This window comes from Anoplolepis gracilipes, chromosome 4 (assembly GCF_047496725.1).
Source record: "Anoplolepis gracilipes chromosome 4, ASM4749672v1, whole genome shotgun sequence".
Taxonomy (NCBI): Eukaryota; Metazoa; Arthropoda; class Insecta; order Hymenoptera; family Formicidae; genus Anoplolepis; species Anoplolepis gracilipes.
This window is the reverse complement of record NC_132973.1, coordinates 136,825-281,003: the sequence shown is the minus strand read 5'-3', so window position 1 is coordinate 281,003 and position 144,179 is coordinate 136,825. Positions and strand designations below refer to the sequence as shown.

Genomic DNA, 144,179 nt, shown 5'->3' with positions numbered 1-144,179 from the left:
TAAAAATTTCGAGATACATCTAAGTCGCACAATTTCCACGACACGCGATATTACTCGGCAAATGCCTTTCTCTCTTTCTCCCTCTCAGAATCCGCGTTCATTGTCTAATTCCGAGGATCGTCAAGTTCATTATACCGCAGGCGCGCTCGCGAGACGCCGATGCCGCGCGTTAATCTTTTTTTTTCGCCAGGACCGGTTCCATCAGAGGAACACACTTCCAGCTTTCTACCACATCGCATCGACGCGACGGGGACGGGGACGGGGACGGGGACGGGGACGGGGACGGCGACGGCGACGGCGACGGCCCGACTCCCGTGTAACCCCGTCGGGTGCCCAGCGTGCTGAGGCAACGCGAAGAAGCGGACAGGCCGCGTCTTCCGCGCGCGGCAGCGCGATTCGAATTTATTTATTGCATTAGCCGGCCGTCGCTCACTCACGGCCCTTGATTGGTGGTACCAATCGGGTTCTCCTTTACGAACGACGCAACGCGATGCCGGAGATAAGCCGACCCTATATAAAGGACGAAATCGTCGTGTCAATACTCGTGGTAACCGTTGTAATTATCCCGATTAGTGGCGATTCTCTGCGCTCCCGCAGAGAATGTTACGAATGTATCGGTAATCATTACAACCATGACTTGCGATCCTATTTAAATCCTACTTATACACTTATACGTTTTGCTTTATGTATCTCATATGGAATTTACTCGCGTAAACATTTATAAGAATCACGTGTATACGTGTGTGTGTGTGTGTGTGTGTGTGTGTATATATATATATATATATATATATATATATATATATATATATAAATTATACTATCGTACATATTTAAGAAAACAAGTAATTTATATATAAAAAAAAGCATGCGCGCACGCACTCCGTACATACATTGACGATGAAATAAGAGATGATGTGTTTCAGCGTCATATGTGTATGTATACACATCTTGTTTCATTATCAGATTTATTACGTTGGAATCAACGCGCGTTATACCATCTTGTTTACATCGGAAGTTGTTTTCTACCGCATAGTTTTGCGCTACGGATGCGCTTTCGTGTAACTCTCGGTTACATAAGCCAAAGTCCTGAAATTGGTAACCCTACACTATCGTATAATTTAAACCGCCCCCAAAGGTCAGCAGACGCTGTATAAATTTGCAAAAGTACCAGGCTCCGAAGGTCCCACTTAGAGTCCGGCGAGGAATTATTCAAGCTGGGCAAGGGTTAATTGCTGCCTTCATCAAACCACCTCCCTTCCTCTTTCAAATGAGCCCTTGTCGCCCGTGACATCACCGTTCTGTATTTAATCCGACTTTGTTGCGTCACAACAACGTTGATCCGCAGACAGGAATCTGAATGCGTCTTTCGAAAAGAGATAATCTGCGAGAGATTAATTGCGATACATGCGCAGGTTTTCTTTCTCTCGTACAAAGATTTATTTATAAATAATTATTCTATTAAATAAGAAAAAAATATAATTAATTAATTTTACTCATATAATTCCCCTTTTATCGAGTTATTTATTTATTAGCGTGAACTTATTAATATGTAGAGTTTTTATTTTTAAATTTGTTCTTTTTAATTAGTATCGAGAGATAATTTTTAATTAGTTATCGTTGCCACTGGAAAATGATTTGAAAATATTTTGTTGCAGAGGCAATTCACGTTGATCCTGCAAGCAAGGGACGAGGCAAGTGCTGGAGTAATCGAGGAGGCGAGTTACAGCGGCATCGTCCTGCCAGGATCCACGTGGCACACTCTCAATCATCAAGGGAAAAATGCTCACTTGGCGTATCGGGTGCGAGTCCAGTGCACCGATCATTATTACAATGCGACCTGCACCAAATTCTGCCGACCTAGAAACGACATTTTCGGCCATTACACCTGCGACGAGAATGGGGACAAAGTGTGCATACAGGGATGGAAAGGCGTCGATTGCGAGACAGGTGAGTCCGAATTTAATCGACAATTATGTTACTTTGATCGTTGTGTCAGCCACATCGCGTTCTATCAAAGTTCTATACTCAACATAATTCTATTTTGTTTTAATTAATTGCCACGCAAAGTTCAACAATGTTTCCTCTCTTTTGTAATAATTTTAGCTTAGTATTTCCGAGACAAATTTGTATATGATTTTTTTATTATCTTCTCGATGAACGGTAATTTCCCCTTTTTAAAATCGTGTAGAAAATTGTTACAAGAAAGAAAAGCAAAGAAGTCCTGTAACATATTTCAGTATTAACACTTTAGATAGGCATCGACTTTAGAATGAATTATTGCTGATTAATCCCATGTTTATCGCATTACCGCACCAAGTATTACCATGCGTAGTTATTAATTACACTAGACATCGTGTAAAGTGCATGCAAAAAATATCTGCATAAATACACGTTTCTTGATTCTCTTATACCTCTTCCACGGAAAATGGTTTGCAGATAAATTACTTTCATCAAGATATGTATTATTACATAAACTTTTCATCCAATATCTAATTTTAAATTCACTGCACTGTAACTTTACGAATGATAAAGCGTTAAGAGCGTTTATCGACGTGAAAAGGACGTATGTTTTGAAGAAGGGAAAAGAATTTTATTTAACAAACTGTTATACCTATGGAGTTTCCTTATTTAGAGAAACTTTTTCCGGACAAGTATAAAATTTATCGTGCGGAATGCGTACTTATATTCGTGAGTAGCAAACCGCATTTTTTTCTCTTGCGTCATTGTTATCTTGTATAATTCTTTGCGGAAAAAAACTCGAAAGATATCAATAGCGGAACACTTTTTTGCCTCGTCTTCTGCGCGCGTCGTTGAAAGAATAATTAATCATTCATTGAAACGTGAAATCTCACGACAGGACCTACGTACAACAGCCTCTACGGATGTTTCGATTTCTCACGGACATGCGCGAGTACTTCTTAACGAGGCTTGCAATTCGATTACTTCGATCATTAATAATCATCGTCGTTTGCTGTCGAATAATTTTCAAAGGGCGAAAAGATTCGATCTTTGGAGAAAAAAAAAAATTTCTTTCTTACATTTGCGTTTGGACAATTAATAAATAAACGAATTTGGACGAGCAAATTTAATACGAATAAATTGGACATTTTGTTGATATCAATAGTGTTAATTTTTGTTCGAAGCAAAAGAGATTTATATATACAATTAGCGAATAATATTTTGCGGCACGAACGAAAGGATAAACAAAATAGTTCTCTACGTTTGCGCGCTTTTCACCATCTCGTATCTTCACTGTCGATTTCACTGTTCGCTTTCCAAAAGATCGATTAATTCAGATTCGTGATTTAGCGCGCGAGAACGCCGCGGCGAATCGAGAGGAAATAAACGGCTGGGCCATACGCGGTCTCGCATGGAGATCGTAAAGCACGCGAATTATCTCGGTGCGTGCCTCAATGGGCGGACGTTAGACGCATGTCGTACGATCGTTACAAAGGTAGCGACACATCACGCCAGGTCCCATCACACAATGCTGCGCCGACCAATATAACAGCTCTTTCTTCGCCGCTTAATCGTTACTTCCGCCTCGCTGTGACCGCTCGCTCCGTAGTTACTGTCATCCCTTCCTCTTTACGATAGGACACATGCATGCATAAGGTCGATCTCAAACGGACCGACGCGACGCGACGCGACGCGACGCGACGCGACGTCTTGTTGAGAAAGTCCCGATCACGTTCATACGACAATTCTCGTTAGAGATGTGTCGAAAACGGGAGGTGTGAAGACGGAGGTTAGCACCCCGAACCCCGAAATGCAATTTTTATAGTTCTGATTAGAGTTCTAGCTTCTTTTTAAAGAGTTTAAGACTTCTTTATAAAAAATAAAAAGAGTTCCGTCGATTATTAACGATTTCACATTTGAATTTGAAAATTGAGGTGCTAACTTTACCATCGAAAATCGAGATCGAGTAGTTCTGAATAGTTTATTTGCTTTGTTTTTATGTCCTCTAGAGTTCCTGATAAATAAAAAAGAATTTTGATAAAGCATTAAATTAAAAAAATTAAAAAAGAATTTTTATTTTTTTTTTTAAATAGTTCTGAGCTATCAGAACTACTCGATCTCGATTTTCGATGTAAAGTTAGCATCCCAATTTTCAAATTCAAATTTGAAACCGTTAATCGACGGAACTCTTTTTATTTTTTATAAAGAACTCTTAAACTCTTTAAGAAGAAGCTAGAACTCTAATCAAAACTATAAAAATTGCATTTCGGGGTGCTAACTTCACCTAACCCGTCGAAAGCCCTTTTCTCTATTGATTTCTTGACTCAGATGATTCGCCTTCAGAACTATCTCAGTTTTCGACAATATAAAAAGATATATCCAATGCTATAGAAATCGAGTTATGAGTAAAAGTATACAGTTTACCATTTTCTTTCTGGATAAAAAAAAGTGAAAATCTTTATATAAATTTTTGAATTTATATTTTATGGGAACATTTTATATGAAGAAGAAGTATAAATCAATATTTCTCTCAAAAAGCCACGTTATTACTTTATTATTAAATAAATTTTGAAATTATCAAACTGTGAAAAAAAGATTAAAGTCCCGTAAAGATGCTTTGTTGCGTTGAAATAATAGTTTGCTTAAACAATCGTTTCGCAAGTCGGCACGTTCATGATATTATGCCAAAGGAATTCAAATAACGTACACGCGATTACTTTGCCGATGCTGCTCGTTTTCCTTGGCACTGTGAACTTTAAGATTTCGCTGTTTGATAACCAACATAGCGATCACCTCGAGCTGCTGATTGATAATTTATTTATTTTTTTTTTCAACTACATTATATAGACACAAACGATGACTAGCTATATTGTGACCAGCTTTCATTTCCACAGCTTCTTCTGATCTCGTTTGAAGATTGAATCTTCTTAACATAGGGCGCGAAATGTAAAAAATTTCTCTTGCTTAACGATGCAGGAAAATCGACTCTTGTCGAGTTTTGAGCACGTTCTACTTACGACGGACGGAAAAATGTGCAAATCCCAATTAGAGACTATCGGCGGAGATCGCGTGTTCGTGCAAGGCGATGAATCGCGCGCGCGAGTCTCGGTTAGAGAACAGAAAGAGAAAGAGAGAGAACTGGCTCCGACATTTTTGTCACGTTGTGAAAGGTCAATAGGAGAATTTCACTCGTGCATCCTCTTCACACGATGCACCAACGTGGTCGCGCGCGAGAGAGGTAAAATCTCTACGGGCGCTAAGTGCATACGTGCATGATGCTCCTTTAACATCTGGCAAAAAGGATTCTGAAAGTTCAACAAACGCTCGGTATACGAAATATATGATATACTTCCATATGCACTTCCATATGTAATTTTATAAAAATACTTTATACGTAACGACAACTGATATGACAGAAAATACACAAATTTAACTGGAGAATTAAAAATATATAATTGCTTGTTATTTTGCTTTTCTACCGAATATATCAAAGCGAGCATCTTCTTTCTTTCTCTCCTTTTTGTATTATATATGTGTAATACATAAATAACATATCCTAGATATTACATATATTATTCTGCTTCTTCTAAGAAGATCAAAGAAAAATCGAAAAGTTTAGGCCGATGATGATCTTTGATCAAATTCTGTTAAAAAATAGAGAAAATTAATTTTGCAGATTTTAACATTTTTGCTATTACTATTTAAACAATAATGACATAAATATTTACGCACTATCAATTACAGTCCATGACTTTTCCTTTTTCTCTTAGAATTTCATTTATTTATAAAAAGAAATTGATTCTAGTGACTATTCTGCAAAGAAAACTGCATAAAATTAATAACGTGCTTGTCTACATTATTCCTCGTCGCAAGATGAGTTTTAACGCGCGATAAAAAATATAATTACATTCCAAGAAAGAGAGAGGGTCGCATCATAACCGGGCTCAAAGCGTGAATTGCCGACAGACAAATGAAGGTTTTTCGCGCGACGCACGCAACTACACGAGGTGGAAGAGGGACGTAAATTTTCCGGGAAAACATTTCCGCGTGTAACTCGCGCGCGAATGAAGCAACTCTGTCATAATCACGCGGGTAGAGTGGAGACTCTTGGAATCACGCGCGAAAAATCACAAACCACCCATCCGGCAATCCGCCTCTCTTCGCACAGCTGTTCTTCCGTACCGCAAAAAAAGCGCGCGACGCGGAAAAAAAGGTCGCCGCATCGCGAACCGCGCAAGTTAATTTACCTAACTGCCTGCGTTATTAATCAACAACCGTAGACCGTAGGCATATGAGTAGCAGCGTGATCGTTTGAGACTCCAGGAAAATTTATAGTTTCTAAAATGCGAAAGGGCTGCGGGAGAGAAAGAGAGAGAGAGAGAGAGAGAGAGAGAGAGAGAGAGAGAGAGAGAGAACGAGTCTCTAGAGATTATTAAAAATATTTGCTTGATTGGCTCGACGTACAACGACGATGACGTCCACGTATCCAAGCGTCATACATCGCGAATGCATCGTTGCAAAGAAAGGGTTGTCACGAGCGAATGCGACGTCATTTAGGGGACCCCGAAGTAGTCGCCGATGCAATCGTATAAATATCCGTAAATGTCCGTTGTCGCGACGTGGAAATGAGAGAGAGAGAGAGAGAGAGAGAGAGAGAGAGAGAGAGAGAGAGAGAGAGAGAGCGAGCGAGTGGGGCTATTAATCATTAAGGATGCCGCGGGCGGTATATACGCATATATATATATATATATATACGTGTAAGACGCGAATGGACCGCCGTGTGATTATACGCGTACGTACGATAATCGCGTATACGTAACGGTAAAGGTGTTGGTATACGTATGAGAGACCGAAACCCCGAAAGGAGGATCTACGTACACGCGAGCGCGCCGCCGCATGAGTTTTCGTTTCACGGTTGGAGGGATAATCCTTCTCTCTGTCACTTCTCATCTGTCTTTCTGTCCCACCGGCTAATTGAGTTGCTCGGTGCCGGCGAGATCTCCGTCACGTTCGTCCTTTCCTGCCTTTCTTTCCATTTTTTTTTTTTTTTTTTTTTTTTTTTTTTTTTTTCGTCCCAACGGCAGGAAGGGGATGGAAGGGAAACCGACGTCGTCATCGTCGTCGTGGTCTTCGTTTCCAAAGGTTACGGTATATAATCTTTGATCGCGCCGAAATTAGATTTTGTCATTCAACCACCTGTATGAAAGATACCTGTTGCTTCGGCTCTTTCAATACGCTTATACGTCGCGTATTAAAGACGCGGCCCTCTCCTATAATCCCTTACGAACCTGCAAAAAGTATCACGCGTGTGTTCTTCCGCGTTCGTTCTGACGCGCACGCCCGTTTTGTTCATTACGTCTCCGCTAATTACGTTTGCCCGACTCAATGACTATTACATGTCGCATGCCGCAAAAGTAAGACGAATAAGAAACGCTTTATTCATCCACGTCATCATAGACATCCGAAAGACTAGAGACATTTCGAAAGGATTCTTTTTTAATCACTCTCTCAATAATGATGATACAATTTGATACTGATTGCAAACTCGTAAATACATAATTTAATTAAACGTCAAATCTCTTTATATAGTATAATAAAATAATATTAATTCTCTTATCTATGATAGATAAAAATATAAATTATTATAATAAAAAAATTGCTAGATTATTATTATTATTATGTAATCAATATTAGCAAATTATGATGAGAAATTATAGCGACTTGTCAAAAGTGCAAGTATTCCGAATTGAGCAATATATGTGATTTACAAAAATAATTCTAGCCGTCTGCAAGGAGGGCTGCCATCCCGTGCATGGTCACTGCAACGTCAGTGGCGAGTGTCAGTGTCGGGCCGGCTGGCAAGGCGAGCTGTGCGACCAGTGCATGCCGTATCCCGGCTGCAAGCACGGCTACTGCAACGGCTCGAGCTGGCAGTGCATCTGCGACACCAACTGGGGTGGCATACTGTGCGACCAGGACCTCAACTACTGCGGCACTCACGAGCCGTGCCAGAACGGCGGCACGTGCGAGAACACCGCGCCCGATCAGTTCCGTTGCACGTGTCCGGATGGCTTCTCCGGGCCTACTTGCGAGAAGGTCGACAATCCGTGCGCGTCCAATCCCTGTTTGAACGGCGCAACCTGTCATGAGCTCGGCGAGACCGCGCACTGCGAATGCGCCCCGGGTTTCGCCGGACCTTACTGTGCGACCGACATCGACGAGTGCGCTTCCCAGCCGTGTCAGAACGGCGGTATCTGCGTGGATGGGAAGAACAGCTTCACGTGTAACTGCCCGCCCGCCTGGCAGGGCGTCCTCTGTCAGTTCGACGTGGACGAGTGCACGCTCAAGGAATCGCCCTGCAAGAACTCGCTCACCTGTATCAATCTGGCCGGCGATTACAGGTGATTACAGGCTTATTATTAATATCCGGACATTTATGCAAAATGTTTCCAATATTTTTATTTATAACACTCTTTTCTTAATAGATGTTAAAGTTGTGTTTTACATATATTTAATAAATTAATAGAAAACAAAATATATTTATCAAAGTTGACAAAATAAATAATAATTAATTAGTAATATTTGATGATTTTATAGAGAGACGAGAAAAAAATCTCGAGAATTTTACGTAGCTATTCCTTAATACTTATCTGATAATTCAAGGTTGCTTATATCATTAACAGACATAAGTACCATGTTTTAACAGCGTCATTCGGGAACATGCTGTTATCGTAAACTGGAGGAGTTTCTCATCCGGTCTTTCTATTTTTTTGAATTACAATGTGTTATGTATAAATGATAGGTTTCCCACGGACGATGTAGTTATTGGAAATTAAGTCGTTATAGAGCATTTTCCTCGGTCTTCTGTACTACGGTAGGTTAAACAATAATAATAATAATAATAATAATAATAATAAAGGCATCTTTATTGTTTGACTTACGACAGCCCCATAATTACTCGCTTTACTACCTCCATAAAATAATGTTGACGGGAATAAAAAAATCATAATGTAATCGAGATCGTTAAACGCGATTTAAGAATCCACCGTGAAATAGCGGACAGTAATTAAACAAGTTTCGTAATAATTTCGTTTGTCATCAACAGGTGTCGATGCCGGAGTGGCTTTACTGGCAAGAACTGCACGAAGAATATTAATGATTGCGTCGGCCAGTGCGAGCACGGCGCGCTCTGCATCGACCTAGTGGACGACTATCACTGCAGCTGCACCGCTGGCTACTCCGGCAAAGACTGCGACGTTGACATCGACGAGTGCGCGTCCAAGCCGTGTCAGAACGGCGGCGAGTGTCGGGATCTGGTGAACGCCTACGAGTGCGTGTGTCCCGTCGGCTTCACCGGGTACCAGTGCGAGATCGATCGCGATCACTGCAGTCCGAATCCGTGCCGTAACTCGGCGCCATGCTTCAACACGCAGACTGACTATTATTGCCACTGCCCGGTACAGTGGCAAGGCAAGAACTGTTCGGACCCGGCCTTGCATAACTCGCAGCAGTTCGGCATGACGGACGACCAGCAATACGGTTGCGGCAGCGAGGGCACCCCGTGTGGCGGTAAAGGTCGGTGCAGCGGCGGCAGATGCATCTGCGATCCCGGTTACACTGGCATGCATTGTCACGAGAATATCAACGACTGCCGAGGGAATCCCTGCTTGAATGGTGGCACATGCGTCGACCTGCTTAATTCCTTCCAGTGCATCTGTCGGGAGGGTTGGAGCGGGGATCTATGCGATCAGAGTAAGTAATGAGAAAGAATAGAAATGGATAGGAAAAAAAAAAAAAAAAAATATCGATAAGTCCGATAAATTTTGAATGGTTTCAATAAAATTTATACTCTTTCAGATGTGGACGAATGCTTGACAGAACCCTGCCGCAATAACGGTACCTGCGTGGATGGCGTGGCGGACTTCTCTTGCATCTGCCGGGGCGGCTGGAAGGGCAAGACGTGCGCGCTACGCGGTGGTCATTGCGAGCCAGGCACTTGCCGGAACGGTGGTACCTGCCAGGATCGCGGCGACGGCTTTACATGTCACTGCCCGCACGGTTGGGAAGGCGCAGCCTGCCATATCGCGTCGCCGTCGGCATGCACGAGCGGTCCCTGCGCAAACGGTGCCACTTGCGTGAACACAGTCGACGGCAATTACCGCTGCGTTTGCCGCGAAGGTTTTGAAGGCCCGAACTGTCGGCGCAACGTGGATGATTGTCAGCCGGTGCCCTGTTTGAATGGCGGTAAATGCGTAGACGGTGTCAATTGGTTCAGATGCGAATGCGCGCCTGGTTTCACCGGCCCGGATTGCCGTATCAACGTCAACGAGTGTGCAAGCGATCCGTGCACCGGAGGGGCCACTTGCGTGGATGGCATTGCGAGCTACTCGTGCACTTGCCCGCCCGGTAGAACCGGTACGCGATGCGAGATCCGTACAGCTGGTGGACCCGGCTGCACAGTCGCCACGTGGGAGGACGATTGCAACGTATGCGAATGCCGAAACGGCAAGAATCAGTGCAGCAATGTCTGGTGTAGGCCAGGTAACTGTTTGAACGGTACCTCTTGTCTGGTTCACGAAGTTTGCATTCCTATTCTGAGCGATATTTGCTTGGCGCCGCCATGTCCGGCGTGGGGACAATGCTGGTCTATTGAAACTGGGAGACGAGTCAATCCGCCAGCGCTACCGGCTCCACCATCTTGTTGGCCCGGACAGTCCACGCTCGGATCGACTTGTTCGCGGCTCACGATATTGTTGCGGAGAGATACCCTAGCGCCTGGAACGTCGGTGGAACTGCTGTGCCGTCGTCTGAGAAAGCTTTTGACCGATCCACGAAGGCCTCAGTTGGTGATACTGCTATGTGATTTGAAACCTGGCAATAACGATACAGTAGAAGTGACCATCTTCTCTGAAGCGGCGGCCGATGCAGCACGAGATCTCGGCGAGGCGTTGAGTCGCCCGCTGGCGAGACCTCTCGTTTTAGCTTCAGTGGTAGAAGTCAAAGTGGAGACGGCGCTGCTCAGCGAGCCTAGTTCGGCTGGTGTAGTCAACACCGGCGGTTACGTGGCCGTTTTAGGCGGCGCTCTAACGACCGTACTGCTATTAGCGCTGTTCGGCGGTCTCTGGTATCTCAGAACCATGAGACATAGATCGAACTTGACCGCAGCTACCAGCAGCGAAACCTCGCTACATCGCCATCGTAGCGATTTGGATGAGAAGTCTAACAATCTTCAAAACGAGGAGAATCTAAGGAGATATGCCAATCCGCTCAAGGACCAGGATCCCGAGCCCAGAGTATCTGTCGTGAGACCTTTATCGGGCGCCTCGCTTGGTACCTTGACCGGCGCCGAAGAAAGTCTCGAAATGGTGTCCGAGGAAGGTAGACACCGTTTGCCGCCACTCTACAAGCCGCTCAGTGCGGAAGCCAGAAACAATACGGCCAGTTTTAGTTACGAAGAGGGACCGCATAAGCCCTATAGTAAACCCAGATTACAGGAACCACCATATCCTCATCAGCAACCGGGTACTAGCCAGACATCGGGACCGCATCAAATTCTAACGGTACACGTGTGATTAAAATGTTGTGGAAGAACAAGAGTTGGTGAGTTTCTTTTTCTTGAAGCAGATCGATAAGCGCGAAGAAAGGTTCTTGGAGAGAATCATCAGAAGCGAAGATAGAGGATCTCAGAAGCCTTAAAGACTATGTAAGACTATGTAAGAGTTTGGACAGTTTGATTCTTTGTGATAATGGAAAATGTGACTCTTTCGACTTCGAAATAACTTGAGAGCTCTGAGGTTTTTCTTTGTTAAAGTTGAGCCAACGTTTAGAACATATTGGGGTGGGACAAGTGCAGGGAAAAGAGAAAAAGAAGTATCTCTAATTTTTATCGGATTTTATTATAAAATGTGCATAAGATAATGCATAAATTAACTAATGATATCTTTTTACAGTCAGTTTATTCATAAATCGTTGACACATCGATATATGTATGTTTTATGCATATTTACCTTTTAGATATTTTTTCAAATATTACAAAAATAACGCAATCCATAAATGACATTCTCGGATTGAAAATATTTAAAATTTATTTCTCTTTTTCCTCGCGTTTGCACCTCTCACGCTCTTGCGTAACGATAATAAGCGAGCGACAATTATAAATAATTTTAATGATAATGATCAGTTGTTATTATATGATCAGTTGTACATATGTACATAATTCGTACTTATTAATTTTGCTAAGCCTGTATCTCTTTTTCCTTTTTTCTTGGCGTTGCCATCTTTATATGCGCCTTGATTTTATACGTTTTATATGCTCGATTTTATACTCTTTGATATTTTATTATATATCGCCTTGCATCGCATTTTTTATTTCAATCATTTAAGAAAAATACACTTGGATTGGATAGCACTATCGCACTTTGCACAAGATGTAAAATACGTTTATCATGTGTAAACGTCAAAGTAAACCTGCGCTCTGTTTAATAGAGACGCATAAATGATTAAATAATGTGTAAATAAATTTAGTGAGAACGCGGCAGAATTTCTTTAGATATATTCAGAAGTATTATGAGTAACGTTACACAGACATTACTCGAGATCATACGCGAAAGTTTGCTTTGTATGATGTAACGTGGGCTTCAAACGTTCCTTCAGACGATATTATTGTGATACTCATAGAAGAAACAATGTCATTGTGTAGTCTATTTTAACAGATATACTGCCACTACGCGAAAAGGATGTGCTATACAATGTACACTAAATCGCAAACATATTGACTTGTAAAGATCATATTAATGGCGTGAATAATGCGATTTTTTTTTTTTTTTTTTTAGAGAGAAAGAGTATTCGACGTATTGAAGATGATAGTGTATATAGTGACGCTATTGCATCGTGGAACGATGTACGTACGTAAATAAATCTAAGTATATAAAGTATGTTCTCATCCCCAGTCATCGTCAACCCCATCTTTAGATGTGCAATTTGTTTTCTTTTTTTTATATTATAACGTTGTCCCCCGCCAAGTGAAGTAAGTTAGTTTAAACTGAGAAGCATAACGCTCTCGTTCTATAGACATACGTAGATTATTTACAACAGGAAGGAACAAAGTTTTATCATAGATACATTTATTTTATGAAGAAAATTATATTATTGTACGAATACACATAGACGCGAGAAAGACGGCGAATATATATATATATATATTATTTTATATTATATTATTTTTATTTTATATAATGTCTTGTATTAATAATTTCCAGAGATCATAAGCAATAGTTGATCATTTTTATACGACAAATTCTCAATTCACTTCAAAAAGCGAAACAAGGATAGTAAAAAAAAAAAAAAAAAAAAAAAAAAAACTGTATCTATCGAACTAATGCTTCTGATCTAATCGAGGATAGATAGTTAAAGAATATCCACACGTTGTGATTATTCATGTCTGACATCGAGAAATGTGCAAACGAGAATGCATGTACATAAACAACTTTTTATTATCCCTCTCCCCATTCTTTTTCTCCTTCGCATAGATTTACGCGGCGATGTGAAAGATTTCAATAAAAAGTACAATTCTTCGACATGATGTATAGTACAATTTATTACATCTTTGTGTCGATGACACAATACCCAATGTGTGTAATCCTTCCTATCGCATTTAAATTATGGGAAAAAAAATACGATGTTCTTATCGCGGTCCTTTTTCCGGAAGAAAGAACCAGAGGTCAAGAAGAAGACCATATGTACATACATGTATCTACAATCCAAAGTTAAAGACTTTAAGAGCATTAATTGTACATTACACGTATATACCTGTTGATTTATATTATCTACAAAAGTCTAAATTCTACAATTAATTCAAGCTTCTTATTACTTTTCAAATAGAAAAAAATTACGATGAAATTAGAAGATTGAAAGATTGTCGCTGGTCAATTAATAAAGATAGAGACACATATTTATTTCTCTCTCTCCTCGGTGATAAAGATACGGGCTCGGCGCGCCGCGCCGGATCTTATCAACCGGCGCCGATTTCAATGGCCCGTCGCGATTGTTTCATTAGAGATAATGCCGATGCCATTACCATCGAAAGCGCGGCTGAGATTAACAAAGCAAACTCGGCGGGCCGTATCTCGCGTTGCCGTCGATACGATGACGAGAGATGGGACGGATCCCCCTCGTGTACGAGCGCGTACCGCTCGCCGCTTGTGAACGAACGATCTGCCGAAATTACAATACAATGGTCCAGAAGAGCCACTTGACGAATACTCGGCGGATGAATCATGCAACCCGCGATGAACGATTGCGGCCCGTGTGAAACATATGATAGTATGTACTGTCGATTGACATCTTCGTGAGAAGAAGATGAGCTTTTTCCTTATCGACGAATCATTCTTATGTGACGAAGGAACACAAGAGAGTAAGAGAGAACTATCCTAACGCTTTCACCATTTTATCATTAAAAAAAGTGGCCGAAAATCGTTCGTCGAATATCACGAAAACTTTTCACGATCGATTAACAATTTTAATTATAATGGTTTACGAAGAATCATTATCGAAATCGAATCTTTTATTAAATATTAAATATACTATGTACTTTTTTTTTACTTTACTTATATATAATTAAATCTTTCATTATTGAGAGACATACAGTTTCTCTCGTAGAATAAAGATTCTCAATATAAATATATATAAGCAAAGATAACAAATTTGTAATGAAAGAGAATCTTCTCCCAAGACTCGATCATAATATAGAGATATAGATATTGAAAATAAAATCTGTACAATTGTTCGATGATCATTTCGATGGACATTCCGATTTTTTACATGATTTTGATATTTTGTCTCTCATGAGATGTTATTGAAGAAAAATTCTTGCGCAGATTAACAAAAGTACACATTCTTGTTCAATTTTTGATTTAAGATGAATGGGTATCCTTAGACTTATTGGAAATGGAAAATGAAGATAAATCTTTAGAATTGCTGATAGCACCTTCCAAAGAATACTATCGCGAACGTAAAAAGATTACTTGTGGTATTCTAACAAAACCTATTAATCATACCGTTTGTGCTATACAAACGTTGTTTTCTCAAAGGAAGAAAAGGAGGAAGATGCTGAATGCAACCGAAGATGGTGAATGCAAGTGTTGCAAGTAAGTTTTATGCGCGAGCGCGATAATAATTACAGTCTTATATTTTAGACTATTTCGTTAATGAAATAGAAACTTCATCATAATAATAGAGAAGAGCGAATATTTATTTACAATTTACATCATTAATAAGAGACTTCGTAAGTTGCAGAAAAATTCTTAATTAATATTATTATTGTTAATCAAATTCTTTGAAATACTACATAGATAATTAATTAGAAAAACATCATAGAATTAATAATTTAATAAGAGATAATTAACATATTCTGCTAGTTATTATATTTAATTTTATAATATAGCCTAATATAATATAGTTTTCTTTCACTATTTTCAGAAAATGGTTCGGCTAAATCCGATTATGACAATTGTTCTTTTATAATTTTATCTGTCTATAGACAGATAAAATTAACATTTAATCGATTTATACGTGTATCGCATATAATTCGCTTGTTTGAATTATAGTTATTATTTAGCATTATTAAATACAAATATATCAAAAATGCGTAATGTATACATTTTGTGTAAGTGTGTGTGTGTGTGTGTGTGTGTGTGTGTGTGTGTGTGTGTGTATTAGAAATACATAACAAATATACTTAGAAAATATCCTTTTATCAAATCTCTTGATATTACATCAATTTATTAAATCAATTATATATGTGCTTAGATTAGATCTTTGTTTTTTCATTGTACATTGTACATTTTCAGAATCACACTTAAATTCACAGTGGTCAAGTCATAACTTAAGAAAATTTCTCCATGATCTAATAAATTATATACTACGTAGATAATGCAATTTGTTTGTTCAATATCACATTTATTCTAGAAACTCTATGAATTATTTAGGTGAGCAATTTAAAGGCTAAGAATTTTATTTAATCATTAATTATTTAATAAATTCTCAATTTGTCACGAAAAATCCATTATTCTCTAAAATATTGTATAATTATAATTAAGTAAATATAATTATGTATAAGTTAAGTTGAGTACAATATGTATTATATTTTTTATCTTAAAAAGAAAGTCTCTTAAGAATTACAAAAATTGTTGAAAAATTAATTCTAATATAATGACATAAATCAGCAATTAGTCATTCATGCATAGTTAATTCTTTTCATCTAATTTTACATTTTTAAGTGAATTATAAGAGAATGTACAAATATTTTCTATGTCTATAATAGCTACTGCAGCGAAAAATCAATTTTTTTCAAATTTTGACAATATATGTCAAGGTCATTAATTTCTGAAAGGGTTGACTTTATGTGAATATTTATCTTATACCCTATTTTTTTATAACTTGTTATTCAATAACTTGTTATTGAAGAATTGTCTCTCCCTAAAAGCATTTCTACGTTTCATTTCCATGATAGTTTTGTTGATTGGTATTGAAAAAAATTGATTTTTCGCTGCAGTAGCTATTATAGACATTTACTAATATTTTTTATTACTATTATATAATATTAGTGAAAAAAAGTTTCAAGATAACACGTTTGCATCGTTATTTAAGTATGCATGCAACACGATCGATTGAAATTCAGAGACACGATGTTTTGTTTTTCGACAATATGAGAATTTATTTGCTCGCTATTCTGCTCACTATAGCGAACGGCCATTGGCCGTGGCAGCTTTCGATGCATAGTTTGTTTGTTTTAATAGATCGCATAAATATTTTCTTTATCTGCATGCAACGTGATTTATAGCTGACGGCATTTAGGTATTTAAAATGTGTAAACAACAGCTAATATAACTAAAAGTCTGGTATATATTGTTAACAAATATGACTAAAAGTCTGGTACATATATTGTAATAAATATTTTTCGCAATGTAAATGATCAAAGATAAATTTCTAACATATTATAATCTTGGAAGCAAATTCAAAGTATTTTGACTGTTGTTTTCAATTATTCTCAAATATTAATAATAAAAGTAATACATTAATTAACTGTAAAATTATTTACAGTTGGCTTTAAGAAAGCATCCATTTTTTTCTTTTTCTTTCTTTCTCTCTCTTTCTCTTTTTTTATTTAATATTATATCCCTTCTCCTTCTTTCTTTCACCTCTTCTTTTTTCTATTAATTTCACAAATATAAATTACATATTAAATGTACGTATAATATCATAGAAAAAGTTTATACATAGGTTCATCATATACAATACACGCATATATAATATATATATATATATATATATATATATATATATATATATATATATACTTTTCTTTTGTCTCTCTTTTTCTCTTCTTCGTTTTCTTTAACTTTTTTTTTAACTTTTCTTTAATTTAATATTTTTACAAGTTGTCACATAAACTGTCAACAAAATTTGACAGCTGCAGACGACACGCGCGAAGCAAGTCGCAATAACGCACTTGACAACGAGACATCGAGATAACCAATTAGTATCTCGGAAAAGAGGCAACAATATGTAAATAACATGCAACAATATGTAAATAACTAATTTCACATAGCGAATTGTTACCAATTTATAAAAACATTATGTCTTAATACGATAATATATTTATATTTATATAAGACTTTGTTAAGTAATATTACTAATCTCAAATGAGAATAACAAATATTTGCAAATATGGATATCACACAAGTATTTATAAATAATATAATTTCTACAATATTTTTATATGCATATTTTTTTTGATAGCTGAAAGAATAAGCACACTAAAACATAGAATTGCAAATATTTTCACATATTTTATATATCCGAAATTAAATTTTATTTCATATGTCAAAATATTTTAATTGCTGACATTAAAATACAATTATAAATAATCTTATATTAATACATAATCGCATTATTTAGACATTAGAAGACATCCAAGATGCTGCCGAAGCTTTGCGTTATAGAGAAATGGATACGTGGACTGAATATGAAAATGAATATGAAGATGAATATGAAGATGAGAATGAAGATGAGAATGAATACGGTAACTTCGAAGAGGAAGAAAAAGACATTGTCATGAAAGAGGAGGAAAAAGACATTGAAATGAAAGTCATCGAAACAGAATCAGAAACCGTCGACGACACCGACATATTGACGGATTACATAACAGAATTCGAAGCGAGAAGAACGAGGGAATCAACGGCCAAGGCTGAAGAAAAGAAGAAACATCTGCGGCATCTGATCGGTGTAACTTGAGCTTGGTAACTGTAGCTTAATAGAACTCTTCAGTAACATGTACAGAAATGTTCCAACGTTTCGATTCTCGCAATTTACTTTTGCATTAAAAGTGCTCTGAGAATTATGAGAGCTACAGCATTGCAAATAAATAATGAAACGGATTTTGTTCTTTATCTATCTTTATAAATCTCTAATCGATATCATAAATACAGGAGCAGGTCAAAAAGAAAAGGGATGACGATGCGTCCGAGGAAACGCCGATCACCCCGGAAGATGAAGTAATCCTGAGCGACCGAGTATCCACCGAAAGCTCGATTCATCCGTGTTTACGCGAGATAGAAATCAGCGATTCCCAGTTGAAAATAGTGAATCCGTACACAGTGTACAAGGTACCAGATGATCCCGGATTGCTACCGGCTTTTTGGCTGTTGCGCGAACGTCCACCAATTTACAGCGCGGATGGTGTGCAAAAATTCTACGACATAGTGAAGCGTTCGGGTCTGCGGTCGATCGGTTCCTTAAAAGACATGCTCTTAAGCGATCAAGTAAATCTGCGACACTATGGGCTCGAATCGTCCGTGATAAAAGCGATTTGTGAAGCTTTGATGGACAATACTTACGTGCGAATAGTAGACTTCAAGGTACTGCAAACTTAAAAATAATTTTAATAACACCTCCATTTTTTAAATAAATAAAATCGCAGAATCCACATACGTATTCTCTCTAACCGATTGAAAAAAAAAAAATATTTCCAAACCGTCCTACATCTAGTTACTTAAAAAATAGAGAAATTTATATTACTTTTTAAAATTTTTTATAACATACACAAACATCACTCAACAAAATGATCTTGCAACTTCAACAAAAATTTTCTAGATGTAAAAAGTTAATTGAAATAGATAAATTATTAGCAAATGCTGTGATAGTGCATATATTTTGCACTTAATCAATTTAAATGACAGAGACAGAATTTATGTCTGTACTATTAGTGTAATTTAGACAGAAAATTTTTCTGTGATGCCTATCTTTAAGGCCTATTGTCAAGATCTATTATATTTGTGATTAATATTTGGCAATGGGATCTAAATTTTCTAAGGTATTGCTAGAATATTGCTGCTATAAATTCTATACGCGACAAACAATATTTTAACAGATACAAAAAAGTAGCAATAAATTTTAATTGAGACATCATAGAAATCTATCTATACATTAGCAAAATATTTTTTTGAGTGATATTAACACTCACATCCGATTGACAGAACATATTTTCTTTTAATTAACGATTATCTCATTGTAGGGTAACAGACTATCCTCGGACGTATGCACACATCTAAACACTCTGCTACTTAAAAACAATGTGATTACTAGTCTGTCGCTGTCGGGCTGTCAAATCGGCGCGAATGGTGTTAGCAGATTGTGTGACGCGATATCGACGAACGCAACCCTCAAGACGCTCGACCTCAGCAGCTGTCACATTGGAAACGAGGGTTTCGAATACATCGCGCCCGCGTTGTCTGACAATCAAGGCTTGGAGAGTGTTAATCTGTCTGACAATCGTCTGGATGAAACATGTTCTGAAAATTTGCAGGATCTACTTTCGCACTCCGAAACCTTGACACACCTGGACTTGTCCCGGAACTTTCTATATAGCACTGAAACTTGGAAAGCTCTTGTCGATGAACTAAAGAAAAACGAGACACTACATTCTTTAAATTTAACTTGGAACGGACTTGACAAAGAGTGCGTGCCACATCTGTCGAAATTATTATCTCAATCGCAAAACATAGAGAAGCTGGATTTAAGCTGTAAATATACATATCTCATTATAGATAGAATATATATATATATATATATATATATACACATTAATATTTGTTAATAAAAAAATAAAAAAATTCTGTAGAAATAATTTTCATTTAAAGAACAGCGCGCTCAATGCTTTTTTATAAAAGTTCATATATATTACATTTTAATAAATAATGATAAAATGTCAAATGAAATATAGAAGTCTAAATAAATATTAATATTCAACAAATTAACTCTAACGAAAAATATTCTTTTCCTATATTGAATTCGTAGGGAATAACTTTACTGAAAACGATGCTGTGTCCATCGCAGCAGCTTTATCGAAAAATAGTACGCTTCAGGAATTACATCTGGGAAACAATCCTTTAAGAGCGCAAGGTGCTTTAGCTCTGGTTCGTGCAATCACACCGCATGTATCACCTGATAGCATTTTATATCTTTTGGACTTGGAGAATGTTTGGGCAAATAAGGATATTCTTCAAGAGTTGGAGGAAATCGGAAACCAGAAACCATGGGTCGTTATCAAGTTGGGTGGTATTCTGAGCAATTACAAACTTATTGGACCAAATGTTAGAAGAATACTTCTAAAAAGGGCAAATTACGAAGCAATGCAACCGAAACGAAAGAAGCAACAACGCAACTTTGGTCACTTTGTGATGTCGCTGAAAGATAAAAGAATTTCGCGACGTATGTTCGACAAAATATTTTTTAGACTTTTCCTTAAGTTTTCATAAATTTTTAAAAAGTAGAGGATTTCGCTTCTATTTGTAAGAATATTTTAAACAATTATAAATTTATTTTTACAGCAAGATTTGTAAAATTGGTACAGAATTTTAAGCTGAAGCTTTCAACATCTCTCATCAATGAGATTATGAACGCATTTGAAGGACCAAAAAACACTGTCGAGCCAAAACTGTTAAAGTCATTTTATTTAGAAGAGTATCCGGAAGTAGAAGCGTCGTTTAAAAATTATTTATTAAAATTACAGAAAAAGAAGAAAAAGGCAGAAAAAAAAGAAAATATGAAAATAGAAACAGAAGATATAATAAACTAAAAACGGAAAAAATAAATATAAGAGAAATATGAAAATGATAAAAAAAATAAATCAAGGAACCTATATCAAAGAAATCAAATATCTTGTTTACTTTCATTTGTTGACAAATTCTTTAGAAACTAATATATAGCAAAAATTAAACAATTATCCTCATTTAACTGATGATAAAAAATGCCTTTTAACTTCACAGATAAAGTGACTTTAAATAAGTAGAAAAAAATTTTTAAGAAAATGTATAATAGATAGCAGAGATATTTTGTAATCTAATATTATATTATATATTAATTTTACAACATAATATAAATATCATTATGGAAAAAACTAGTCCAGCATTATTTTTGCATGATTGATGAGGTAAGAAATATCAATTTGTGAATTTAATTTAATCCATGTAAAATATTCTCGCTGCAATGTCATCCACGATCCAATTAATACCATCAACTAGATTTTCACCTGTCACAGCGGAACACTTATAAATTTGCCAATGGTGAGTCTTTATATTAGGTAACTCCAAAATTTCCGCTATGTCAGATGCTGACAATGCACCAGGCATATCTTGTTTATTGGCAAATACAAGAAGACTCGCTCCCTCTAATCTTTCCTCTTGTAAGAGCTTGTATAACTCTGTTTTACAATCATCCAATCTTCTTCTATCAGCACTGTCTATTACCCAAACAAGTCCATCTGTAGATTCAAAATAATTTCTCCAATATGAACGCAATGATTTCTGTCCACCCACATCCCATACATTGAGTTTGTATCCACGGTGTTCTAATGTCTTGATATTGAAGCCAAGCGTGGGTGATATAGTATCTATTGGTTCGCCATTGAGTCTTTTTAACACTGTTGTTTTGCCTGCATTATCCAAACCCCTGAAATAATAAATGTGTGCATTAGAATAATTGAATATATATTACCAAAAGAAGCAATTTGTATCCACTTGAAAATATCAACACTAATCTCCATACGCATTATTAAATATTAAATTATCCAATATCTAAAGTTAAGTTAAATTTATTTAACCTGTCAACGTGTAAGCTAACCACAAACTGAATATATAAAATAGATACACAAATGCGAATACGTACAACATTAAAATTCGCATCTCCTTTTCCTTCTGTTTTAGTTTTTTCAACACGGTTAACAGACCCATTATCAGTCATTAATTATTCCACAATGTTCAGATCATTGACAGATAAATATTTACCAGAGAGAAGCGTGAGAAACGCCACGGCTCGGTTTTACGTGATCTAAACCTAACCTGAATGCGATACGCCCTCTGTGGACATAAAAACGTAGACCTTGAACTACATGGCCAATGTCCACGAATGTTCTCAATGGATAACACATAATGCGCACAGTTTTGGTTGCGATCCGTACTATGTCCACAAAATTTATTAACATATTTTGCTTATTCATTTTCACCTAAAAATAATTTGTTATTTCTCCACACTGGCAATAATTTACTTTTAATATCAAATAACCATGTAAATATTGTCAATATTCTAATTTTGCCAAAAATATCTTGATTTTTCGTAATTCTTTTTCTTTCATTAAACGCTATTTTTACATTCTACATTTTACAAATTAAAACTTATTTTATATGAAAAAAAATTTTCTTTCAACAATTTAATAATTTAGAGTATTATATTGTTCTACAAATACAATAATAAACCATTAGATATCGATAGATTCAATTAAATGAAATAAAAATCAGATATATTATATGTACACATATATATACAAAATTTTTTTAATTAGAGAAAAATGTTAACTTTTTACTTATTTAAGTAAAAATTGTCCGAATTATATCGTGTTCGCTGTCATAATCGTATAAATTTCATTAATTTTCATTACATATTATTTTAAAAAAGATAAAATAAAAAATAAAAGTTTTAATTTTTACTTGACAAGCATTTTAATTTATATAGCTTAGCTAAAGCATTAGAGCTAAAAGAAGGTCTCCGCTAAATATTTAATCGTATAAATTCTTGTATTACTAATAAAAAAGTTAATGCGAGACGCTTTCTGTAACAACTAATCGTGATTCGAAAAAAAAAAGAAAATTACTTATTAAAATTAATTACTCGAGATCATTGTTACAAGAGACTCTTATATAAGTATATTCGAAATATAATTTTATTTTATTTAATTACTGTAATTTTATACATCTGTTGACTCGTTTAATTCATCTATTTGTCGCTTTGAATTTACAATTTTAATAGCAGGACTTTTGATATATTAATTTCGAGAAATGAAACTTTATTAATTACTGTTAATTAATGCCGATTATGCAGTTGACATACTCATACGCAATTAATAATATGTGTCTTCTAATATCGTCGAAAGTTCAATTTTTATTAATAAAATATTTTACATAAATATGGGCAATGTACTTCACGAGCAGTAATGTATCTTAAAACGCTCGAAAATTCGCTTCTGAATGATTAGGAAAACATGTTTCGCTGTAATCGGTGGAAAGAGCGATATTATATGCCTTATTAAAAATTAAAGATAAGACATAGCCAGAAGGATATGTGATGAGAATGCTAGAAGAATGCGAAAAGAAAGAAATCAGAAAGTCAATAAGATATTGCGAGATGTTCCGCGGTAAACGAAATTCGAATTCTCTATTCGATCAAAAATCGAAAAGATTGATTAGCTATCGATCGAGTCTGCATGAATTATTCAGTTCAGGATATTAGAAACGCCATACCGAAATAAGATAATGTATTCGTAAAGAATGAATATGATATAAAATTTAATATAAAATATATTACAAAATGTATAAAATACATTGTAAAATGTTATACAAAATACATATTATATATAATTAATTCAATGTTACATATAGAGAATTAATTATATTAAAAATATATTTTACAAAATTTAATTAAAACGTCACCGAGAAAGGCAATTAGGAGCTAGCACAGGTGTATACAAAATTTAATATAAAATATAATTTTAATTTTTAATTCAAAATAATTTTATTACATGGAATTATACGAAATATCCAAAATTGACCTATATAATTTATTAGAAATTTTTAAAACATAATTGATATAGTCTATATCACGACCAAAAGATCGAATTATTAATAAATTTATCGATACGTCTTTCTCAATTAAGAAAACCTAGAATTTTAATGGAATTTTATGTTATTGTACGTATTCTTCCATTTCGTGTAATTTTACTTTTTACAACAAGTATATAATAAATATAATTCATACATATAATATAACGCAACTTAAATCTATCTCTTACGCAATAATATCTTATACTATTTTAATAATGTAATATATTATTTAAAATTTATATTTAATGTTCGTATAATCTTATGCAATATAATATATAACATATCATAAATACAATGTTATACCTGTATAATATACATTTTAATATAAAAGATATACATATAATATACATATTATATACGTACATACAATAAGTTACATGTACAATAAATAAGTTACATTTTTTTACGTTTTTCATAATTAAACTAAATTTTATTATAAATATAATATTAATTTTTACCTAATAATGTTTTAATACTTTTTTTTACAGTTTTTATATGTAATTTATATTTAATTAATTTTTCATTTTATTGAAAAAAATATTAAATTTTTATATTTTTACAATTTGATATTATCTTATATTTTTTTCCTTAAAAATAAATTTAATTTTATAATAGCTATAATTTTTCTTTTATTAAATTTTATGTTTTTTTTAATTGTCTTAATAGCCCTAGCAGACCTAATTCTACTAGCTACATCAGCAAAAATCCGATAAAACAAGATTTGGGGAGTCCTAATTGGAAATTTGCGATTACATATTTCTTACGCATTGTGGCCAGAATTGACCACGTATTTTCAGCCAGTTGGACCTACCTTTTGTTGCTCCTGGCTATTCATTCTGACTCGATTTCTACGAGCCAAGAATTGGAGGAAGAAAAATAACTTCTTCTACTGCCGGTAATAATTATCACCGGCAAATAAGACGACTTATATTCATTTATCGTATGATATTATAATACAATCGTTTTGTAAATGCGTATCATTAGTCGTCGAAAGTTGCAAAAGATATATAACAAATATAATCATGTATATACCGAAAAAATTGTACTCTAAATGTAGACTTTATAAGGCTTCTTAATAGATATTCTTAATAAATAAGAATAATTTTTTACCGTGATATATTTTAAAACACCTTATTTATAATGAAATTAAAACTATTGTATATATTAATATATTATATATATTTAACTTGTCAAAATTTTAATAAATAGCAAATGTCCATTTGTAAAATTGCTTTTTTTTGTTATTGGGATTCATAATCTCAAATATTAAATAATATAATGATAAGAAAATATTCTATTCAGTATATATATTCTTACTTGCTAAGAATATCTGAAAGTACTCTTTAGAAGATTTCTCTCTTAAACTAATTGTAAGAAGATCTTCTTAGTGTTTATTTTAAAGAAATATATTATAAAGTTAAATAAAATATTCTTAAGCTGAGAATATAATTTTTTCGGTGTACGTAAAATATATTAGCATGCATATCAATCCCTCTGTCGGCGGGTCATTAAACATTTGTATCTTTAAAATTGTTTTATAAAAATCTAATATATATAATTAAAATAAATATTTTATGTATGTCTTGCATAAAACCGGAATAAATCATATATTTTTATTTTTTTTAATATTTTTCTTTTTCTCTCAATTTTAATATACAAATGGTATATCTATTTTAACAAAAGTTAAAAAAAAAAAGTAAATGAAAAATGTAATATAAAATTTTCTCTTGAAATACGTACAAAAAGAAATTTTTTTATAATTTAAAATTGATCCAGAGTACGGCATGCATGCATTCCGCCGTTCGAGGGTTAAAGCAACGAATTTATCTACAATCTACATCTTTATCTACAAGTCTATTAATCTACATCTACAAATCTCTACACAAATCCGTTGCTTTAAAATATAATAAAAGCTTTTTATCACTCACCGACACTGATGTGCAACAGCGGAGTTGTTGATATTGAATCTATACGTTGTCTGTAACATACAAATATAAAATATAAATTATAGCAGCGCTTAAAATAATTAATATTCAAGAATTTATTATTATATATACTCATCAAATTATTATTATGTACTCCTCAAATTTTATATTCAATGCGTACAATAATAAGCAGATATATAAATATCGAATAATTATATAATTAAAAAAAAGAACTATTTTTTAAATAAATAGACTTTTATAAGATTTATGTAAAAGTCTTTATCTCTGACTTTCTCTTGTTGAAATCAATCAACTAAATAAACTGAATTAAATCATATACGTGATTTATAATAATTAATCTACAAATAATAATATACAAATTATATTTACCCTGGGGTTGCTCCGCCGATGCAGGATGCCTCTCCTAGGCCTCCTCCTCCTCTCAGATTGTAAGGGACGTCAGGAATTATTGTTTTATACGCGCGATATACTTTTTTTAATTTATTGAAACCGCACAAAAATAGAATCGCGCATTATTTTAAACCGTACAAAAGTAAAAACGCGCGATAGTTTGACGGCACTCCCGCACTTTTACGCGCGATACTTTGACAGCACTCTCGAATTTCGGAACGATCGAAAATTCAATTTCATCACGCGCGAGAATCATACTTGGAGTCGACAGGTCGGGCACGATCAAACTCCAACGAAAGAAAGATTAAAATCTGGATAAATGAACGAAAACACGATCACGATCGCGACGAAGTCGAGACAAATGTCAAAAACAATAGCGCTCTATATGTCACTAAGGTCGAATGTTATTATTTTATTTCGGAGTTATTTTAGACGTACTTTAACACGTTAAGATTAATCGTAATATTATTACATATTATTCGTATTATTATTACGTATTATCGTCGCGAGAAACTTGTACACGGCGCGCTCGACCTCAAAGTGACCGAACGCGAGACGCACATGCCGGCGCAGACGTCGGAGTAAAAACACGTGCGCACACTACGTCCGCCCAAGTCGAAATGAATGACTCACCGCTGTCACGAGTCGCGTACGCCGTGGTCTCCCCTCTCTTACCACCTCTTACTATGGAATGCGTGACGTCAAACACAAGGTCGAGTATGCTCATTCATCCCGCGGGAAGAATGATACCTTCTTTGCGAAATATGTTTTCCTAATAAATATGAAAAATTTAAAGAATTATATATAAAACAACAATTTCATTCTAATTATTTAAACACGTTTCTCATTCCTTCCATAGGTCGCGTTCGGGGAGACACTATTAGCACTAACAGCGTCGTTCACATAAATTTGGAAAAATAAAAAATGTCTTTAAATAATTAGAATGAAATTGTTGTTTTATAAATAATTCTTTAAATTTTCCAAATTTATGTGGACGACGCTGTTAGTGCTAATAGTGTCTCCCCGAACGCGACCTATGGAAGGAATGAGAAACGTGTTTAAATAATTAGAATGAAATTGTTGTTTTATATATAATTCTTTAAATTTTCCATATTTATTAGGAAAACATATTTTGCAAAGAAGATATCGCTAAAATCCGCGAGAAGAACGATACCTTGTATTACTAATAAAAAAGTTGATGCGAGACACTTTCTGTAACAACTAATCGTGATTTGAAAAAAAGAGAAAAATTACTTATCAAAATTAATTAACCCAGATCATTGTTGCAAGAGACTCTTATGTAACTATATATATATGATATATAAATACATATTTATAATATAATTTTATTTTATTTAATTACTGTAATTCTATTCATCAGTTGACTTATTTAATTTATCTACTTGTCGCTTTGAATTTACAACTTAACTTACAGAGCAGGACGTTTGATATATTAATTTCGGGAAAAAAACTTTATTAATTAATGTTAATTAATGCCGATTATCCAATGGGCCTACTTGTACGCGATTAGTAATATTTAATTCTAAACTTTGTAATATGTTACTTTAGAATATACTCATATTTTTGTGCGATCGATATTAATATCAATCGGCGAATGTCGCGGGGTTGTGCGCGCTTCGGTGGGCGGAAGGCCCCGACCGATCGATCTATGCCGGCGCGTATCGATTCGGATATGGATCCGCGGATGGATCGTGGTTGGCGGCTTCTCGCGGGGCGCGGTTTCGTCGGCTCGTTCGGGTGGCCGACAAGATGGCCGGGAACGGAAAGGACCGCTTTGCTCGAGACTCGTAGAGTGCTTGAATATGATTAAAAAATGGGCGCTCTGCGCCTCTGCCCATTGTCCGGCGGATGTTGGCCGGGTAACGAGAGCGCGGGGTGGTTTCGTTACGCGCATTATGGCCAGTATATGACCACGTACTTTTCTAGCCAGTTGGACCTACCTTTGTTGCTCCTGGCCATATTCATTCTGACTCGATTTTTAGCCAGAGATCAACAAAAGAAAAATAATTTCTTCCTACTGCCGGTTAATTATTATCGCCGGCAAATAAGACGACCTATATTTGTTTAGGATCGTACGATATTATAATCGTTTTCTAGACGCGTTGTACGTCATTCAGTCGTTTAAAATCGCAAAAGATAATATAATCATGTATATATCGAGAAAATTATATTCTCGAAATATATACTTTTATAAACTCTCCTTATAGATATATTCTTAATAAACGAGAATATTTTCTTCTTTACATATTAATACTTTTTTGACATATCTTATATATATAAATTAAGTAAAACTATGTGTATATATATATATATATATATATATATATTATTTAACTTGTCAAAGTTTTAATAAATAGCTAATGTCAACAATTTATAAAATTGTTTTTTGTAATTATTAAAATTAATGATCTCAAATATTAAATAATATAATGGTAAAGAAATATCCATTTTAGTATACATTCTTACATGTTAAGAATATCTAAAATTACTCTACTCTGTAGAAGATTTCTCTCTTAAACTAATATTAAAAAGATTCTTTTGATATCTATTTTAAAAGAAGATATTATAAGTAAAGTACTCTTAAAATGAGAATATAATTTTTTCGATGCATATAAAATATATTAGCATGTATGTTAGGTACCTCTCTGTCGGCAGGTCATTAATATCTGTATCTTTAAAATTGTTTTATAAAACTTATATTACAAAAATATAATTGAAATAAATATTACATATTCTTATTCCTAAAATATTTTTCCTTTTCTTTCAATTTATATGTATAACTTTTCTATGTTAACAAAATTTTCTATTAAAAAAATGAATACAAAATATAAAATTTTTATCTTACATATAATAAAAATACGAAAAAATAATTTTTCTATGATTTAAAATTGACACAGAACTCATTAGAATACGTTATCCTACCGTCCGAGGCTTAAAGCAACGGATTTATCTACAATCTACATCTCTATCTACCAGAATCTCTACATAAATTCGTTGCTTTAAAATATAATAAAAGCTTTTTGTCACTCACCGACACTGATGCGCAACAGCGAAGTTGTTATAGCGATATTGAAGCTATGTTATCTGTAACATACAAAATAAAATCCAAATTATAGCAGCGATTTTAAATAATTAATATTAAAGAATTTATTATTATACTTAATAAATTTATATTCGACGTGTACAATAATAAGCAGATATATATAAATATGGAATAACTTTGTAAATTAAAAAAACTTTTCTTTTTAAATAAAAACTTTTATAAGATTTATACAAAAATCTTTATCTATGAATTTCTTTTGATTAAATCATTCAACTAAAAGAAACGAATTATTTCGTATAAGGCATTTATTAATTAATATACAAATAATATTTACCCTGGGGTTGCTCCGCCGATGCAGAATGCCTCTCCTAGGCCTCCTCCTCCTCTCAGATTGTAAGGGACGTCAGGAATTATTGTTTTATACGCGCGATATACTTTTTTTAATTTATTGAAACCGCACAAAAATAAAATCGCGCAATATTTTAAACCGTACAAAAGTAAAAACGCGCGATACTTTGACGGCACTCCCGAATTTCGCAAATCCCATCGAACGATCGAAAATCCCATTTTATCAGGCGCGAGAATCATACTTGGAGTCGGCAGGTCGGGCACGATCAAACTCCAACGAAAGAAAGATTAAAATCAGGATAAATGAACGAAAACACGATCACGATCGCGACGAAGTCGAGACAAATGTCAAAAACAATAGCGTTCTATATGTCACTAAGATCGAATGTTATTATTTTATTTCGGAGTCATTTTAGACGTACTTTAACACGTTAAGATTAATCGTAATATTATTACATATTATTCGTATTATTATTACGTATTATCGTCCCGAGAAACTTGTACACGGCGCGCTCGACCTCGAAGTGACCGAACGCGAGACGCACATGCCGGCGCAGACGTCGGAGTAAAAACACGTGCGCACACTACGTCCGCCCAAGTCGAAATGAATGACTCACCGCTGTCACGAGTCGCGTACGCCGTGGTCTCCCCTCTCTTACCACCTGTTACTATGGAATGCGTGACGTCAACACAAGGTCGAATATGCTCATTTATCCCGCGAGAAGAACGATACCTTCTTTGCGAAATATGTTTTCCTAATAAATATGAAAAATTTAAAGAATTACATATAAAACAACAATTTCATTCTAATTATTTAAACACGTTTCTCATTCCTTCCATAGGTCGCGTTCGGGGAGACACTATTAGCACTAACAGCGTCGTCCACATAAATTTGGAAAAATAAAAAATGTCTTTAAATAATTAGAATGAAATTGTTGTTTTATATATAATTCTTTAAATTTTTCATATTTATTAGGAAAACATTTTCGCAAAGAAGGTATCATTCTTCCCGCGGATTTTAGCGATATCTTCTTTGCAAAATATGTTTTCCTAATAAATATGGAAAATTTAAAGAATTATTTATAAAACAACATATTCATTCTAATTATTTAAACACGTTTCTCATTCCTTTCATAGGTCGCGTTCGGGGAGACACTATTAGCACTAACAGCGTCGTCTACATAAATTTGGAAAATTTAAAGAATTATTTATAAAACAACAATTTCATTCTAATTATTTAAAGACATTTTTTATTTTTCCAAATTTATGTGAACGATGCTGTTAGTGCTAATAGTGTCTCCCCGAACGCGACCTATGGAAGGAATGAGAAACGTGTTTAAATAATTAGAATGAAATTGTTGTTTTATAAATAATTCTTTAAATTTTTCATATTTATTAGGAAAACATATTTCGCAAAGAAGGTATCGTTCTTCCCGCGGGATAAATGAGCATACTCGACCTTGTGTTGACGTCACGCATTCCATAGTAACAGGTGGTAAGAGAGGGGAGACCACGGCGTACGCGACTCGTGACAGCGGTGAGTCATTCATTTCGACTTGGGCGGACGTAGTGTGCGCACGTGTTTTTACTCCGACGTCTGCGCCGGCATGTGCGTCTCGCGTTCGGTCACTTCGAGGTCGAGCGCGCCGTGTACACGTTTCTCGCGACGATAATACGTAATAATAATACGAATAATATGTAATAATATTACGATTAATCTTAACGTGTTAAAGTACGTCTAAAATGACTCCGAAATAAAATAATAACATTCGATCTTAGTGACATATAGAACGCTATTGTTTTTGACATTTGTCTCGACTTCGTCGCGATCGTGATCGTGTTTTCGTTCATTTATCCTGATTTTAATCTTTCTTTCGTTGGAGTTTGATCGTGCCCGACCTGTCGACTCCAAGTATGATTCTCGCGCCTGATAAAATGGGATTTTCGATCGTTCGATGGGATTTGCGAAATTCGGGAGTGCCGTCAAAGTATCGCGCGTAAAAGTGCGGGAGTGCCGTCAAACTATCGCGCGTTTTTACTTTTGTACGGTTTAAAATATTGCGCGATTTTATTTTTGTGCGGTTTCAATAAATTAAAAAAAGTATATCGCGCGTATAAAACAATAATTCCTGACGTCCCTTACAATCTGAGAGGAGGAGGAGGCCTAGGAGAGGCATTCTGCATCGGCGGAGCAACCCCAGGGTAAATATTATTTGTATATTAATTAATAAATGCCTTATACGAAATAATTCGTTTCTTTTAGTTGAATGATTTAATCAAAAGAAATTCAGAGATAAAGATTTTTGTATAAATCTTATAAAAGTTTTTATTTAAAAAGAAAAGTTTTTTTAATTTACAAAGTTATTCCATATTTATATATATCTGCTTATTATTGTACACGTCGAATATAAATTTATTAAGTATAATAATAAATTCTTTAATATTAATTATTTAAAATCGCTGCTATAATTTGGATTTTATTTTGTATGTTACAGATAACATAGCTTCAATATCGCTATAACAACTTCGCTGTTGCGCATCAGTGTCGGTGAGTGACAAAAAGCTTTTATTATATTTTAAAGCAACGAATTTATGTAGAGATTCTGGTAGATAGAGATGTAGATTGTAGATAAATCCGTTGCTTTAAGCCTCGGACGGTAGGATAACGTATTCTAATGAGTTCTGTGTCAATTTTAAATCATAGAAAAATTATTTTTTCGTATTTTTATTATATGTAAGATAAAAATTTTATATTTTGTATTCATTTTTTTAATAGAAAATTTTGTTAACATAGAAAAGTTATACATATAAATTGAAAGAAAAGGAAAAATATTTTAGGAATAAGAATATGTAATATTTATTTCAATTATATTTTTGTAATATAAGTTTTATAAAACAATTTTAAAGATACAGATGTTAATGACCTGCCGACAGAGGGGTACCTAACATACATGCTAATATATTTTATATGCATCGAAAAAATTATATTCTCATTTTAAGAGTACTTTACTTATAATATCTTCTTTTAAAATAGATATCAAAAGAATCTTTTTAATATTAGTTTAAGAGAGAAATCTTCTACAGAGTAGAGTAATTTTAGATATTCTTAACATGTAAGAATGTATACTAAAATGGATATTTCTTTACCATTATATTATTTAATATTTGAGATCATTAATTTTAATAATTACAAAAAACAATTTTATAAATTGTTGACATTGGCTATTTATTAAAACTTTGACAAGTTAAATATATATATATATATGTATATACACATAGTTTTACTTAATTTATATATATAAGATATGTCAAAAAAGTATTAATATGTAAAGAAGAAAATATTCTCGTTTATTAAGAATATATCTATAAGGAGAGTTTATAAAAGTATATATTTCGAGAATATAATTTTCTCGATATATACATGATTATATTATCTATTGCGATTTTAAACGACTGAATGACATACAACGCGTCTAGAAAACGATTATAATATCGTACGATCCTAAACAAATATAGGTCGTCTTATTTGCCGGCGATAATAATTAACCGGCAGTAGGAAGAAATTATTTTTCTTTTTTGATCTCTGGCTAAAAATCGAGTCAGAATGAATATGGCCAGGAGCAACAAAGGTAGGTCCAACTGGCTAGAAAAGTACGTGGTCATATACTGGCCATAATGCGCGTAACGAAACCACCCCGCCCTCTCGTTACCCGGCCAACATCCGCCGGACAATGGGCAGAGGCGCAGAGCGCCCATTTTTTAATCATATTCAAGCACTCTACGAGTCTCGACCAAAGCGGTCCTTTTCGTTTCCGGCCATCTTGTCGGCCACCCGAATGAGCCGACGAAACCGCGCCCCGCGAGAAGCCGCCAACCACGATCCATCCGCGGATCCATATCCGAATCGATACGCGCCGGTATAGATCGATCGGTCGGGGCCTTCCGCCCACCGAAGCGCGCACAACCCCGCGACATTCGCCGATTGATATTAATATCGATCGCACAAAAATATGAGTATATTCTAAAGTAAAATATTACAAAGTTTAGAATTAAATATTACTAATCGCGTACAAGTATGCCAATTGGATAATCGGCATTAATTAACAGTAATTAATAAAGTTTCTTTTCCCAAAATTAATATATCAAACGTCCTGCTCTTAAAATTGTAAATTCAAAGCGACAAGTAGATGAATTAAATGAGTCAACTAATGAATAGAATTACAGTAATTAAATAAAATAAAATTATATTATAAATATGTATTTATATATCATATATATATATATATAGTTACATAAGAGTCTCTTGCAACAATAATCTGGGTTAATTAATTTTGATAAGTAATTTTCGTTTTTTTTTTCAAATCACGATTAGTTGTTACAGAAAGTGTCTCGCATCAACTTTTTTTATTAGTAATACAAGAACTTTTTCGATTAAATATTTAGCGGGGACCTTCTTTTAGCTCTAATGCTTTAGCTATATAAATTAAAATGCTTGTCAAGGAACAATTAAAACTTTTATTTTTTATTTTATCTTTTTTAAAATAATATGTAATGAAAATTAATGAAATTTTTACGATTATGACAGCGAACACGATATAATTCGGACAATTTTTACTTAAATAAGTAAAAAATTAACATTTTTCTCTAATTAAAAAAATTTTGTACATATACGTGTCTGATTCTTATTTTCTGATTTTTATTTTATTTAATTGAATCTATCGATATCTAATAGTTTATTATTGTATTTGTAGAACAATATAATACTCTAAATTATTAAATTGTTGAAAGAAAATTTTTTTTCATATAAAATAAGTTTTAATTTGTAAAATGTAGAATGTAAAAATAGCGTTTAATAAAAGAAAAAGAATTACCAAAAATCAAGATATTATTGGCAAAATTAGAATATTGACAATATTTACATGGTTATTTGATATTAAAAGTAAATTATTGCCAGTGTGGAGAAATAACAAATTATTTTTAGGTGAAAATGAATAAGCAAAATATGTTAATAAATTTTGTGGACATAGTACGGATCGCAACCAAAACTGTGCGCATTATGTGTTATCCATTGAGAGCATTCGTGGACATTGGCTATGTAGTTCAAGGTCCACGTTTTTATGTCCAGAAGGCGTATCGCTTTCAGGGATTAAAACCGGGCCGTGGCGTCTCAGGCTTCTCTCTGTATTTACGAATCGAAACCAGAGAGAAGCGTAAGAGCTGCCATTTTTCAAATGATGCTTTTTCCTTGCAGTACGTTAGCGCCAACTGGATCCATTTTAGAACGAATGGAACTACATGGCTAGATCCAGCTTTCGGTGCCACGATAAAACGATCAATTGGTTCATGTCCGTGCTAAATCTATAATTGTAGATTTGAGAAATACACGGAAATATTATTTATAGATTTATTAAATATATATTTTATTACATTATTATTTTAACTGTACTTTTTCATTTTACATGTAAGAAATTTATTAAATCTTTTATATTAGTGTATTTAATTACAGAACATTGATATAATTAATGTTTTCATTTTTCATTGTATATACAATTTAAGCTTAAATATAGTATATATATACATACAACTTTTTGGTAATAAAAAGACAAGATTTGAGGTAATATCTAATTTAAAACTATTTAATTAACAAATTGGAATAAAACTTGCAAATTTTTGTTAAAAATATTTAAAACTGTTTATTCCTACATATGTACAAATCTATGTTATTAAAATTTGATAATATAGATTATATCAATAATATTTTTCTAATAATACTTGTGCTGCTTTACTGATAACATCTGGATGACATAAAGCATTAATAAGAGATTCTAAAAATGAGTCATGTTGAGGATTGGATATATGATTTTCGGATGCGGTGTCTTCAGCTGGCGAATATTTTTGTTCATCTTTTTTCAGTCTTTCTTCAATGAATTCTTTAAATTCATGTTCTTCTGCATCATGTAATACCTCAATATAATTAGGATATTGTTCAGCTAAATCTTCTGCAGTCCATATAGTAGATTTAAATCTTTTTAAAGGTGCTTCTAGAAATAATTCTGTTTTCTCTTTTTTTTCTTGTTCCTCTTCTTTTATGCATTCAGTGACAACATATTCAATCTATTAATAGAAAGAGATAGTAACATAAATTAGTTTAAATAAATCCTATTTTTATTTAATCAATGTTCATTTTTTTTAAAGATGCAATTACTTGTTTTATATAATATGTAAATACCTTATTTTTAAACTGGTTATAGTTTCTCATTCTGGTTACTATTAATTTAACTAGAGCTTCCCTGACTCGTGCTCTATTGTCCGTTTTTAATTTTCCCCATATATTAACACTCACATTAGTATTATCTAAAGATTCCACATAATGCCACCAGCCATTAGGCACAAATAAAACATCTCCAGGTTCAAGGATGATTAATTTTGGTTTATCTGGGATTTTGAGTAAAAGATCTCTCTCCTCCATACTCAAACAATAAATATTAAATTTACTATATACAGTTGATTCCTCATAAGGAAGCCTAACTGGTATCAAAGAATCACTTGGTGGATAAAGCAACCATAGTTTCCTAGAAATACAAGCTTAGTATAAAAAAAGAGAAAAAACTAAAACAAACAATTGAACAACACAATACATTTAGAAACAAATTATAATTAATTTAACACACTATATTAACAAACAAACCTGCCATGTATTTGTGCCACCAAGTTATAACCATAGGTATCCCAATGACAATCAGTATGAGCGCCTTTGCTTCCGATCCAAATAGTAGAGTGCAACCCATTTGTCCCAAATTCTTTATCAATTCCAAACTTGAGCCAATTAAAAGACTCAATAATTTCTGGCTTGTCATTAAACTCCTTCATATGCTTGTAATCACAATAAAGCCATTTATCATATCCTTCTTTCGTCATATCACCTGTTGCTATAGAAAACTCTTGCAATGTTAATTTACAATATTTTGTAGGAGAATTTATGCGCTGACAATGCTGAAGAGCACTCTGTAATAAAAATAGATCGAATAAAGCTATTAATCAAATTTTCTATTAAACTCTTTAATAAAAAAATTATTAAAAGAACAAATACAAATAAAGATATGCATATATAGACTAATACATTATATATGTGTATATATATATATATATATATATATATATATATATATATATATATATATACATATATAAAACTTACTTTATATTTATTATAATCGCCAACTCGGAACGATAATTGTTTGTCTCCAAATTTTTCAACGAGATCTGAAAAACTCCATTTAAGCAATTTCCAATCATATAAACCATCAGAATTTCGCAGCATATTCCGAAACAACACAGGTTTTTGAAGTTTTGGTAAAGAACATTTTAGAATTTCCACCGACGGTAGTGAATGACTATCCATATTTAATTAACAATATGATATCAATATATCACGTTTAATCACTTTTCTTACAGACTTTTAAATTTTTTGCGTGACACTTTTTAAAATTTAATTCAGTCAAATACACGAACTACTCTTTCAGATTATTTCATTGTTTACATTCTGGTTTATCTTTAAAGGTGAATTCAGAAATTTTACTTATAGAATAAAGTAGTTTTTACTTGACCAATCAGGACAAAGAAATTTTTGCTTTTGATTGGTCAATTAAATATTTCATCCCACAGATAGATTTCCGAACGCATCTTTAAAACTAATCTCGATGTTAGGTTAGGTTACCTTATCTACAGCATGTTTGTTGCACTGAAGATGTAATTGTCGTACAAACAAACGTGATCACATATAAAATATACTTTTATTTACTATTTAAACGATAAATTAGATTTTAAACAACATAGTCAAAGTGTAAAGTATTTTTTTTCTTGTCATTGTTAAGTTAACCTATCTAATTAATTATTTCATCCATTGCGATACACTGTTGAAAGAACTCTTATTATTTGGAATATTTTAAAAAGTAGAAAGTAATAAATATGTTAAAATTTCCGAAATTATTCGTGAATTACGTAAAAACATTGGCAACGCCAAGTTTGACGAGCAAAGTAGATTATTTGTCACAACAAACACGGGTAATTCTCTTTAATATTATAAATATAATGTCATTTGTACCGATATTCTGTATACATATTTTATGAATTCTGAGATAATAAGATGACAGATAATAGACTGATTTAATAGATTCTTGCATGTACAGCTTATAATAAATTAATATATTAAATTTGTATTTTTATATTATTTGTATGATATTCTTACAGAATACTTTCATTCTCAAAAGAAGATTTTCACCTCCTCTTTATAAGAAAAAAACTAAACTGCATAAGTTGAGAGTCAGACATTTTATTTATGATCTTGTTGAAGATACAAATGTAAAGAGAAAGGAACCACTTGATTTAATTCTAACACAATATGTCGCAGGACTTGGTAATGCAGGCACTAGAATATCAATGCATCCAAACAAAGCATACCCGATACTTTTATTGCCAAAATTAGCAGATTATGCTACCCCTGAGAATATTGAAAAATATACGAAATTAGTGGATCAACAGGACAAAACACCATTTAGTTCTGCCACTGTGGAGAGAACAATTAAATATCTATCAAGTAAGCGGATAACAATTCAAATGTCGAAGGATGTACCATGGACATTGGAAAAATGGCATATAAAAGCAAATTTCCGTAAATGCGGTATCTTTGTTCCTGAAGATGCTATAACAATGCCTCAAAAACCAATATCTGGACCAAACTTAGATATAGAAGGAAAGGAATTTTATGTAACTCTTACGATTAATAACCGCGAACAGGTGAAGGTAAGATGTATTGTGCATCATTGGACAAATGATATGGCTGCACGAACGTTTGACGAATTTTTGAAACTACCAGCTGAACCAATATTTCCCGAAGACAAACCAATTTTAGACTCTCTTTCCTCCATCAACAAAGAAAAAAAGGATGAAACAGAATAATGTTTGCTAAATATTATAATACAAGTTGTAATATAATATAATATAAATAAATAATGCTCTACGCGAAGAATATTGATATTGTTTTACGTATTTATGATAACATTATTATATAATTTGATGAAAACTGTCTAAATCTATAACATATATAAAAAAATCTATTATTTTGATTTTTGAGTACTATAACTGTTTAAAGTATGTATACGTATATGTATGTAACTATATATATATATATATATATATATATATATATATATATATATATGTACGTCGAATCAATAATTCGACTCTGTTATATCTTCACTAGATTAGAAGAACATGTCAATTCCTAGAAACTGATAACCTGAAAATCTATTATAAAATTGTAAAAGAAATTATATAAAAGAAAGTTGTAGAGTATTTTCATATTATATCTAAATATGGGTGAAAGATACTTTGGATGGGATGAGATTTCGGAGGGATTAATTTTATTGGGGTAATGGTTATACTCTTAACATACTTTAAATAACTAGTACATGAGAATTTACTCTGTTATGTACTTAAGACATTAATTTTTTCCCATTAGATATCTTTTGCTTTAATTTTTAAGCTATAACATTTATTTGTAATATAATTTAATATTGCACAAATATTACAAGAAAAACAAACCAGTGTAACTTATATATCTTTTTACTTATATTTTTCAATGAATTTTTATTTACATATATTTTTTCACGTACTGTATTCATAAATGTTGAAATTTTATTACTACTTTGAAAATACTATAGATATAAAATAATCGATAAAATAATATAAAACAAAGATTTACGAATTTTTTATCCGTGCAAATTCTAATTACATATATTATACTGATTAGAGTGGCAAAGGCAGAAGATGAAACTAAGAGGCGAAAGAAGCAAGTTATTGCCGATCATGTGTCGGAAATTTATTGTCCACATGCGTATTTAATTCTGAGTTATCGGGAAATGTTGAACGATAGAGAAAAGGTGAAAATCGCGCAATATATATATATATATATATATACACAACAGATTGAAATGTGTGTTATAAATATTTTTCGAAAATCAAAAGAATTTTTGTACCCATTAATGTCATATTCATTTATAGATTAAATTTCGAAAACATTACCTGAGGAAAGTAATGCCGAACGAACCGGATGTTATTATTTTGCAAGATATCAAAGATCTCGTCCTTTTTTTGCTCATAACACCCGTCAGTCCCCAATTCATACACTTCTTCCATTTGCCGATCGTTGACCGATTTTTAAGGGCGTTGATCATCTATTTCCAACATTATGTAGAGATATGGGAAGACTTGATGCAGGAGCGGGCTGCTACTATGAAAAAGGCGCCAAATCCATTGGCACGTGGACACAGATCCCGATATGCCGAGGAGATGCGAGTCCTTCGCTGTGTCTTGGGTAGGGAATATGCAGATTTAATATTGGGTTGCCAGAGCGGGCCGCAGTATCATCATATGATGGCCGGGATGAAACGGACGATCACACAATCACAGGGCGAGAAAGATTTAAGGATCTTCGAAGCTTTGATAAGCACGGCTCATCGAGTCGTATGGATAGCGTTGCAACGCAAACATTATAATTTAATCGGTAAGATATCTGATGAATTATTTATATTACACGCACGTATAGAATCTCAGATATCTTATATAATGTCTTTAGAATTACTTTGAAAAGTAATTTATTGCGATATATATTGTTCGCAGAACTAGAATTGCATAGACTACTTCGAACCGAGGCGTACAATACAGCACAAAGACAAAGCGACAGTCGGCTTATTCAAGACATGCTGGAAGATGACATTCGTATATTGCATGGTCCTAAAATGACATTAAAAAGTCGATTACTCCGAAATTCTCCTTTACCTCACGAATTGATGTATACGGATTGCGATTTTCGTCTCTTATCATTAGGTGTTGTGCTCTATTGTATTTAGTGTCTATTATTAAGCTGTAATATATTTTTACATCATAAAAAAATGAATAGCTATATTTCAGTATCAAAAATAATTATATCTTTATGTTTCTAATTAAAGGAGTAATTGATATTGACATACGCGATCCGAAAATTGCTTATTTAAAAAATGCTCTTCTTATTGAGGATGAAATGCTACCTCAATTGGGCATTAAAGTAGGTATACTGGGTCATAATCGTTCAAATTATGATATAATGTTGATGCCGAGCGAAGAGGAGGAGCCAGCAGCAATAGAACCAGCAATAGAAATTGATACGCTTGAGAAGAAAATATTGGAAACGCGAAAAAGTGTTCCTATGGATAAGCTTGCTGTAAGTGCCTTGTCATTCTAGTATATACAAAAATATGAAAATCTTATTTTAAAGATTTATAGAAAATTGTAAATCTTTCTTTCAAAGGAACAAATTCAAAAAATTCAAAGAATCTCTTTCCGCCTGGAGGCTAAATCAATCGAGGAATTTCCAATGAAAGAATTTATGATATCAATCGAGAGATATGACAAAATTCGTCAAGCAGCCCGAAAAAAATGGATTCTTCGTGAAATAAAACGGCGCGAACATAAAATATTAGATACTTATTCTATAACAACCACTATAGATTGAGTGTCGGAACAAAATAATATTACGCGTAAAATGTACGGAGAATTTCGAAGAAAAAATAGAAACGGTACTTATTATATTGATTGCATATAAAATATAAACTTGAATATCGATTCTAAAATAAAAATAATTATACATTTAAATATACATTTTTTTTGATACATTATCTCTTTCGTTACAGGAATGCTAAATGCTGAAAATAAAAATCTGGCTATTTCGAGTTACAATAAATCGATATTCTATCGTTAGGATATGAACGATAAGGATGGATATAAACTGAATACTTTAACACAATATAAAAAATATGCTTAATATAATTAATGATACCTAATCAAGAGTAATGCTGCTATTTTACAAGAAGATACACATATACATCTTAAGCAATGCACTTACGTTACGATTAAATTCGACATTGTCCTGTCCATAAATAATTATTGTATTTCTACTTACTACTGTTATACGTAGTAATAATGTACTATATACGACATTAATTTACTTCCCCTAGGTCGACTTGTAAATTATTTTGTTTCCATTTGCATTTACATGTGATAAACTTATTTTTTGCGCCTTTATATATAATTTATATATTCAGCTAAAAAGTCATCATTTGAAGACGCTTTGCTCCTATATGACCCGTTTCTTTTGAATAAGTGACACACATTATCATAACAAAAAAGAAAGAAAAGATATTATTTCACTATTTGGCACAGCGATTTTGATCATAAATACTAGATTTCAAAAATTCAATCTGTTTGTTATTGCACACATTTTTTCATATGACAAATGCTTTTCAAATTTTTTTTTTTATTTTAATGGTAGCTAATTACGTAATACACGACACTCAGAGTATTTCGTCTTTTTTCATGCTTTACGATATGTATTAAAATTATGATAATCCATGTTATCTGTATGCACATTTTGTCCATTTTACATTACTACTATTACGTACAGTGTTATAACAGTTTACTGCTAAGCACGTGCAATACTTTAGAAGTCAAATGGCAGTAAGTGATTAGCCATCCAACGTGACGTTTCACCAATCTAGTTTTACTTTCAGAATCTGTGCCTCTACATATATATCTCGTAAAAAATGTCTCCTCAAATAATTATTTTGAAAAGTATTTCTGTGAAATATATGTGTGATCACAATATTTCTTTTACTCAGTTAGTACCTTACAGCTTATCATCTTTTCATTAAGGCTGCAAAGCATGTGTCATACAATTAACAATGTTAAAAAATGAAATTTTTTTCGGCACTTTTCGCTAGTTTGTATCTCACTTAAATATAGTACAGCTACTCATTCGCTGAACATTTGTCTACATGAATATAATACAGAACGTGAACAAAGAGAGAGAGAGAGAGTGACAATATTGATTATGCACACATTATATATAGAACATGATTCAACAATCATATTTAATAAATGTGATTATTTAGCTATGTTACTGCAGTAATCAAATGATAAAAAAACGTAATTATTTCTATGTATGTATATATATATATATATATATATATATATATATATATATATATACATATATATATATATATATATATTATATATATTTATGTAGACATATGTGTTTTTCTTACAAATTCAGTCATGTCTTTGTATAAATATTCTATGCACGAAGTATTATGAGAAAATTTTATATTGTAAAAAAATGTATTTAAATATATATTTTATTTAAATCAAATTCGGATAGTACTCTCTCAATAGATGATACTGCATAAGATATTCCAAATTGAGGATCATCCATTTTTCCACATTGGCTGCAAATCTCCATCATTAAAAAAAATAATGCAAATCCCAATTTTTATTCAGTAAATTAATGCACAACTCTATTATGGGACTATTCGCTGTAATAATGAAATTATATATATATATATATATACATACAATGTTATACATATAAACACCAAATATTTCTTCTTCATTTATTACATCATTTGTGTGTCCAATTTTAATTGATAGCTAAATTCTGTGGTAAACCACAGATATGCGGTTTGTAAACCAAAATATTTTTTTCACAATTGTAGCATAGTATAATTGATATAACAGATAAAATCATCACAAATCAGTCATAAAAATATCTTTGTACCTATTATTTGAGTAATTAGCTAAATATTACATATAGTTCAATAAATATGGGAGCTATTAGTAAGATAATTTAGATAATTCCTGCTCTTTGTTTAAGTAAAAATAAACTGTATATATAAAAATGAAAATTATATATTTTTTTTTATTTAGCTCATGTATGTTGGAATCTAATCTGAACCATTTATGACATTATTTCGTCTATTTTCTTCCCTTTTTCTTATATATTCTCATAAATGATTGCATGTATTATAATTACAACTACAACAATTTTTCTAAGCAAATTTTTAAAGTGCAAGTTAAAGTATCTGCAAATAAGCTACAAATATATTGCATGTATTATGATAATGATGCAAAATGTCCGCGATTATTTGTCAAAAAGGATGGAATTCTTGGTTTTTACATTACTACTCGTTCGACATAAATCTACCCGTGGTATTGTACCCAATATGCTGTTTATACTAAATTCATAAGTTTGCTATTGTTTTTTTTTCTCCATTTTTTTGTTACTTTCTGTATGTCAATCCCTGCCATTATCTCGGACTTGCGTGGCTATGTAATAACAGTCTATAACGCAATCTTACGTTTAGCAGCACAGACATAAACAGTACTTCTTTTCTACGTTACAAGGAACACACGCGAACTCATTTCCAAAAATTATTACATTAAAATTAGTGGGGCTACGAAGCAATATCCGACATAAGCTGAGCGAGCAAAGCCGGCTCTAAAAGTCCATGCGTTTGTCCTATTCTCTCCAAATTTCGTACATCTTTATCAACCTCTTCTAAAGCCCGTTGTAACTCTTCCTCTTCTTCTCTAGATGGTTCATAATCTCCATTCCTACCCTCTACAAATTAAAACATCTTGCGATAATCTCTGCTATTTTATGAAATAAATGTAATAAATCCTCCAATCTCTAGAAATTTACAAAAGTATAGAGGATATAGATATGTAATCATATAATTACCGATAAATAAATCGTTAAAAGCATCTGGGGGCAGATTGTTGAGCACAGTACCAAAGTCATGCTCAGCAGAATCCAAAGAAGCGAATACTTCGTTATCTCCAAGCTCGACTTTGAGGCCTCCACTCAGTCCCCCAAGAGAGCCTAATCCCAATCCTAGATTTAAGTTAGACGAATTTGAACTTCCTTGTGGAACGTTCAAGTTATTTAATGTCTTGGTATGATTTTCACTACAATTTATTTGGCTCATGTAATGACTCTCCTCATGCATCAATGCGGCTCCCTTAGTCTCTGGTTTATTCGAGGGCGGCCGTTTGCGTTTCTTCGGCTTAGATTTAGGTTTAGGCTTTGCTGGGATGGTAGGGGAAGCTGGCTTTTTACGAGCTTTCTTTGGTTTGGACTCTTGGATTTTACGATGATAATTGTCTCTCTTCCTTGCGTGTTCTGGGCAAAGAGGTAATTCGTGCGCGACATCAAACACAGGAACACAACACTGTGTGTTGTCACTAAACTTGGCAGTGCAATGCTCAAATAGAAGCTGATCTCCATTTAACATAATATGGCGAGAACAATGCCGGGTACAAGGTAAAGATATCTGTTGGCATCCTTCTGCTCCACATGGTCCACCAACTAACAGCGGTCCATCAAGCACCTTATTCTTACTTGGAGGATCGCTTAAAGTTCTTGCGGTAGAAGCAGGATCTATGGAAGCGGCCTCCAATAAACATCGAACCCTCTGCCGTAGCACAGTTTTAGTGTCAGTTCCATTGATACGTAATTGAAGTAATTGTCGTTGTAATTGCGAACGTAGTTGAGATAACCGGGCTGCACGATTTAGCGGTGTAAGAGATTCGCCAGAGAACCAATGACGTTGATAGATTGTCATCTCATCTCCGCTCGAATCGCTATCGAATACCTCATCTCCAGCTCTAGGATAGTATAACAGAGTATGGTCCCGATTTTGCTTTCTAGATTTTAATCTTTGCAAATTTTCAATATGTCGCTGTTTATGTTGAACTAAATTAGAAAATTTCTGATGCAAATTCTCCCCGATGCCATCTTCAATATTTGTTTCAGTCCTAGCATTGCCTCCAACGGTCTTGTGGCCTGTGTTTGGCACAGGCGCTATCCTTATTCTTTGCTTTACACATTTCCCTTTCGACTTATTGTTTTTACAACTTTGCATTACTTCAGAATTTGTAGGAACCACTGTGGTGGCATTTCTTCCCGCGGTAAATGGTTCTGGTTCACTGAAAATGTACGGATCAACATCTTGATGAGCCTCAGTTTTCAGCAAAGCCTTCAAGCGGTCCGAAAACTTCAATTTATTGTCCATGTTTAAGTTTTCGGAAACAGGGACCTTCATTGATTGCTGCTACTGTCCAGATCTGTTCCACCTGCATTCTCAAACTCTCCAAATCAACTTTCTTCCTATCTAGATAAAACTTAGTTCACGCTATGTGCCAAGATCCAAGTATAATGGAAATTATATTATCGATTAAAAATATAATACTGAATATATGTATGTGAAAAATAAAAAAATATGTTATATTGTATCACAGATATTTGCCGTTATGTTTATCGAGTAAAAAATACAAACTTATTTGCATGAATAATAAGTTACCGCAAAAAGTTACCGTAATAAGATTCAATAAATTAAAAAATAATTACACGATACTCCAGTCATTAGCTTGAGTATATCGATGTGTTACATGTATCTAATATATTCTTTTCCTCTATATAACTATATTTATACGTATAATTAAACAAGTCATGGAATTTGATTAATTGAACTAAACAGAAGATCTGTAGAACAATCGTGTCAATTTGCGACAACGAATAATAACTTAATGTATACTTACATAGTTTAAGATAATACTTTAATTATATGTATACATATTAACATTATTTTAGAACTATACGTTACTATAAACTCAGGTCTGCATCAATCTGTGTATCGCGTATCTGCGACTGTGAATGCAAATTCCCTGGTTCGAGCAGTAAGCGTGAACTTAGTCCATTGCTAGATCAGGATAAAAATGATCCTTGCCTCGCATAGTAGTAGTGGTCTACATCCAACATGCCCTAAGCATGCTTGAGCAACTGCATCGCGCATCGGGCAGACGTCGAGACGGTGAATACTGCCAGATCTCCGCCTTTCAGTGATCTCAAACGCGTGACCGGAGCCATATCATCGGGCAAGATCTCTCCGCTGTTGACATAAGCACACACACGCGACGTCGCTTTGATCAACGGTGCGTTGATTTTTTTTGGTTAGGTCAGCTCGTTGCAACAGAACACTGTGCGCAGAATACAAGTAAATGACAGGGTCCTTCAGCGACGTGGACAGAAGTATTCCTCGTACGAGTCTCCCAGCATATTCGCGCTCGGCGACGGATTAAATCGCTCGCGATCGCTATCGCGAGACTGCACCTCCGTATCAGTTCCGTGTTTCCGTGATGGACTGAGGTTGGAACGACAATGGCAAATCGTTCCCAACAAAGATGTCTCGCCGATCAGGCGAGGGGCGATCTTTCTTTTTTTTCTCTCTCTCTCTCTCTCTCTCTCTCTCTCTCTCTTTCTCTCTCTCGAGAAAAACTCGCCTCCCTCGGACAATAAAGCACGAAATAATTTCACGTACAAATTTCAACATTCATCGATAATAACATTAGAAAGACATGTCAGACGTGCGGGGGAAGCAAAATGGCGGCCACGGTGCACACGAGTACAGTTCCCGGAAGCTGAAAAGTCCCTGACAGTCCCTGAAATCGCTATGGATTCGGCGATTCTACTGTTTCCTACTTTTCGCGCGGAAAGTCGATTAATCTTATGATGATGCTACGAGTTACGAGCTACGAGTTACGAGCTACGAGCGCGGAATGTTTGACAAACAAAGACCCGCTCTACGCGTGACAGCAGCGAAAAAAAGGACCGCGTTTTCCGTACTTTATAGATTAACATAACCTATATATACACACAGACATACACGCGCGATTTTTTTCTCAATGATTTTATATGCACGCGTGCGATAAAATATGAGCGCCTGAAAAGGCTAGGAAAGAGATATACATACATACACAAAGAGATTATTCGTGTATCGATAACAATCGCTCGAATTCGTTATCTTACAATTACTAAATAAACGTAACTCTCGAACTTTCCATTCTTTTCAATATTGTTTGCGCAAAATAGCGTAACAATACATAACAATAATGAATTTATAATAAAACTAAATGCGCGCGCGTGTTATCCAACTATGTTGGTATTATTTTTTATATCTCGCGAGGAAATATCAAAAACATCTAAAAAAAAAATCTAAAATTTATTACTATCTCGTATCTACTAATTTTATATAAATAATTAAATTAATATTTAAATATACCGCTAATTAAAATATTTAAATCGCTATAATGTTCGTGTGTTGCATCACATATTCATATTGCGCAAAGAATCGATTCTTTTTTTTTAATTTTTTTCACAATTTGCATTTAAAAAATAGCGATTTGAAACGATTGGATTATTTTAGCAATTATAATTCACCGATCAGATATATAATAGTCATTTCAGATTTTTCTTGAGCACTCTATTAAATCATTATATTAAATTAAGAAATAAAAAATATAATTATATAAAAATATAAATTGTGCTGAATTTTTATACAGCTTGTATAAGATTACAGATTATTGTAAAACTAACAAATTTATAACAGAAATAAAAAATTAATAAGACTGTAATAATTCAAGAGATAAATTTGACGAATAAAATTGAATATATTGATTATATATGTATTTATCAATTTTGATGTTTAAAAAACTATAACCTATTATTATATAGAAAAGCCCAAAATGTATATTATTTCATTTGCTGATATTAGAAATTTTATATATTATTGATTATAATTTTTGGCTTTTATACACACACATTATTATTTATCAAAATTTACAAGTTACATAATATGTAAAGAAAAAGAAAATCAAGTTGTAATGTATCGAGTAACATATTAGAATATTGTTTCGTATTGGATTTGGATCATAAATTTATAAAAATTATATATGCAATATGTTACTTATTTTGTTTTTAAAACAAAAATTAAATAGGCGTTTTAAATGCATATTTGTAAATAACAACACTGTGTTATCACAAATGTTTATCTTTCAACAAGGTGCTATACAACAAACTGTGTACACATGACACATTCAATCGTTCTGTTCTGGTTGAAAATTGGCAAGTCTGCTTATTTGACAAATTTCGCCTGATATAATACCATGTGCATAAACACACTATGTAACATAAATATGTGTACACTAACTATAAGATGTCTTACAAGTCTCAATTTACACGATATTTTGATACAATTGTTTAATTGGTAACAGATGAATGAATTTGATGAAAGTTTTTTACATTAACTATTAAATGCAATTAACTTATCAAAAAAATTAATTTATCTCTAGAATGCAAAAAAAAAAAAATATTACTACAAATGATCTGCTGTAATGTTTTCATATAAATATACGACTTAATTATAGAAAATATATCTGCATGTAATTTTAAAGATATTTATACTAGCAATAACAAATGATAACGACTTATCCTTGTAAAAAATCAATCGGATAACAATACAACACAATGTGATATAAGCCAACACAGCTTGAAAAACAAGGCTTAAAAAAATAATATTCATAAAATTATTAATTTTTCAAATTATTCTGAATGTTAGAAACTATATTTTTGAAGTATTCTATTCTCTTTGCAAACTGGTTGAATTCTCTTTTGACGATTAAATTCTTAGTTCGAGGTATAATTTGTGGTAGACCCAAGGGACGGTAAATCTTTTATTACAAAAGTTGTATTTGCAAACTGTTATGAAATAGTCAGCGAATCTTCGTTACGTCGTTATTCGTTGAGGTTTCTGTCCTTTAATAACAACTGGCCGGCCTTTTATGAAACCTCGCCTACGCCGTGCAGTCTGAAACATCAATGTCCGACCCCCCATAACTTCAACTACGTTTCCAAATCAACTGATATATGATGACAAAAACGGCAAAACGATACGAAAAACCACAAGATAAGATATATAAAAAAAAAAAAAAAATCTTTTTTTCCTTAGCCTAAGATATAAAAGGGGAGAATACCAACCTTTTTACTAATATACGAATTTGCGCGACGCGTAATAATCCGTTTAGAGATCGGAATTCTTGGTCTATTAAATTCTGCTGGTTTTTTCACCCTATAGACATATTTTGCAATTGATAATATTAACATAGAAATTTAAGATATACATCGATCAAACATATAAATCAAAACGATTGTAAATGTTTTTAGTCACCTGTAAATCCTGACAAGCCAATGTTCAGTAGTGTAGGCTTCTTCCAGATATGTTAACTGGAAATTTTTATTGCCTATTGCAGCGTTACGAGTACGATCATAACCGTGAGGCGATCGATAATCTATTTTAACCTCTCCAAACCGATAGTAACTCAGCTTGTACATTAGCGAGTTCAAGAGAGTGGGAGAACCTTCAGAGTCCACGCGGAATTCTCCTCTTTCGGTGAAATAATCACTCTCGCGAATATCTTGGGGATGTTCTCCTTCGGCGATTCGGACCATCCATAAGAATTTATTAATATCATCGCCGGAATATCCAATCATACCACCAAAAATGATCAACACATAGTCTACATCTAGAGATGTCATAATTTCATAAGCGGCACTTTCGTTCGAGCTCATTGCTTTACCAACCAGAGCTATGTGCGAATTATTCCACGTATTATTGTCCACGAGTGTAGTTCTACAAAAAAAATTTACACGTAACAATGTTATATTAAATTAGCGATTGATCGTGTTAATTTAAATACGTAGGATTTTATAAATGTAATGTATACCTGTTTGCCATACCAGCAATCTGATATCCATAATCCCACCAACTCATAACTCTAGCGTCATTGGGAGTATTTTGAGCTAACCAGTAGTAAGCCTCTCGAAAATCGTCGAGTATGGCTCTGCCGCCATCGTTACTATAGGAAGCCAAAACGATAGATGGACTAGAATATGCATTGCTGGTCACCCATGTGCAATGCACAGTAAACATCATCAATAACATTAACATGCCGATAATGACGCCGTTACGTAAATTTGCGCCTAATCCATCGCCGCTACCTTTCGGCCTCTCATGCTTCATTCTACGTAGTTTACCGGCTTTATCGTACAAAGCTCTACCGGGACTTCTCTCTCTTTCCTCTTCACTCTCCTCATTGCTTTCAGTACCGTTACGATCGTCCCTGTCCTCCTCTTTGAGGTATAATTCTACGAGTCTACTGATAGCCACACCGGCCAGCATACACACTACTGGAGTCAAAGTCAACATAAGTCTCACCATCACTCCAGCAAAATAAACGGCACTTATGGCGTATAGTATGACTGTGGGGAAAAAAAAAAAAAAAAAAAAAAAAAAAAAAAAAAAATTAATTATTATTTATCTTTAACTAGGTGTATATCTCTTAAAATATAATGTTTTCAAACACAATCACTTACCAAAGACACGTTCGTCATTTATATGCTTAATACAGTACCACAGACCAACCGGGAACGTTGTGACAAGAATGTGCAAGTCAAAGAAAAAGCTGAACCAAGTTGTCGGTTGATGTTCGGATACAGATGCTATTATGGGGATATGTATTTTGGCATAACCGGTATCCCAAAGCGAGTAAAACCTACCGCTCCAAGGAGCGACAACACCAGCGTACGTTAATGCGATCAGAATTAATAGGAGTATAGCCGCCGTTACAGCTACTACACCACCGAAATATTTCATCTCAGACTTGGTAAGTACAGTTCTTAAGTATCTGTAATCAAAGAAATTAACATTAATACTATATATATTACATTGTACTATATAATGTAGGAAACGTTTCTCTTAAATAAATAATTTTAAATAATGTAATAATTAACAAACTAATATAAATTGAAATAATACATACCTAAGAGCTGCTATAAAGATTAGGAGACCGAATACACCACCCGCTGCCATATGTTCGGAAGTTCTAATCGGTTGAAAACCGACGAATGGTATTTGCATACTCAGTAAAAGTCCAAGAACGTAAAACGTTGTATAACTGGTAAATAACCGATTGCTAAAGCGATTCATGACCAGCAAGGCAAATACATGCAATGGAATGAGATTAATAATGAACACATAACCTCCCCATGCTGATACCATGTAAAAATAAGACAGAGCAGTTATGCTCGCCCAAAAGATTGAACCAGTTTTGACCGACTTAACCCAGAGGTAATAAGTGATTTGCAACGCAAAGATTGCAATCCCCTCGTTGTCGTAACTGCCGGCTACGGACCTCGAGATATAGCCAGGTACAATGGCGATAAAACAAGCAGCGAATAAGCCAGCTCCAGCACTCCATATTTCTTTTGTTAATAAATATGTAGATATGGCAGTAAGGCCACTAAAAATTGGAGCTAAGAATACACATATGTCTCTTATATGCACTGGTATGTTTAAAGAGTGCAGAATGTAGTGTATCGATCCAGATGTAATCATGAGTCCAGGATAAACAGTTCCACCGACAATTCGTCCCAATGGATACCATGCTCGTTCATCGAACCAATTTAAAAAATTGTAAAATCCATGTTGCACCATATACGCTGTCGCTCTGTAGTTAAACCTAAAAAGATGTATTTAAATTTAATTGTACAAATATCTTATTGATAATCAAACATTTCTATTCTTGCTTGTTAAAATAACTTCAATAATTACATAAAGTAAAATGGAAATTTTATTCTAGCTATAAATTATTCAATTTTATTCAAGCTCATCGATCATTAAGAAATATTTATATATATATGACCTTAGATGAGAGTATAAATTCCTTGGCATGTTTCTAAATAAAAACAACATATTACAAGCAAAATTATTTCATATTTTCGTTACATAATAGAAAAACAAAGTTTATCATTTCTTAACATATGATTATGATGTATACGATAACAGATTCGTGAGACAAGCAGATACCGGTAAATAATTGGCGCAGAATACGTACCACGGATCGAACTCGTGTATGATACTCTCGAAACGTATGACAGCGAAAAGCCGCGAGGCGAAACCCGAAATCCAGGCGAGCAAGAGAACGGTGAAGGTAATGAGAGAACTGAGGCCGGCGGCGTTCGTCAACGTGGACGACTTCATTTGCTTGGTCGTCGGTCTTTTATCGGGGAACATGACCTTCGCGTTGCTAGACGACGACGACGTCGACGACGAAGACGGCGATGACTTGTTCGGCAGCATGGTTTGTCGCCTTTGCAGGTTTCCACGGACGTTAGTGATAAGAGAGAGATATATACGCGTGTGAGTATATATATATATATATATATATATCCGGCTGTTATATTAAAATATATACTCACAACGTGGCGTTCGCCATATGTGCATATAATTACTCGCGATCCTGGGCACGTTGCGAAAATCAAGCGGCGCGCAAACAAATTATCAAATCGCTACCAAATGCCTAAGCTAGGAGGCTAGGACACGTCGAACGCCGGCTACGTGTTAACCATGACTTCCATCAACTTCCACCTTCCACCTTCTACCACGACAGCCACCTACGAAATTTTGATAAGAACACGGCAGCGAGGAAAGCAAAGGAAAGATAGAGAAAGTATGTTCCACGTGTGTATGCGCCAACGTATCATGTGTGATCACTCGAGTCATTTGCCAATCATATTTAAGCTTTTAATTGCAACAAGTATGAATTGTACTTTATTGTCCGTTTGACAAGAGACCTGTTCTTTTTTTTGGGGGGGGGGAGGGGGGACTTTCCAGCAAGACACACTGATATGTTCTCTCTCACCTAGTGGACACTGTGCCGCTTGCTGAAAAACGCCTTTTCGCGCTGAATTGGCTGCAATAAAAAGAATAGACGGTCTAAGGCCGGCTCTACAATAGCTGTAGTAAGCCTTAAGTCGTAAGAAATGAACCAATCATGTTCATTATTCTTCTCTAAAGTCAATTGTAATTGGTTAATTTCTTACGGCTTAAGGCCTACTACATCTATGTTGTAGACCCGACTTAATAATCAAAGCGTTTGATTAGCCAATCGGAGTAAAAATAATCTTTACTTCCTTTGCTCGAGATTGGCCAATCAGACGATTCGAAACTTTCGTAGTGTCAAACGGAACATCCTCAATATTCCATATTTATTCAACATGTGATATATCTCTATTTACACGAAATCTAAATCGTAAAAAACGATTACATTAAATTATTGCAAAAAAAAAAACATGAAATGCATAAAGTTTAATCTCCAGTTGTATCTTTATAATAAAACATTTAAATATCATACGTAAAGCGCTATATTATAAAAGTTATTTATTGTTTAGTAATATATTATATATCAAACTTTTTTGTATTTTTTATCGTATTTTTACACATATATAAGTTGGTATAAAATTTTTATGATAATTGTATTCTTATGCACATATATTTAAATTATAATAGAGAAGCTTAACCATAGAATGTCTGAAAAGTGAATACTGTTGTGTGTAATACATAATAAATTGCATATATTATTAGAGAAGCTTAACCATAGAATGTCTGAAAAGTGAATACTGTTGTGTGTAATACATAATAAATTGCATATATTAAGACTTCAATGTTCTCGACTAAAGCACGATTAATACAACGCACAGGGAAAAATGGTGTGGGACGTTACGATTTCTTAAAGCTTTTAGCCAATGAATATAGGACAACTAAATCTAAAGGTAAAAAAAGTATTATTTATAATAATATTATGTAATACAAATACATACATAGTTCTCTTTTGAGCAATAGTAATGTTAAATCATCGTTTTATTTTAAATTATTAGAAGCAAAGGAGCAAGTACTAGCAAATTTGGCAAACTTTGCTTATGATCCTATAAATTATGGATACATGAGACAGTTACAAATAATCGATATATTTCTTGACACCCTGTCTGAGGACAATCAAAATTTGGTATGTTTTGCCATTAGTGGTATGTGCAATTTATGCTTAGGTAAGAGTATATCTTTAATGAAATAGAAAAACTTATAAAAATTGCACGCAATACTTATTATTATTATTATTATATACATTATTCATGAAATTTTTTTTTTTTTCCTTTCAGATGCAATAAATAAGATTTATATTCTACGCAATCGAGGCATTGAGTTAGTATCATCGTTACTTTTTTCTCCAGATGAAGATATTGTGCTCTCAGCAATTTCTACCTTGATGTTTTTGATCACACCTGAATCGAAGAATAAAATAACGTCAGCCGAAATAATTAAACGCATGTTGGAATTTTCATGTGATACTAATATCCGTATTAAAAATTTAGCAATTATATTTCTAAATGATTATTGCGAAGAAAGTGAAGTGCAAAAGATAAAACTAAAACAATAATTAATTTCCAACAACTAATAATTTGATAAATATATATATATAAGAAAAGAAGAAATGCCTATGGTTAAATTTAATTCTACATACATATTTAATTAATTAAAAATAATTATATGAATTATTTATTTTTTGACTACAAACACAAGAGAAACATCATGAAACTAATTCAGTTCTTTACTGGGTTTCTCAAAAATCATTCTATGAAAACCTCATCCAAAATAAGATTATATGCTAATACAATTAATAATCTGAGAGAAGGAGATCAAGTATCAGTTTTTAAAGTGATAACAAATGATGACATACTCAAATTTGCTGAATTAACAGGTGATTATAATCCAATACACATTGAATCAACAAGAAATATTGCACATGGTGCTTTCCTCAATGGCCTAGTATCAGGATTACTCGGTACAAAATTACCTGGTGCAGGTACTATAGTTATTGAACAAAACCTCACATTTCCTAAACCATGTTATGCCGGCGACTCTGTAGAAGTAATAGTAAAAATTGTATCAGTAAGAAAAATTATTAAATGTGTATATATGTGTATCGCTAATGGAGATAAAATTGTTTTAGAAGGAGAAGCGAAAGTTATGAGAAAAATATTATAAATATGTCATTATTATAATAAAAACTGTAAAAATGTAGGATTAATAAAATTCTCCATTTTGTTATATTTTTTTCTTAACATCTTATATTTATGATGTTACAATTAGTAAATGAGAGGCATGGATATTTATATAATTTAGTGATTATATTATTAATTCATCATCAATAAATTACTTTTTAAATTCTCATTATGAAACTTTGTTATTTTAGCATGGAAATCTTCATTAAACAGATTTGCTTGTTACTCAGGTGTGTGTACATTCCAATTATAATACGATTAAAGTGGAATTCTTACTATGTCTGAAATCTGAAGTTTTGCTTAGCAAGCATTTTATGTGACCTCATTTGTTACAATAATGCAACATATGTATATAATGTGACATTAATCAGATTTAATAAGTCAATTTAATTGCATTTGAACAAAAGTCTGCAAAGTGTGAAAAACACAGTGAAATTCTCTCTGCAGTGAATACAAGTAAATCAATACTTAATTATCCCGACATTTTGTGGAGAAGAACGAATTTAGAGGTATTTTCTTCTGTTATTTTATCTCTTTAAATAACATCTCAAAATGATTTATTATAATAAATTGAAGTACAGTTAATGTAAAATTATAAGATGTAAAGAATTAAGTGCAGAAATTTTTATTTTAGGTCAAAATGTATTTAGCATTAGTGATGATGGTTCTTTGCATGTCGTATTCTTACGCAGAAAAGAACAGTACTAGTACAAATATTGAGGCATCAAATTCAAGTGAAGAGCCAATTGGCTGTGTCTGTGGTGTATTTTTAAGTGGGCAATTTAAAAAAGGAAGCAAAGAGCAACCTAAAGGATATCCTGTATTCCTTCATGAACATCCCGATTTGCTATCATGTAATATTTTTGGAAACAAGCTTTGCACTAGCAAATGTCTTGAAGCTGTGAGTTTTAAATTACCATATTGTTCTTTAATATTTCCACATCACATAATTTTTTTATAATAAACTATATAAGCTCAAATCCTCGTTAATAATAATTAATTAAACCTGTGTATTTTTTTACAGATAATAAAATATTTACCAAACAGTCCGACAATGCTTTGTGCTTCTTTAGATCATGACTGTTACAAAGAAAGGGTGCGTTGCATACAAATTAAGTTTATTATGATATTATAAAATTCTTGATTTTATATAAACAGAATTATATGATTTCAATGCATTATGCATATTTTTTTTACAGGCTCATCTTTTCATCAAGAATTGCAAAGATGAATGGATAAATACAAATCTGTCTGCGGGTAGAGAATATTGTTGTAAAGATGGTTTACCATATAAATGTAATTAAAGTAAACTTAAGATAAAGCTCTTTTTAATATAAAAAACTTTTTTATAAGTTTGACAATTTATACAAGTAAATTTAATATATGCATATATTGGCTTGATACACTCTGATTTTGAATATCCCACCAGTTTTCTAAATATAGCCTTTGATCATCAGACACATTCCACAAAGACACGCAGGAATTCAGCACAGATATCTTAAACCATCTTTCTATATTTAGATCTTGAGGTGTGAGAATTTTATGTGTACAGTGTCAGTGTCAGAATTTATTAAAATATTTCGGAGGATTTTATTAAAATATCTAAATAGATGAGAGATTATGTATCACTGAATTCTATTTTGTAAATTACTGGGTCAAGTTCAAGTATAACCCTAATAATTTTAATAAGAGAGACTACACAATGCCAGATTTAAATTGCACAAACGTATTATTTATCATTAGAATTTTACAATCACGATGCTTAGTTCATTGTCCTGTAAAAATTGAAAGATGTTCGAACTAAATAGTATTCTACATAATTATAAATGCAAAGATGTGTGTATTACACTTTCTAAAAATTGAAAAATATATATATAGATATATCGCGCGTTAAAACAATATAATAAACTCAACAAATACAAAATGTGCGCACGACTCTTAGCATGTCCGTTGTGTTCTCAACCTGGGTTTTTAACACTTGACGCATTGCGTGCTGGCCTTGTAAGTGTAGCAACTCGACCTCTCATATGTCCTGTCTGTAACGAAGTGCTTTTAGGCATAGATAAATTAACTATACATTTATTTAGTCATACAATCAATCTAAATAGTAATACAGCAGAGTCATCTAAATATGTTGCTGCCAATGAGCAAGTTGCACTTTATAATGCGCACAATGTTGCTCTGCAAGATTGGAATGTCTTAAAAACACAACAATCAGGCAAAGTGCAAACGTCAAATGACAACAATAGCACAGAGCTGTCAGATTCTGGTACAGCAAATATAGAAAACAATATCCCTATTGTAAATTCAGAGTCTCAACAAGCACAAAATCAAAACTTGTTAGTGAAAAGTGGAAACCAACACAGTTTGATGTCAGATTATAATTATGATGTGATAAAAGTAAGTATCTTTCCACAATCAAACGAAAATCACAACTTAGTGTTAAGACCAACTACAAGTTTGCAACAAGGAGTATTAAAAACAAATTGCACAACTCAATATTTTTGCAATGACAATATTAAACATTTAAATATAATCACGGAAAGTCCACAAGCAGAAAAAGCTATATCTGACATAATCACTGAAACAGAAAAAGTGACAGAAAATACAGATGGCAACATCTACCCAGATATTGAGAAAGAATATGAATCAAATAATAGCCAATGTGTCGCAAAAGAAAGACTAATAACAAGTTTAATTGAAAAAGAAAACGATCTCTCAAACTTTCAATCAATTCAGAATATAATGCCAGTTTGCACAAATGTATCATCAGAGGAATGTTGTGAGAAACAAAGTTCTAATGCAAGAGAGACTGTGCTTGAGACAAATGCTGAATATCAAGATCAAAACTCGGAACAAAGAAAAATGTTATCTCACACATGTAATAAAATTTTCCGAACTATAACATCAAAAGAAAAGACAGAACGATGTAACATATGTGGCTTCCACTTTCCTGACACTAACATTTTGGCTTTACACAAACAATTAGTGCATGAACAAGATTCAAGTAATATCCCTGGGAAAATTCTTAAAAATTATTCGTGTCATTTGTGCTCCAAGGTATTCAAAATGAGAGGTAGTTTAATGGTACATATGAGAGTAGCGCATGTTGGACACAATTTAGGCAAGTAATTATAAAATTAATATATGTATAGTTATTTAATTAATATATATATAAGTTATTTAATATATATTAATTATATTTATTTAATTAATCATTTAATATAATATATAAGCAAGTGCAGAAACCCAGCAAACTTCATATTATTCACATGTAACAGGTTCTTTTCCTAAAAATGGCCAAATCGAACTTACATGCAGCGATACTGGGTACACTTGCCCTACATGTGGAAAGAAATTTAAGAAAGTGAGAATATTGTTTTCTTTTGTTTATAACATAATTTTGACAAACTGCTCTTAATAATCTCATTTATATTCTTGTTTCAGGAACAACATGTGATACAACATTTGAAAACTCATGAAGGTAAACAGTGGGAATGTGATACTTGCAGTAAATTGTTTACCACCAAGTATTTTTTAAAAAAACATAAACGATTGCACTCAGGAGAGATGCCATATAAATGTAAAATATGTGACAAAAGTTTCACCTTTCAACAATCATATCATAAGCATAGATTTTATCATAAGGATGAAAAACCTCACAGCTGTGCTACTTGTGGGAGATCATTTAAAGAACTTTCTACATTGCACAATCATGAAAGGATTCACACTGGAGAGAAGCCGTTTGCATGTGAAACATGTGGTATGTCATAGAAAAATGATCATTAAACATGAGTTACTGCGATATTAACAATTTATCGCTCATATTGTTTGTTGATTAACTAATTTGTTTGCGCAGTGTCTGTAACATTATGATGTGCTGTGCATGATGTACTTACAATTAGTAAAAGTAGGTAACTTCCACGAAAAATGTTGTGCATTTTATTTTGTAAATGTACAGGCTCTATATAATATGACCCTCCTACAATGCTATACTAATTTCTGCAGGAAAATGTTTCCGTCAACGTGTTTCGTATTTAGTCCATCGTCGAATTCACACAGGAGTGATGCCTTATAAATGCACAATGTGTGACAAAAGCTTCCGATACAAGGTAGAAAGTAATTGTAAAATATTTCAATCATATATTTTGCCTTTTAATAATTTCCACATGGAAATTATGTTTACAGGTGAGTCAAAGAACACATAAATGTCCTGCACAAACGTCAGGTGGCATCCAGCAGTTTGACACGATTACACAAGATGCCGACGACAAAGCAATCAGACCACAGAATAATACTTTTCAAGAAAATCAATCGAACGTCGTTGATAATGATGAAAACAAGTTTGTCTTTATAATAAATTCCCAAGGACAACCTGTTTTGGCACTACAATCAGAGATAAATAATATATCTTCCGAAAGAAAAGAAGAAAGCATGGAATTTAGAGATGTCGATAACACAAACAAAGATTCAAGGAGTGCTAACAACTTTAACTCTGCACAACTTGAAGAATCTGTAGAATCAATTAAGAAAGTACAGGTTAATGAAAAGGTAGATATAAAAAACACAAATGATTTCTTCTCCATGGTAATGTCTCCTCTCGAAAATAGCATATCATCTCCTACTTTTGAGATGGAACACTTGAGAGTATCTTCACCTAAACATAAAGAGGATTCGATAAATAATTATACTAATTTTCCAAAAGTCTCTGAGAGTGTGCAAATGAATACAGTAGACTCAGGTATAGAACAAAGCTTCAATCGTGACAAAAATGTCACCGATACTTTACAAACCATAAATGAAGAATCACTGAAGGAATTATTATATGGTATGGATAGAAAATGAAGCAATATATATATATATATATATATACCTTTTTGTAACATGATAGTACAAATTAACAATACATATTAACATTATTGTGATTTAAATCATAGATAAAATATAGAGATATTTATTCTAAATGTAAAACTGTTATTGTGTTTTGTGATTGTTGCAAATGAATTATCATCGTTAAGGCCAGTCTACAATGGCAGTAAGCAATACAGAGTAAGGAGTAAGAAGTAACAACTGACGAATTAAAAGCCGGGAGTAACGAAATGGGCAAATCCCATTTCATACTCCTTACTTCTTACTCTTTACCGCTTACTGCCATTATAGACCGGCCTTTATATATCAATTAGTGCAAAATGTAAATAATTTTCCTACTTGTTTAATATCTCTTTGCCGAATAATTAAACCTAAAAATAATCGAATATAAAGTATATCTAATTGCCTAAATTTATACATACTTGCTGTTAATAAAAATTCTTGGAAAATGCCGATAGTTATCGTGACAAAATTACTTACGGAATATATCAAATGCTTGCATCACTTATGCATCGTAAACAAGTTAAATAAAATTATTACAAACAGTACGAATTGGTATATCGAAAATATAGCTTACCTCGCGATTAGCATGTTTTAAAATAAAATTATGAGTGCGTGGACTTGGACATAACCTGCTAGATCTTGTCAAATAGCGATATCGATTAGAATCGCATCAACAGACTTAAGGCTGTGGCACATGAAAAAATTTTAGCAGTAAGATGTAAGCAGTAACTAAATCAACCAATCATAGTCGAGAATCATAGCAGCCATTTTAATGGGTCATCTACAATGGTCGTAGAACGTAAGGTTGCAAGCAAATTGACCAATGACAGTCAAGTATTTTCAAAAATGCTTGACTGTCATTGGTCAATTTCCTTGCGACCTTACGTTCTACGGCTATTGTAGACGAGGCTTAAAACGTAAGCAAAGCTGAAAATTCCGTATAGTTGAAATTGTTACGTCTTAAGTCTTAAGGCCGCCGCACACACTTTTACATAACGCATAATGCACATACGTAAGGAAACTGATTGGTCTATAAACACATGCATAAGGAATTCAACCAATCGAATTCCTTATGCATATGCATTATGCGTTATGTAAAAGTGTGTGCGGCGGCCTTTACGGCTTAAGTTTTTTTATGTGCCACAGCCTTTACTACCTCAAGGCGAACTTGCACGAGTGATTTGAAAACACCCCGTTCTCGTCTGACCCGCTGATTGGTCGGCGTGGAAAAATCACGACTCGTCAACCAATCAGCGAACGCGAATTGCGACGACCGATGAGCTTGCTCGGGAATCCACTGAAACACCTTGCGCGTCGCATCTGTATAATCATTCGGGTCGAGATATCTCGCGGTAGCAGACGACGCAAATGGATCGACTTGACAGCTCACTCTGTATTTTCACGTGTCCCCTCGCGCATCGCATTGCGTAACTGGAGTCCGACTTCCAGGGAGGAGCTCCCTTTTTGCGGTGAGTAAGAACGTTATTCGTATACGCTGGCGAAAAAGGATCGGTTACACGGCCGTGTCAACCGATCGCGTGTCGCGTGCGACGGGAAAACGCCACCGATCGGACAGCTGATCTCAGGGCAGGCTGTTTTGATATCGCTCGGGTTTCGACACCGTTTATTAACGGCCAATTAGCCGTCGCCAAATACGTTTTTTTTTTTCAGCCAATCGTATATCGCATACTCGAGATCGGAATAGCCAGACTCCGACATCTGTTACATGATAAACGCGACGCATTTTCTCGCTTCGCTCTTCTCCCTTTTCTGCCGTTCCTCCTACACGAGATGCGAGACGCGACGCAACAAGCCCTCGTCGCGTCTTGCGTATATCCGTGTAATTCCACACCGTCGCAGTGGCGCATACAATTTCGATCGGTTCGAATACGCGTATGATCAATTAGACCTTGAAATGTTGAGCGAACGTGCTTTATGTAAACGCGCCGCGTCATTTTACAGCAGCGGATCTGTAAAGCGCACGAGTGCTAATAGATAAGGTTTTATCGTTGAAGACGCTCGAGCATTTTCTATTCGCTTTGGAAATTTCGTGGTTATCAAGTGACAATTTTTTTCAACGACTCGAGCTTGTAAGTAATTTATAATCATCAGTAAATTCAAAGTGATATGTGTGAGCAGTATTATTTCGAGTCATATCGAGTAAACAGCGTCATAAATAATCAGTGACGACGATCTGTAATATTTCTACTTGGCTCTATAAAGGTGAACGATGACAAAATTATTTCACGCGAGCGTCATCAATTTCCGTTGGCGATAACACGCACGTCCATGGTAAATAACGTGCGTTACATAAACGGCAAGTGCGCGAGAGGTACATATATGATGTGAGAGGTAAACGTCGCACATGTATATACGCATATGTATATATATATATATATATTTTTTTTTGTATATATATATATATATATTTTTTTTTTTTTTTTCACGTACAATATTTTTTTACGACAGAGAATTCGATCAATCGATTATGTGTACGCAAGAAGGGATAGCATTGTGTGCAAATGACGTGCGAAACATATCGTTTCGATTATCTCGGAAAAGCTCAATTTATATAACCGAACTCGACTACAATCAGGCCAATTTTTACGATTTATAGTAAAAATAAAGATTTAAAAAACGACCAAGCAAGATGGCCGTTCGCGCCGTGTTGACCATCAGTAACGGCAGACAGTGGGTGCGTTCGAGCAAAAACTAGTAGTGTCTCTGTCTTTGTTCAATTTTCAGGAAGTATAACAAAGATAGAACGAACTTTGTTAGTGCTAAGCTTTTCCCCGAACGTACTCGGTGTTTCTAAATCGAGGAAGAAATTTTGCGCACGCGCAGCAAGAAATATCATCAAGGAGAAATAATCGTATATAATCTATTTTATTTAAAGTTATCCTAGTTATCTTATTATTATATACAGCCCATTAGATATCGTGCAAATATTTTTTCTCGTATCATGTTGAAATAAGAAATAATTTTTTTTTTCTAAACCATCGTTCGCACAGGTCAATAAAATGATTACTTTAAATTTGGAAATAACTTGATGCGTGCTACAAATTTCTTCATTCGTCTTTAAGAAATTAAGAAAAATTACTAATATTATAATAACATATAATATCAATTGGAGTAACAAAAAATCTTTATCTACACCCTGCGTACATTGCGTCATGCCGTGCATCTAAGCACGAGTCTGTCAAACACCGTCACGTGACTAGCTGCACAGGTTCTCGCATGCGCATGGAAACGCGCACGGTGGGATTTCTCCCCAAGTGGCAGGTTTCCGAACGTAACGGAGATAACTGGTTTCTCCTCTCCTCCACTCTCCATCGTTTCTCGTTGTGCGTTGTGCGTGCGCGTGTGCGTGCCTTGTCTGTTTGCCTCCTGCCTGCCTGCCTGCTTGCGTCCGTGCATGCGTTGCGAGCTAGCTCGCTTCGCTGGCGTGTGACATTGTCGACGGGGGCGGAGCGTCCTGCGGCTACCCAGTCCTAACCAACCCGAGACTTGACAGTGTAGCCTGTAGCCTGTAGCCTGTAGCCGTCGCATTCCGTCGACCTGCCTTCAGTGCGTCTTGGTTCGTTCGCTGTGTTGTTTCTTATTTGTTTTTTTTTTTTTTTTTTTTTCTTGTGATCGGTGGTGTGTGTACGTTTCAATCGCTCTTGTGCGCCGTGCGCGGACGTAGCCACGAACGCTTTCGATATCTACGCTCGTTACTCGTTACATATCTCGATCCTTCGCGTGCGTGCGTGCGTGCGTGCGTGCGTGCGTGCATGCGTGCGTGTGTATGTGTCCGTATGCAACGATAAAACGAAGGGGGAACGAAGGTTCTCCTCGTCTCGCGTTTCACCAAGTCGAGAGAGGATAACTCCGCTCGTCGCGATGCCCTGGGCATGTTTTTCCCACATTCAGGTAAAGATACGTACATACATATACACGCACATATCCATACTTGAGTTAACTGTTTTCAAAAAGAGTCCCTGATGAAAGCATCGAAAAGAGTGCGTGGGGCGAGCGAGCGAGCGAGCGAGTGAGTGAGTGAGTGAGTGAGTGAGTGAGTGAGTGAGTGAGTGAGTGAGTGAGTGAGTGAGCGAGCGAGCGAGTGAGTGAGCGAGTGAGTGAGTGAGTGAGTGAGTGAGTGAGTGAGTGAGTGAGTGAGTGAGTGAGTGAGCGAGTGAGCGAGTGAGCGAGCGAGCAAATGAGTGAGTGGGTGGGAAGGAAGGGCAGACGAGAGGAAGGGAGAACGAGTCGCAGGGAGACAGGCGGACGGGAGGGTGTAGGGATAAGGGCAAGGAAGAAGGGGGACTTCTCTCTTTTTTGGAGGACTTCAACCTGAGGTCACAGCGAGCGAGAGAGGAGAGCGCGTGCGAGTAGGACGAGGAGAGAAACCCCGTCCTCCATTACTCGATCGCGAGCAAATGGTGGCTCGCTCGCGAGTCTTTGTTACGCTACAAATTCAGAGTTTCGGAGTATCTGGGTTCGAAGCTCCCTGCCTGCTCGCTGATGTCGCTGACTCGTGCCTTTATCGTGCTTTGTCGCGACTGAGTAATCACCCGGATCGGGCTGGAAAGGGGCAAGGGGCCTCTTCGCCGTCATGTCAACGGCACAATTTCGCGTTACTCAGTGATATCGGATGGACGGAACAATCAGCCAGCCAGCCAGCCAGCCAGCTAGCAGTCGCGTACTGTTTGTTATGATTCTCGGTTCGTTACTATCTCCTACGGCGAGGCGCGGGGGAAAAAAATATTAATTGCGTATCGCGACCAACCGTTTTATTTAGTCACGCTCTTGTTATCCGAGCGCATATGGCTCGCGTCGAGGCATGAATTTTTTTTTTTTTTTTTTTTTTTTTTTTTTTTTTTTGGTGTTAGAAATCGCGCTGTCGATATCATTGTGAACGTCATGTTGCTGCTGCTGTCCGGTTCAACATTCGTTGTAGCAGGTAGTAGAGATCGCGAATGCAACGACGACGAAATCGCTGAGCATCCTCGACGGGCATTTAATTCCTATTGTGTGTTCATTTAAATGCGAACACCTGACCGTCGTGAACTTCCATTTCGTATCTCTGTGCGCGAACGGGCGACTTGGTTGAATTTCGAATGCGATAATCGAAAGTAAACGCTCGCTTTGTGTGTGAGCGATAGCATTATTAATATTTTCCTTCAATAATGAGAAGGCTGTAATAAGGAAACTCTTGTTCTCCTCCGTGTATCGTGGTCTATATGCTATACGACATTCGACCGATTTCATTTTTAATGACGTGTTGGTTCTCTTCCATTGTGTTGTTTTCATTATATTACGCACATTTACATGGACATAGAAACGTTATATGATAACTTACAAGTACATTAATTTAAGACTTAATTTATCTGACTCCTCCAGCTGTTTTACTTTCGAAAAAAAATATCTAATCTATTTTTTTCTAAAATATATTTAAACAATTGATTGGTAAAATAATATTTAATTATAGCAAGTTTTATTTTCAGAAATTATTTTATCTATTGATTTATTTAAGAGATTAATGAAATTAAATTTATTAACATTTTCTAGAAATTCTTTTTAGCTATCTAAAATTATTTATCAAGCATCTTATTTTTAGCATTTTATTAGATACTATAATTATAATTGTATGTAAATATAAATAAGAAAATTTGCTATATTTGGTTATATTTATATAATAAAAAAATTATGCATTTTATTTTTTCATTACAGACAGAATAGTGGCATGAGTCGATTAATCTATGGCAGATCAACAAGATCAGTTGTCATCAGGGGGGTCTGTAGAGAAGGCCAGTGCTTCAGCAGACACCTCTAAACTTAGGGGGAAAGGCTCTAGTAGTGGCTCCAGTGGTTATAGAAAACGACAAAGTACTGGTACAATCTCAGATACGGTGGAAGAGAAAAGGCGTAGACAGACCACTGGCGATCCACAAGCATCCCAAGTTGACAGTAACACAGCGCACACACATTTGATTGATTCTTCCAAAGGAGAAGGTAGAATCAGAGGTGAACGACGAAATCATGGAAGTGGCTTAGAATCTTATCCAGGTAATTATACATTTATAATTTAATCAGAATATTTATATATAACATACATAATTTTATTTGTTTTCTCTCCTTTTTTTTTTATATATTATTATCAATTTATGTATTATAATGCTATTGTGCAATTTTGGCTAATTTCTGTCCATTATTGCATGATAGTGTGTAACAATTTCTTACTTCAATTTTTTGTTACACTTTGATATTATTTAAGCTTCTAAAACTTTTTCTTTTTTTGTAAACCTGTTAATTAAATTATTAATTGCAATATGTGACATAATTAATGACCATATTGAAATATTGTGCAATACAGATACTGACTGGAGATCGCATCATAAGATTCATCAAGCCAGTTATAATAGTGGTAGCGGTACAAGGGTGCGTAGTGCAGCTAGGACGAATTTGCCAGAATTAAATTTAACAGCTACTGATTGTGTGGCATCGCGGACTCGTTCTCGTACGCCACAAAATCCACAAGCATTGACACAGGGAGTTAGCAGTTACGATCTGTCACTGCCTAGTGGATACAATAGCCGAAAAACAAGTACCTACAGCAACTTGGTAGCTTCATCGAGTGCGACGCCAATCACTAGTCATCCATCCACGTCGAGAGGAAGAGGAGGTTAGTGCATATTTCTTTATTTGATATTATCAATTGCAAGACGTGATGTGTGATTTGCGTGAAGATTCAATTCTGTTTTGAAATTGCTTACATTGATTATATTGAGAGAAAAAAAAACTCCTAAAACTGATGACAAAATATATATCTTTGAATCAAAAACTTGATATACATGTGTGGTTCGTGTAATTTATATATATATATATATATATATATATATGTGTGTGTATATATATATATATATGTGTATATATATATATATATGTGTGTATATATATATATATATATATATATATATATATATATATATATATATACATATATATAATCAATTATATATATATTTTTTTGTTTTCTTCATTTTTAAAAAATATTTTAATAATAAAAGAAGTGTTTCTTTTTAATGTAAATTAGAGCTGTCTCTAATTTGACAAGCGAACAAGCAGAAGATGAGTAAGAAAGCAATGCGAGCTATACTGCTCGCTTGCTCACATTTAGTTAGACGGCTCTTAAATCTTAATAAATACAAACATAAATATTATTTTAAAATAAATATTGAGAAATTTTAAAACATAAAGGAACAAATAAAATTAATAACTTGTTGTGAATAATTTGTAACAAATGTTATTTGATAAAAGAAGTAACTTTTTTAAAAATTTTAATTAACGGAAATTATTATGTTTAAATTGTATTATTGTTCTGTTAATTTAAAAAAAAATATTTCTTTATTAAATACTATAGAAAAAGGACGACAAGTATAGTTGTGTGTAAATTTGTTAGGTAATTTTTTTTAACAATATATATACACATGGAGAAGGAGCAAGAACAAATTGCTTAGCATCAGGTAGCATTTTAACTTATATAAAATGCCAACAAGAGACTCTTTATGAAGTTATATCTTTATACTTACACATATACACATTACGTTTGTTACATCTCTACTTGTTCGCTAACTTGTTAACAGAGTTATGTGAAATCAATTTTCAAATATGATGCAGTACAAAAAAATACTAAAATTCTTTCTTTTGTATATAACACTGAATTTTCCAATTTTTAATTAATGAGATTTTGTGCGAATTTGCATACTATATTATGAATTTTGATCTAATATCATGATCAGTCATAAGTTATGACAAAGTGTTATATGTAATTGTGTGTGTAAACGAAAAAAAGAATAATAATGAGACCATTATGAGGCATATGTCATATATCAATGAAAGCGAAAATGTTTCAAGAGATAGGAATATAATAAAATTTAGAAAATGCAAATATTATCAAAATAAGAGTCATAGATCAGACTGTATCATTAGGCCAGAGGATGAGCGAATGTCTGGAAGGATTTGTGTCTGCTGTCAAAGCACTTTTTCCAATATCAACACAAACCTACCATCAAGAAGGTAAGCTTAAGGAGTACACACTTCGTACTATATTTTCTTCCCCTTATGTTCTCTTACAAATATGCGAGTAGCTTAAACGAATATCAGAATCATTGAACTTCATTCTGAATTTGTTCCCTACATCCATATGCAAGCATCATCATTTACTATACTTAATATCAGGTAAAATTCTTGTATGTCAAGCTCATTTATGCATGATATTAGTTATGTAAATATATTTAGAGAGAAAGAGAGAGAGAGAGAGAGAGAGAGAGAGAGAGAAAGAGAGGGGGGGGGAAGATAGAGAAGCAAAAATACAATTTCAATTTATATTTTATTTATATTTTTAAATTTGATAATTATTATGAGATTTAAAAACATTGTCACTTAACTGACGTGACATAAAAAACCTAAATTCTTTAAATGTTTTCAACTTTTTATTATGTATATATAATAAAATTATATATTATTTTAATAGTTTTTAAAATTGGATATGTATATCATAAATATATCATTATATATATATATATATATATATATATATATATATATATAATTAATGATATATTTTAATATCTATATAATATTATCTCAAATAATATTGGATAAATATTGTATTATGCCAAAATTTATAAACTATGCAAACATTTTCGTAAAGTTATCTATAAACATATCATACAATAATCAAACATATTATACAGTATAAGACATAGATAATTTTCTAATAATTAAATTACAATTATAAAAAAAAGTTAGTGTGATATGTAAAACTTCATTTTAGTTTTTGTATGTTATACATGTACATTTTTTAAGTTAATGTTAAAAAATAATCTTTAATTTAAAATTTTTTTACAAAATTATACATTCAATTTACTATTTCGAAATTGATTATATCATGTATAAGGTAAATTGAAAAATAGATATATTCTTCAATGAATATTGTCGATTTCTTCATAGACTAAGTTTTTAATTTTTTTAAAAATTTAAAAAGAAAATGCGAGATAGATTCGAAAAAAAACATAGTATTATTTAAATAATGCAATTATATAAATATCTATAATTAATATTTAAAAATTTGGTAATATTTTTTTATTGAAATTTTGTATTTATTAGTTTTATATGAATTTTTAATGTAAACATTTTACTCTTAAGGTAATGTGTTCAAGTTACCAGAATTCCTGTAAATCTGCCATTTTTTGATCACATCATTACTTTATGTGCATAACCTTGAGGTGTATATTCTGATGTCTCTTTCACAATAATTAATAGAAATGATTAAGTATAAATAATAAATAGACATTTATAAATATGATTAGTAAAATATTGTATTGGATTATAAATCAAAGAATTTTTTTCTCTTATGTTGATTTATTATTATAATAGTCAGAGGGAAACTATTATCTTGTATGAAAATCGATTTTTATTACATTATATCTTGGATAATCTTATCACATATCATCATTTCTCTTCTATAATTACTGAGAAATTCACTATTATAAAGTTTGATATTTATGTAAAGCAATGTATATTTTGTTACATTTTGTTTAAGAATTAATTATGTATATTATAATGTATAAAGGATATATAGAAAATATTCACGTACTTCATTATATTCAAAAAGTCTCAATAAGTTAAACATATTTTTTTCTTTTCACGGTTTTTAATATAGTGAAATTAATATGTTTTATTAATTGAATATTTAATGAAAATTTAAACAAGAAAAAACAATGTTACTATTATAAATAGGTTTTAATTCTCAATTGTTTTTAGAATTTACAAATATGTAGTTTATATTAAACGAGAGAATAACTAAATTTAATTTTTTATCTTATGAATCCTTAATGTATGATCAAAAATGTATTGAAAATGGTCAGCTTTTCTCAGACTTGTCACAACATGATAATCATGAGATTTATTTTTTACTGCATTTAGTAGCTCCAAGAATATTCTTTAAGCCCAGGAAATTTGTGAAGATAAAGATATTTTGCATAGATGGCTTTTCAGGTCAAATTTCAGGTAATTCTGCAAAAAAAAAAAGGAAAAAAAAAAGAAAAAGAAACCCCATGGTGTATCAGACTCGAATACCTGAACTAGTACAAAGTTGGTGAAAATTTTTATTTATTTAAAAAATTTTTTCACTCAGGTAACAGGCAAAATTTTCCACTGCTACATGTACGTGTAAATTATATATTTGAAAACCACCAGAATTAAACTTAAAAGTATTATGTTTTTGTATAATTATTTTTACATTTCATCTGTTGTAATTATCTTTGTCGTGGCATTAAAACAATATTACAGTCTAATCGCGATTTCTAATTTCTGCGTACTAGGAAAAACGTGCAACACTTAATGTTGCTAATTGCGTGATTACGAAGCTGATTAAAGAAGTGGAGCTAACCAATTTTATATAAAAAAATTAATATAAAATTAATATACACAATTTTATATAAAAATTAATATAAAATTGTTCAGTTTTAAATGTGTGATCAAATAGGTATTTATCTCTACAGAATAGATAAAAAATTGTATATAAAATGGCATGAAACATTATGATAGAAATCATACATCACTTGTATAATTATCAAATTTGCGAAAATGTTTGTTTTTCATAATTATGTACATATACACAAGATTTATATATATATATATATATATATATTTTTTTTTAGAAAAATATTTTACATGCATATGACGCTTAAAAGTGTAAATATTAAAAAGATGTTACATATTTATATCGACATTTATATAACAATGAAAGTCTATGCGCAATTAGATGGTCATATAACGAATCTCAATCTTTATCTATGTATCTCAACACGATTGTGTGACATTTGAATATTTTAGATTCGAAATCTCACGGCGGAGCGGCCTGTAGCGCAACGAGTAGCAGTACGAGTAGTCAAGTCCTGGGTGTCAAGTCCAGCATCAGAGTGGGTAACGCAGCAAGTAACCCTGCGGAGAGTGGTGGGGGGGCGTTGGCACATGACGGGGCAGGCACGAGTGGCATCGCGTCGACGGCCACTGCCAATCCACCTGTGTCTGCCGCCGCTTCTGCCAACCCTGCACACCCTCATTCTACACACAAGCATCTGCTACGTTCTCGCGCGAAAGCTTCTGGCGAACAACCTAAGGAACTGCCATCGAGCAACAAGACTTCAGGGAAACATCATAAGAAAGACTCTACAACGGGTGCCTGTTCGAGTTCTAGGTAATTATAATTTTTAGGTATTTTTTTAAATATCTTTTTTTTCCAAACTTAATTGCAAATTTGGTGATGAGATTTTATATACGAGGGTCATTTGAAAAGTTTTGAGCCTAACAATAAAAGACTGATTTTTAATTTTTAATTTTTGCTACCTGGGATGTTTATTTTTCAGTATAATCTCCCTCTACAATGCATTTGGTCCAACGCTTCTCTAATAAATGTATCCCCTCTCTAAAATGAGATTAAAATGTTCACTCGAATGTGTTTTTGATTGATTGAAAGCAAATCATCACCCATCTTGCGCAAAACTTTTTCATATGTAATTCCTCATGCAAAACATAAATACTATATAATAAACCTGTCCTCTAATATCATATCATGGACTTTTTTGACAATTTTTTGACGTTGATGTAGCTTTTGGGCGTCCAGTACGAGAGGTCATCATTTACACTTGTATCAACCATGTTTAAATTTTGCTATCCATCTTTTTACCGTTGCAAATGAAGGAGCAGACTCTCCTAATACCATCTCACTATTAATTTCTGTTGTCGATAAACCTTTCAAAACGAAGAATTTTATCATTGCACGATATTAAGATTTTTCCACTTTTGAAATTACACACGTTAACTTTGAGAAGCTATAACAATATGAAAAAAATTATCTAATTGTGCTGACATTTTATACGTGTTTATATGACAGATGGAGCGTTGCTAAATGTAAGAAAAAATATGAACGCTATCTAAGTGTTGTAGGCTCAAAACTTTTTGAACAACCTACATTAATTAGTTAAAATATATAATAATAATAATAATACGTGATTGATATCATGTTACAGACATCGCTCCTCATCGCGCGTGAGGAAGCCGGTGGTTGAGAGTGGCTCTGGAGGATTGGGTGGTGTAATGTCAGGCAATGATTCTATCAGTGCCACGTCAGTGTCATCTTCGATTCCTAGCAGTCAGTTAATTTCAACCACAGGTGAGGAGGAGTCGGCATCAACTGCTACATCTGCTACAGGTTAAATATCATTAATATATAAGCTTAAGATTGATATTACGTTCAATGAAAAAGTTTGTCGGACGTGTCGATTAGTTATTAATTAGAGAATCTCTGGAGTCTTCTTTGCAGCAATTGTCTATCCGATAGCTAATCGGCATGCCTGATAAATTTTTGTCGTATAAATGTAATATTAATTTAGCCATTTGTAATCAGAGCTCACATTAAGTACTCTAATGCTTTTATTAATTAATACAAATTTTTATTTTATTATAATATTAATACATGTCATAATTTTTTATTTGTTAAAAAGTTATGTATATTAATACATTATATTAATTTTTGATATTAAGGCCAGCCGTTCACAAAGGACTACATTTTATTATATCAAGTGCGATTATAAAATTGAATATTAATTTTTTCTTTTTACATATAAAGCCAGTGGAGGACCATCTGGAATGTCAGGAACGACCGGTGATAGCGAAAGTGATGATGGAGAAGTCGGACGATTGCAAGCTCTGTTGGAGGCCAGAGGATTACCACCTCATGTGTTTGGTGCATTAGGACCGCGGATGCAACACTTACTTAATAGGAGTATGGGTGCAAGTTCTGGTATGATATGTATAATCGTGTATGATTGCTGAAATATTACTTTTATTCATGCCAATTTAAATTAATAATTTTTATTTAGCTGCTAAGGCCCAACAATTATTAGCTGGTTTGCAAGCTGTTGAGGATGAGGGAGAACAGTTGCAGGCTGTTATGAATATGGGCGAGATTCTCGTAATGGGCAACGAAGATACTTTAACCGGTTTTCCTGTTAAGCAAGTGGTTGCAGCTTTAATTAATTTATTAGGAATTGAGCATAATTTTGCGATAATGACCCATGCGTGTCGTGCCCTCACGTATATGATGGAAGCATTACCGCGATCATCCACTGTTGTAGTAGACGCGGTCCCGGTATTCTTGCAAAAGCTCGAATCGATCGAATGCATGGACGTAGCTGAACAGTGCTTGACAGCATTAGCCATGTTGTCACGCAGACACAGCAAAACAATCTTACATGCGGTATGTATTGATTGTAAAAAAGATATTTTGAATTAAGCAAAACATTTTATACTGTTTTATACTGTTTTACATTTAATATTTTACAAACGAGACTTTTGATAACTTGTGATTAACTTTGAATGATTCCTAAAATTATTGGAATACTATTTTTTAATTCCAGGGTGGAGTGTCAGCTTGTTTAAAATTTGTTGATTTCTTTAACATTACGGCACAACGTGCAGCATTAACAATTACTGCAAACTGCTGTCAGAATCTTCATCCTGATGATTTTCACTTGGTAGTGGATAGTTTACCATTATTAACGAGCAGATTGACGAATCAAGATAAGAAGAGCGTCGAGTGTGTGTGTCAAGCATTCAGTCGATTAGTTGACAGTTTCCAACATGATCCCGTGATGCTGCATAAAATTATCAATGCCGAACTTTTACAGAATCTGCAACAGCTGGTGCGTATTACATTATTAGAGTTTAATATATTTTTTATTGGAATCATTTTTGGGTCTTATTTATAATATGTTACTTTATATCTTTTTATTATAGCTTATGATTACGCCGCCAGTTAACAGCACTAACAATTTCATAACTGTATTACGAATGCTCTCTGTGATATCGAATCGCTGTCCTGATCTGGCACAGCTGTTGCTGCAACAAAATATAGCTTTCACATTAAGTTATCTTTTAACTGGATCTCTTGAAGTAAAAACGGAAGATGTCGAGTTGGTGCCGCGTACACCGCAGGAATGGTTCGAAATTACGTGTCTAATCGAAGAACTTATGCCTCCATTACCGACAGATGGAATATTTAGTGTAAATAGTTTACTCGAAAGGACAAGCAATCAACAGGAGACTGTCCAGTGGGAATGGCGCGACGAGAGACAATGTTCTCATCCGTTCAGTACTATAGATTCTAGAATTATTGAGGTGATTGTCTATGATTGCAATGTATAAGTACATTAATCAATCGACAAGTACAAAGCATTAATTGTATATACTATTTCAGATGGCGTTTCAAAATGGTGAAGATGAAATATGCCTTTCCTCTTTAGGACGAACTTACACTATAGATCTGACTGTGATGAAACAAATTAACGAGGATATAGGAATGGCAAGAAGTATATTTCGCAGAGTAAATGCCAATCCCACCGAGGGAAAGAGTCCTACTTGCTCATCTAGGTACGAATTATATTTTGGTAGAATTTTATTGCCTAAAACAAACACATGTTAATATAATTTTGTTATTGATTGCAGTATGGATGTCGTGCCTCCGGTAATCGAAACAAACGAATGGCTAGTGTCTTTTATTCGAACTTTATTCTCTGTACTATATGAAGTTTATAGTAGCTCAGCTGGGCCTGCTGTAAAATGCAAATGTCTCCGAGCTCTTCTTCGTATGGTGTATTATGCTTCAACTGATTTGCTTAAGGTGAAATAAAATATTAAGTGAGATAGTATATTATATATATGCAAATAGTACATATTTTAATATTTACAATATACTTTATTTGTAAATTTTTTTTTTTCATATACAGGATGTTCTAAAGAATCAAGTGGTCTCGTCTCATATAGCTGGTATGTTAGCGTCGCAAGATTTGCGTATAGTTATTGGGGCTCTTCAAATGGCGAGTATCTTGATGAAGAGATTGCCACAAGTATTTGGGGTTCATTTTCATCGTGAGGGCGTGCTACATCAAGTTCGTCAATTAGCAGATCCCGAAGTACCTCTTGGTGTTTCACCACCCAAGTGCCCTTCTGGTAAATTGTGTTAATAAATTACCGTCCTACTCATTTTCGTTTTCGATACATTTAATCCACTATATAATATATGTAGATAATATATTGTGTTATTTTATGTTGCATTTAGGTACGTCATTACCAAGCCCACAGCCAGGTCCGTCTAATACACCACTTTCTTCCACCGCAATGTTGTCTTCTAGTAGTGCCACGTCTCCGGTTGTCTCTCCATCTTCAAATGGCAACATATTATTTGGCACAATCGCATCATCATGCCAATATAAACCAAATATCAGTGCTTCATTGGAACCACATAGAACAGAGTTAAACAGTAGCGTAGAAGAATCAAGTACACCACAAAGTGCTCACCTGTTAGTACAAAATGTCTTTACTGACAATTTTACTTTTTTTTTTTTAACATAATTGTGTTATATTATATACATTATATAAATTTATAAATCTCTTCTTTTTACTTATTATAGAAGAATCGGTGATGTGCTGAAGAAAAAACGACAAAATAAAAAGGGTCGTTTCTCGAGATTAGCTGGTACCACCACGCCGCAACAAACTCAACAGCCAGAATCTCTATTCACCGGTTTCACTCCGAAAAACAATCGTTTTCTAGGGAATCTTAATCCAGCCAAATGGGGCCGAAAATCATCCTCGTCCAGCACTAGCGGCGACAAAAGAGACTCGAGTTCGTCCACGAATTTGTCGAAACCACCGAGTAATCCGAGCTTAACTGGCGGAAATCGGGATAAAGCGAAGACGTGGGTGCGTGAACAAGCGGCCCAATTTCTGGCAAGATATCAGGACGACGCGCCTTGTTCACATCCAGCTCTAACAGTTCTCGCTCGACTGACTGCTGCGATACAGCGATTGCAATCAAACGTAAATACATTGCACGAATATATATAATATATATAGGCCCGTATTCAGAACACGCTTACAAAGATGTTAGCGCGTTGTTATGCAATAGAAGAATCTATATAAAATTTATATAAAACAGATTCTTCTATTGCATAACAACGCGCTGACATCTTTGTAAGCGCGTTCTAAATACGAGCGATAATATATAAATTAAAACGTGTATATATTATTGTCACTAAACACATGAAACATAAAATAGTAAGTACATTTAATATATCTATATAATATATATAAAATATATAGATATACTAAATGGTACTTACTATTTTATGTTTTATGTGTTTAATAACAATATATACGCATTTCAATTTATACATTTCTACCAATTTATATAATCCACAATTAATTGAACAATTTATTATACCCAGGAATTAGACGAAATGTTGTCAGCGTTAACGGAATTACGAGATATAGTCCTCGAAAGTGATATATCGCCCTTTGAAATGAATTACAGTGGTCTTATCAAGGCTCTGTTAAACTACCTCACTACCATAGATGCGCCAGGCAATCGTTATGACCGCCTTCGTATGTTTTGGAAATTGTTTGCAGAGTCCACTGTAAGTAGAAGCGATCTGTTCACACTTATTCGATCTCTTCTAAATGCGTATGTATGTACAATTGTAATATTTTATTCAGATGCAACAGAACAACGACATCATGGATCTTCATCCTGGAGCGTTTGGTGCTTTAGTAGCCAAGTTAAACAGTTGCGTCGCACAGCTAGAACAATTCCCAGTGAAAGTCCACGACTTACCCGCGGGTTCTGGTGCTGGTCGCGGTGGTACTAGTGCTCTCAAATTCTTCAACACACATCAACTTAAGGTAATTATTTTACGAAATTTAGACGTTTCTAAAGATTGATTCGTTGTTTTAAGCATCGCAATATGAACACAAATGTTTTATCGGTGCAGTGTAATCTTCAACGACATCCAGACTGTAATAATTTAAAACAATGGAAAGGTGGTACTGTAAAAATAGATCCGCTTGCCTTAGTACAGGCAATCGAACGTTATTTGATGGTACGTGGATACGGTAGAATACGCGATGCTGACTCGATGGTCAGTGACGACGATAACAGCGAGGACGACATTGACGATACTTTGGTATGTATATAATTTATTTTCACGACTTTTAAATTATAAAAAAATCAACAATATTGACAATCACGTATATCTTTTTTTTTCAAGGCGGCAGTTGTGATAAGCCAGGGACCGCCTAAACATAAACTTCAATTTTTAATCGGTGACATAGTTTTACCCTTTAATATGACAGTTTATCAAGCGGTCAGGCAATTTGGATGTTCCGGAGTGGATCATTCTGAGGCAGAGGCCGATAGTGAACCGCCGTTAGGACATGATGCGGTATGGGTGCAAACCCACACGATATACTACAGGTATTTTTAAATATTCTGAAATGGTCGTGCGCGGTTTTTCTCCTGCTATGTTATACTAAATGTGTTCATTCTGAAAATTGCCATATAATTTTTTCCATTTTACTTTATTGGCATTAACTAGCTTATCCACAATAATATGATAGCAAAAAAGTATATAATTCTTTTATATATATTTTTTTATTTCTATCCACAGACCTGTACCAGAAGAGGATGCTGCAACTTCTCCAAAATCAGGATCAAGTTCACAGGGTAATAGCAGAAAGGGCAAGGGAAAAAGTACAAAGATTAGCTCGAAGAGGAAAGAAGACAGTCTCTGGTTAGAAGGCACTGTTCCGCCACAGCATTGTCCCCTCGCGCCATATCTATCTCCCACGTTACCACCTACAGTAACCATTACGGACGCTTCTCTCGATGGATTGTGTCTGCTGCGACTTTTGCACGCTCTCAATCGTCACTGGGGCATACTATTTCCTCATCTAAAGAGCATGAGTTTACTGTCACCTCAGGATTTCATTAACAATAAGATTGCTGCAAAAGCTAGCAGACAGTTGCAAGATCCGCTGGTGATCATGACTGGAAATTTACCATCTTGGTTACAACAGATCGCGACTGTCTGGTTAGTACAATGGTAGATTAATTTTTTTCTATATTATTGTGTATAGTTCAGAATTTATTTATAATTCTTGAATGTATGATTTAATTTCAGTCCTTTCCTTTTTCCGTTCGAGACGAGACAGCTACTGTTGTACGCGACATCATTTGATCGAGACAGAGCTTTGCAACGTCTCTTGGATTCGGCGCCGGAACTCTCGGGTTCGGATAGCCAAGAGCGTGTTACACCACGTTTAGAACGGAGAAAGAGAACTATCTCGAGAACAGATATCCTTAAACAAGCTGAGCAAGTGATTCAAGACTTGGCCTCTAACAAGGCTTTACTAGAAGTGCAATACGTCAATGAGGTTGGTTACTTTTACTTGTACATACATATGTTTCCATCAAGTCAAATCTTATTGCATTGTCTTTAATCTAACATTTGCATTTGTTGTGTACAGGTTGGTACTGGCCTTGGTCCAACTTTGGAATTTTACGCTCTAGTCTCCAAAGAACTGCAACGCGCCGATTTAGATCTGTGGCATGGCAGTTCTAGTCCTACTGAAAACGGATACGTTAATTCTGCACACGGGCTTTTCCCAGGACCGATACCTTGGAATACTAAAGTGTCTCATCTAGCAAAATTAAAAACCAAGTTCAAATTCCTTGGAAAATTTATGGCGAAGGCGATATACGATTCCAGAATGGTAAAAAATTATTTCTGCAAAGCTTTTTGCAATGAATTTCCTTTTAATCATTTATTTATAATGTGTTTAATCTTTTCTCATTTTAGTTGGACTTGCCATTTAGTTTAACTTTTTATCGCTGGTTACTGGGAGAAGAGCATACTCTCACATTAGCAGACTTGGCATACGTATGTCCTGACGTGCATCGTACCCTCAGCAAACTTCAAGAGGTTGTGAGGAGAAAAGAAGTTATGGAGAAGGATCAAACATTACGGCCGCACGAGAAAGTGCAATTAATCGAGGCGCTTGATTTAGACACATGCCCAATTTCTGACTTGGGCCTCGTATTTGAATTGCCAGGTTATGAGAACATTGAATTGAGAAAAGGTGGTAGCGAAATATCTGTTACTATTCATAACCTGGATCAATATATTAAGGTAATATAGCGTTACATTGACGACTTTTCTTTGCCGAAATCGCTCGAAAGACATTACGTATTAATTTCTATAAAATTTCAGTTGGTAGTACATTGGTTCTTATACGAAGGAGTATTTAGACAAATGGAGGCATTCCGGGAAGGTTTTGAATCGGTATTCCCTCCATCGCAATTGAGACTATTCTTCCCGGAGGAGTTGGAGGCGGTATTCTGTGGGCACGCACAAACCGGCGGACAATGGGACGTGAAAACTCTTGCAGAGTGCTGTAGAACCGATCACGGTTACACACCTGACTCACGCGCCATCCGTTTTCTGTTCGAAGTTATGTCCAAGTACAATAGCGAGGAACAGCGACAGTTCATTCAGTTTGTTACTGGCTCGCCACGTTTGCCCGTTGGAGGTTGACACTTTAGCACTTTTATCTTTCATTTATTTTATATAGTGAGAGATCACAATGAAATTCACACGTGCCTTATATATATATTTTTTTTACAGGTTTCAAGAGCTTGACACCTCCGTTAACAATAGTGCGCAAGACTTTCGATCCATCTATGAAGACCGATGATTTTCTACCATCAGTAATGACTTGCGTCAACTACCTAAAACTGCCTGATTATACTACTTTGGAAATAATGCGGGAAAAGTTGCGGATAGCTGCGCAAGAAGGACAACACTCGTTCCACCTCTCCTAGAAACGGATAGGAGATCGGCGCGTCTTTTTTTTTTCTTTATTACACTATCTCTTGTATTATTTTTACAATATTCAAACCGCGAGAATTATCCGAACTGTATTTAAGATCTATGTAAAATTACGCATATTTTCAGCAAACGAGCAAATTCAGCGACAATGGTTTTACTCTTTATATGAATCCTCTTATGAAGATATTCTTTTTTCTCATTTCTCATAAAATGCTATACATTGGAATAATTCTTTTTTTTTTTTTTTTTTTTTTGTTTATATCTCTTTACCAATATTTGGATTGTGATATACTTTGACCAGGAAGAAAAGTGCAAAGCTGCATAATCATTAACCAAACCGCGTGAGTTTATTCTTCCGCGGTGCTAGGAATCCGAGTGGCTTGCGAGCGACCTCGTTTTAGGGGAAAAAACTTATCTTCAATGTGTTACAATAAAAAAAGAAAAAAAGATTGTAAATATAGTTTAATATACACAAGTCGATATAAATACTTTATATGATAGTAACAAGAAATAATATTGCTATGAAACACTATACTAACTAAATATAATATAGCCTGAGAGAAAAAGAGAGAGAAGGGGAGAGGACGTTTACTAGCATAAGTAAATTTTATATCAGTGATGCATTTAAAAGCATCGCCATACATCGCCAATACCCCGCGTTCCACGATCGCGGAAAACTCACGAGCTAAAATCAGTAAAGAAACGGGCACCTTCATGATGGGAGCGTGCAACCGCGTGTCTTATGTTAAAACGCTAATATTCCGGATACACACACACGCGCGCGCGCGCACACACACACACACACACACACACACACACACACACACACACACACACACAATGACTGCTATTTCTCTATTTTGTAATCGATCTCTTCGTGTTCGCTGTTTAAGTTCCAACCGAAAATGCAATGCGCGAATTATGTTGCGCAACACTCCTACATTTAAGTTTAATATTAATCGATGTGCAACATCTATTAATATTATTTAATATTTTTTTCTAGATATAAATTAGTTCAATTATTATTTAGTTGTATAAGAGAGTGCAACCAGAATCGCCAGAATCGCCGTCGTGATATATATGAACCGAAGAGAAATTCGGATACCCATTTACTTACAGGCAAATCGTCGTATTTATGAAACAAAAAGAAAATGTAAAAGAACTGTATCATACAAAATAGAACAGATATAAAATGAGTGAAGTTGGTGTATCAAATGGATATAATACAAGGTACATTAATTTTTTATATCATAAAAACGCGGAATCTATAAAAACCAAAAAAGTAAAAATGTATGAAGCATTTTGTCTAAATCGTTTATTTTAAATTCTTATATTGCGAATATTCGTATATAATGTATATGATCTCGTAGATACGCGACAGCGGGCGTTTTCTCGATTTTGTTGTATTTTCCAGAACTATCGGCTCGCTTGAGAGTATTCGGCGAAAAACAAAAGTTACAATTTACTTTATGTTGTTATTAATAAACCAAAACGTAACATTCGCATTTTTTAAAAATATACCACACACTGACAAAATGATTTACGTTACATTTTCAAGTTTAAGCGTGTATAATATATTTGAAGATTATTTTTTTTTTAATTTCTTAATTTTTTCTTTTAACGAGAAAATTTGCGCATATATTTTGCAAAGAAATAATTCATCGACAGGAGAAACACATAGGAAAACTGAACATTCATCCTTGTAAAATGTGTAACAATTCAGGATACACGATCCACAAACCCGTCATTAATATTATCAAACAAAAGATATATTTATATCGATTTAGTATGGTATAAACGAATTTTACTTTATTCAAATTGTTTTTTTTTTTTGTAAAAAAAAATTTAATAAATATAAATAATAATAAATTTGCTCAAGGAATGTATCTTCTAAAAATACATTAGATAGGATATAAGAATCAAAGGGAATTACATTAAAAATAAACATTTTTCTTAAAAATTTAAAGAAAAATTAATGGTAAAATTATATTTTTTTACATACTTTTACATATCTTTTAAAAATAAAAATTTATAATTATTGGTTCAAACATGCCCAATACCAATATATATATATATATATATATATATATATATATATATATATATATATATATATATATATATATTAGTAGTAGTAAATATTGTGTATATATATATATATATATACATACACACACACATTATGAAAAATTATTTTATAAAACTTATATACTCTTATAATTTTTTTTTCTTTTGTAAATCTTTAATACTTATTACTACCTATTCTTAATGTGTAGTAAATATTGTATATATTCTTGTATAACATTCTGTCACATTGTTCTTGGATTTGTTTTTGCTTCATTTTTTCTCTTGTATGAAAACTTATCCCCTTACAGTATTTAAAAAAACATACTGCACCAGCCTAATATAAAACAAAATCCCCCGATTGGTGTTGTCGTGCTGAATCGTCTGTCACCAGTAAATGCAGTGTAATAGCAGCTACCACAAAATAGTAAGATTCCAGAAAGTATAAATGACGAAGTCTGAAAACAGTACATCAAAAAATTGTAGATTAGTGTAACCCTCTTTACACGATATAATATAATTGTAGGTAGATAGATATAATGATAATCACCACAAGTGGGAATCTGCATAATGGTAATCCCAACAAAGCTAACGTATGTATAAAATGATAACGATTCGCCGTTTCAAAGATACGACGTTGCTCCTTCCCTCTCTCGTCCTTAGAATAATGTCCTGCAATGAAAAAACAGATTCATCTAAAGCTTATGTTCATAAAAGTTTGAAATAATGCAAACGCAATTACTAAGTAATTCACTTACTATGAGATCCAACAGCGCCAAGGATCACTGCCATTGCACCACTGACAGCTGCGAGCTGTACATATGGACCACTTGCAGCAGCTAATTTCCATAAAGGTATAGGTGGTGCCATTTTAACTTCTACTTTGGGTTTAAATCCCAGGTAATTCGTCGCCTATAAAAATTCTAATAATTAGTAAATTAACTTTTTTATAACATATATAATATTTAAAAATGTTTTTTTATTTATAAAAAGATATTTATTATAGACTCCATGCAAATAGTGTATATTTTCATGCTATTAACATATTCATAGCTACTAACACTTTATCAAAAATAAATAACTAAAATTAAATAATGTTACTTATATCAAGTTTTTACTTTTATTTTTATCACCAATTATTATTATTATTAGTCATAATTAATAACAATGTTAGACAAGTAAAATATGTGTATTAAAGAAAAGCGATAAGTGACATTGATATGACAATGATATTGCTCTTTTAACAGCAAATATAAAAATGTAAAACTTAAGTTTGTCAAATATTAATGCATGACAGGAAGATTATAGAAATCAGTTGTATCAAAATGACAAAATTGTCAATATAACATTGATTTTAACTTACTGCATTTGTGACAATCTGTAACATGTTAGTACACAAATAAGCAAGCAGATCTTACTATAATTTGGTTAAAGTGATATTTTTTACATTGACCTATAATATGCAATTGATAATAAGTTTTTTTTCAGTTATATAATAGGTTTATTTTTTTTCAATTTTTTTTTATATACTATATGTAATATCCGAGTATACTTATGTTACATACATATCACTACTAAAAAAAAAAAAAATGTCAATCGCGCGTCTAATATTAGACATATGTCTAATGTCATGTTGTATTTGTATGAGATGAGTCTAGCGAGTCTATAATCGAAGAGATTAGTACAAGATTCCTTCATTGTTTTACAAGTATTAAAAATCGAAATATACAACAGCTTACCGATGAAGCGGCACCCAAAGCGTACGAGGCAGTTCCTGCACTCGTTTTGTAAATTATGTTAAATGGTGCGGTGACTGCTGTATACACAGCGTCCTGCAAACCCATCTCTAGTCGTGCGTCACTGTACACAAAGCAAAGCGAGATATATAATTTACATGCTACATACAACGTAAGTCAGGTGTATTAATGATGTCTGGTGCAATAATGTGATGACATGACTCTTTTATTGCTTGCAAGTGACCATGCGATTATAATTACGCAAAAAAAGTTAATGCTTTGTAAAAAAAACTTCACCGAGCTGAACATGTAAACACACCAGATATCATTAATCCGTTCGAATACTTACCAGGCTTTTGAAGCTTTTTAAAGCTTCTATTTTTACAATTCAAATGTTTACCAGCAACAACTGATCACTCAATAACAGATCATATAAAGCAGAACGGTTATCGGTTATCCCCTCATTTTAGGTGACACCAACATTCAAGATAGCTCCATATCCATTGAACTACATAGCCATTTCCATAAAAGTTTCCAGTGGGTAACACGCTACACGCTATGTCTACAGACATACTGCAATAAATATATATAGCTGAAGCTGTTCCATATTACCGACCAAAATCTAACCTAATATGTATAACAATATATTTGCTTAATATAAAAGTTACAATTTATACAAATAAAATAAAATAAGTTTCGATTCTAAGGATTGCATGAAAGAATATTTGTGAACTTTTAGAAATGAGTTTAGAAGCCTAGATAAAAAACATTTTGTTGTAGAAAATTTTATTGTTGCACATTTTCTGCAACAACATTTTCTACAACAAAATGTTTTTTATCTAGGCTTCTAAACTCATTTCTAAAAGTTCACAAATATTCTTTCATGCAATCCTTAGAATCGAAACTTATTTTATTTGTATAAATTGTAACTTTTATATTAAGCAAATATACTGTTATATTAGGTTAGATTTTGGTCGGTAATATGGAACAGCTTCAGCATCCTGCAAATATATACATATAAAATAATCTTGTAATTATAGAAATTTGTGTATATTTATATTGGTTTTCATGCATGTTTTCAATTATTTGTAAATTTTATTTTTTTTATATCTTTATTTATAAAACCTTGACATATTGATAAATTTTTGTGTTAATAAATCCTAATAAAAAAAGGTTTATACATAAAAATATCAATTATTATAAAAAAGATAATTTTTATATTTATTTTTATATTACAAAAAAATACATCTACATAATATATATATATATAATTACATTTTACATTAAGAAAAGTAATGTATTGTTAAATATACTGTATCTTATTAATCATTACTCATTTGTGGTATTGCTCGACTTTCTGCTTGCATATAAAATTGTTCTCCAAACCATTCCCTATGCATCTCCAAATAACTAAACATATATTATATTATTATTTTTTGATGTATAAAATTGATTGTTTATATAAACAGAATCATATCTAGCTATATTTTATTACGTACCTTAGAAACATATCTAAATATTTTAAGAGTACTTTCAATTTTTTGTTTGGCATATCTGTGGATTGTAATAACTCAGGTAACTTAACTGAAATTAAAGAAAGAATTATTTTTGAAATATGTAAATTTTTATAATTTTATATTTGCAATGCATGCTTTGCATGAGCATATGTATATTCTTATAAAGAGAAGGATAACTTACCAAATAATCTAGTTAAATGAATGACACCATAATAAGTAGATGGATTTGTTGAATTTTCATTTTGCTTCGAAATTTGAGACATTAATCTCCATTTATTCGATTGCTGAAGTAAAGCATTTACTTGAGCAGATGTAACAACAGGCGGCATTCTTAATGTTACACCTCGTGGGCTAGAACAACGGGAACTTGTACTTGCTATGCTACTAAAACAAAAACAATAAAAATATTATATCTAGTTTAAGAAAAAAAAAAAGAAAGAAACAAAACCTTTCTCCATTACATTATGCGCGAGCGTAATTTAATTTTAATAAGAGAGACATTCACATAAAAGTTGTGTAAAGATAAACAATCTAATAAAATTTTATAAAATTAAAGTTATTAAAATTAAACACCTTTATTACCTTGATAAATTACCGCCGTCTTGCTTTCCTTCGTCATACGATCTTAACTGCCGGCTTTCATCGACTGAACTTACACGACATGATCGTAATCTACGCTTAGAATTGTTTGATGGCTTAGATATATTGTCCATTTCCGAATCATGTTCTTGAAAAGGTGGTAAATGAGCATATTCTGCATCTTCAAATTCTTCTCTCGACGTTTCTAGATTCCTTACAATGATAGAGATATCTTCTTATAATTCAAACAATATATCTTACAATTAAATTTTTAATTTGAAATCTAAATTAGATAGTAATCAAAATTATAATTTAAATATTATATTCTTAGAAGAAAAAACATAATGCATATTTACTCAATTGGTTCTTCTTTTGCAACAATATTTACTTGCTCGTTACATAATAAAGAAGATTTCAGAGAACAATATTGCTCCTTTTCTTGCCTATATAAGAGAAGATGCGGTAATGTGACATCAAAATATATGCGTAGACCATCTGCGGTTTCTCGGCATATATTTATTTCATTCACTGTTTTTTCTATTGTATTGTTTGATTTATTCCGTTGAGGTTTTTCTGGAATATTTGTCAATTGAGTTGTAGTAAAATGTTGCACCCAGGATTCCAAAATATTTATCACAGTAGGTTGTGCAGGAAGAACTACAAGCTAAAATAAATAATAATAATATTTATCTTTGTCTTGTGAAAAAACTTAATTATTTATATATAAGCCAAAATGTTATAATTAAAAAAAAATAAAGATTTTTCTTTAAATTTTTCAATTAGAATTAAAGCTTAAATAGAATATAAACAAGTGATGTGCATGTAAAGTGTATTATAATTTATACATTGCTGAAAAAGTATTCAATAAGAAATACCTTGTTTTTATTCATTATTAGGTCATAATCCTGTTCTAAAATCCGTTTTAATGTACTACCTATATCAATATCAATTCCTGGTTTAATACTGGCTCCAGATTGGCTACCTCCACCACTATCTTCATCGTCACTTGTTTCACCCATATAATCAGAGCTACTTTCTGTGTCTTCTTCTGTGTTTACTTCCTAAATCAAAATTATATGTGCAATTTTTAACTAAACTCTTTGCTTTATTACTCACTATTAGATGTTTAGATTAAATATATTGTACAATTCAAATATTTATTATTGGTGATTATTAAGGCAAAACAATTTACAGTCAAAACAATTAGAGTATATTATACAACTTGTCTAATATAAACAGCTTTTACAAAGCCTTAGAAATACTTTATATATATTTTTATTATAAAATACATAATTTATACATTTTATTCTTCATTATTAAAAATTCAAAAATGAAATATATTTACCTCTGTATCATAATCAGCATGTTGGCCTGAACTACCATCTTCCGAAGATCCAGTTGTAGCTGATGTAGCTCGACTGCCACCGCTTCTTGCTCTACGACGAGATTCTTGATGTTCCGTTTCAGCTAAACGTTCTGACATTTTATGACTTCTTTTCTTGCGTTCACGGCGATATAAGTAAGCACCACTGTTTTATTGAAATAGATAATATGATAATTAATTGTTTTCTTAGTGGCAAAACTTCAGGAGCGTGTAGGGGAGAGATTTTTGCGATTTAAATTGGGGACACCCTGTATAATATTAGACTAACTTTAAAAATACATACAGTTGAAGCTGTGCTTTTTGTGCTAAATCTCGTTGAAGTTGACGATTTTCTTCTGTATCTTTAAGAACATATTCTTCTGTCACACAACGATCCCAAGATGAATTCCAGCCCTTATATATATATAATAATAAATAATAAATTTTATATATATATTTTTTTTGTTTAATAATTTTAATGATTCCTGTAACTAAATGACATTTATTCTTTGACTCACCTGAAAATGTATGAGATATTCCACAGCTTTTCTTCCTCTTTGATCTTTATTTACAATAACGTCAAGTACCTTAAAAATTTATAACATTATTTTTAATTATTGTTCGCAACTTAAATGCAAAAATATATTTAACAATATATATATTACCTTCGAGTCATATAATACTTTTGCCTTTGTAGGATCTGGTTCATAGCATAAGACTTTTTCTCCATCACAGAATTTAAATTTCGGTCCTCGTGTTGACACCATCGTAAAGATTTACCAGAATATAACACACAAATATTTGAAAAAATTTCGAAGATCACTAACATAACCTATATAACTGTCAATCGGTCAAAGAGTTAAAAGCAATATAAATGTACTTAGTTTCTATATTAAATTTCAAAGCACAATTTAACTCGGATTTTCATGATCCATTTTAGTTTACTTTTATATTATTATTTATACAATTTATTGTCAACTCCAGAGATATTTTTTCAACGTATCCCGGTATGCCTGGCATCGTATGTTATACTTTGGATCGAGAAGGAAAATGACGCGATAGTCAACCTTAACCTTTCACACTCACGAAAAAAATTATAATTAATTTATTCCTATCTGTCAAATCATTATGCCTCTAACGCCAATCAGCTGTTCAGTTTCCAGAAATAATAACACATTAATCAAAGACGATTGATTATTGTAATATCCAAAAATGCTAATACATAATGTATAAATAAAAAAAAAAAAAAAAAAAAAAAAAAAAAATAAAAGACGTACATAAATCTTTCATTCAAACTTCTCTATTATTAATAAATGTTTTCCTCTAAACTTAAACTTTTTTTTGCTATATCTTGCGTTGTTCTCTTTCATTCAGTGAACTCTATCCAGTTCACTACTTTCATTTCTTATATTTATCATGAATCACGAGAGTTTTCGAATATACATGATAAAGTATGGACATTCTCTATCTTTTATTTTCTAATAATACAGTTTCTCACATTCTTACAATAAAGTAGATTGCTTGAGAATTAATCAGAAATTTTATGACAATCTTTTAATTAAAAAAAAAAAAAAAAAAAAAAAAGATTGAAAGAAAAATTTGTTTTAACATAGTTTTAAATAGAGAAATAAAACAATTTTATGCATAACATTTAAGATGATAAAATGGGAAAATATATAATAAAGCATTCGTGTAATAGCATATACATATACACACACACACATTAATTTTTCAAGGATTTATTTTTTATTGCTACATAAATATATCATCATATATTAAAATTTATAAGTTATTCTCTTTGAATCAAAAATTTTATGTATTTTGTAACACATTTTTTCACATAACTTCCATCTATACATGTATATGTATATATATTTTTTTCTTTTATATTTTCTATTAAATAAATATATGTGTATATATATATATATATATATATATATATATATATATATATATATTTAATCCATTTATCTGTCATTATTTCTCTGATTAACTTTAAGATTTAATATAAATTCTTACTATAGAAATAGCATAAACATCTGAAAATAAAAAACCTATAAACTCGTTTTTAATAAGCTACAATTACACGTTTTTCGTAAAACATACTTTTACACTTAGATCTCAATAGAATGTGCCTTGAAATAGCGAGCAAAGAAAGGAAATGACATCATAGAATGTCATTATCATGTAATAATAGTAATAATGGGAACTAAGAATGAAAATTGAAATGCAAGATGTTAGAAATTAATGCAAATAAATTAAAAATTATTTAATAGCATTACAAATAATTTGTTTAATTAATTTGTACAATGCTCACTATTCCAAGCAAGGAGTTATATTTTGAGATTCAAGTGTACTTTAGCAATATAAAACATATAATTTATAATATTTAATCACAGAAAGCTACTGTAAATTGTGCCATATCAATTCAGTGCAGATAATGTAAGAATATTTATCTCTCTTTTTCTCAAACATGATTGGCACAATTATGGATAATATTAAAATATAGAAAATATTATTTCTGAAGCACAGTAAAATAATTCCAACTAACATTCATCAAAAGTATTCTTTCCATTCCTCAACTAATGTCTCTTTGTATGTTTTCATGTATTGTATGACAAGGCAAAATATTTAATTATGGTAGTCTGACCATATTTTCATCAATTATACAATACACCACAGAGACTTGTATGTTTACCACACTAATACAAATGTAAGCAGACACAAAAATCTATTCTCAATAATTTTTAATTTATTTTCCAGCTGCTGGAAATGGCGATTAATAGACGCAGATTGATTTTGTCTAAATAATTATTTATATATAATCTCTCTCTATATATGTATATGTATTAATTTGATATACATATATATATATATATATATAATCAATATATATATATATATATATCATATCATATAACTCAATATTTTGAAGTTTAGCATTATGTACATAACATAAGTACTATATGATCACGAAAACAATAGTTAAATGATTTATGCTTGCATTCCATACAATTCATGAATACCAGACAGTTTATTCTTATGGATTGGCAAGACATGTTGCATTTACATGGAATATGTATTTGTATTTATGCTTGCAGTAGAAAAATTTTTAAATTTTCTTTTGAATGTAATACGTAACAATATTTTCCTCCTGTTTCCTTTTTAGGTACTTTATATATCATGTTTTAATGATAGTAACATGCAAGATAGATTATATGTGAGACAAATTCAAATAACTTAGGATGTAACAATTAATTTTTACTTTTCCCTAAATAAATATAAATATATCTAATATATAAGAAGAAGAAAGCATAATGCTAAACTTCTAAGTAGAACCGTTTACCCAATAACATCAACAATGGTACCTACATACAACATATAAATTATGTTAGTATCGGATATTTTCTTTTACACATAGCAATAAACATTAAAATTTTAAAAAGGATATATTTAAAAACAAAGGATTGTTATTTTTATATGTCAATTCTAGCTTTAAAAAATGTATACATATATACAAATGAGATTCGTCTCTATTATATCAAATTTTAAATGCACAATTACAAATATAAATTATATTGAGATCTGCTTATTACAAAGATATCTGATTTAAGCAGAGTACATAAAAATAGCGTTCTTAATTTGCATCTTGTAATAATTAGAACTGATAAGAAAATGTTTTAGAAAATTAAATAGAAATTTTGTGTAAATGCTACTGTGTATGACAGAATTTTTTTAATGTGTAACTTTCTTTGGTTCAATTTTTTAACAAAAATATTAGTCATATTTCCAACAATGCCATAGTTTAATATAAACCACTGCATTTGCACAAAAATTTGATTATCTGTGGAATGCATGAAAAATACAATTAAAATTATGATAGATCCATCCAACTGATCACTCTTAGAGTTAATCACAGAAGTTTACACACTGTGCAATTTAAACTTATTTCAGTATTCGTGCATTTCATTCTGTTATAAATAAATAGCTTCTATAATATTAAATTTTAAGGAAAATTGAATGTAATACAAAAAGCTCTTTTTCTAATATATAAAAATGCATCAACTTTATTTTTGATAAAAAAAATAAGATATTATCTTTCATCTATTTCAATTAGACAGGCCTATCATATTGTGATATATAACACTTATTTGTCTATAATTACAAAATAAACTTCAATTGTTATAGTTTAACAAATTATTGTAATTATCTGATACTGTGTTTGCATTGTCACTGCATATAACGTTTTGTTAAACCTTAGAAAAGATGTGAAGAATCTTTTCTAACATTTTATAAGATAAAAATAATCCCTGCAGCAGTTTTTGCTATTAAATACATTTTTAACTTAAAATATTAATTAGTTAGCATACCCCTATTCGCCAAAGAATCTTTTAGCGTTTGAAAAAGCTGCAGCTGTTGCTCTGGCTTCAAACTATAAACCTAGATCAGAAAGTACATATGCTTTAAAAAATTAAATTTAGTCATTTATTGTTATATATTAATAATATAAAGAAAAAAATTAATATGGAAAAAACTTAATATTGTAAAACAAACAACTTTATTGTTACTTTACCTGCTGCAACAACTTTTGAGGTGATGCAGTATGAATAAATGAAGAAATGTAAACATTCACAAATGTTGCCATTAAATACTGACAATCAAATCTGTCCATTATTCCACCATGACCAGGAATTACATCACCAAAATCCTATAAAGTCATTATCAAAATCAGTAATTGTCAAAATAGAGATATCATATATAACCACTTATAGGTTTGATAAAATATAACATTAAATTACCTTAATTTTGAACGCCCGTTTAAATCCGCTAGCAAAGAATCCTCCAAATGGTCCAATTACAGAGCTGAATACTGACATTGATAATGAATGTAGAAGAAATGGATATAACGTCAAAGTGGACTTTCCATTTAACTGCACATATTAAAATGACAACTGAGTACTTATACATCATTTGATTAAAATATTCCCCAAACATAAAGATATGTTACCATTCTTGATATCACTTGAAGACTTTTTGGTAATGTATACTCTTGCAATTGGAACAAACTTGATGGTTCGCAATCCATAGTCATTCTTCCTAAAGCTTCACTGTATTCGATAGGACAGACGAAATAGCGATACTGGCACATAACATAAGATATCTAAACAGCAATATCATATTAGCACATAATAATTTTAGTTTTCATTTACTATTTGCATGAAAAACATATTACCATTAATCCAAGTATGACAGTGGAGATACCACCACCAATGAAGCCCTCCCAAGTCTTCTTTGGAGATAATTTTATTAAAGGAGTTCGTCCAAAAAAGAAGCCAAACATATATGCCATCACATCATTTACCACAATCATACTAACGGGGACAATGAACCTAAAGGCAATTGATATAATTGATAAAGTATATGTACACATGTATAAAGATGTATTGTAGTAATAGTTCTGATACATAGAGTAAATACATACCATATTAATCCTTCAAATATATTTTGAATAATGAGATAGCTCTGCGTCACAACAATAAGTAGTGCAACATGTGTCCAAGCAAATAGAGAGAATTGCTTCATATAATATTTCTTCACAAGTGAGAGTACAAACCATACAAAACCAACAATGTAAAGACAGAATGAAATAAATCGATGGTATGTAACAAGTATGCGCAGATATCCCTATAGACAATCAAAATTAAAATTATTATATGCATTATTTGTATATAATGTATTCATTTCTTGATATAACATTGTTCTTATTATTTTCTTTTTAGTCTATTATTTCTCTGTGTTAGATAACTTTAATAGAGAAGCCCCACAAAATATTGAAGCCATAACAAAACTATTGTTAAAGCTTTTTTATTAGATTTAAATTTTGATTTAAATTAATATTCATAATGTACCAATATTATATAAATGATCTTTAAAATACCATAAGAAGGAAGCAGTAAAGTACCAAAATTTTGTAGTCTGTATTTTTTATAAATTATATAATCAAGGTTAAAAAAAATGCAACTACACACTTACCGTTCGATTAATCACCACTGCAAAATAGTCCATTAAATTTTCTCCATAAAAAAAGTAATTGGAAGTTATCAAAAAATACCATGATAAAGATCTGAACCATGGTAGACCATGAATTCTATATACAGCGTATCCAATATTAATAATTTCTTCAAAGCATTTCACTTGCACAATCAATGTCTATAAAATAACATGATATTAAATAGAATATATATATATATATATATATATATATATAAAGATTGTATTATATTTAACTTTAAAGTATTTGAAAACTTACTGTAATCATCAATGCTAATGGGCCCCCATAAATAATAAGACAAAATCCAGCTATCATAAACCAAGTGAAAATAGTTCTAATTATCCAATTCCGCCAACTACAAAAGAAAGTGATTATTAAAACAATTTATTACATAAAATTTAAATAGTTTATTACAAATGAGAAATAATATATGTATTTTACCGATCTGGAAGACCAGAAAGAACAGAACTTAAAATATGTGGAGTATGATCAGTTCCTTGAGGCAAAGTCTTTGCTAAGTCTTCCACCTCCAATTTTGCATCATCTTCAGATTCAACATCTTCTTTCTGAAGAAAAATGTTTCAAAGATATTAATGTAAATAATAATTACTTTTTAGAAGAAAAAAATGATTAATACAAATCTAGTACTAACTTTTTTTTATTTCATGATGTATATTAATAAATATCTAACAAGCCATATAAATATTTAATAAAACAAATAAGTATATATGTAATATATATATATATATATATATATATTTTTACATATATATATATATATATATATATATATATATAAAAATTACTATGTAAAATTAAAGATATACAAATCATATGAGTATAAAATGTTATTTTTTAGATGTTAGAAAATATTTGTTATATTTCTTTAAAGTTAAATTAAAGGTAAATTAAAGTTAAAGTTTATTTAAATTAAAAAATATAAAATAAGATGTAAAAAAGATAAAATCATATTTCAATTCAGGGTGGCAATTAAATTATAAACTAGAAATCATACACACATATACATATATATATATATATATATATATATATATATATATATATATATGTGTGTGTGTGTTTTTATTATATGGGAATTAATTATCTAAGATAATTGAACTATCTTAAAAAAATACACGTTTAATATCATTTAATTAAAAAGTGTTGAGTAAGCATCACGTTTGCAAACCGAGCGGAAAAGTGGGGACAATGAAATGAGTGTGACAGAAAATGCGTTATTTGTTTTTTGTACATACGCGCGTATATCTGTACACATTCATTTACATATACATTTATATATATATATATATATATATATATATATATATATATATATATACGGTGCGCTGTGCACACAAGGCAGTTTCAAAAATAATGTGTGGACACATTCTACACGAGTGTTGGTAGCTGTCAAATACCCATCATCGAATAATCGTCTAAAACGCCAACGCAGCGCAGATCGATAGTCCTCGGAATCGCGTAAACGCTAAACCACCATAAAAAGATAGCACATTTTCGACGCCGTGGAGTCATAAGGGATTTTCTATTCGTTCATTACCTGATCATCACTAACGTCCCGCGCCGTTGCTGACACATCGCCGACCGTCCTCTTGCGTACCTCCGACATATCGCTCTCGTCGGTTAATAACACGCGATTAATTATCGCGGCAAGAAAATAGACTGACGAATCGACACAGCGGGAAGGAGTCGAAGATCAACGCTTCGCGCTGATTTGTAGCGCTCGATCGCTGCGTATATTTACATATTTTAAGAAATCGAAGATATACTCAAAGGAACGGATACGATCGACACACACTCACGCACACACTACACTCGCCACTCGCGCGAAGCGAACAGCGGATTAAAAACGGGAGGCGAGAGCGGGGATAGTCGTTCGTCGATATTCGGCCGCGTTCGGTATGTTTCGGTTAATCAATGATAGTAGTACAGTCATTGATATAATACTATACCTAGATGCATAAACTGTCAATCTCGACTATCTCGAGTATTATTTATTTATCTCATTCCCGCGTTTTATTTGCCATTTTTTGCAGAATAACGGTCGGTAATCTGTCCAGGAACATTTGTATAATAATGCGTAGAAAAATTGATTTAATTATGTCAGGAATGTCATTTAATTATTTTCTTCATACACATAATAATATATAATTGATTGAATGATTTTTTATGTACATGTTATGCAAATCTGCCCAGAGAGAACTTTTATCGTTGACGATGCTAATAATTTTATATTTGACTTCCTAATTTTATTGTGTAATAAAAGTTGTAATAAAAGAAAGACATGCGAATAACGCGATGATTCATGGTCAGTTATATATTATCTTCTAGAAGATTGTAAGTCATGATTGATAAGAATGTAAGTAAAAAGTAATGGATATAAGACATTATCAAAATTAATGTACATATATGGATGTATTACAGAGTATATGAAACTCACGCAATGATTCATGAACAAATGTTACATTTACGAGAATTATACATGTATGTATACATATACATACAGACATATACAAATATACTTGTATTCTGCAAGAAGAATGACTGAAGAAATATAAAAAGAGCATTTAAAAAAAAAAAAAAACAACATAGTGTTCAATAATACTCATTAATACACATCTGTGTGTGTATTAACCTTAAGTATGTTTATTTGTCAATTGATCATGCGCGTTCATAACTTTGTTCACCGTTCTCTGCGGTCTGTTCGTTGCTGTCATAACATGTCGTAAATAGTAGTTTATTAACGCGAACGTTAGACTTTACTTTCAAAAATGGAAAGAACACGGTGGCTGAATATACGCGAACGAGATTAGAAATAAATTATCAGCAAGATATCTCCATTGATTGTCGAGAGAAACGAGCTATAATACTTTACTTGTATTGTGATATAGGTTAAATTTGAGCTATAGAAAAAGAAGCAAAATATCAAATATATGTATCTCCATACGTCCAGAATGACATTACCTGGCATCGGAGTGTTTGGCACAGGAAGTATCGTTAGGATCATTATACCTTTTTTGAGAGAAAAGGGCTTCAGGATTGAAGCTATATGGGGTCGCACATTGGCAGAAGTTTCAAAAGTGGCGAACGATCTTGAAATACCGTTTCACACCAGTCGCATAGACGATGTTCTTTTAAGGAAGGATGTAGATCTGATCTTTATCATGTGCTCGCCAAGCTTGCATTCACAGATCGCTGTTAAAGCCCTGGGTATAGGGAAGCACGTTGTATGCGATAAACCAGCAGGCTTGAGTCAAAGTGAGGCCTTGAAGATGGTACGAGCTGCGCAGTATTATCCCTCATTGATTAGCATAGTTAATCACAGTTTAAGATTTTTGCCTGCCTTTGTACATATGAAGAAGGCCCTAAAGGATGGATATTTGGCTGGACCTGTAACAGTTATAGAAGTAAGAGTACACATGGGAAGTTTATTACATAATGGTAAGTATAAAAAGAATACAAATTTTTATATTCTTATATTTGTAGATTCTTAGATTTTATAAAGATTCTTTAAAATTCTACAGATTTTATCAAAGAGAGAAAGAATCACAAATGCAAACTCCAAAACTGAATTAACTTATGATAAAATATTTTGTAAAATTTATTGATAGTACTTTCATTCTTTTCTTATATTTGAAAGTAACTTGATAGTTGCAACAAATATATTTTTCTATATAGCTTTGATAAACCATATAATTTAAATAATATTTTTGCCATGGAATATTTTCTTTATATTTTGTACATAATTTTTTGATTAATCAAAAAAGTATTTTCTGATTTATGACATAAATATTATATACTGAAATAATATTTATTTTAAACACTAGACATATTTGTTACTTTTTCAGAATATGATTGGCTATGTGATGATACAATGGGTGGAGGAATCTTGGCATTAGTGGGCAGTCATGTTATTGATTTGATCTTTCATTTAATGGGTCAACGAGCTTCCAAAGTGCATGCTGTTGTAAGAACATTCACTCAAACAACTAAATACATTAATGGAATCAGGCACATTACATCGCCAGATTTCTGTAGTTTTCAAATGGAGTTAAGCGGCGGTGCTTTGGTAACAGCTACTCTGAGTAATCACTTGCAAGGTCAGCTTTCCCAGGAAGTATTAATATGTGGTGGTGGAAATCATTTGGTTGTGCGTGGCGGAGATTTATATGGATGTCGCAGTGGACAAGAGGAGATCTTGTATCGTGACACGGAAGATTTACATGGGATATCCTTGCCGATTGCCGACTCGATTCCAAGACCTTACATCAAAGGACTTAGAAAAATGATCGCGGCATTAAGAGAAGCCTTTCAATCTGTAGAAGATAAAAGAGGTTGGATTAAAGAGCCAGTGTTTTCTGCTTCTACATTTGAAGATGGTCTGTATGTGCAAGCAGTTATTGATGCGCTGCGACAAAGTAATAAGAAGCGTGAATGGGCCAAAGTAAACATCTTGACGGAAGAACCAGATCCAAATCCTTTATTGAGCGCTGCCGTCAGAGCTACAGCTATTTCAATATAAAAGTCTGTTTTGCTAAAATCTATTTTCAATAACGAAAAGATCTGCAATGGTACCATACATTTTAAAGACTGCATATTGATAAATCAATCACATAAAATAATATTTAAGGCAGCTATGTCATCGACTTTATTATCGCGTTATTACTTGAATAATAATTTCATTTATTTCTGCAAAAAAAAAAACTAATGTGTCATAGTTTTCTCTATTGTACATATAAATATATATATATATATATATATATGAAAGTATTTATAATTATTATGGTTGTGTTTATGAAATGCTAAATATATTGATTTAAATTTAAATTTTTACTATAATAAAAATGTATTTAATATAATAAAATATAATAAAAAGTGTTTAATACATCATTTTATATGTAACAGAGGGCGTTTTCCAACAAAGCCACAGACAACACAGTGTAACACAGTGTCCGTTAGTGTAAGTGAGACACAACGAATGTTCTCCCTCACATTAATGGACACTGTGTCGTCTATGGGCGCGTTCAGGGAGACGCTATTAGCGCTAACGGTGTCATTCTATCTTTGTTACTCATTAAAAGTTGAACAAAGATAGAACGATGCTGTTAGCGCTAATAGTGTCTCCCCGAACATGCCTTGTGTCGTCTGTGTCGCTTGCTGGAAAACGCCCAGAATTTGGTCTATCATGATTATATAATTTATATATTGATATATGATATAAATATTATTAGAGATTATATATAATATTATATAATTATATTTTAATGTAGCTATTCTATAATTATAATTATAATTATATAAAATATATAAATATATTTGTTATATATATGTAATTATATTTTTGTATTGATTATTTTATCAAAAATTCTATTGACAAGTGTAGCCAATCAGATACGTTATCTCTATGTTTAGTTATTTTTCCCTTTCAGTTATTTTTTTGCTCTATGATTATAACAGTGCGCGCGTTGGCTGCACTGTTTTAAATTTTGCTCATGCCTCACATCACAGAATCACAGACTTCTATATTCACGTCACAACTGTGTCTATAACCGGTCTGTGATTATTGGTCGTTAGTCGTTATTCTTTATGCTCTTTACTGTTAGTGTTAGGTGTTAGGTTGTATTGACGAATTATTCAACCATTGTGTTTCCTGGACGCACACCCTTCGTACCTATTGAGTGACAGACAAAATGGCATCTGCTATAACTGTTAACTATCTTTTGGTACTTGTGCTAACACTCGTAGTTTTTCTTGTTTCTCTCGCGAATTCTGCAGACAATTATTACGCGTTTGCGAAAGTCGAGGTAAATTCGATATTTCTGTTAGATCAATTGTGATAGATGATGTGATTATTAGTACTCTACATTTATATATGCGAGTGCATTTTTTTATGCATTATAATTTATAATCACGAAACATACATGATTATTACATTTGCTCAACAAGTGTTTACTTAAATGACACTTTACAATGAGACCGATGCATTATAATGTGTGTTAATGTTATTTGTGTTTATTTTTCAGAGTTGTAGTGGCTGCTCGCTCAACCGACTGCCGGATGTCAAGCAATTTATCTTTGAGGATCTGCCAAACTAGTATCCTTTATAGTATTATTATAGTAATGTTATATTTGTTGTATTAGATTTTATGATGTGATCATTTTATATAATATACATAGTAAAACTTTTTTTTTATTACACATTACACACGCAAACACATGTACATATACATACATATGCACAGTTCTTAACATATAAGATACACTAGTTCAATAACAGGGTAGTTTTACTTTGCAAAAGATTTGGTAGTTTTAATTTTTTGATATGTTTTAAAGTTTGGAGTCCTAATGAAAATATCAAGTTTTTCATCTTTGTGCGCTTTTACTTGTGCCATCCTATTGTGAAAAAGTGTTGGACAAAACTAATTTTTATGCAATATCTTCTTACTAATAGGTTCTAAGATAAAAATAGTTATTATAAATCTTGTAGAGAATATAATTTTCTACAACTTTTATTTGAAATATTTTTTTCTAAATCTAGTAGATATCGAGCTATAGCACTGTTAAGTACAGAAAATTACCAACAAAATTCTAACAACGTTCTGCTTTGAGCAAATTTTTTTTTACAAATATTGATTATGAATTAGTAAAGATGTAATTAATAAGTAATAATCATAGAAAAATCTGCTCAGAATGCAACTGTCTTGGAATTTTCAATAATTTGCTCCATCTTACAGCGGTGCAGAACTTGGTATCTGTTAGACATACTAAAAAAATATTTTAAATAAATGTTATAAGGTAGGAAATTATATCTTCTATAAAATTGCTAATAGGTATTCTTATCCTAGCGCTTATTGATAGGATATATTGTGAAAAAATAAGTTTTTATCAACATTTTTTTCAATAATTTATATATTATTTCATTATATTCTATTATATTTATATAAAAACTTCAAAAATTATATAAAAGAATATATAAAATATTGAATAAAAAATATAATAAAATATTGAAAAAATGGCAGTCAAAATCAATTTTTTCGAAATATCTTATCAGTGAGTCATCATTTTCAAAAATTTGGAATTTTTATTAGGAGCCCAAACTTTAAAACATATCCAAAAATTAGAATTACCGAACCTTTTATAAGGTAAAGAACTTTTTGTGAAACCTACTACTGCACTACACAATTGCAAAGTGTCTGTTATCTGTTATAATCTTGTTTTATGTAAGTGAAACTCAACACACATAAAAATTTATATGTATATTTTTTTTATATATATATGTTTTTTCATCAACAAACATATATATATATATATATATATATATATATATATATATATATAATTATCTGTTGTAAATATATATTGCATATTTTTAACACTTGTTAATTTTTTTATTAAAAAGTAGCCAAGTCTTCTTTTATGTAAGATGTAAATTAAAAACTAATAGAATATAATAAAATATTACTAATAGAAAATATAATAAAATATTTACAAAATTTCTGTTAAATTGAATTATTTCATTTTTTCATATGCAATGTAAAATTTCAGAAACTATCCTTAATAAATATATGTAGCAATAATGTGGAATTCAGACATGTACAAGGTGCAATTCCAGAACTTGTATTGTTCAACAAACACGAAGAGGTTTGACAATAAAAATAATATTAATTAACTTAATATAATTGAACATAATTTGCTATCATTAATTTAATCTCTGAAAATATTGCAGGAAGTGGAACGATTGGTGTTATCTAGATTGACTAGGGAAGAATGTAATAAGCTGTTAATCTCTAAAGGTTTCAGTAAAAAATCCAAAGAAAATAAGGATGAGATGTAAATCTTAAAGTCAATGTATACTTATTGTGAAAAACACTAGTCTAGTTACAAGTAAAGAAAGGTCTAGAAAAAAGATAAACGAGCAAAAGAAAAATATTTCTTAAAGTTATTTTCAACTACAAAGCTTGTTAAACTATATTTTGTTTATAACTTGTCTGTCATTATATTTTATATTTAATAATTTCTAAAATATTTTATTAGAAAGTAATATGCATTACAGATATTTAAAATGAGAAATATGTTTCAATAATATTAAGAATAAACAATATATCATGCGAAAAATAACAAATAATATTAGGATATTTTGACGTATAAATTTGTTTTCTTTTTGCAATTGCTGTTATCTCTAGTACGATAATGTGGTGAAGCGACAGAAAAAGGAGAAGGAGGGAATGTTTATCTTCACTAAAGTCACAATCTGTGATAAAGACCCTATGTTTAGGAAATGATGGCATATATTGTATTACATTTTGTAAACTTTTTTACTTGCACTATATCCTTTATTTCTAGTAATTCCATTAACTTTAATAAAATTTTTATCATATCTTAAAGAAATTATTTTATAATTATTAATTTTTTAGCATTATAGGAAGCATTCTTCAATTAATCTTAATATGCATGTATTAGGCTATTTGTAAAGTCAGCCTTTTTATAGTGCACTAAATTTTTATAAGCAATATGTATATGTATGTATGTACGTATGTGTATATACATACATACATACATATATATATATATATATATATATATATATATATATATATAATTAGAAAGAATAAATAATATAATCTAAAAGGTTTCTAAGTCTTAATTATCTATAAAATTATTTTAACTAAACCTTAATTAAGTTTATAATAATATTGTTATATAATTATTAAAGAAAAAATTCTAAATTGTTGCTTGCAAACAAAATATATGCTTTTGAATATACAATAACAATTTATAATTAACAAACAGTCCTTATTTACCATTACTATACATATGCACACACGTACAAGTATATGTAAAAGATTTTTGTTATTCTTGACTTTTTCAATGGAATTAATATTTATATAAATTGATTTGCAATATTCTGCATAAAAAGTTATATAGGTAATGATAGAAAAAAATTGAATAGTTTGAGATATTTTATTCTTTGACATAATTTACCATACACTATGAAATATTCATTTTTTTATTTTGCCTAAATTTTTTTATGTACAGAATAATGAGAGGAATTAATTATTGTAAGGAAAACAATTGTATTAAAAAAAAATATGAATTTGCAATAAGCAGTTACATATTTTTTCTGTAAGATGATGTATTTTTTTAACCAATTGTCTTCTCATTAATTATATTCTGTGCATTAAAGTATTGAAGCAAGAAGTATAATCGAAAATGAATATTTTACGCGATATTTTATAGTTTATACCAAATTAATTATGTCAAATTAAATTATAAAATATTTTGTAAACTATTCAATTTTTGATCGTACCTTTATAGTTTTTAAGCATATTTAAGCGAAAAATCGTTTTATATAAAAAATTAGGATAATTCCATTTAAAAAAATGGTCTTTAGAATTCGAAAAAGTCGAGAATAAAAAAAAATTTTTACACGCACTTTGTAGCCGACTCAAAGACGTGCAAATTATGAACAGAAAGAATTAATATCTTTCCATTTTCCTTTGTCTTTGCATATAAATTTTATATATAAAATTTTTATACTTATAACTGATACTTTAACAAGATAAACGTACAAATAAATGACAATAGTAAATTATTCTTTTTATTTATCATCGATAAAAATATGAAAGAAAATGTGCAAATAAAAGCACATCTCTGTTAATGGCTTTTTTTGGAGAAGATAGTTGATTCAAATACAATTGAATAATTTAAAATTTCAAATAAGACACCTAAGAAAATTGTGCAGAACAGGGAAACGAAAACGAGGATCATTATAACAAACAAACAATTACCATCAATAGTCTTGTGAGAATCCAATTTTTATGTTGCATTATATTACATTATATATCATTCGTTCGAACACGTATCTTACTCTAGATTATATTTATATATACACACTGTTCAAACCCGCAGTTCCATGCAAAATCGCGCCATTTATTTTAACGATGTGCATTAATATTTCCTCTTTATATTCTCGTTCAAGTTACACGTTGTTATGCATTAAATATGTTGAATAGCGACTTATATGCATCTCTCTTTCTCTTTCTCTCTTATATAGAAATAATATATTAATATATACATATACACGAATAGAGTAAAGAGAGTAACACTGAAATATTAGAATTGTTCAAATTGGAGACAAACCATTTCGTACTCTGAAATATACAAATGCTGACGAAATTGTGTAAAAAGTTTGCAAGTTGGACAAATGCTCGTCATATTTTTTTGCTCTTCTAAAAAGAAAATGGGAAGAAACAAATTTTAATTGATGATTTTTTTCGAGTAATATAAATTTTTAAGATTATATAAATGTTTTTTTTTTTTTTTTTTTTTTTTTTTTTTTTTGAAAAGGTATTTTGTAGACAGAAATCAATTATTAAAATCAAATGTCAAGTAACATTATCAAGGAAAACGATATAAATAAGACAAAGTATTATAAGTTATCGAACAGATTAGCGTTTTCAAATTTAAGAGCAATGTTACGCCATCAATAGCCAGCAGATGAATATTACTGCTAACCATAAAAATACTTTAGATAAAAACTGCTCTTCCTCATATTGTGGCGTGCCCCTGGGAGCTGTAAATAAATAATTTTAAGTTGCCTCTTAAAAATATTATTTTAATTATTGCTGAATTATTAGATTAATCACAAAATTCAGTAATTTTTTATTCAGTAACGTAAATGTCAAAAAATTAACAAACTTTGATTTTATTTTATTTATACACGTACATAATTTTATGTATATATATATATATATATATATATATATGTGTGTGTGTGTGTGTGTGTGTGTAATATAGATATACGTATATAAAACAAAATAAATAAGAAAAATTGAATATTATATATAAATTAAAATTAAAAATAAAATTGCAATCTTGTTATTACATATGTATGCAGTTGTGCATATATTATGCATGCATATCCGTTGCGTATTGTTGCATCTCGTCGTGATTTTATATTATATAACTTGTGGCAAATATTACCTGCGCTTGGTCGTGCTTCTCCAAAGTTAAAAGTCGATGTGAAAAAAGCAAACGGAAAAGTGCCGATGCCGAAGGACATGTAGGAACCATCGCCAAAACCGAAACCGGAGAAGCCGACATTGGCCTCTGGCTCTGATCTTTGACCGGCTGGGCGTGGTGGTACGTTGTTCCTGAAACATTGAAATTTAATTTTCCTATTATATGTATATATATATAAATATTTAAAGCACGAAAAAAAGATATTTGTTGTATATTAAATTTAATTAATATAATTTAATTAACACGCAATATAAAACTGAAATTAATAACTAATAAAGTAATAACTGATTTTTTTATTTTAGCTGACGAAATAAATTATACCTCGGATCCTCATGTTTTGTGGCACCACGTCCATATAATGGAATGACTTTGTCTTTGCTTATGGCAGCTTTGCATACTGGACAAACCTGCCTAGTGGGTCTAGTTTCCAACCACTGATGCAGACACGGCCAACTGCAATGTTATCACTTATATTATATTATATTAGTATTATATTATATTAATTATTACCATTGTCATAGATAACTTTTTATTCTTTAATTATATTATGTTATTGGATGAATAGTTACCAAAAGAGGTGGCCGCACATACTGACTACCGCATCCTTTGCAGTATCTAAACAAATATTGCACTCAAACATCCTGTCATCCTTTTCTTTTTCCTCCGCGGATCCCGACGATTTGGACGGGCCTGCTTGTTCCCTTGTCCTACTCATTCTTCAAGCTTTCTGTAATCATATATCCCATATCCTATAAATATCTTTATATTTATAGAAAAGTAACAGAATAATCGTTCAGTGTCAAATATTTATCTATAATAATTTTAAAATAATTTGCACAATTAATTATAACTTTTAACAATCTGGAAGAAAAATTTTTAAAACTTGCATAGTTGGGCAGTTGGAAATTTATAACTATGAAATGTATATGCACATACATATAATTTGCAAAAATTAATACTAATATGTTGACTGATATAATGTGTATAAAAAACAATACCTAGAAAAAAAATTATACACACACACACACGCACGCACGCACACACATACGCACACACACACACACACACACACATAAATGCATGCAGAACAAAATATAGATTACAATAATTTTGATATACAAAATTACATTAGAATTATTCATTGCAATAGTATAGAAACATTAATTTTTGAGGTATTATCAAGGTTAAAGTATTGACCCAGTCTCACAGTAAACATTCTTAGACTTGACACATTCATGCATAAAATGTTATTTTTATGCAATGTTAACATTTCAAGTCATTTGGTATATTTTGTTGAACGTGTGGTTAGAAGATAAGAAAGTTAATAATATAATCGGACGAATTTATATATCGTGCAATTCTTTCTATAGTTTTTTAAAAATGACAAAATATACATTTATTTCCATCATTTGATATTAAATTATGATCCGTTCATTCTCTCTTTAAGAAATTAATGAACATATTCTAGCACCTGTTACAATGAGCTTATCAAAGATCGAAAATAAATCGTCTCATCACATGCACATGCACACGCAACACATACACACCATACTCACCACGTCATTCTGTTTGTAATATACTCATTAGACGCACATTTTACATTGATGCATTATTACATTATTTAACGTTTTTATCGACAACTTTGTCATTGCCCTATTTTCTATATTCTCTTTCGAGGTATTATTTACCATCTCTTCCTTTGTTTCAAAAGTAAATCTATTTAAAAATTATATACTCATCTTTTCTCGTTCTATAACCTCACTACGTCATATCGCGCGCATGCATATATATATAATTTTCCAATTTTTATAAATGTATATTAATCTACAATCGTTAATCTGTTTCATTTCTTAATCTCTTGTTTAATTTTGTTTTACTTCTAACACACACACGACACGCATGCATACACATATAAAAAAAAATAACACTACACACTACACTACCTCTCTTTACACATAATACTACGTCATTCGAGTTATTACACGTAGGTATTTCATATATCTACCAATTTCCATGCTCACATATTATCCAATTTTTAATTTCCTTCACCTTTAACACACAATAATTTCCTTCTCCATCATTCAAAATTCTCTCTCATAGGTATTTTTTTTTTAGCTAAATATATTTTTTATATTTCTCTTTTTATTTTATATATGTATATATATTTTATCGCTATAATACGACATTATATGTATGTATTGTTTTCTCTCCTTCCCTATTTTTCTCTTTTCTCTCTTTCGTCAATCTTATACGTCATTTCTCTCGCTTATCTATTCGTACATTTACATATTATCTAATTCTTAATTTTGATATGAAACATAACCCCTTTATTTCTATCATTATAATTATTCATTTTTTATATCTTTAAATATATTTTTCTAGATTTCAATAATTTTATGTTTTTTATTTTCTTCCCTCTCCCCTTCACAACTGTGTACAACGAGCTGAATGAAAATCACATCACTCACTTTCTGCCAGGAGGAGGGCAGGCTTGGCCCTCTCACGCGATGAAATCGTGATTCCTTGTCCGTTGCGAACTACGAACTGATATAAATACAGCAAGTGTCACAAAATCCGTTTTCTTGAATGATTAAACAGCAATGATCAGCAAGAACAGTATGTTACGTGCGCGCTAAACACATAATTCCGCGAACAGGATGTTGGCCGAGAAATATAGAAAGAGAGAGAGAGAGCGAGAGCGAGAGCGAGAGCGAGAGCAAGAGAGAGAGCGAGAGAGAGAGCAAGAGAGAGAGAGAGAGAGAGAGAGAGCGAGAGCGAGAGCGAGAGAGCGAGAGGACACGTAAGGAATCTGGTCGACGGTAGTAGCGATGTTGATATGTTGTATGTTGGTTGGTGTTTCTAGTCGCGAAAGAACTTTATTAGTGACATGATGATTTTTACATGTGGACAGATACGATGAATAATTGCAGTAATCGATGACAAATGAGATACTTGATCAGCGTAGTAACATTGGTATATATATATATAAAAGCATACAAGCACAGACAATCATACACATAGATAGTATAGTTATAGCGACGAAGAAGGAGAGACAGGTTAGACGTTCTTATCGATGCGACAATATTATGGATTATCTAAATTTATGTTGGACACGTTAGATGGCGCTAGTAATTCCATACGTCTTCGGGCTTCGTTTGAAATCGTACATGTACATGGTTTATAAATTTTAAAACTTGATCAAAAGTTTTGCTCGCGCGTTAACTCGAGATGAATATAAAATGACACTGTGTGTGATATCTTAGGAATGTACACGCGGTAAGAAAACCAATTTCTCCTATTAATTTGTAAGGAGGAAACAAGAACAAAAATTGACTAATCAGTAATGGGGATATATGTATGTAACTAAAGAAAGAAAGTGTCTAATATACATGTATATGTAAAATATTTTTAAGCAGGCTATGCACGCGCACGCGTATCGTTACATATATATAATTTCTTTCCATATTAGCCATGTCCATTATTCAATTTTCTTACGATATATATATATCGTATATATATATACCCGCGTGCGCGCGCACATATTATACATATATGTATATATTTTAGGTATATATATATATATATATATAATATGTATAATATGTGCGCGCGCACGCGGATGTATCTGTGTGTGTGTGTAATATATAAAATCTTTTAATGTAATCTTTTATTTATTTTTTGTGCCATTTTTCCTCCTCTTTCCTTTCTATATACAGGGGAATTAAATTATCTTTCAAAAGAGATCAAAATGATTGCAATATAATACATACGTTCCATAGTAAGTTTTAAGATAATCAGTTTCAAATGTAGAAAAAAGTGTTTTTTAGACGATCGGGAAATGATTTAAACAATATGCTAAAGATGTTAGAAAATTAAAACTTTTTTTGTGAAATAACAGACAAGATAAACATTAAAAATTAGCCAAGGCCATAAATGAAGAGCATATATGTAAATGAAAAGTACTTTTAAAAAGCTCTATCATCGATAAAAACCTATAGAACGTATTACTACAATCATTTGGTTTAATTTAAAAGATAATTTAATTCCCTACAATTTTTGTTTGAGTATTTTTGGTTAAAAAACGTATACTTTTCAAGATATTTATAAAAATTTATAAAATAAACGTATAATTTCAGAAATGCTTGGGCGCTAGCTTTCTAAGAAAGCATTTTTCGATCAATATGTTTATAGAAAACTTTTTGTTCAGAATTAAATTTTCTATGAAATCTCAAAGTTTGGCCCACCCTGTTCGGGTCCACCCTGTACATATGTATACTACATACATAATATAGGAGAACACAAAGAATAAATATATATAATAGATATATGTTAAAAGATAAAATTTGTTAATTAATTATAGTATTGATGAGAACAATAGATATAAGAAGACTAATTAAGAATTTTTTAAATATATGCAGAGGACATATTAAATTATATTAATATATATATATATATATATATATATATATATATATATATATATAAAAAAGATGAGAGGAACAATTATAAAAAAAAACTTCGAAAGAAATTCGAAAGAATGAAACAATGCACGTATAATAGCATTATTGTTATTAGGTTAAAGATCGATAAAAAAAAATAGAACAATAAACGATAATGACTGGCTTATTAATATCTTGTAAAAAAACAAGAACAATAAACTTTGAGTACAATAAATATACATGCATTATATAATAAATATCTTATTAATATTAATAAGACTAAGTTTGTTATTCTTGTTTTTTACAAGATATTAATAAGCAGTTATTATATCGTTTATTGTTCTATTTTTTTTTTATCGATCTATTTTATATATATATATATATATATATATATATATATATATATATGTATGTATATATGTATGTACATACATATATATATATATATATATATGTATGTATATATGTATGTACATACACACAATAAATATTCTTTCCAAAACTTACACGTAAATATTTTTTATTCCCCCTGTATATATTGATTAAACATCTCTCTAAGGCTAAGGAATCATAGAAAATGGCGTCCATATGAAACGTTTGTACATATACTTCAACACTTGTTCCAGATATTATATTTTAACATCTGCAATTTAATTGAACATTGGTGAAATGAAAATCAACGATCTTGAATCGCCGTATAAGACATCCTCTAGGATTCCTAGTGTTAGTTCGTCCAAAATAAAGCTCAGTGTATTTGGACGAGCACGCAAGATTGGATGTGAGCGAAATGTTGCTTCGGTGCTTCTTCAGCAACGACAAGCGCTTCGTGTTGTTCATGAAAATATCGATGTTACACCGAAACCATTAATCCACGCAGCCTTCAGCGTCATTGACGAGAATCAAACAACTGCTTTGGAGAGTACCGGATTATTCCAGATGGGAAGTGGCTCCCAATTGATAGCATCCCCTTCGAAAATCAGCGGTCTCAGAACTAGTTCGTCCGTCCTCTTTAAATCTTCCTCGATGCCATCCGACGATTTGCAAATAGAGAGTTTATTGTCGACGCAGATTTGCGAACCTTTGCCCGTTGAAGAGGACGAGGATGTTGCGCCATTGCCATTTTTTCTGCCTAGGTAGTAATGATTAATATAATCTCTTAAAATTAGTTTGGAATAAAAAATAAAGAAAGAGATTAAACTAGAATTAAGTGCAAAAAAATTAAAAACATCATAAATTTATAATATTGAAACTTTTAAATACAAAATTTCTTTATTGGGATCTAAAAATTAGTTTAAAAATTTATGAATATAAAATTTTACATAGCAAGTGAAGTTTAGAAAAACTTTCAAATTAGAGTATTAGAGAGTACTATTGACTTATTCTTAAAAATACAGTCAAATGTGTCTTTATATTGTCAGTTCTATATTCTTGTTATAATTTATATATTTTGATATAAATAATATATAAATTATAATAATATTAATATATACTTTTAATTGGAAGAACTACTGTAACTTTTTTTCTTATTTTGTTTTGTCATTATATTATTCGTATTTTAGTAATTTTATATTACAGTAAAATTCTGTATTGTAATATCTTCTGGCTTTTATTCTGCTTTTTTCATATTTTATATTAAAAATAACTTTCTGTGCGTGAAATTAATAGAGCATGATTCTTAAATCTTAAAAAAAAGTTAAAAATAGAATGCCTTAATTATTTGACTTGATAAAAATATAAAAGTTAAAACTTACAATTAGATATGATATTATTATTAAACAATATATGATAATGGAAATTTTATTTGTTTATAGCGATGATTTAGCCGTATTCACAGATCGTCCAGAAACCGTGACGATCACATTGAAGGAAACCCAGACATATTTCATTTTCGAGATGCCACAGATGACCGAGGATCTGCGAACGCCTGAAGGGCAGATGGTTCAACAGGAAAACAAGAATTATGAATATATAACAGTAGGATTGGGCTCCAATCGGAAGCTGCTGAACGCTGAAACACAAACAATACGCGTATTGACAAAATCGCGCGGCACCTATTTAGGCATGAGACTTCGTAAGAATCAGGATGTATTTGTGAACAATTGGGTGATTCATGACACTTATGCAGCACCAGAGTTGATGATAGAAAAAAATGGACGTATAATTGTACATACAAGGGAATCGATAAGCTGGATGCGAGAAGCGCAGGTAAACTTTTTTTTCACATTTAGATTTTCAGAAATAAATCGCTCGATGAAAGTATAATTTCTAAAATTCATTTTTTTTACTGGAAAATTTATTTATACAATTACTAAAAAACTTTGGACTTAAAAAACTTGGAAGATAATAATATCTGTTAATAAAATGATAAACAAAAATAAATATTTAACATTAAGAACTATCTTTAAGAACTTGGAAAAATATTTCTTTATATAAAAATTATAAGTTTCATTTATTTATTTATTAATATAAAAATATAATAAATAAATAATAAATAAACAAAGTGTCTATGAAGAAATATATGGAAAAATTTCTACAAAATAGATCTATATTTTTAGGAAATAATTCTTATGTTTTTCTTATGTTTACAGGAACTTCAGTACAAGCTCCCCGAATCTAAAGCAATTCCAGATGTGAATACTGAGGAACAATTGTCTCGCATTTGCCGGCAAACACGGTTCCTAGATGCGGCATGCGTAATGGAACGCATAATCGCGAACAACGTATTCGTGATGGCGCAAAAGCGCTTCACCGGTTTGACTAAGCGTGATCCGTGCGCCCTAGATTTAGAGTTCGATTATCGCCTCGATCTGTTGTGGACATATGCGTGTGAAATGACGCGCGATCGTCCTGTAGTAGCATTCCGTTGTAATCCGACTAATGCGAATCTTCTCGCCGTCGCTTATGGCGCCAAGACTAGTTCTGGTAGGACGAATAATGGACTGTTGCTGATCTGGTGTGCCAAGAATCCTAGTCAGCCTGGTCGCGAATACATGTTCGACAGTCCGCTGTCCGATATTGATTGGAGCAAGGAGCGACCAAATCTTCTGGCAATCGGTTTTTATGATGGAAGTGTGAAGGTCATCGATGTCAGCACTAAAGAGGTGAATGTCATTAGACAGAGTCGCAGGGAAACATCAATGGCTTGCTCACCACATTGGCAGGTAAGATATACAATATTAGTTAGTTAATCATCACGCATCATTCGTTATCATTCTAATGTCAATGTTATATGAATATGTGGTTCTCTTTTTTTTCCGTTATAGAAAAACAATCAATATTTTAAATTCTATATATATCAAAATATTGAATTTGAATACGAATAGTTTCTATACACAGGCACACGCACATACATTCCGCTAACACTATATATTTTTGCTCTTCTTTCTCCTATTATTCTATAATTTTATTTTATTTATATATTTTCCTGACAATAATTGATAGTAAATAACATTTGGCATGATTTACTTTCGACAGACGTAGCTATCTGGGTATATATAGTATATATATATGGTGTGGTGTATACATGTACGGATATTACTTTCGATATAATATTTTACGTATACTCAATGTAATATATATATATATATATATATATATATATATATATATATATATATATATATATATATATATACAATTATTTTTAATTTTGACATTGACAAGATATGCATATGTGTATATATATAAATGTATATATATATATATATATATATATATATATATATATATATATATATATTATAGATACATCTAAATTTTCTACATTCTTTTCTTTCTTATTTTTTAATATTTATACGTACGATGCTGCAGTAATATCGACGATATAATCCTTATAAACATAAACAATCAATGTGAGTGCAATGTCTTGCCAATATCAGTTATGTATAATGTATAAACTTGACGAGGTTTATAATATTTTATTGCATAATAATAATAATATAGTATTCTTTCGTTTTGTTACAGATACAGTGGTGGAGCGGCGACGAGCAGTTTGACTTTCAAGAGCAAATTTATACTAGCGATCAAGACGGTCGAATATATTGCTATCGTTTTGGCGAGGATTTTTTTGCTACAGAAATTATGCGCTTGTATAGAGTTGAGGGTAAAGTAGCCGGAGTTTCTAGAACTGATCACTGTGTGGCCTATGATGTGCCCATTAGCCGTCAACCGGGTGCTCTTGTTCTTCGAAGGCATCCTATCGTCGGTAACATTTACCTTGTCGGCTCCGACGAAGGTTGTATTTATCGATGCTCCACAAATTATTTACGTCAACACGTGGACAATTTCCTGGCGCATGACGGCCCGATCTATTCTCTCGAGTTCTCGCCTTTCTGTCAAAAACTGTTTTTGACCTGCGGCGCTGATTGGTGCATCAGAATCTGGGCCGAAGGCCTTACCGAACCGCTTATTATTCTGTCGACGGCCATGGCGTGCGTGAGAAGTGCCTGCTGGAGTCCTACATGTTCCACTATCATCGCCAGCATTGTCAATGACCAGATTTGTGTATGGGACATTCGTAGAAAAATACACATTCCGTCGTCTGTGACAATCTCAACGAATGGAACGAGATTGATTGCGGCTGAATTCACAACGAATGGGAATCAACTGATAGTCGCTGATAACGAAGGTGTTATTTATATGTACAACCTTGAAGGCATGCCGTTTCCACCATATAATCAAGCAAAAGTGTTGATCGAGTCCATTCAAAAAGCGCTAGTGACCAAACCAAGACTATTAAGGAAGTTGAAGAAGCTCGGTCCGCCATTCTGATTTTTCCATTTTTCACGCAATAATGGGGTAAGTATCAAAAATAAAATAAATATTTGAAATAGAAAGATTTACTTACATATATTATTTCGAACAAGTTAATTGAAAGATAATATCATGAAAAAATTTTGTATAAATATAAAGAAATATTATTTAAATATTATTTAATTCATTATATTTAAAACCTGATTAAAATATAAAAATAGGTTTTCAAATTTTTTTTTTTTTAATTTGAGAACCTATTTTTATATTTTAATCAGGTTTTAAATATAATGAATTAAATAATATTTAAATAATAATAAACTATTATTAATTCCAAGATGTAATAAAATAAAATCCAAAATAGAATATAAAAAAGATAAAATGAACAATATTTCGAAATAATTAAAAAAATATTGTAATTTATAATATAATGTTAAAAACTTTCTTTGATAAAATAATTAAAATATAAATACATATTTGGGTATTTTCTAAAATTAATAAAAAATGCGTCCCTTCCCAATACGTATATGTATAATACACGTGGATTTTTCTCTTGACGTAAGGTCGATAAGGCCGCCTCCCGACACGTGGGGGCCTCTTTCGGTTTGCTTATTATTGCGACACAACAGGTCTAATTGTGATAAGAGAGAGAGAGAGAGAGAGGAGGGGGGAAGGGGGTGCATTAGAGGAAACGCTATCACGTTAACGTTAAAAACTTTGTTCCATCTTTGTTACTTATTAAAAGTTGAACAAGAATAGAGCATGCTAGTAGCATCTCTTCAAACGCAGTCACGAGACGACAAAGTGAACATTTAGATGCGCCGTAAGGTCTTCGCGGAATCTGCTCGCAGAAGTCGGGCCCAGAGCTTTCCGGTGTGCAAGAGAGAAGAGAGACGGGCCGTCTCACCGTTTCACTATGCCCTGTCTGTTACCGCTGCTCGCGGACACGTACCGTGGACCATGGACCGTGGACCGTAGCTGTGGCGTAGCCTGTGGATACCACCATCAGCGGTACAGACACAGTCTCTTATTACACCCGCGCTCAGAGCTCTACGCGAATTCTAAATTCTATTCTTCTTATTCGCGTTAGATCGATGGATGATAACGCGTACACTCTTAGAATATCAGAAAGTTTCTTCAAAGTCGGTCACCAAAAAATAATGGATTTTAGAGAGAAGAAGAAGGAAAAACTAAAATTTTCAATACTCTTTGGAGATGACAATGATAACGCACGAATATCAGAACTCCGAAAATTGCAACTGACAATGATGAGTTATTAAATAGGAGATAAAATCGAAGATAATGTGAATACAGTCGAACCTTTTATCCTACGACCCTCTTATGCTACGAAACCTCTTATCCTACGACCCTCTTATGCTACAAAACCTCTTATCCTACGACAAAAAATCCTCTCATGCTATGACCGCGAAAGAGGAATTATACCCCCACTCACAAATTTTTGTCGTAGAATCAGAGGTTTAAGGGGAAGATTCCGGACCGAAAATATCGTAGGATAAGAGGTCCGACTGTAATATGATATTGACGGACAACAATAGAGTATATATTATATGTATACATATATGTATATCTAAATTCGATAGAAACGATATTTTGATAAAATTGGAACATGGAACTTTATAAAAAGAGTAAAACAAAATATATACATATAATTTTCTCGATTGATATTATTGGGACTTTAGTCGAGAGAACATAAAATTCAATGGTGTTAAAAAAGTTGGTATAAACTTAATCAATAGAAAGGAACATTTTCCGGTGAAACAGGATACCATTATAAACTATAGACACATATGGATATTGGGCAGCGTTATAGCAGTGTGATAATTACTTTGCTCAAGCAATCTCGTGACGTTAATTTAGAAATTAATTTGCCAATTTATTGCAATTTATTGTATCTGTGAATTCTTTGTCCAATTCGTAATATTAATTTTTTTCTTTAAAAATGTACTTTTTTCTCTTTTGGTTTTAATGATTTCAATTATTGCACATCATCCTATATGTATTTAAGACTTACAATTTACATAAAGATTTTTATGAAACAATTTTAAATGTTTAAATAACTAATAAATTATTTAAATTATTTTCTTTCTCTTTCTGTCTTTTTTCTCTTTTATGTGCATGAATAAGAATTTATAAACTTAGATTTGTTGTAGAATTTTAATGATATTTTGAAAATTTCTCTTTTAACAGAACACTCTGTTTTAACATGAAATTATATTGTAAACAAAATATCGAAGATTTGAGAGCATCATATTCTATAATATCTTCGAATGAAATCTTCGTTAGGTTATACGTAATATTTAAATTAAAAAAAAGGGAGTGTATTTCTCGTTGAGAGAAATTGTGCCAATGAACAATGTAAATCAATGATATTGCAACGATCGAGTGAATTTTCGTGAGTAAAGGAGAACGAGGCAAACGAAGAATCCTCTTCTGCTCGTCAAGGAAAGAGGAGAGAGAAGAGAGAAGAGAGGAGAGAGGAGAGAGGAGAGAGGAGAGAGGCGATTAGCGGGTCTCGTCGCTTCGGTAGTAGGATCACGTCGGTGTTAACACGCGCGCGCACCAGGAATCCCTGGCGGGATGCATATATAAAATTACCGTGATCGTTATCGCGCGATCGGTGATACTTTCAGCTAGAGATCCTCATTAGATTTTACAAGAAAGAAAAACAAAATTCAAATAAAAAAGGGAAGAAAAGAGATATTGTCAAAATTGAAAATTCGTGCCATATAGAAAACTATTATGTAAAAATAACGCAGTTTATTAAAAAGAAACAGATAGTAGCCAGAATGGCAGTATTACAACTACAAATGAGTAACTGATTTGTTTATGAAAAATTGACGAAAAATTTTAAATTAATTGAAACTCATTCTCTGTATATAGAAAGTCTCATTGTTATCACGTCATGTATATGTATAGTAGAGAACAGTGCGCAGATTGTAAATTTTCAAACATTTGTACATTGGATGTGCACTATGAACATGAACAAGAACATCACTGCGAATATAACGGGTAGTGCATAAGTAAGTATACGGAATATTCCACAAATTGAAATTTACCGTTATATTCTAATCGACATTTAAGTATAATATCTATACTTATTATCGGAATTCTTATTATTTATTATAGTAGACACTGTTTGACCCAGATTATATATTTTTATATTCAGTTAACAATATTTTGCATAAAATATTTTGTAGTATATAATATTAAAAATAGGTAATATACTCCCTCTTCTCCTACAAAATATTCCACAATATATAGAATGAGTTATATATATATATACTTATTTTTCCATAGAGTTCAATCTCTTTCTATAAGTTGTAGTAAGATCGATAATTTATAATGTGTTTAGAGTATAACATAAAAATTTTAGGAAATTATAAACTTTATATGTAATTTATGCAATATTTATAGAACTAAAATTATAGGATTATTAAAATTGTAGGATTTTTTTTTATAACTAATTTATAAAATTTATAAGTTTTATAATATGTATAAGATACATTTATATAATAGGTAACTTTTTAACATAATGTTATAACTACATATTTATATTTTCCATAATGTTTATAAATTTAAAAAATTGTTTTAAAAAACAAGAAAATATTAATTTCTATAAATTTTATTCTATAAGTTATAAAAAAATAAATATATAATTTATATCGATTTACATAATCCTTATGATTTATTTTGAAAAAGTGAAAAAATAAATTTTTTAAATCTTTTATTCTTGATATTATTAACACCAATCTTTCTATTAAAAATCATTAATCCTTCTTGCACACCTTTATCACGAGAAAAAACACAAATGAATAAATCTATATTCCACGCAAATTTTTGTCTGCAAAAACATCGGTGATATCTCGCTTGAGCGAGAACCGTTAAACGATGATGAATACGTTGGACGGTCGATGCATTTATTTTTTGCGGATGTGAAATGCAACGCATGAACTGTTAATACAAGATAGATAGAGAGAGTGATTAAGTGAATAATTTAATAATTATCTTCTAATAATGTCTAAAATAGAATAGATTGATATCCAAAACAGAATAGAGCATTATTGTAAACTATTCCGTATTATATATATCAGCTACATAAATGTTTGTCTAGTTCGTAAAGTGCATTTTCTTTCGTATTATTCTCTCACTACTTATATTTATCATGTAACGGGACACGGGACGTGTATTATTTTCAATTAATTAATAAAAGATATATATATATATATATATATATATATATATATATATATATATATGTATCTTTAATTTTTCAATTATTTAACAATTATATTTTTATTTTTCATCAGTTTCAAAAAAAAAAAGAAAATTGTAAAAAATTACATTTGAGAGATTTTATTTACAAAGTTTAATCGGTATACATACATTTTTAACTTTTTATTTAATTTTTTATTTACAATTAATGTATATATATTTTGAATTATATTTAACTTGTATATATAATTTGAGACAGTATATTTCAAGTTATTCAAGTTATTTAAATTCTCTTGAAAGATACATTGCTTGATATAATACAGCACAATTAAAATGATAAACGTGTTTTAAAAGTGAAAAATTATGCATAAAATCCACTGGTGACCTTATTAATTGAAGGTTGATCGGGTGCTTTCCATTTAACGGCACAAATCGACACACAATCAGTAGATTGTGAAATCTAAATCACTGTGTTTCCTCAAGAAGGAAAAGGGATATATTATTAAATAAAGAAAGAGAAAGAAAGAAAAAGAAGGAAGGATGCTTTTTTAAAGCCAACCATATTAAAATTAAATATTTAACAATCAATTAGCATTGTGGAAAAAAACGCTTTAACGCTTAACTTAACATACACAATATAATCATACAACACAATATAAACATAAACACAAAAATGGCGCGGGCGTAGCGCGCGCTTAAACTGTTCTAGTAAACTAAAGTGAAAATGCTCTATTATACTGTCATAATATTACATGTTGGCATAAAATTACGTTCTGCTCAATAGATTTTTTGTTAATAACTTTTTAATAATGACTTGTTCTTTCTTAAAAACTTTTATACATTTTTAATAATGATTTTGTTGATTGCTATAAAAAAGTTGAGTTTTTTGCTGGAGCACTCTTTCTACACATTTAGCAAAATCTATATTTTAGTAATACAAATTATAATTTTTTAATTATATGTAGCATAATTGTTAACGAAAAGGGAGAGAGTTAAGTTTATAAAAATATTTTTAGTAAAAAAACTAATATTTTAAGTTAAAACAACAAGTTAAAATAATTACATTATAATCTATAAAACGCAAATTTAAAAATTGCGATTGTATGTGTGCGTATTTATGTGTATGTTTTTCATAAAAGTGATTTTCTGTTGCAGGAAGAAAAGGCTTTTCTGTAAACTAGATATAATGTTCGCTAGACTTTGCAAGCAAACTCCAAACGGTAAGTGTTTGAAAAAAATCTTATTTATATTCTTATTTATGTCATATATTTACGTTTAATTTAATCCAATTATCTTGAATATTTTATGACCAAAGATTATATTCATTAGTTTATGCGAATTGCTTTATTCTGATGTAACATCATCTAATATATAATTTTTTTTCTAATATATAATCTTTCGATTTGTGTTGGCTCTTACTTGCCTATTAGTTTGTATGCTTTTTTACTTGATTTAAAATTAAAATAAAATTATTTTAAATAATTAAAAATCCAAACTAAATGAAAAATTACATAAAAACAGTTTTAAATAATTGAAAACTCTTAGTTTGAAAACGTAGTTTAATATTAATCAGAAAAAGATTGGTTTCAAAAGATGGATATATATATTTTTAAATATAAATTTAAATAATTAAAAAATTATTAAAAATATAAAATTAAATAAATTTTTTTTACAAATATACAAATTTTATATATATATGCGTGCGTGCGTGCGTGCGTGCGTGTGCGTGTGCGTGTGCGTGTGTATAATTGATTAAACAACAATGTGGATTTTGCAAGCTGAATTTGCAAAATAAAAACAATGTTAAAATAAAAAAATTTTGAAATTATATAACATACATATCATAGAGAGAGAGAGATAGAGAGAGAGAGAGAGAGGGGGGGGGCAGGAGGAGAATGTGCTTCAATAATATTAATGTATTTTGAATATAAAAAGAATAAAATAAAAGATAGGAGAGAAAATTGAAGAAAGAGAAGACCACCGTGCGAACAACGCACGGACTATATCATCGAGTTCATGCCGGGTTCATGCTGCTCAGGCGAACCACAATGAACATGTATGAAATTTATGGCACGTAGTTGTGTGGTACCGTGTGGTTTTCCGCCCACTCACACTCACATACATACTTGTGATTTATATCGTCTATAAAGTAGTTATAGGTATGCGAATCAAGCCGTAAAGAGAATAAGGAAAATTATTTCCTATTTCTTCCGTCGCGTCTTTTATCTCTGGCGTTTTAATTTATATTATTTTGCATCCATTATTTTCGATGGAAGAATCGAAAATAGTTTTGATAAAAACAAAAGAGATTAATACTTCATAGAATATTCACGTTTTTGATCAATTTTGTAATTTTGTTCATAAATACATACATATGAGTATGTAAAACAAGAACATTACACACTCATAAAACATTAGACAATCTAAATCTAAAAAAAATATTAATTCTTTCAATTAAATATAATCTTTGAAAGATTTCAAAAAATATAAGTTAAAAATTTCAAATGTATACACACACGCACACGCACACGCGCGCGTACACGCACACGCACACGCACACGCACACATTAGATTTTTGGTGAAATTTTTCTAAAAAGGAAATTTTCTAGGAAAAAAATTTTCAAAAAGTTTTTAAGTAAAATATACATTATGAATAACTAAACAGATATAAACAATTAGAAAAACTTTTCGCAAACAACACTTGAGATATACAATATATAAATATATAATATATTGTAAATAAGTATGTATAATATATTGAGATATATTAATATATTATATATATATTTATTATTATATTATTTTATTATTAGTAATTAATGAGACATTTTGAATAATATGATTTAAAGTTATTTTAATATCTATAATTATAAACAAGATGTGCTGAACTTTTTGTAAATGATATTTCATGAATTTTTATGGATTTTTTTTACAAACTTTTCTTGAAATAAATATAAAAAAATCAATTTTTTTTAAAATAAATATAAAGTATTTAAAAATCATCTAAATATAAAAATTGTGTAGTATAATAATAGAACCGAAAAAAACAACGAGAAATTGAAGGAGGTTTTCTATATTCTCTTTTTTCCTTGCATCACATCAACCGATCATCTTTACATGGCTCTTTTCCTGGTTTTGCTTCGATAATCCGACGCAAGCCACGCAAGCATATTCTCGGGTACTTACACAGACATACGTGCATGTACGCCATATTAATTACAATGATTTCCTGCCACTTATGCCCGAGCGAGATTTAAATTATAGATATCCATTGCGCGGGCCACAAGGAAGAAGAAGAAAAAAGAAATCGAAAACGGAGAGAAAGGAGAAAGACAGAGACAGAGACAGAGATAGAGGGAATGAAATAGGGCAGTGAAGGGGCCTGGACAAGACCTCAGCCGTGATTACAGGGTGCGCGCAAACATTTCAGGAATCAGACGCGTCAGAAACTCTTGGGTCATGGGTCAGTCTTGTCCCCATTTTTCCCTCTTTCCTTTTCACCGGGTTACTATCTCTATCACTTCCCCCTTTTTTTCTTCCAATTTTCTTTCATTTTATTATTATTGAAAATATCTCAATAAATCGGTCCATCAAAGATTCGAATTAATTCGCAGATCCAAGGAATTCTCATAACTAATTTTAATCTGTTTCGAAAATTGCTCAAATTTATAGAAATATTTTTTGGGGCTAAAAAGATTAAATCTAGAGAAACTGTCGGGACATGAAATAATGACACACGCAATGCCATAACCATAACATGTTGATTGGCGTCAAGTCATAAGTCAAAGGATCCCGGGCACCGTGTACACCGGGCCGCGTGTATCTCGACTTCGGACGCAAAATTAAATCGTAAAACGCGCATATCGCACATTAATAATAATCAGCCACGCCACGGCGTGGAATTTTACGCTACGACGATAAATTCAACAATGAAATATATATATATATATATATATATATATATATATCTTTTTTACAAGAATTTCACTTCTTGTTTTCGTTATATTATTTATTACTGATATTATGTTACTTCCGTCATATGAAAGAACTATCGATAAAGAGTAGTCGGAGAATAAAGCCGCTTAAACTTTTCTAAAAATGAAATAAACTAAATCTTTACTATTATGTCAATCTCTTTTTAAGAACTATAAAGAGGAAATTTTCACATTTAAAGCAAATTAAGTATATAAATTTAATTAATAATTAAAACGAATGATTTTTTTATTTTACGTTTCTTTCATGCATTATAATGCTAAGGTTGAATATTTTTTAAATTCTAGAGAGATAGTCGTTGTTCTGTCATTCTTGCGAAATCTTTATTCGTTTAATGCGAAAATATCTTTCAAATTCTTGGACTTAATTCAAGTGACGGAGGATCAGATTGGTGATAAACGGATTTATGTGCTCTCTGTCTCTCTCTCTCTCTCTCTCTCTCTCTCTCTCTCTCTCTCTCTCTCTATCTATCTATCTATCTATCTATCTATCTCTCTCCCTCCCCCCTTTCTCTCAAACACTCTGAACATTTATACGCGCCTGTTTACCACCCGGTAAATATTATGCCACAGTCATAACGTATATCTCGATGGGTTTGTACGGCAAGTCTTGTACGGAATGGCCATTAGCTGCATTCAATCACCATTATATGTTCACGCACTTTTTGTACCTCAGTCACTCGTTTCTCTTAAATCCTTGCTTGCTCTGAATTAAGATAAAAAATACATGCCAATCAGAAAATACATGCTAACCATGACACGGAATTATGTGTGAGAATCGAAATTTGTCGCTCCTTTCACACTCGGATTGATAAAATGCTTCAAGTTTTGCTACTAAACATTGTTTTCATTTTAGATTTATCGTTTGACGTATCTATATAACATACACCTTATATAGGGTGGCCAATTTTAATGTATCATCCTTTTTATCTTTATAAGGTAAAGTTGAATAAAAAATCTGTTAGACAAAAGTTTGACTCTTGAAAAAAAGGAGTGCCATTGATTTGATTTTGAATATACGAGCCAATACTCTGCTGTTTTTTAATGAGACCACGATAATTTTTTTATACAAATCAATCCTTCGCAATATTCGGCATAAAAAGTTATAATATAAAGATGTGATAAAAAATTGTATAGTTTATGAGATATTTCATATTTTAATTTGATATAATTTTGCATAAACTATGAAATATCTTTGCAATATATAGTTACCTATTTCTTCTTTAAGACAACTATCTGTTTTCTTTACATCCATTGATTTCTCTCATTATTTTGTGCGTAAAATTATTGAGGTAAGATAATAAAAAATGTATATTTTACGAAATATTTTATAGTCTATGTAAAATTGTGTCAATTTAAGTATAAAATATTTCGCAAACTATTCAATTTTTGACTATCATAACTTTTATATATAATATTGCAAGGAGTCGATTTATATAAAAAAATAAGATTTATAAAAAAAGTAATTCTATTAAAAAAAAAAAAAAAAAACAAGATTGACCGCCATATGATATTTACATCCAAGGTCAAATCCATAGCATCATTTTATAACCTTTGAACCAAATAATTTTTGTCCGAACATATTTTTGATTCGACGTTACGCTGCGAAAATAAGAAAGGTGATATATTAAAATGGCACACCCTGTATATATTATGGGTGTTTCGCAATTATCGAATGTCCTTTTAATTTTATGGCCAATTTGGAGACGATTTTTCCTCAGCGAAAATATCCAAGCAGGTATAATTGTTTTTTATAAATTTCCAGTTTTTATCATTATATATCTTTGTAAACCTTAAGTTGAAATTTTATTAAAGTAAACTCCACTTAAAATTAACTGAAGAATATAATGATGTTAATCTTTTAACTCTACGAAGTTTAGTTTGCCAAAAACTCTTCTTTTTCAATCGCTTATAACTTGAAAATTATTGATTACCAACATTTTTTCTCAGGAAAAATCGTCTCCAAATTGATCAGAGAATTCGCTCTTATATTGCACATACGTTTTTTTGACTTTATTACACGACCGAGCCGGAACAGTGTTTGAATAGTATTAGTATTTGTCTTCTCTCTCTCTCTCTCTCTCTCTCTCTCTCTCTCTCTCTCTCTCTTTCTCTTTTTATCTTTCTGTCTCTCTTTTTCTTTCTAGAGAAAATATTCCCAACATGAAGGAAGTCTAACTCTCGACTCTAATATCCCATTATATAGGATGTTTAAAAAAAACTCATTGTCAGCATTCATATGGTAGATAACAAACAATACTGATAATGAGTAAAAAAAGTCTTGTTGTTAATAAATAGGTCGAAAAAACTCAATAGTTTCAAAGATATAAACAATTTTGTACAATATATTATTTTCATAACTGACTTATTTACTTCTACGTGTTTCGGTGTTTATAAACTGCGTTTTAAATGTCCTCACTCAGATATTACAATATATATATATATATATATATATATATATATATACTTTAGAAAGATTTCACTGATATTTACTCAGTATAATGTATAATGCTTATAATGCAGTTGTATAATCGCTCTGATTGTATTATGATATCCGGTATAATTTTTCTCTTACGAATATTATTCATAAAACATTAAAAGAAATTTGAAAATACAAACATTAGAATGTAAAAATATATGAAACTATATAAAACTGTAACAACTTATTTTTATACATTTTTTATATAATTTCATATATTTTTACATTCTAATTTTTCTATTTTTAAATCTTTTTTAACTAGAAATATTCGTTCTACTATTTATTACTAACAATAAGCTCTATTTTTCTGTTACTTTCTATTACATATTTATAATAATACTGTTTTCTTGTCTCAAATCTTGTTTACGTACATATGCACGCCTGCGCACACATACATTAATTTTCTCTCGATTGTTTCTTGCGATGAATTAATTCACGATCGATCGAGATCCGCCAGTAGTGGTTGCGCCGACAGCGATGTAACCGGCGTGCAAGTATTTCGGCCGGGTGGGTCTCGACCGGATTCCCGAGTCCCTTTCCCGGCCGTGCGGCCCTCAGATTCTTCATGGTTCCCAAGGAGGTCAGAGGTCGGTGGGCCCTCCTCCGCCTCAATTCCTCACCCCGCCGCTCTTCGACCCGCCACTTACAAGCCGCCCATCTTCTCCCTTTTTTCCTCTTTCACGAAAGAGTTATTCAAACATGATGAGAAACGTCAGGGCAAACCTTGCAAAAATTGCGAAATTATAAATTATACTAGAATAAACTGACAAAAAGAAATAGGAAGAGCGAGAGAGAGAGAGAGAGAGAGAGAGGGGGGGAGGGGGGAAGGGGAGGAGGGAGAAAGAGAGAAAAAGAGAGAGAACAAAGAAAAAAACAGCAAAATATTATTCATTGAAAAAAATATAATAAATTAAATTATTACGTCATTAATTATTACGTCACATTATATGAATGATGCTTCTAATATTAAATTTAGCGAAAAATAAGGTTTCTATTAATGTTTTTAATTGTATGTTAACTGTTTATAAGGATAGTCCAATTATAAATCGGTCTTATTATTGTAGTATTCGAGATTTCATTTCAATCTAAATGAAAAACTATGATCTCAATTTTTCATTGATCTAATTTATCGGAATGACAATTAATAGTATTTTCGTTGGGCCCATAAAAATGCGCGTTTACCGGATGAACGCATCGTTGAAGGGGCGGCTTCGTCAGACTTGAACTCAAGCCAGGGTCGTTTTTGCAAGGCCTGATAGCCGACAATTACATGATCACGGCGATTGGCTGATTCGTTTTCGCGGGAAACATGGACCAATCGAGGCACTGGGTATTACCTTCTCTCTCTCTTTTTCTTCATCTCGTTTTCTCTCTCTCCGGATTTCTCTTCTCCTAGAGTACTCGATATGCTGCAACCTGCAACGAGCACGTTTAGTCTAGTCAGAGCTGCACCTGTAGGTGAATCTGTAGCGCACCTGCAATTTTGCCATCCGTATTCTGTGATCGATGAATAGTGTGGGAGCAGTGCGATATTATTTTTTTATTTTTTTCGAATTATTGTCCTCTCAATTTTATCTTTTTCACTCGAAGAGAGTGATTTCTAGTCAGTGTGAGTGTAGAATCGCCTGGGGGAGGGAAAGGGGAAGAGAATTTTAAAAGATTTTTACAAGTACCAAGGGAGTAAAGAAGTAAAGAAATCAAGAAATTCAGGAAGATTCAGAAGCTGAAAATGTTGATTGTATTAAATGATATGAAAATCTATTGAACATAAGAATTCTTATATTGAATTATGTGTGATGTGATTTAATTGATCGTAGAGAAACATAATGTTTCTCGATTACAAGATCACTTTTTGCTCTACGTAATTGTAATTATTCATCAATTATTCTACTATTTTTGAGTAAACAAATCTTAAGCCTTATACAGGTATATCTAATGTTGAAAGCTAAAATTACTATATAAAATTGTATCTCGCTCATTCCTATTTTTATTTTTAACTACTTTTGTTCTCAACGAATTATTTCAAAACAGTTTCTGAAAGATGAAAAAAGTCACTTTAATTGTAATATTGACTTGCCTTGCTCATTGAGCAGTAAATTTTCAATAGAGAAACACCGATATATATACCGATAGACTGTCACTTTACCAAATGTATTTGTGTCTAATATCTTTTTATAAATAATAATAATTATATTAAACACTTAACGTAAAAAATGTTACGTAATTTTTGTGACATAAGCGTATAAGTGTCGTTGATTATAATGAATGTAACAAGTTTCCTAAAATTTTTCAATAATTTATATAATTACATACACGTATAATAATTGGTGAAGATAAATCCAAAATATAAATTTTATATATATATATATATATATATATATATATATATATATATATATATATAAAATTTATTACATATATTTAACATATACAATATTATATATTATATTTATATATTTAATTTTTTCCATAATTTATATACAAATATATATACACATACAATAATTGCTTGAGAAAATCTCTAAAATATAAATTTTATATATATATATATATATTATCGGTGTTTCTCAATTAAAAATTCATTGCTCAAGGCAAGTCGTTATATAATATATATGTGAGTACGTATGTGTATACACATACTAAAAAAAAAAATATATATATATATATATATATATATATATATATAAAAGTAAAAATAATGTTATCAGAAAAACCGGTTTATATTATATGTATAATAACAAAGTTACGTGATGTAAAAGCTATATATTTATTGACAGTGTTATAACTGTATTGTGGTCATGAATCAGCGAGGATAATATTAACGTCAAAGTATCAAGAAGTAATTTGAATGAGCGAGAATGTGGTTAATCTCATAATGATTAGCACTAAATGTTAATGAGTTTCCGCTATTGTCAGAGAGTCGAAAAAGTGGAATCCGTCGCATAGTGCAGGTAATTCCTATTTCTCTCGGTAACTTTATTTTTCTCTTGCGACCGATATACAGACATCATCTGTCAACTGACATTCACGAGAGAGATGAAGAGTTGCTCTCGTATCTTTTGCCGTATTTAAGAAACTCGATAAGAGCTCGCCGGATGGCAACGGGTTCAGGGAAAATGAGAATTTCTAGTAGATCCGGTCTGTACATCGTGTCCGAGAATGCTGAGTCCATTACGGACCGTAAAAAAATTCTCGGTGATCTTTCATAATCTATTCAGGTGAGATAGGACGAGTTGAAGACAAGCAATCCGTCACGCGTCAAAATGTATGTATATTATCTAAAATATTTATTTAATATATTGCAACGGATTTTTTTTTTATACATATATTTTATAATAAAATAACATACCGGAGAGAAAGATAATATAAGTGTAAATAGGTGTATATATGTGTAAAGTGAGGCACATTATGCTTACGTAGACATTTAGTAAATAATTAATAAATTATAAATTAATTTTTTTTTTTTCAATTGAGAACCCTTCTTTTATAAAATATAGATTCTTATATATTGAAATATTGAAAAATTAATACATATTGTGTCTATCACATTTAACATTTTAATTTGTAAAATTATACTTTTAAATATCATCCAGAAAAAAAGTATATTATACGTAAGAAGTTTTTGATACAAAAGATATTCATACAGATAGGCTATAAAAATCGCACGTGTATATTGCTACTTGGCAGCGCACGTAATTATCGCATGCATGCAAATTGATTATCCTGTCCAATTATTTAAATATTATACCGTTCGAATGCTTGTACATATACATACATATATATATATATATATATATATATATATATATATATATATATATGTGCGTGTGTGTGTGTATACATACATATATATAGACATACAGGGTAGTGCATTTTAATCAATCCATTAGAAAATTTTCCGTTTCTATATTTAAGACAAAAATGTTTCAGACAATATAGTTTGTCTCGAAGCGAGAAAAAAGATAGAGGTATTAGTTTAACTTTGGGTATATGTGCCGAAGTAAAGGGTAATCTAGTTTTTTAAATAGAATAACACCCTAATTATTTTTAATAAATCGATTACTCACAATATATTAGTTTGCGTCAAAAGTTATAAAAGTATGACGACCAAAAATTTAGTAATTTATGGAATGTGCATCTTATACTTTAATTCTATTTTTCAATTATTTTATCTTAATACTTTTATATATGCATACATATAATACTATACTATAATAAATGCATCTAAAATGTGTACAATATCTGACAATGAGTAATATCTGAATCTTGTTAATAAAACTTCTATTTTTCAATTATTTTATCTTAATACTTTTATGCATACATATAATACTATACTATAATAAATGCATCTAAAATGTGTACAATATCTGACAATGAGTAATATCTGAATCTTGTTAATAAAACTTCTCGATAAGATAAATATTTTTGTAAAAATTAATTTGTGTATGTATGTATATATGATGTTGTCTCCACATTCAATATTAATTTGATATTAATATTAATATTTATTAAAAATATGCTAGGGGGATTAATATTATATTATTATATTATTTACGTATGTATACGCGTGTAAATGAGAGTGCATTTTATTTTAAACGTTATTTTATATTGACGTATATATTTCATATATACATTACAAAATTTAATATTATATTAAATAATTAAACTGTAAAATACATTTTTTTTATATATCGTAGTTTTCAAATTTATTATGTTTCGCGAATATACGTTATTTGCGCCAAAATAAATTATTATTTCGAAATTCCTCGATTTGAAAGTTACAGGCCATTTTTTTGCGTCATTTTCAATTTTTCTATATTGTAAAGCAATATATTACAACTTACAATGCAATATTTTCTCAAATTTCTTCAAATTTATTGCGCGCTTGTTAGCCGGAAGTGTAAACTGAAACATTTCAAGCACGAAGAAAACGTGATGCTATTGACGCGAAATGACATATTGCATAAATTCGTGCATCGAACGAGTAATACTACGAGTAATCTACGTGAAAATCAATTAACGTAATGAAGCATTGTGGAAATCGATGATAAAATTAATGGCTTAGCTATTAATATAACAGATCGATCGATGTTAAATGACAATTTTAACTACGTAATTTAAATACATTGCTGGAGCTCAATAATTGGGAGATTAGCACGTGACATCTTCATCTTCGCGAACAATACTGCCGGGATCGGAACCGGAAGAGAGGATAAGGTGGAATATAAATCGTAAATTTTTCTATGGTTGACAATCGATTTTATATATTTTTAATTATTACATTTTTCTTTTTCTTTCTCGTTCTTATATCTTTTAAAAGGAGGGGAAATCCAAACGTTTTAAAATTAATTAACTCTATTAGTTATTAGCTAATTATGTTTATATAATAATGTTTATTTTATTTGTGATTATTTTGCAGTATTTTTTTATTGATATGTGAATTACGCATTTTATATTGTATTTTATTTACATTTTATTATATTTTTATATGATACACTCTCAAAAACTTTTTCATTATGATTCATTTAATGAAAGTTTAGAAATAATAGCAATTTATTTAATATTTGATTATATCATTTTACTTCTACATTCTTTTATTTTATTTATTGTTTAATTTAATAATTATTATATAGCATTACGAAAGACGATTTTCAAAATGAAATAAACAAAATATAAAATATATTTTAAATATTTATTTCTTGTTATATAACAATAGGAGAAAATTATTTGAATGTATTACTTTATCTTACTCATTTTTTAAACATACATTTATAAAAAAATGTTCACCATTTATTCTACATTAGTTTATCACGCAGGTTTTGCACTGCTATTTACACTCGCTGTTTATATGACTGTAATTTTTCTTGTATATTAACTAATTCAAGACCAATATACAGAAAAAATTGCCTACCATACCAGATAACATGATGTAAACAACGAAATCTGCGGAACAGTCTAGAGCAGTGTAGGATAAATGATGACTTTGACAAATGTGCTGTTTAAAAAATGATAAGATGAAAGATAAAGTATTGTAATAATATATATATATATATACTTAAATAACATTCTACAGCTTATTTTTATATAATAAGAAATAAATATTTAATTTATATTTCATTTCTTTGATTTTAAAAATCGTCAGGTTTCCACGCTTCATCCTATACATATACATGTAAGAGAGAAATTATGAAACCAGTATTCTTTATTTTGTATATGTGTGTGTCTGAGAATTTATTTAATTATTTAAGTTTCTCTAAAAATCTATTCTCTCTCTCTTTTTTTTTTTTTTTTTTTAATTTATTTCAAATCTACCATTTTTTCTTTTAGGGGAGCACCCGAAAAAGCGGCACTCTTGGAGCAGTGAAATTGATCATCTAGCGGGGACGGAAGTAGTTGTAAATATCTCAGGAGAAGATCTTGCATCCCTAGCTTCCTTAAAAGACAACAGTATCTCCTACAAGGTATCATATTGAATTTTTCATATAACACTGTCCGACAAAATTTACTTTTCACTTCTTTTGTAACATGAGTGTGTAATACAAAAATACGTCCGAAATGACTATTCACACACTGTTACAAAAATGGTGTCGGACAGTGTAATCGCTCCTGTTCTTTTGGTAATTTCTCTTTAAACAATTTTACGAATATAAGAAAAAAAATAATTATTATATTTTTCTCTTAGAATGGAATAAAGAGAATAAAACTCAAGGATGTAATGAGACAGAAATTTACACACACCTACAATTAATTAAAGAAATAATAGAACAGATTAATTATATCAAATATTTTATATATGAAAAATATTCAATTTTTTTTTAGAAATTTTCACATTTCCTTTTATCTGTGATAATTTAATATATACTTGCAATTTTTTATTTTTCATTACATTACATTATTACATAATTATTATCTATTATATCTTTTATCGAAAATTATAATATCGTAATTGACGCAAGTTTTAGAAAACAATTTTAAATTTGAAACTGCACCTTTTTGGAAAAAGGATTAACTCTTTACGAGTCTTTTTCGACATTTAACTGCATTACTAGAAATTACATTTCACTTACTGACAGATAATTACTTGCGCTATGTAACGAATGCATCTTCTTTTATTATATTATTGCAGCTAGACAAGTGCACTGACGATCATAAAGGGTCTGATTGTCAGCTCTGCAGCTGTTGCCTTTTTGGTTTTTAACAAAATTATTGTTATAACCGGCATAGTTGCAATTACAAAGACATTTCGACGTGTATCTGTCAATGTCTCCGACATTTTACAAAGTTTCACAATTATGCAAGAGATTTGTTAGATATTTGTACAACTTGACGTAAAGTTAATCTTTTATTTAATATATTAAAAATAAAAGAAATGTTATACTAATATACAATACATGCTTGAACACATACACAATATACAATGAATATTTTTTAAAATATTAGCTACTTAATAGAAAATTTGACTTTTATATGTTTAATATAAAAATATTAAAATTTATTTTTTTATTTGTATTATTAATCATAATACTATTGTTGTTTATAATATTTTGTGATAAATGTTGCTAACATTCTTTCTTTGTATGTCATATAATGTGCATGCGCGCGCATGTGTGTCAATACACATCTCAATACTGGTCAATAGATAATGCTGAAACTTTATATACTTACATTGAGCATAATATATTCCTATTTATCTGACAAATAATATTATCCCTAATATTTGTTTAAAATCTTTTTTTTTAAGTGTCTCTTCAACATCTTTGCTTCCGAAATTTACATTTTCACTCCAAGCACATCGAATGCAAAGCATTCCATACATAGTTTTCCTCTTTCTCCTCATTTTTCTTTTATTCTTTTAATTTCACGCTCAAGAGATTTATAGTTGTTTTATTTTATTTTGGGACAAGAGTGTGTTGAAAAAAGAAAGTAGATACAGAAAGAGAAAGTAGATATAGAGAGAGAGAGAGAGAGAGAGAGAGAGAGAGAGAGAGAGAGAGAGAGAGAGAGAGAGAGAGAGGGGGGGGGAGAGCAAAAATCATAAGAAGAAATGCCTGTATCGTATTTTTAATCCACGTAATAAGCGTGTACGACTGTTCATTCTCTTTTGTCTGGATGACTCGCGCGTATCGTAAATGGATATGATGCGATTATACTTCTCGTGGAGTAGTTATAAAAGATTCTACCAAGGACGCGAATAGACTGATCGCGCGAGAACAAATTTTACGACTCATCACTGTTTTTCTGGTTTTACTTTTTTCGTGAGGTTTTTTTCTATGAATTTTTAGAACATTTTTTTTTTTTATTAAAAAAATTTTTTTTTAATAATTCTTTCACACTTTTAAATAATTTGAGGGATTTTACGCAAACATGTCAGAATCACATAAATATTATAACTTGTAGTATTTTGTCTCGAGAATTATTATTGTACATTATTATTATATCCTAGAAAGATCCTATTATTATATAAAATAATTTCCTCTTTCTTTCTTCTGTCTCTCTCTCTCTCTCTCTCTCTCTCTCTCTCTCTCCCTCCTTCCCTTTCTCTCTCAACATAATCTCCTTATTAATATATTATGTAGGATGAACCTTCATAATATAAGGGACTTGACAATTTTCAAAATAAAATAAAGAAATGAAATATAATTAAAATAATTTATGTCTTGTTACATATAATAACAGAATATACATATAATATGCCATTTGAATACATCATCTATTATTTATTATTATTTTACTTATTTTTTTTAAACGGCACAAATGTCGTCCATTTATCCGACATTGCTTTAGTCTATCAGGTAGGTTAGGTTTCGCATCGTTGTTTGCACGATATCTGTTACAGGTGTAATTTTTTTTTATATTATTAGCTTGTATTTTTCCTGTATTTTGAAAAAAATTATAGCCATATCAGACAATACGGTGCAGTAGAACAGTTTAATATGAGTAGAGGACAAATGTGCTTTAAAAAATGAGTTACATGAATAATAATAAATAATGGATGATATATTCAAATGGCATTATACAGAGTACTTTCAGATTAAGTGGCCAAACTTGAAATATACATATATTTAGGATTTTAAAACAAAAAAATCCTATAGAAATTTGCTTACAAACGCTTTATTCGAAAGATACCTATTGACTTTATTAAGTCACAGAACTATAAGAATGAATGATGTCAAAATGTCTTCTTTTTTTTTTACTTTGAAGACCGAAGATTATTAATAGACTTGTGTTTGATTACTGTAAAGCAATAAAGAAGATAAATCTAAATTATTTTGACGTTCAAGAGATACATTGATTTTTTTTTAAATTACAGAGCTATAGAAATGAATAATATCAAAATGTTTCTTTTTTTTGTTTGTTTTCACGATCGAAAGTTATCGATAGGCTTGTATTTGATTACTGTGTAATGTAAAGTAATAAGAGGATGCATCTAAATTATTTCGATATTATTTATTCCTGTAGTTATGTAAAGAGTCAATATCTCTTGAATGAAGCATTTGCGAGCGTACTTCCAGAGGAAATCTTGTTTGTTTTGAGGTTTTGCATATGCATATTTCAAGTTTGGCTCGGGAGCACTTTGTATGTACATATTGTTATGTAACAAGAAATAAATATTTAAATTATATTTCATTTTGAAATTCGTCGTCAGGTTCCTTTAATTTACCCTATATATCCCTTTATTAGCGTATCCTCTTATTAATATATTATAACAGCGTACTCGTATATTAACGTATATAATAACAGAGTCTTCTCTTCAGATTTTTCATTCTAGAAAACGTGAAAATATATTGTCACAACACATAATAGATTTTTCGTTTAGACAAGCATATTTTTTGATAATGAATGTAATATTAATACGTGTAACGTAAATTGTTGCGCCGTGCGATTATTCGAGTATTATCTCGAGAATTATTACTGCTCTAACAATTGTGTTGTAATGAGAAATCGAATATCACTCTGTTATTTGACATGAAATATTATTGTTAACTAATGAAAGAAAGAAGTAAACGGGCATAAACATTTAAACATTTAAATGTTCGTACAACGTTGTGTATAATCTCTCAAAGTAAGAATACATCGTAAGAAGAAGCGCAAGCAAGAAATAGAAGCAATTGTACGAATATAACTTGTTTTTTTAGATGCATTTTTCATAAAATAAGATAAAAAGATAACTGGAAAAAGGAACGCTTCTAAATTAAAAGCATTCTTCCTCTCTTCATCTCTTTCGTTTCATCTCTTTTCCTTATTTTTTTAGTGCAAATTCTTATTAAATGTCTAAGTGCTTTATTGATTTATCTCATTGTCACTCGGATTTTCTTCATCAATTTTCTTGGTCCTATGTCCTTAGTTAACAATAATTAATAACATTATTACGTTAGATCACTCATATCAAGATACCTCTATACATATATCGTACATGTACCCGTATACAATATACGACTTAATTAGAGAAACAAATTATACTTTCTACAAGAAAATAAAAAAATTCAAATTGTGGTTATATAAATATGTATATGTATATTCAAAATGAAAATTATACAGAGTGTCTGGAAAATCGCCTACAGTATTTCGGGAAGTGATTCGGGACGTAAAAAAAGGAAAAAGAGAGCTATATAAACAATAGGCCCGGAAATAAGTCGTTTGCGAGATGGCATTCCTCTTTTTCAATTTTAAAAAATTTTTGCCAAGCGGACTATTCCTCGACGTGGTGCATCCTTGTACCTGGTAACGCTAAAATAGTCCGAAATGAAGCTATTTATGTTTTCAACACAATGAAATAAATTATGATTATATATTATGATTATGAAAAATAAATTACGATGTTTTTAACATAAAAGTGTCTATAACTCGAAAACGACTTATTTTCGGATCTGTGTTTATATAATAGCTTTTTTTCCTTCTTTTTGCGTCCCGAGCATAACCCTGTATAATATAATTATTATAAATTATACTATACATATACACATTTTTCATAAATAAATAATGAATAATAATTCGTTCACGTTATATATATTTGTAACGGATAAATGGCGCAGATTTTTCTTTAGAGACAATTAGAGAGAAAAAAATGCAAAAAAGTAGAAAAAGTAGAAAAAGTATAGCAGTATAAAGTATCGCGTACTCCAAGATCAAAACGGCCTTTGATTGTTGAAAAAAAAAAAAAAAAAATCGAAAGAGTTTCTCGTGAAGAAGATAAAACTGACGGGGCAAACAAATAATGACATGATAATTCGACAGAGCCGAGATGTCTCAATATTAACGGCGCGACGCGCGACACACGTAAAGCAGAAGTGAAGGAAGAACGACAATAAGACGAAGTGAAAGAAAGGAAAGTAGATAAAAGCTGATAATGCAATGAAATGGAAGATAATACAAAGGGAATGAGAGGTAGGTTAAGACTTAAGACTGCTTCTCGAGACGTTTTGCTACGAGGAGGAAGAGTACGTAAAAGAAGTGGCAGGCAAGGCTGTACTCGGGGTCAATAGGGTTAAATATTCCGTGGGGAGAAACTTCACCATTTCGTGGTTAAACTCCGAGAAAACTTAGAAACATATTATTTTTATATAAATCCTGAATACATGTGCGTGCGTGCGTGCAACATACATGTATGTATATACAATATATATATGTAACATTTTTTTTCTTGGGTTCGAATCAGATAAATGAATTTGATATTGTCATGACAAAATTATTGCGTAAAAATATTTATGTCACATATACATTTAATTCATATTTGTATCTTTGTATTATTTTTATTATTTTATTTATTATTTTATTTAATATACTTAGCGCGCTCTGTCTTTTGGTCAATTTTATTTACAATTAGTTGAATTGGATTGTAGCTTGTAAGAGGAATATTTGCTTTCTACTGATTTTTATTTATTTTTTTTTTTATTCGCTTCTTTGATTGCTCAAATTAAAAATTGATTCTTCTCTTTGCTAAATTTTTCTTTATATGCGCAATGCACAAGCATGAATGCTGCATTTTCCCATTTGATATAATTATTTATTTTATCTGAATCAAAAATATGGTATCTGAAAAAAAAATTACCATTCTAATGAGCGTTTGAAACGTATAACAAGCGTGCATTAACAAGTTTAACGAAATTACGAAATAATATCTGCTAGTTGTTAAATACAAAATAAAAGTTGAAAAAAGTAAAATTTTCGTCAATTGAGAGACAGACAGAGGGAAACTGTTTTAGAGTGTGCGCGCGAGTGCAATGCACAATGATGTACAATATTGTACAATATTATATAATCGATATTTTGCTTCACTCATAAGACTGCGCGTTATTCTTCGCTCTTTCTTCGCTCTATCTGATATCGAAAGTCAAAATAATTCATTAGCTCTTGCTTTATTTCATTTCACTTTTTTTCCACTATCATTGTCGGCGAATTGTTAAAACATTCCATCCATTCACTTTCGTTTTTATAAAATTACAGTTAATTCCAAGTTAAATCACCATATAATCGGAAAATAGAAGTAACGCGTTATATCACTTTTAGTAATACAATCCAGCTATTTTAATTACAGTTTTATACATATGATATCTCTCTCTCTCTCTCTCTCTCTCTCTCTCTCTCTCTCCCTCCCCCTCCTTCCCCCTCCCCCTCCCCCCTTCTTCCCTGTCTCCCCCTGTCTCCTCTCTCTTTCTCTTCTTTTCTTTTTTTCTGTTTCTTCAAAATCTATTCCTTGAAGATTATCTTAATATCTTTTATATCTTATTATTATTCATTGTTTATATAGGTATACAGAGTGCTTCGTAAAAGCTGGTTAGTGATGTATGTAGTGATTCTTCTCATTAAGATAAACAAAAAAGTTAATGTCTAGTTAAGATAATGTACTATAGTATTGTAGTACTAAAGAAAAGAATCAATTTTGACGTTAATGTTAATGTTAAAGAATTTAAAAAATTACAAAAAGCAACAAAACTCAAAGAGGATAATTAAAATGTCCACCACGTGAAGCAATGCAAATTCTGGAGTCTTTGCATCACATGGAAGACTGTCTTGTGGATTTTTTAACGAAGCATTTTAGAAACGTGTTTTATAAGAACATTTTTATACTTATCTTGATGAGAAGAAGATGATTTTGTACACACAACCAGTCCAATCTTCACAAAACATTCTGTATATATATATATTTCATGCTTATGTGTGTGTGCCTTCAATATTTGTTTTATATTCTTTGAATTTAATATTGACAATTTTTTACAAGCACATATATGTGTATAGTGTATAGATAGTACAAACTTTGATGGAAAAAATTTCTAGTTAATATAGATAAGTTTTATATCTTTAATATGGTATATGTATTTTTTAATCTCTCAATCTCTTATCAATTTTAGCTGATAAAATATATTTTCTAGGAACATGGCCGTTCGTTGCAGATGGTGGACTTGGTGGCGGACTGTCCATCGCAAATTGTGACAGGTAGCTCGAGATCGCCTTCATTCTCCAAGTCGTTCACGCTCTTGCCGTCTTCAACGTTTGTCGCGTCGGCGACGAGCATGGGGCAACGACCGAGCGCCTTATTGCGCCCGAAGATCTCGTTGACCTGGGCCTTACGTGGCCAACAACAATCTGAGCCCAATGGTGCTTATCCTAGTAACAACGGAAGTAAAGTTTATTCCATTTCTTTATTCTCTTCTTTCTTTATTCACGGTTTTTTTTATATAAGTTTAAGTTTTTTTTATTTTACTTTGTTATTGGATTTTGTTGAAGGAAAAGTGAAGAGGATGCATTTTGTACACTCACACACACACACACACACACACACACACACACACACACACACACACACACACACACACACACACACACACACACGCACACACGCACGCACGCACGCACGCACGCACGCACGCACGCACGCACGCACGCACGCACGCACGCACGCACGCACGCACGCACGCACGCACGCACGCACGCACGCACGCACGCACGCACGCACGCACGCACGCACGCACGCACGCACGCACGCACGCACGCACGCACACACACACACAACTACAAATTATTACATATTAAAATTATAATTTTAACAATATTAATAATTTTTAAGAAGGAAGCTCAAATTGAACAATTTGTAAAAATTTTTCATCACAGAAATGCTGTCTTTTACAATATTGTACCATATTAATAATAAAATTATGTAAATTCCTATACTGAAGATGCGCACAGTGATCGAGATCTTTTATCGTGCGGCAGTAAGGAAAGGTCCTCGAGAAGGAGCGTCAAATGCTTCAAGGAGAAGGCTGCTGCTGACAAAGAAAATATCGAGAATAGGAAGAGCGTTGAGAAGCGCGAAAAGAAAATTCTCCACAGACTCGAAAGAATCGAAAAGGTAATCGTATATATAATTTCAATTTGAATAAATTTTTCTTTAATATATAAGTAATTTGTCCTTGCGGCAAATTTTCAAGTGTTCGGTGCGATTTCAATAATTCGATAATTATTTCTCCTACTTTAAAAAAATTATTCTAGTTTTTAATATATTACATATTACATTATTTCTTTCGAAAGTTGTACATATATCAAGTAATTTGTGTAAAGTTGTTTTTTAAAATAAACATTTTATTTCTCTTTACACAAGAATTTTTATTATCATTTAATTATTATATAATTTTACCAAGGTGTTTTATATTTTAATATTATTTATCCTGAAAATTATATATGAAATAATTTTTTTGAAGCAATGTTTTTAAGTATTGAATCTCTCTCTCTCTCTCTCTCTCTCTCTCTCTCTCTCTCTCTCTCTCTCTCTCTCTCCTCCTTCCCTCTCCCTCTCTCCCCCCTCTCCCCCCTTTCTCTACACTAAAATACTCAAAATAAGTATTTAAAATATCAAAATTAACAAATTTTATTTTTTTTGTAAGGTTGATAATGAATTCTGGCAAATTGTAATAAATTTAGCAGTTTAACAAATTTTATATCTAGAAATTGTATTTAATAGTAATGTGTGGGTGTATTTGTGCAAATGTATGTGCGTGCGTGCATGCGTGCGCGCGTGTGTGAGTGGGTGGGTGCGTTGTGTGTTTGTCAGTGTATAATTGTATTGCTTGTATTAAATATCTATTATATAAATAAAAATTTTCTATTTGACTGAATATTTATTATAATGTTATCACATTTCCATTATCGTCATTTTATTATTTGCGAATCTAAGAATGACTTATTTACTATTAATTATTTTTTTTAATATTTCTTTTCAAGACTATCGGCAAAGAACCGATCGGCGAAAGACGATTAGATAGTATATTGGAAAAACATTTTGATAAAGAATTTATCGGTCTAAGAGATATAAAGGAGAAGGAAAAAGTAAAGAGAGCTATATCTGAACCTTCTCTAGTATCTCACGAGTCGATGTCAACATCCTATGGACGAGAGAAGCAACGGCATAGACGCACTAAACGTTCGTACAAGCCTAGATTACCCAGTAGATTTGGTTACGAGATCGCCGATCTGGATTTGTTTTTAACTAAGGTGTTTATGATGTATTTTAACTCTAACTCTTATTCCTTTAATATAGTCATGTTTTATATATACAATATTGTTTATATACATATATGCCTAATAAATATTAATAAATTTAGCATATATGTGGGAAAAATATATATACACATATATATATATATATTTTTTTTTTTTTTAATATATTCATTTTATCAAATTTTGAAAACAAATTTAATAAAGCTCATTTTTCAACAAAAATATTGTAAAAATATATAATCGACATGTTCGTGTTTTTAGCATCATATTTTAGAAATTAATAAAGATTAAATTAAAATGTTTTTTGATGAAGTAAAATCTACAAAATCGTAAAAATTAAACGAAAAAGAAATTCAAGTCGTATAAAAGCCACTCTTGTTTCTTTAAATGAAACCATCTTAATTTTATATCGATTCCTTGTAGTATATTCTGCGTAAAAAGTTATAAGGATATGATGACTCAAAATACAATAGTTTACGAATATTTTCATACTTTAATTTGACATACTTTACAAACTATGAAATATCTCGTAAAATATTGATTTGAAGAAAAAATACGTAACTGCTTGTTGCAAATTCATATTTTTAAAAACATATTCTTAAAAATTCATATTTTTAAAAACATATTCTTAAAAATAAAAAGAAATAAAAAGAAATTAGAGTTCCATTAAAAAAAAAAAAAAACAAGATTGATTTCTCCATATAATTCTGACATGTACACCCAAGGTTAAATCAATGGTACCGCCTTATGTCCCTTTTCTAATCAAACAACTTTTATCCGAAGCATTTTTTTCTATAATTAGAAATAAAAAAGTTTTTGGCGGGAGGGATAAATTAAAATGGGACAACCTGTATAATTGTTTCTCTATTTTATAATAATAACAGAATAATTCAGTTTCCTTTAAAAAAATATCTTTTTAGTTTCTACTTTTAGGATATTTCTTACAATAAGATATAAGATGTAAGATATAAGAAGAATATACAATTTATAAAATCTCATAATCTTAGGCATCCATAGAAAGACCGGCGAACATCCCAGTCGTCCTATCTTTTCCATCGGTATTATATCAGACTCAGGGCGGTATTCAAGATGAAATGGCTCTTCCTCTGGGTACAGTCGTAAATGCTATTTTTAAGAATCAGTCCTGGTTGTACGTTCAAACACCTCACGGCCAGGAAGGCTATGTTGGTTATGCCGCCTGTTTACCTCTGGGAATCTTACCGCATCCCACGCGAGGACCCTGTTGGGAGGATTCTACTGATATCTTTCCCCGACCTCTCGGTGAGCAAAATTTCCCTTTTAAGACTCAAAAAAATAAAAGAAACTTTAACAGTATAAAGGGAAGTCATTCATTTATTAATTAATTACATTCAACCAATTCATTTTACTACCAATTGAGTACATTCTAATTTTCTAATTTTTAATATGTTATAATTTTATATGTATTATTATATGTTTTAAATCTATGTAATTTATGTTTAATACATTCTTTCGTTATTATTAAATTACACACGCACACGCTCACGCACACGCACACGCACACGCACACGCACACGCACACGCACACGCACACGCACACGCACACGCACACGCACACGCACACGCACACGCACACGCACACGCACACGCACACGCACACGCACACGCACACGCACACGCACACGCACACGCACACGCACACGCACACGCACACGCACACGCACACGCACACGCACACGCACACGCACACGCACACGCACACGCACACGCACACGCACACGCACACGCACACGCACACGCACACGCACACGCACACGCACACGCACACGCACACGCACACGCACACGCACACGCACACGCACACGCACACGCACACGCACACGCACACGCACACGCACACGCACACGCACACGCACACGCACACGCACACGCCATACATACATGACATATACATATGTATACATCTATACGAGGTGAACAAAATAAAGCGTCACGAATTATTATCTTTAAAAATATTGTTTTTAGGAAGAAATGTTTCACACAAAAGCTTTGTGAATATAAGATGGTACCATTATTTGACTTGCTTAATATGTGTCAAATAAGTTCATGTGTTGAGGTCAATCTGTTTTTTTTATATGGAATTATTCTAATTTTTTTATACAAATCAATTCCTCCTCAATATTCTGTGTAAAAAGTTATCAGAGTATAATGTTAAATTACGTTATATAATAATAATTATTATAATACAATTATTATTATTATGTAAAATTAAAGTATGAAAAATCTCGTAAGCTATTAAATTTTTAGTCACATACACATTTTGGTCAATATCTTTTTTAAATCCAATATAACTTTTTTTTGTTAATTTTTTAATTTCTCTAACTTCTGTTTTTTAGGTATGACGGATACAGAGAAGCTGCGAGACACCAGATCGGAATACGGAGCAAGTCGTGAGCGTCAGAGCAGCAGAATTAGACGATGTACGAGAGATGCAGTGTCGGCGTGCGGTGAGCGCAGTGTCGATCGGTTATATTTGAGGGCGGCAGCAAATGCACGCACCAAGGGTTCTCGGCACACGCTGCTAGTGATCAGAAGCGATTACGAGGCAGGATCCGCGAATGCTTTGACTGTCTCCAAGGGCGACGTAGTCGCCTTGTTGAGCGATCATATAAGCGACTGGTTTTGGGTACGCTCTAGAGACGGTAGGGAGGGATTCATCCCTGCTGTTGTCGCTGGTCATGGCTTTCTCTGACTATTTTTTGTCAAAAATTTATTTAAAGGTGGCGAACAGTCTTTGTTCATGAAATTTACAAAAAGATTGCGTGTACATATACATATATCGTATTCTTGAAATAGTACATATATACATATATTAATACCAATTGCCAAATTATTATCTATTAATAAATCATTCGTGTACATATAACATAATAATGTAATATATAATACATAATATGTAATATAAAGAATTTTAGTCCGTTTTAGTTAATTTTGGAATATATGTATAATTGTAATTTAGTAATAAATAAATTTTTAATATCTTGTATATTTTTAATTGTTAAATTTAATTTTAAAACAAGATTCTACAATAATTTAATTTAATATAATGTGTATGTGTATTGAAAAAATATTGTTTAATAGAAAAAATATATTATAATTCTTTCTTACATTAATTATGAAATATTCCTTTATTATATTTATTACATATAGAATTATTATTAACTGTTTTATAAAGATCACATATGTGACAATTCAGGATATGTTAAAAGTCGTTCTATCATCTTTGTTATTGAAAGTTGAACAATGACAGAGCACGTTCATAACGCTAAAATCATAGGCTCCTTAAACTGAGCCTTTTAAGAAAAGTGTTATCAAAACTGTTTGTTAAATATATTTATAAATTCTTAAATTTTTTTATTTACTGTATATATGTTTTTTTTTTCATAGTTTTGTTTATTACTTCTTTCACACTACTTTATCACATTCACAACATATCACATTTATCGCATGATTATGCATGCATAAAATAAAGTTTTGTACACACAATAATCTAGAGTGATATTATTCATTGTCAACATTATTTTCATTGTTAAATTTATATTTTCAATTCTTGATTTTCTGCTCTATTTAATCTTTAATTTTATTTATTTAATTTTTAATTTAATCTAATCTAATTAATCTTTAATTTTAGCAATATAAATATGAGTTGTGCTTCAATAAAAAGGTAAAAATGAAAATTAATTTGTTTCGTACTTCAGTTATGAAAAAAAATATTTCAAAAAATCAATCATCGTTGAAATAAATTTATCGTTGAAATAAATTTTTGAAAATAATGAAGATATTATTTCGAAGATGTAAAATGCAATATTCGTGTGTAATATACAATAGTTCGAGTTCTGTAAATGTATTGTTATATCTGGGTTAATCTCAAAATATATCGAACGTGCAACGCAATCAACACTTGCGAACCGCAAAATGAATAAGTAAGTAAACACTTATTAGAAAACGCAAAAACTTTAATAGCAGGATACGGAACACGAGAAATACAAGGACGTAACATTGTATAAATATTTATATAATCTAATTTCTCTCTTTCTCTAATATATATTTGTGATATATGTATATTATAACGAAGCAAAATGTTTTTTCAGAGAATTAAATTTCATTCACAATTAAAAATGATTTATTTTATATTTAGAATTGTTTAAACTACTGTTAAACGAGATGATTTGTCATT

At 31.6% G+C, this 144,179-nt stretch overlaps 19 protein-coding genes across 31 annotated transcripts in view; 11 read left to right on the top strand and 8 right to left on the bottom strand.

Moving 5' to 3' along the window:
* The window catches only part of Ser (protein serrate), a 109,641-nt gene extending 97,178 nt beyond the window's left edge, over nt 1-12,463 (top strand). For all 3 annotated transcript variants that reach the window (XM_072890991.1, XM_072890992.1, XM_072890990.1), the window contains 4 exons: nt 1,656-1,947; nt 7,742-8,360; nt 9,065-9,711; nt 9,817-12,463. In XM_072890991.1, coding sequence (XP_072747092.1) covers nt 1,656-1,947; nt 7,742-8,360; nt 9,065-9,711; nt 9,817-11,531 — 3,273 coding nt within the window. In that variant the 3' untranslated portion in view covers nt 11,532-12,463. The remainder of the gene's footprint in view (nt 1-1,655; nt 1,948-7,741; nt 8,361-9,064; nt 9,712-9,816) is intronic.
* A 5,222-nt stretch (nt 12,464-17,685) lies between these two features.
* Nucleotides 17,686-21,293, top strand: LOC140664466 (uncharacterized). Its single transcript, XM_072889591.1, has 7 exons — nt 17,686-17,700; nt 17,917-18,243; nt 18,453-18,875; nt 19,532-20,039; nt 20,314-20,727; nt 20,847-20,989; nt 21,285-21,293. Exons 1-7 carry the CDS (start codon nt 17,686-17,688, stop codon nt 21,291-21,293), a joined length of 1,839 nt encoding a protein of 612 aa, XP_072745692.1.
* On the bottom strand, nt 20,388-22,354 carry Arl2 (ADP ribosylation factor-like 2). The gene is made up of 2 exons (XM_072890989.1): nt 22,183-22,354; nt 20,388-21,966 (listed from the first exon to the last, which is right to left on the bottom strand). Exons 1-2 carry the CDS (start codon nt 22,245-22,247, stop codon nt 21,477-21,479), a joined length of 555 nt encoding a protein of 184 aa, XP_072747090.1. The 5' UTR covers nt 22,248-22,354; the 3' UTR covers nt 20,388-21,476.
* A 13,268-nt stretch (nt 22,355-35,622) lies between these two features.
* On the bottom strand, nt 35,623-37,484 carry Hspbap1 (HSPB1 associated protein 1). Its single transcript, XM_072890811.1, has 4 exons — nt 37,117-37,484; nt 36,607-36,923; nt 36,148-36,490; nt 35,623-36,032 (listed from the first exon to the last, which is right to left on the bottom strand). The coding sequence occupies exons 1-4, from the start codon at nt 37,318-37,320 to the stop codon at nt 35,667-35,669; spliced, it is 1,230 nt and encodes a 409-aa protein (XP_072746912.1). The 5' UTR covers nt 37,321-37,484; the 3' UTR covers nt 35,623-35,666.
* A 131-nt stretch (nt 37,485-37,615) lies between these two features.
* Nucleotides 37,616-38,959, top strand: Mrpl9 (mitochondrial ribosomal protein L9). Its single transcript, XM_072890812.1, has 2 exons — nt 37,616-37,982; nt 38,169-38,959. Exons 1-2 carry the CDS (start codon nt 37,887-37,889, stop codon nt 38,874-38,876), a joined length of 804 nt encoding a protein of 267 aa, XP_072746913.1. The 5' UTR covers nt 37,616-37,886; the 3' UTR covers nt 38,877-38,959.
* Nucleotides 38,960-39,121: 162 nt separating this feature from the next.
* Nucleotides 39,122-42,844, top strand: LOC140665086 (uncharacterized). Its single transcript, XM_072890804.1, has 7 exons — nt 39,122-39,348; nt 39,730-39,859; nt 39,981-40,482; nt 40,599-40,805; nt 40,928-41,178; nt 41,266-41,533; nt 41,648-42,844. Exons 1-6 carry the CDS (start codon nt 39,293-39,295, stop codon nt 41,467-41,469), a joined length of 1,350 nt encoding a protein of 449 aa, XP_072746905.1. The 5' UTR covers nt 39,122-39,292; the 3' UTR covers nt 41,470-41,533; nt 41,648-42,844.
* Nucleotides 42,845-43,371: 527 nt separating this feature from the next.
* On the bottom strand, nt 43,372-47,700 carry L(3)l1231 (zf-C3Hc3H domain-containing lethal (3) L1231). The gene is made up of 3 exons (XM_072890999.1): nt 46,580-47,700; nt 44,533-45,926; nt 43,372-44,412 (listed from the first exon to the last, which is right to left on the bottom strand). Exons 2-3 carry the CDS (start codon nt 45,893-45,895, stop codon nt 44,246-44,248), a joined length of 1,530 nt encoding a protein of 509 aa, XP_072747100.1. The 5' UTR covers nt 45,896-45,926; nt 46,580-47,700; the 3' UTR covers nt 43,372-44,245.
* A 929-nt stretch (nt 47,701-48,629) lies between these two features.
* On the bottom strand, nt 48,630-53,179 carry Stt3b (catalytic subunit 3B of the oligosaccharyltransferase complex). 3 transcript variants are annotated; one of them, XM_072890997.1, is made up of 8 exons: nt 52,945-53,179; nt 52,581-52,835; nt 51,507-52,205; nt 51,061-51,371; nt 50,412-50,946; nt 49,856-50,317; nt 49,666-49,756; nt 48,630-49,524 (listed from the first exon to the last, which is right to left on the bottom strand). In XM_072890997.1, the coding sequence occupies exons 1-8, from the start codon at nt 52,959-52,961 to the stop codon at nt 49,504-49,506; spliced, it is 2,391 nt and encodes a 796-aa protein (XP_072747098.1). In that variant the 5' UTR covers nt 52,962-53,179; the 3' UTR covers nt 48,630-49,503. The 3 variants fall into 3 exon arrangements, with proteins under 3 accessions (XP_072747098.1, XP_072747096.1, XP_072747097.1); XM_072890995.1 differs by having other exon boundaries at nt 48,630-49,495; nt 52,945-53,178; XM_072890996.1 differs by having other exon boundaries at nt 49,403-49,530.
* Nucleotides 53,180-53,840: 661 nt separating this feature from the next.
* Nucleotides 53,841-55,236, top strand: LOC140665208 (armadillo repeat-containing protein 7-like). The gene is made up of 3 exons (XM_072891004.1): nt 53,841-54,297; nt 54,403-54,570; nt 54,682-55,236. The coding sequence occupies exons 1-3, from the start codon at nt 54,189-54,191 to the stop codon at nt 54,957-54,959; spliced, it is 555 nt and encodes a 184-aa protein (XP_072747105.1). The 5' UTR covers nt 53,841-54,188; the 3' UTR covers nt 54,960-55,236.
* Nucleotides 55,237-55,965: 729 nt separating this feature from the next.
* LOC140665209 (follicle cell protein 3C-1-like) lies at nt 55,966-56,909 on the top strand. The gene is made up of 4 exons (XM_072891005.1): nt 55,966-56,093; nt 56,219-56,485; nt 56,609-56,680; nt 56,784-56,909. The coding sequence occupies exons 2-4, from the start codon at nt 56,225-56,227 to the stop codon at nt 56,886-56,888; spliced, it is 438 nt and encodes a 145-aa protein (XP_072747106.1). The 5' UTR covers nt 55,966-56,093; nt 56,219-56,224; the 3' UTR covers nt 56,889-56,909.
* Nucleotides 56,910-57,507: 598 nt separating this feature from the next.
* Nucleotides 57,508-60,503, top strand: LOC140665203 (uncharacterized). The gene is made up of 5 exons (XM_072890998.1): nt 57,508-58,708; nt 58,866-58,951; nt 59,032-59,347; nt 59,593-59,696; nt 59,773-60,503. Exons 1-5 carry the CDS (start codon nt 57,508-57,510, stop codon nt 60,427-60,429), a joined length of 2,364 nt encoding a protein of 787 aa, XP_072747099.1. The 3' UTR covers nt 60,430-60,503.
* Nucleotides 60,504-61,793: 1,290 nt separating this feature from the next.
* On the top strand, nt 61,794-81,764 carry Ctrip (E3 ubiquitin-protein ligase ctrip). 2 transcript variants are annotated; one of them, XM_072889571.1, is made up of 25 exons: nt 61,794-61,925; nt 66,169-66,504; nt 66,812-67,120; nt 68,428-68,514; nt 71,338-71,701; nt 72,534-72,715; nt 73,133-73,306; nt 73,386-73,762; nt 73,923-74,207; nt 74,302-74,682; nt 74,762-74,934; nt 75,010-75,184; nt 75,291-75,513; nt 75,623-75,863; nt 75,975-76,383; nt 76,791-76,979; nt 77,059-77,244; nt 77,334-77,525; nt 77,610-77,815; nt 78,009-78,431; nt 78,522-78,774; nt 78,868-79,113; nt 79,200-79,529; nt 79,611-79,929; nt 80,025-81,764. In XM_072889571.1, exons 2-25 carry the CDS (start codon nt 66,198-66,200, stop codon nt 80,219-80,221), a joined length of 6,228 nt encoding a protein of 2,075 aa, XP_072745672.1. In that variant the 5' UTR covers nt 61,794-61,925; nt 66,169-66,197; the 3' UTR covers nt 80,222-81,764. The 2 variants fall into 2 exon arrangements, with proteins under 2 accessions (XP_072745672.1, XP_072745671.1); XM_072889570.1 differs by having other exon boundaries at nt 78,009-78,443.
* A 736-nt stretch (nt 81,765-82,500) lies between these two features.
* Nucleotides 82,501-84,626, bottom strand: LOC140665043 (transmembrane protein 256 homolog). Its single transcript, XM_072890723.1, has 5 exons — nt 84,378-84,626; nt 84,032-84,152; nt 83,051-83,204; nt 82,843-82,964; nt 82,501-82,750 (listed from the first exon to the last, which is right to left on the bottom strand). Exons 2-5 carry the CDS (start codon nt 84,134-84,136, stop codon nt 82,607-82,609), a joined length of 525 nt encoding a protein of 174 aa, XP_072746824.1. The 5' UTR covers nt 84,137-84,152; nt 84,378-84,626; the 3' UTR covers nt 82,501-82,606.
* Nucleotides 84,627-85,222: 596 nt separating this feature from the next.
* Nucleotides 85,223-88,685, bottom strand: Msl-3 (male-specific lethal 3). Of its 2 annotated transcripts, none has more exons than XM_072890721.1 (10): nt 88,153-88,685; nt 88,006-88,074; nt 87,792-87,901; nt 87,470-87,653; nt 87,000-87,185; nt 86,481-86,788; nt 86,128-86,337; nt 85,727-85,929; nt 85,528-85,612; nt 85,223-85,438 (listed from the first exon to the last, which is right to left on the bottom strand). In XM_072890721.1, the coding sequence occupies exons 1-10, from the start codon at nt 88,252-88,254 to the stop codon at nt 85,351-85,353; spliced, it is 1,545 nt and encodes a 514-aa protein (XP_072746822.1). In that variant the 5' UTR covers nt 88,255-88,685; the 3' UTR covers nt 85,223-85,350. The 2 variants fall into 2 exon arrangements, with proteins under 2 accessions (XP_072746822.1, XP_072746823.1); XM_072890722.1 differs by having other exon boundaries at nt 85,727-85,926; nt 88,153-88,683.
* Nucleotides 88,686-89,440: 755 nt separating this feature from the next.
* Cds (CDP-diacylglycerol synthase) lies at nt 89,441-95,398 on the bottom strand. Its single transcript, XM_072890123.1, has 10 exons — nt 95,098-95,398; nt 93,981-94,105; nt 93,798-93,894; nt 93,521-93,697; nt 92,970-93,172; nt 92,721-92,877; nt 92,496-92,648; nt 92,287-92,418; nt 92,061-92,195; nt 89,441-91,927 (listed from the first exon to the last, which is right to left on the bottom strand). The coding sequence occupies exons 1-10, from the start codon at nt 95,164-95,166 to the stop codon at nt 91,841-91,843; spliced, it is 1,335 nt and encodes a 444-aa protein (XP_072746224.1). The 5' UTR covers nt 95,167-95,398; the 3' UTR covers nt 89,441-91,840.
* A 766-nt stretch (nt 95,399-96,164) lies between these two features.
* On the top strand, nt 96,165-98,315 carry LOC140664710 (glucose-fructose oxidoreductase domain-containing protein 2). The gene is made up of 2 exons (XM_072890124.1): nt 96,165-96,998; nt 97,406-98,315. The coding sequence occupies exons 1-2, from the start codon at nt 96,491-96,493 to the stop codon at nt 98,077-98,079; spliced, it is 1,182 nt and encodes a 393-aa protein (XP_072746225.1). The 5' UTR covers nt 96,165-96,490; the 3' UTR covers nt 98,080-98,315.
* Nucleotides 98,316-99,030: 715 nt separating this feature from the next.
* On the top strand, nt 99,031-102,008 carry LOC140664711 (selenoprotein M-like). Its single transcript, XM_072890125.1, has 4 exons — nt 99,031-99,361; nt 99,581-99,651; nt 101,129-101,198; nt 101,284-102,008. The coding sequence occupies exons 1-4, from the start codon at nt 99,248-99,250 to the stop codon at nt 101,389-101,391; spliced, it is 363 nt and encodes a 120-aa protein (XP_072746226.1). The 5' UTR covers nt 99,031-99,247; the 3' UTR covers nt 101,392-102,008.
* Nucleotides 102,009-103,354: 1,346 nt separating this feature from the next.
* Nucleotides 103,355-107,242, bottom strand: LOC140664739 (E3 ubiquitin-protein ligase RNF185). Of its 2 annotated transcripts, none has more exons than XM_072890168.1 (5): nt 107,048-107,242; nt 105,149-105,306; nt 104,901-105,032; nt 104,541-104,710; nt 103,355-104,130 (listed from the first exon to the last, which is right to left on the bottom strand). In XM_072890168.1, exons 2-5 carry the CDS (start codon nt 105,292-105,294, stop codon nt 104,033-104,035), a joined length of 546 nt encoding a protein of 181 aa, XP_072746269.1. In that variant the 5' UTR covers nt 105,295-105,306; nt 107,048-107,242; the 3' UTR covers nt 103,355-104,032. The 2 variants fall into 2 exon arrangements, with proteins under 2 accessions (XP_072746269.1, XP_072746270.1); XM_072890169.1 differs by lacking the exon at nt 107,048-107,242 and adding an exon at nt 106,136-106,292.
* A 195-nt stretch (nt 107,243-107,437) lies between these two features.
* Nucleotides 107,438-142,860, top strand: LOC140664736 (dynein axonemal intermediate chain 4). Of its 6 annotated transcripts, none has more exons than XM_072890164.1 (8): nt 113,692-113,815; nt 119,156-119,220; nt 130,799-130,932; nt 137,842-138,091; nt 138,646-138,818; nt 139,688-139,957; nt 140,971-141,244; nt 142,339-142,858. In XM_072890164.1, the coding sequence occupies exons 1-8, from the start codon at nt 113,811-113,813 to the stop codon at nt 142,692-142,694; spliced, it is 1,527 nt and encodes a 508-aa protein (XP_072746265.1). In that variant the 5' UTR covers nt 113,692-113,810; the 3' UTR covers nt 142,695-142,858. The 6 variants fall into 6 exon arrangements, 5 of the variants coding, with proteins under 5 accessions (XP_072746261.1, XP_072746265.1, XP_072746263.1 ...); XM_072890162.1 differs by lacking the exon at nt 113,692-113,815 and adding an exon at nt 114,654-114,778 and having other exon boundaries at nt 142,339-142,860; XM_072890163.1 differs by lacking the exon at nt 113,692-113,815 and adding an exon at nt 114,655-114,778 and having other exon boundaries at nt 137,842-138,067; nt 142,339-142,860.
* Nucleotides 142,861-144,179: the final 1,319 nt, after the last annotated feature.

Coding starts and splice junctions, on each gene's coding strand:
- LOC140664466 (XM_072889591.1), top strand. Junction 18,876..19,531: donor TGCGAATAGTAGACTTCAAG/GTACTGCAAACT, acceptor ATCTCATTGTAG/GGTAACAGACTATCCTCGGA. Junction 20,728..20,846: donor AGATAAAAGAATTTCGCGAC/GTATGTTCGACA, acceptor TTATTTTTACAG/CAAGATTTGTAAAATTGGTA.
- LOC140664736 (XM_072890160.1), top strand. CDS start 109,688: ATGAAAATCAACGATCTTGAATCGCCGTATAAGACATCCTCTAGGATT. Junction 110,152..110,829: donor TTGCCATTTTTTCTGCCTAG/GTAGTAATGATT, acceptor ATTTGTTTATAG/CGATGATTTAGCCGTATTCA. Junction 111,224..111,606: donor GCTGGATGCGAGAAGCGCAG/GTAAACTTTTTT, acceptor TTATGTTTACAG/GAACTTCAGTACAAGCTCCC.
- Mrpl9 (XM_072890812.1), top strand. CDS start 37,887: ATGTTAAAATTTCCGAAATTATTCGTGAATTACGTAAAAACATTGGCA. Junction 37,983..38,168: donor ATTTGTCACAACAAACACGG/GTAATTCTCTTT, acceptor ATATTCTTACAG/AATACTTTCATTCTCAAAAG.
- Cds (XM_072890123.1), bottom strand. CDS start 95,166: ATGTCGGAGGTACGCAAGAGGACGGTCGGCGATGTGTCAGCAACGGCG. Junction 94,106..95,097: donor GGGACGTTAGTGATGATCAG/GTAATGAACGAA, acceptor ATTTTTCTTCAG/AAAGAAGATGTTGAATCTGA. Junction 92,878..92,969: donor ATATTTGAAGGATTAATATG/GTATGTATTTAC, acceptor AATTGCCTTTAG/GTTCATTGTCCCCGTTAGTA.
- Hspbap1 (XM_072890811.1), bottom strand. CDS start 37,320: ATGGATAGTCATTCACTACCGTCGGTGGAAATTCTAAAATGTTCTTTA. Junction 36,491..36,606: donor GTGGCACAAATACATGGCAG/GTTTGTTTGTTA, acceptor TTGTATTTCTAG/GAAACTATGGTTGCTTTATC. Junction 36,033..36,147: donor ATAACCAGTTTAAAAATAAG/GTATTTACATAT, acceptor TTCTATTAATAG/ATTGAATATGTTGTCACTGA.
- LOC140664710 (XM_072890124.1), top strand. CDS start 96,491: ATGTATCTCCATACGTCCAGAATGACATTACCTGGCATCGGAGTGTTT. Junction 96,999..97,405: donor GGGAAGTTTATTACATAATG/GTAAGTATAAAA, acceptor TTACTTTTTCAG/AATATGATTGGCTATGTGAT.
- Stt3b (XM_072890995.1), bottom strand. Junction 52,206..52,580: donor ATACACGAGTTCGATCCGTG/GTACGTATTCTG, acceptor ACATCTTTTTAG/GTTTAACTACAGAGCGACAG. Junction 50,318..50,411: donor ATTGCTGGTATGGCAAACAG/GTATACATTACA, acceptor TTTTTTTTGTAG/AACTACACTCGTGGACAATA.
- Msl-3 (XM_072890721.1), bottom strand. CDS start 88,254: ATGGTGTCAACACGAGGACCGAAATTTAAATTCTGTGATGGAGAAAAA. Junction 88,075..88,152: donor AAGTATTATATGACTCGAAG/GTAATATATATA, acceptor TAAATTTTTAAG/GTACTTGACGTTATTGTAAA. Junction 87,186..87,469: donor ATGCTGATTATGATACAGAG/GTAAATATATTT, acceptor ATTTTGATTTAG/GAAGTAAACACAGAAGAAGA.
- LOC140665203 (XM_072890998.1), top strand. CDS start 57,508: ATGTGCGCACGACTCTTAGCATGTCCGTTGTGTTCTCAACCTGGGTTT. Junction 58,952..59,031: donor GTGGAAAGAAATTTAAGAAA/GTGAGAATATTG, acceptor TTCTTGTTTCAG/GAACAACATGTGATACAACA. Junction 59,697..59,772: donor ACAAAAGCTTCCGATACAAG/GTAGAAAGTAAT, acceptor TTATGTTTACAG/GTGAGTCAAAGAACACATAA.
- LOC140664711 (XM_072890125.1), top strand. CDS start 99,248: ATGGCATCTGCTATAACTGTTAACTATCTTTTGGTACTTGTGCTAACA. Junction 99,362..99,580: donor ACGCGTTTGCGAAAGTCGAG/GTAAATTCGATA, acceptor TTTATTTTTCAG/AGTTGTAGTGGCTGCTCGCT. Junction 99,652..101,128: donor TTTGAGGATCTGCCAAACTA/GTATCCTTTATA, acceptor AAATATATGTAG/CAATAATGTGGAATTCAGAC.
- Ctrip (XM_072889570.1), top strand. CDS start 66,198: ATGGCAGATCAACAAGATCAGTTGTCATCAGGGGGGTCTGTAGAGAAG. Junction 74,208..74,301: donor TACAGAATCTGCAACAGCTG/GTGCGTATTACA, acceptor TTTTTATTATAG/CTTATGATTACGCCGCCAGT. Junction 74,683..74,761: donor TAGATTCTAGAATTATTGAG/GTGATTGTCTAT, acceptor ATACTATTTCAG/ATGGCGTTTCAAAATGGTGA.
- LOC140664739 (XM_072890168.1), bottom strand. CDS start 105,294: ATGAGTAGGACAAGGGAACAAGCAGGCCCGTCCAAATCGTCGGGATCC. Junction 105,033..105,148: donor ATGTGCGGCCACCTCTTTTG/GTAACTATTCAT, acceptor ATAACATTGCAG/TTGGCCGTGTCTGCATCAGT. Junction 104,131..104,540: donor AGAAGCACGACCAAGCGCAG/GTAATATTTGCC, acceptor ATTTATTTACAG/CTCCCAGGGGCACGCCACAA.
- LOC140665208 (XM_072891004.1), top strand. CDS start 54,189: ATGTTCTCGACTAAAGCACGATTAATACAACGCACAGGGAAAAATGGT. Junction 54,298..54,402: donor TAGGACAACTAAATCTAAAG/GTAAAAAAAGTA, acceptor TTAAATTATTAG/AAGCAAAGGAGCAAGTACTA. Junction 54,571..54,681: donor TATGTGCAATTTATGCTTAG/GTAAGAGTATAT, acceptor TTTTCCTTTCAG/ATGCAATAAATAAGATTTAT.
- LOC140665086 (XM_072890804.1), top strand. CDS start 39,293: ATGGGTGAAAGATACTTTGGATGGGATGAGATTTCGGAGGGATTAATT. Junction 39,349..39,729: donor GAGGGATTAATTTTATTGGG/GTAATGGTTATA, acceptor TATACTGATTAG/AGTGGCAAAGGCAGAAGATG. Junction 40,483..40,598: donor CAAACATTATAATTTAATCG/GTAAGATATCTG, acceptor TATTGTTCGCAG/AACTAGAATTGCATAGACTA.
- LOC140665043 (XM_072890723.1), bottom strand. CDS start 84,136: ATGGGTTTGCAGGACGCTGTGTATACAGCAGTCACCGCACCATTTAAC. Junction 83,205..84,031: donor CTTTGGGTGCCGCTTCATCG/GTAAGCTGTTGT, acceptor GAATTTTTATAG/GCGACGAATTACCTGGGATT. Junction 82,965..83,050: donor TGGCGCTGTTGGATCTCATA/GTAAGTGAATTA, acceptor TTTTCATTGCAG/GACATTATTCTAAGGACGAG.
- LOC140665209 (XM_072891005.1), top strand. CDS start 56,225: ATGTATTTAGCATTAGTGATGATGGTTCTTTGCATGTCGTATTCTTAC. Junction 56,486..56,608: donor CTAGCAAATGTCTTGAAGCT/GTGAGTTTTAAA, acceptor ATTTTTTTACAG/ATAATAAAATATTTACCAAA. Junction 56,681..56,783: donor ATGACTGTTACAAAGAAAGG/GTGCGTTGCATA, acceptor TTTTTTTTACAG/GCTCATCTTTTCATCAAGAA.
- Arl2 (XM_072890989.1), bottom strand. CDS start 22,247: ATGGGTCTGTTAACCGTGTTGAAAAAACTAAAACAGAAGGAAAAGGAG. Junction 21,967..22,182: donor GAGATGCGAATTTTAATGTT/GTACGTATTCGC, acceptor TTATTATTTCAG/GGGTTTGGATAATGCAGGCA.